The 139,759-nt window shown below is 46.1% G+C and overlaps 5 protein-coding genes across 11 annotated transcripts; 4 read left to right on the top strand and 1 right to left on the bottom strand.

Annotated features, from left to right (window-relative positions):
* The first annotated feature begins 21,295 nt into the window (after nt 1-21,295).
* Nucleotides 21,296-49,605, top strand: ARAP3 (ArfGAP with RhoGAP domain, ankyrin repeat and PH domain 3). Of its 3 annotated transcripts, XM_021677469.2 has the most exons (33): nt 21,296-21,322; nt 23,177-23,685; nt 23,826-23,887; nt 23,992-24,103; nt 29,598-29,801; nt 29,944-30,013; nt 30,270-30,390; nt 30,481-30,665; nt 30,746-30,852; nt 31,101-31,300; nt 31,405-31,490; nt 31,634-31,816; nt 31,989-32,124; nt 32,762-32,878; nt 33,323-33,470; nt 33,589-33,691; nt 36,699-36,918; nt 37,948-38,011; nt 38,240-38,403; nt 41,231-41,443; nt 41,678-41,783; nt 43,177-43,324; nt 43,623-43,691; nt 44,495-44,569; nt 44,669-44,783; nt 46,281-46,409; nt 46,490-46,623; nt 46,851-46,933; nt 47,027-47,062; nt 47,194-47,257; nt 47,368-47,505; nt 47,724-47,762; nt 48,578-49,605. In XM_021677469.2, the coding sequence occupies exons 2-33, from the start codon at nt 23,396-23,398 to the stop codon at nt 49,061-49,063; spliced, it is 4,407 nt and encodes a 1,468-aa protein (XP_021533144.2). In that variant the 5' UTR covers nt 21,296-21,322; nt 23,177-23,395; the 3' UTR covers nt 49,064-49,605. The 3 variants fall into 3 exon arrangements, with proteins under 3 accessions (XP_021533144.2, XP_012318293.2, XP_012318362.2); XM_012462870.3 differs by lacking the exon at nt 21,296-21,322 and having other exon boundaries at nt 21,987-23,685; XM_012462939.3 differs by lacking the exons at nt 21,296-21,322; nt 47,724-47,762 and having other exon boundaries at nt 21,987-23,685.
* A 1,933-nt stretch (nt 49,606-51,538) lies between these two features.
* Nucleotides 51,539-63,937, top strand: FCHSD1 (FCH and double SH3 domains 1). 2 transcript variants are annotated; one of them, XM_012463147.2, is made up of 20 exons: nt 51,539-51,604; nt 51,838-51,935; nt 52,537-52,582; nt 52,984-53,051; nt 53,406-53,541; nt 53,628-53,764; nt 53,916-53,979; nt 54,844-54,972; nt 55,410-55,532; nt 55,713-55,808; nt 56,218-56,337; nt 56,779-56,883; nt 57,039-57,200; nt 57,826-57,954; nt 58,032-58,115; nt 58,284-58,401; nt 58,532-58,752; nt 59,869-59,956; nt 61,487-61,542; nt 61,676-63,937. In XM_012463147.2, exons 1-20 carry the CDS (start codon nt 51,584-51,586, stop codon nt 61,739-61,741), a joined length of 2,067 nt encoding a protein of 688 aa, XP_012318570.2. In that variant the 5' UTR covers nt 51,539-51,583; the 3' UTR covers nt 61,742-63,937. The 2 variants fall into 2 exon arrangements, with proteins under 2 accessions (XP_012318570.2, XP_012318646.2); XM_012463223.2 differs by lacking the exons at nt 51,539-51,604; nt 51,838-51,935; nt 52,537-52,582; nt 53,406-53,541 and having other exon boundaries at nt 52,590-53,051.
* RELL2 (RELT like 2) lies at nt 59,878-66,261 on the bottom strand. Of its 3 annotated transcripts, XM_012463477.3 has the most exons (8): nt 65,512-66,261; nt 64,847-65,086; nt 64,384-64,449; nt 64,223-64,289; nt 63,595-63,780; nt 62,950-63,325; nt 62,802-62,835; nt 59,878-62,576 (listed from the first exon to the last, which is right to left on the bottom strand). In XM_012463477.3, the coding sequence occupies exons 2-7, from the start codon at nt 65,028-65,030 to the stop codon at nt 62,803-62,805; spliced, it is 912 nt and encodes a 303-aa protein (XP_012318900.1). In that variant the 5' UTR covers nt 65,031-65,086; nt 65,512-66,261; the 3' UTR covers nt 59,878-62,576; nt 62,802. The 3 variants fall into 3 exon arrangements, with proteins under 3 accessions (XP_012318900.1, XP_012318769.1, XP_021533145.1); XM_012463346.2 differs by lacking the exons at nt 59,878-62,576; nt 62,802-62,835 and having other exon boundaries at nt 62,848-63,325; nt 65,512-65,645; XM_021677470.2 differs by lacking the exons at nt 59,878-62,576; nt 62,802-62,835; nt 63,595-63,780 and having other exon boundaries at nt 62,848-63,325; nt 65,512-65,684.
* Nucleotides 66,262-66,396: 135 nt separating this feature from the next.
* HDAC3 (histone deacetylase 3) lies at nt 66,397-82,847 on the top strand. Its single transcript, XM_012463635.2, has 15 exons — nt 66,397-66,503; nt 66,611-66,693; nt 68,284-68,426; nt 73,708-73,789; nt 73,916-73,972; nt 74,094-74,149; nt 74,527-74,660; nt 75,184-75,264; nt 75,632-75,705; nt 75,851-75,915; nt 77,780-77,869; nt 77,992-78,050; nt 78,298-78,377; nt 78,695-78,852; nt 82,215-82,847. The coding sequence occupies exons 1-15, from the start codon at nt 66,449-66,451 to the stop codon at nt 82,282-82,284; spliced, it is 1,287 nt and encodes a 428-aa protein (XP_012319058.2). The 5' UTR covers nt 66,397-66,448; the 3' UTR covers nt 82,285-82,847.
* Nucleotides 82,848-84,735: 1,888 nt separating this feature from the next.
* LOC105724864 (protein diaphanous homolog 1) lies at nt 84,736-131,394 on the top strand. 2 transcript variants are annotated; one of them, XM_021664961.2, is made up of 17 exons: nt 84,736-84,866; nt 115,618-115,644; nt 116,668-116,823; nt 119,962-120,063; nt 120,570-120,700; nt 120,893-120,979; nt 121,813-121,876; nt 123,254-123,393; nt 124,612-124,720; nt 125,184-125,294; nt 125,465-125,583; nt 126,220-126,336; nt 126,933-127,048; nt 127,519-127,583; nt 128,345-128,524; nt 129,254-130,033; nt 131,245-131,394. In XM_021664961.2, the coding sequence occupies exons 1-17, from the start codon at nt 84,750-84,752 to the stop codon at nt 131,377-131,379; spliced, it is 2,556 nt and encodes an 851-aa protein (XP_021520636.2). In that variant the 5' UTR covers nt 84,736-84,749; the 3' UTR covers nt 131,380-131,394. The 2 variants fall into 2 exon arrangements, with proteins under 2 accessions (XP_021520636.2, XP_021520638.2); XM_021664963.2 differs by lacking the exon at nt 84,736-84,866 and adding an exon at nt 85,591-85,656.
* The last annotated feature ends 8,365 nt before the right edge of the window (nt 131,395-139,759 follow it).

The following is a 139,759-nucleotide window of genomic DNA, read 5'->3' as shown; positions in this document are numbered from 1 at the left end:
AGCCTGAGGAGCTGCCAGGAGCAAACCCAGAAGAACCACCCTTGGCAGCAGCCAAAGCACTTCACACCTGAAGCCAAGGAGTTCCTGCCTCCCTTCCTGCAGACTCCCACCTCTGCAAAGATGGTTGGAGGTGCTAAAAAGGGGCATCGGGCCAGGGTGGAACCCCAATGCTGTCGCATCTCAGCACCACCTCCGCACCCCACCCTCTACTGCCAAGGTCCCCTGGAGACATGCTGGCAACTCAGCCTCAGTTTCTCCACACTGTCCTTTCTGCTAAGAAGCTGGCAAGGGAATATTTGCAGGGCTGCTCCAAAGCTTCAGTGCCCGTGAATGCTGACTAATAATTAAGCCCCTACAAACTGCCTGTAGATATCCATAATCCCTTTTATTTATACAGCACTGAGCACATTTCAAAGCATTTTCACATATATTATCTCATATGATCTCCCACAATAATCCTATTGGGTAATTATTGGGGGAAGGAATTAATGTCCTTATTTCAAAGAGGAGAAAACCAAGACTCAGAGAGGAAGGAATCTTGTCTGAGGTCACACAGCCTGTGGGCGGGGGGCAGAACTGGGCCTCCCGTGCAAGTTCCTGAAAGTCCAGGGTTCTTGATTGACCCCTGGTCCAGGATCCTGGAGCCAAAACTCAGAGTAGCCTACACAGTATAAACCCTTCCAGCTCTTATGCCCATTCCAGTCTCTTAACCACAACAGCAAATAATTGCTGAGTATGCATATATGTACACAACTTGAATTATCTCACTTAACTCCCAATACAACCTTATGATATTGGCCATATTGTTAGCCCCCACATTACACATGAGATGGCCAAAGCTCAGAGAAGTTAAGTAACTTGATTTGAGTCACACAGGCTGTTCAGACTCTGGATACATGCAATCTTAGTCTGAACAATCTGAGACTTTAACTCCTACCCATAGGTTCTGTGGCTTAACTGAGGCTCCTACCCACATCAAACCTCCAGAACCTCTTCCTTGGAGTCTAGGATCACTGAGAATCTCCCTTTTCCGTGGCTGTCTGCATTCCCACATCACTCATGTATTCACTCATTGATTTGACAAACATTCATGAGGCCACCTCTGTGCCTGGCACTAGGCATACCATGGTGGACAGTGGCACAATGTCCTGTTCTGGAGTAGCTAGCCCAGGCTGGAGAAATCTGGGAGGGCTTCCTGGAAGGGTACCCAAGATGAATCTTGAAGGATGAACAGGAAGCAGACAGAAGAGAAGGAAGAGGGAAGAATGTTCCAAGCAGATGAAGCCAGAGGCAAGAGAGAATGGGGCCTGCTCAGGGACCCTGTAAATGAGGCAGTTTGTCTGGGAAATAACAAGGAGGAGAGAGGGGAGGTGAGGCTTATGTAGTGTTCACGGGTGGGAGGATGTGGCGGGGAGTGACCTGGTCAGGTCTGTGTAAGGATGCTGTGAAGCCTGGGGAAGGGGAGGGAACCGGGATGCTGTCTCTTCCAGAGCAGGATCTTTCTAGTTACCTTTGGTGCTAGACCTTTGGAGCCAGCCTGGCAGGCTGTGGGGATTTGGGGAGGGCAGCCTTCCAGGGCACCCTTGGCTGAGCTTCGGGGGCCTCTGGAGGCCTCTGGGAGGATTGCGGATGGGATGAGGTGTAAGAGCCAAGGTTTCCTCCCTACAGTGCCCAGTGAGGTACTCACGTGAAAGCAGACAGGAGGAAGGGCATTCTAGACAATGGGAACAGCATCTGCAAAGGGCCAGAGCAGAAAGACAGCAAGACCATCTTGGAGCTAGCATAGTTTATACAGCTGAAGCCAGGGTGTGGGCTGGATGGAGTTGTTCCTGTGCAATAGGACTGAACTTGGGCCTTAATGGGTAAGAGTCTAGGGATTCTGTTGCTGGTACCCCTAGGTTCAAAGCCCAGCTCCTTCAAACTATGCATCTGTGGGAAAATTATTTAAGCTCTTTGGTTTTTAGTTTTCTCATCTGCGAAACAGGGTTGCGGTGAGGATTAAGCAAAACAATGGGCAAAGTACTTAGCACATAATAAATACTCAGTAAGTACAATCTATGTCATTGTCACTATCACTAACGTTATCATTACTAACAGCCTCACAGTGGGAAATCTTAGGTGGAGCACAACTTCATAAGGGAAGAATCTCATTTTAAAAAGTAAAAACAAGTTGCAACGTGTGCTTATCTGCAATCTCCACATTCACCGATATGTGTGAAATTTCATCTGCAACTGTTTTCTCAGAGCGTCATCCCATTCCAAATCAAATGACGAATGTTGGATGTTGCAGGAATGACAGGGGTATTACAGCAACCGACAGCAGGCTCGAGGTGGGGCTCATATGCAGGGGAGTGGAGAGGTCTCTCTCAGTCTCTGGAGGGGTGACAACCCCATGTTTCTAAACCAGAATGGTGGAGGACACTTTGGGGAGGGGAAGCGGCTCTATCTGCCCCAGTTAGGATGAGAGAGAATCAGCCGAGTTTTGCTAGAGTGAATGCTCTGAGCAGAATCTGGGATACAGCCCATGCCTCCACAAGTTTTACAGTCTTCAAGGTTTGTTCATTGATCTCTTAGAATTGGAGTTTTTTTTTTCTCGCTGTGTCACCCAGGCTGGTGTGCAGTGGTGCGATCTCGGCTCACTGCAACCTCCACCTCCCAGGTTCAAGTGATTCTCCTGCCTCAGCCTCCCAGAATCTGAATTGTCTACGCTTTGATATTACGATTTGCAGATGTTAACCACGAGACATAGTTCCAACATGGTCAGACAGGTGAACCAGGACCAGGAAGACTGTGCTCTGTGGTCCTACCAACCTGGTTCAAATTCCGCCTCTACTTACAGAGCATAGGCCTTAGACAAGCTGTTTCTCTGGGTTTTGGTTTCCTTGCCTATAAAACTGGACTGATCATTAGACCCACCTCAAGAGTTGTCTTAAGATTTGATGAAGGCTGGGTGCGGTGGCTCACCCCTATAATTCCAGCACTTTGGGAGGCCGAGGCAGATAGATCACCTGAGGTCAGGAGTTGGAGACCAGCCTGGCCAACATGGTGAAACCCCGTCTCTACTAAAAACACAAAAATTAGCCAGGCGTGGTGGCGGGTGCCTATAATTCCAGCTACTCGGGAGGCTGGGGCAGGAGAATCACTTGAACCCGGGAGGTGGAGGTTGCAGTGAGATTGCACCACTGTACTCCAGCCTAGGTGACAGAGCAAGACTCTGTATCCGAAAAAAAAAAGATTCAATGAAATAATTATAATGCACAGAGAGCACTTGACACAGTGCCTGGCACGTGATCAGGGCTCAAAAACTAGTAGTTGTCAGAGCTGATATGATGTCTCCTCCTTCTGGAAAGTTTGACCAATTACACAGCCCCAGGTGGCCTGCTCACAGACTGGGAGGAGAAGCAGGGGTGTTCTCCCTGGGGATGACAGACGTTCCAACCAGACTACTTTCCCCTTAGGCAATGACAGGTGGGCATTTGGGCACAGAAGGATCACTGTGCCTGGGAGGGTACAGTGACTCCTTCCTGTAACTGGGGAACATGTTGGGCCTTGGCCTCAGCTTTGAGAACAAGGAAGGAGGCCAACTTAGCTACTAGACTGGGTGAATAAGAACCCAAGTGCCCTACTTTGCCCTGGAGCCACACAGGTTGAGGAGTGCAGAGCCTGGGTCAGGGTGAGGTCTGCATGGGAGGTGCTGGTGATATGGTATTGGTAAAGGCAGGGAGCAAGGCCTTTGAAATTCAGAAACATGAAATTTAAAAAACTGCACACACAGAAAGAAATATTTTTTTGCAGCTGTTTTGGCATTTGAGGAGTAATTTACCAACTTCGAGATCGACTTAATGAAGCTGGGGGTAGGCAGCTTCCATGGGAGTTGTGCTTCCTAGCAATCTTCAGCCACCCAGTCGGCAAAGAGGGCTGAGCATGTGTTTGTTAGGGAGCATTAACAGTACGTTGTGTATTTGTCATCAGAATGGAGCCCCCGGGCACAGGGGTAGTGCCCATGGTTGCTCAATGCTTTATTTGTCATGTGGCCACTGACACAATCAATTGACCCCCTTACACACCGCTGTTTATTAGCCATTGTATAAATATTTCACCCCTCCCCAGCTGACACATAATCTCTTCTTCGCTGCCTCTGAAAAATGAACGTTTCTCTGTAGACTCTTAAATGAGTATGTGTCACAGCTATGTCACTGATTAATTTTTTTTACCACCATGAACAACGATGCATAGAAATGCAACTTATATTTATTTCCCGGCTTGAGCCCAGCTGTCTAAAAAATTCCACCAGCAGCTACGACTGACAGACAGCTATCCCAGCGCTTGGGCGTGCTGATATGTGGTTGTGTGAGTGCCAGCTTGTTAATTATGGGCTCTCTCTTCCGGCCTGGCTGCAGAGTAACCAGCCACAAGGACCTTAATCACTGTTGGGGCCTGGAAGGGCCTGCTTCAGAAGGCTCCAGGGGCCGAATCCCAACCCGACCTAACCACACACAGTTTTTTTCTTGACCACCTTTTCTCCTGGACCCTGGTTTGGGAATGTCCCAGAAGTCACCTCAATAATACTTATTGTACCTTAAACCCTTCACCCACTGATCTGTGAAGACAGGGACTCAAGTCTTGTTTGCTTGGCACAGGGTGAATGCTCCATAAATACTCACTGAGATGAAATCAGCTAAGGCGTAATTACTGCACAACATATCAGTCACTTGACATGTATTACTCATTTCATAGTAAGAGTACCTACTATGTGCTGGATACTTAGCCAACTAGCAAGACAGATAGACCTATAGACCTGGGCCCAGAGGAAAAGGTGGCCATCAGCTAGAGAAAAAAATTGAGTGTGTGGTTAGACAGGTGGGAGCTGGACCCTGGAGCCTTCTGAAGCAGGCCCTTCCTGGCCCTGTCCATGATTAAGGTCCTTGTGGGTAGTTACTTGGCAGCCAGGCTTCAGTGAAGTTTAGGTTCTGGTGGTGAAGGACTAGAGGTTCTAGGGATAGAACTTCTATTTGTAGAGATGCTATTTGTACCCTGTTTGCAGCTGAGAAAACTGGAGGACAGTTCTTGCCTTTGGCCACATAGCTCACGAGCAGTGGCACCGAAATAAGAGCCTGTGCCTTCTGACCCCAAAGCCTGCACACCTAACCACTCTTGGCCAACCACCCTGACCCCACTGTCCTTCAGCTGCTTCAGTTTCTCCTCCACTATAGCTCTCCTTCCCTCCTTCCCTCTTCCCTCCTTCTCCTTCACACTTTCTTCTTCCTGGCAGGCTCTCAAGTCACCTTGGGCTTCAAAGCCAATTCAGCATCCCTGCCCCCAGCTTGACCCCGTCCATCTGCTGCTCCCTGCTTCCCCATGCCCCCAACTGACACAGAACAGAACCTTCAGCAGGTATCTAGGTTGCCCCTACCCCACCCCCAACCACCATGCACCTGTGTCCTTTCCCTGATGTCATATAACCACGGGCTAGGAGCCAAGTGCATAACACCTGGGGATACTTTCGGTAGATTAACTAGCTCCACCATTGCCCACAAGGCTCTCAAGAGACTGACAGGAGAAATAGAGACCCCTCCCCCTCTAAGGCCCAAGCAGACTTGGGCAGCTCTGGAGGCAGGGGCTGCACATCCAAGGAGCTGATCCTCCCCATGTCATGTCCATGGAGCCCACAGGAATCAAAACTGCAGATGTATTTGGCAAGGTAGCGAGTGTGGAATGGGAGTTGATCTGAATCCCAGTTTCTCTATTTACCGACTGTACATCCTAGGGCAAGTGACTTCGTTTCATCTTGGGTTGTGTCTTGAAGATGCTAGTACCTGTTTCTCAGAGCTGCTGGGAGGTTGAGGAGAGCTCACATGGGACAGCACCCACACTGCTGCCTGGCGTATAACAGGTGCACAGCAAACAACAGCATCTTGCCTTCCCTTTTGGCAAGGCTGTGATTCTGACCTATCTTGATTAATCATCTAATCAGAGAAGAAACCTGGATAACTCATGTTCCTATTGATACCTTAGCCCATCCTGACCCAGGAGACCCCAGCACAAAAAGCACTGCCTCTCTTCTTCCCTCCAGGCCTGAGTGGTGTGGAAGGAGGTGAAACTGCTGTGGATGGGGCTGCCCTTCAATCAGCATCATCCAAAATCATAGCCAAGTCATAGCTACATACAAACATTCAGTCCGTGCAGCACGGAACAGAGCATATGTTTTTTTTCTTTTCTTTAAAAAAAAATTTTTTTTTTTTTTTAATAGAGACAGGGTTTCTCCATGTTGGTCAGGCTGGTCTCGAACTCCCGAATTCAGCCTCAGCCTCCCAAAGTACAGGGATTATAGGTGTGAGCCACTGCGCCCGGCCTAGAGCGTCTGTTTATGTACATTATCTCACTGAAAAGTCACAAAACTTGCTGAGTTAGGTATGACTGGTTTCATTCTACTGACAAAGAAATCGAGGCCCAGAAAGGTTAAGAAAACTACAAAATGTCACACTGAGGCAGAACCAGGACTTCAACCTGGGTTCACCTTATTCCCAAGACAGTGCTGTTAACTACCATGTGTGCCACATCACTCATGCCCTCTTCCTCGCTGCGTCCACCAAGCTCCCAGGGCATTGCTGAAAGCGGCCGCAGCCGGCATGACCTCTATGACGTCATTGAGAGCCTGCTCTATCACCTCAATCGGCCTGCCCTGTCCCACCTGCTAGGCCTCAGTGGAGCCAGGGGCAGGGTCAGAAGAAGCAGCTCAGATGACACAGCTGGGCTGGGACAGGGACAACAGCAAACCTTGAGAAAGGGTTGATGCAAGAAAGGGGTCCACACAACTGGCCCTTCAGCTGGCTGCTTAGCTGTGCCATCCGCGTACATTTCCTTGTTTAAAATGGAGCACTGAGCCCCGGAAATCAGGACAAAAGCACCACCCACAGCTCTGGTCTCGATGACTCAGATTCCACCTCCCACAGCCTCCTCCTGTGTGTGTTTCTGAATACGTGTGTACCCGCGCGTGCGCCCCTCCAGCGCGTGAGGCTGTTAGTTGTGTGTGTGCGTGTGCGCATGTACAGAGATGAGCACACATGTGCACATGCCTGAGCTGCGTCCACCTGCATATCTGTCTCCAAGCCCAAGCTCTCAGAATACGATGACCCACAGGGTCAGTGAGCATCATAACATCGATAGCCACATGCTTCCCATGCTCAGGCTCTGTGCCAAGCACTTTACACGCAGTGTAGCATAGTCTTTACTGCAGCCTTATTAGGTGCCTACTATCATTATTCCCATTCTGCTGACGACGAAACTGAGACTCAGAGAAGTTAACCTGCTTTTCCAAGGTACACAGCTAGAAAATGGTGCAATTCTCAGCTGTCAAAGTCTGTGCCCAGTAAGATGTGCTTTTCGCCTTGCTCCCTCTAGGGAGTTTGGAGAGAAGTCCCCAGGGGTGCTATGTAACCAGAAGCCAGCCAGGGTCCCTGAAGGAAAGGGGGCCAGAGCCTTGGAGGAAAGGGGGTGAATAGCAAATAGACACTGAACAGGAGGGGGCAGGGCAGCTGTCTCCCAGAACAGGTGTCAGAGAAGCTGTGACAGCCTCTTAGAACCACAGTGGCAAGCCTTCTTTACATGGCGATTTGCATATATTTGCATGTATTTGCATCACCAAATCTGTGGAATCGGCCTTAATGGTCCCTGCCTCGGAAGACTGGCAGAAGTTGAGAGAGTGGGAGTGACAGGGAGGGCCTGGGGAATTCAGGAAGGGAACGAAGGGAGAGGTAGTGCTGCGGAGGTCCTAGAAAGCGCTGGGCACCGTTAAGAGACAGTTTCTAGGAGAAAGAAGGAGGAATCTTTCCCAAGTACCCTGGGAAGTCTCCTCTCCCCGAGTCCATCTCCTGGGGGTAGCAGGGAAGAAGATCGGGGATACAGAAATCAGGGAGAGCGTCGGAGGATTGCGGACCAGTGCCAGTGGACAGCGGGGCGGGCCTCGCACTGCGTCTTCCTCCCCATTTGGGGGCTGCCCACTCGGCCGCCGGAGCCCAGTGGCTCGGTGTTGGGGCGCCACCTAGTGGAAATATGCGGTAACGCGCCCTCTTTCTGCCCGCTCTGGAGGCAGCCTCTTCCTGCTGCTGCTTGCACGAAAGTCAGTCACGTCGGCTTGCAGACTCCCAACAGCAGGCGGTCTGAGGGAGCCTAGGGACCTGCGGTGTTCCGGAGGATCACGGGCAGGGGAACTTCCCACGGTGGGGGGCCAAGTTAAAGCGAATGGGCTAATACAGCTTAGTTGTGAAGGGCCAAATCTGGCTGTATGACCTTGGCAAATTGACCTCTGACTCAGTTTCCTCATCTGTAAAATGGGAGTGATAAGATTTACTTGTGAGAATAAAAGAAGATAATATCTATTATTAGTAGCTTCACAGAAGGGCCAGGACTTTAAGGACTTTCGACTTGTGCGACCTTGAGACCTCATTACAATTTGTCGCCTAAGCTTTTAACCTCTTCACCCTCTTCCTGGCCCTGCTTATTAGCACAACGCCTGCCGCACGAGGAGCACTTCATCAGCAGGAGCTGCTGTGGTCGTTGCTATCATTATTATCACTGCGAGGGTGCTCAGGCCTTGCGCAGGCAGCACCCCAGCCCCACTCCCATCTGGCCTGGTCTGGTAAGGGTATGAAGGGAGTTGAGAGGCTGGAGGTGAGGGGCCACTTCCCAATGAGTCAGGAATAAAGAGGAAGTCACAGGCAGATAGGAGTGAAAAGGCCATATTGGGTCACAAACTTTGTGGAACCTTCTCAAATTCCCTGTCGTCAATTGCTAGATAAGGAGGGGACTCAGCGTTGGTTCACAGATGGTCAGTGTGATATGTTGGTGAGAGTTAGAAGTGGATTGCTGCCACATCACGGCCCTCTTGGGGCAGCCCTAAAAGACAGTGGGGAAGGGAAGTTCCAGGGTGCAAAGCTTTGAGCAGTACACTTGGGCATTGGCTTTGTCTAGATGACCAAGTAGCTGGAGGTATGGATACTCCCTGGCTCTTGTGGAATAGTGAATGTCCCCTGGTCAAGAGCCCCAAGGAACAAAACCAAAAGCAAGTGACAAAGTGGTCTAGGAAGGAGGCAGATGGGTGGACTGAGAGTGAGCACCAAGCGTGCAAACTTCTAGGTCTCAGGTAAGCAACCTGCAGAGCATCTGTTGCCAGGACCTGCTCCACAAAGAGATAGAATGATTCTCCTGGTGAGTGAATCTCTCTCCCTGTCAGCCCTGAATGCCTGCTCAAAAGCCTTTGAACAGCATAGTCGTGCTGCCAGAGATGGAGGCTATATATGAGTCCAACAGCATGGGATCCCTCTCACCAAGGATGAGCTAGTTCTACCACTTTGATTGCGCAACCTGCCTGCAGCCAAGACCGGCGCTGGGCCCTTAATGGCTCTCTTCCTCAGAAGACCAGCCAAGCCTCTGGTGGCAGATCAGTTATACTGACCCTGTTCTTTCTACTCTGGAGGGGACAGTAATTTGTCCTTACTGGAATCAGTGCGTGCTCCAGATTCAGGCTTGTCTTCCACAGTGTTTTGACCAAAGAAAGTACAATAATGCGGTCATCAAGGACTTCTATAGTTTCTGCTCTTGCATTTAGGTCTTTGATCCATTTTGAGTTCACCTTTGTATGCCGTGTATGGGATGCTGATCAACAGATTCATTGGGCTCACTTGGTTGCTCCTCATCACCCAGAAGCCACCAGCCTGATGGGACAATGGGACAGCCTGTCAAATGCTCAGTGAAGATACTGGCAGGAACATGATGGGTCCTCAATTGCTTGACGTGGTATTTATTTTGAACAGTACTATGTTCCTTATACATAGAAATAGCAGGCCCTGGAGTCTAATGTGGAAGTGGAAGTGGCCCATCTCACTCACATTTGTAGAATATTTGCTTTCTGTCCCCCAAACTGGAGGCTCTTCCAGTTAGAGTTTCTAGTTGCTAGGGAGGGAGAACTTACACCAAAGAACACAGTAAAGTTTCCACTAAACTGGAAGCTGTGACAGCCACCTAGCCACCTTACGTTCCTCATGCCAGTGGACCAACAGACAAAGAAGGGCCTTAACGTGCTGACCCGGGTCAGTGATCCTGATGGCCACGAGGAACCAGGGCTGTAGATACAATGTGTGTAGATACAATGAAGGCAGGGAGTCTGGCCCCAGCCAGAGGATTCGCTGTGGCATCTCTTGGAACTTCCTACCCAGTAGCAATTGACAACGGACAACTTCAACAACTATTCTAAAAGGACGGGCGACAAAGGAATCAGATCTCTTGGGAATGAGTCTGTATAAATCTCATCAGGCAAGTAGCCCAGATCTGCAGAGGGCTAGCGGAGGGTCACAGAAGGAGGGAGAGAATATCAGTTACGGACTCAGGACACACTACAGCAGTGGGACGGTAACTTGCTTCATAGCCCTCTCACCTTTATCTTCCTTAAGACCACATCTGGCACCCTCTGGAAGGGGACTTGATTCCAGTAGACTGCACTTCTCCTCTTGAGGAAAGAGTGAGGGCCACTTTGTTCCTGTGGGGGAAAATGCCGTGTATGGTGGCATGGAAGTCAGTAATAATGGGGAGACTTGAGTGGATTTCAGCAGCCTAAGAAATGGGCTGCCCTGAGACACAAACTTTCTTCTCAAATTCTTTCACTACCTCCTTGCTCTCTCTAAGGCTGCTCCCCTACTTTCAGACTTAGATAAAATGCCACATTGTACAGTGTGGAACCTGGTTTCCAAGTGCCACCAAGGGCCAGGTAACAGAACCTAGAAGCATGGGAGGGTAACTCTGTGGGGTGAACCTTGATCCTTGGGAGACAGGTCATGGGTGGGACCTGGGGACTGCTCCAAGGTGTCGTTTCTCCTTACCTTCTGGAGAAGTCCCACCCATGTGCTGAGAGAGCGCCCCTACTGAGCAGCCTTCAGTGTCTCTGCGAGGCCCATATGAAGCGGGGCAGGACAGGAAGGAGCCGCACGGTCTTGCCTTGCACACACCCTTTCCTCTCCCTCAGCTCAGGGCTTCCACCTGAATCCTGACCACAGGCTCTGCTTCTCAAAAACCTAAGACAAGGGGATTCCTGAGAGCTGTTTTCCCATCTGTGTCCCACACTGTGGTCACTGCTGGAGCCTGACTTTGACCAGTCCAGCATCTCTGCTGAAGCCAAAGAAATGGAGACCCTGGGGGACAGGAAACAACCAACTACTTTCCAGATGGGAGAGAAAGTGGGTGGACATCTGAGAGATGAGGGACGAGGGGCAGGCAGGGTCGGGAAAGTGAGTGGGAGATCAGAGGGTAGGAATTTAAGTACCAGTGAAAACTGCCCCCTGTAAATAGGTCTTTGCAGTGAGTTTTCTAGGAAAGAATGATTAGATCCTAGAAGTGAGAAGGGAGCACAATATTCCCCTTCCCGCCGTGGACTAGGCACCCCCATCCATGCAAGGCAGGGAGTGAGTTCTGACATCCTCGGGGCTCCATACTCTGAGGTGGGGCAGTGTCTTACCCACAGATGCTCTGATCCAAAGAGTGAGTGGATGGTTGGCCACGCAGTGGCTCTCTCCTGTAATCCCAACACTTTGGAAGGTCAAGGCAGGCATATCACCTGAGATCAGAAGTTTGAGACCAGCCTGGCCAACATGGTGAAACCCTGTCTCTACTGTAAAATTAGCCAAACGTGGTGGCGCATGCCTGTAATCCCAACTACTAGGGAAGCTGAGGCAGGAGAATCGCTTGAACCTGGGAAGCGGAGATTGCAGTGAGCTGAGATCACGCCACGCACTCCGGCCTGGTGACAGAGTGAGACTGTCTCAAAAAGTAAATAAATAAATAAATACATAACCCATTCTCCGGTATTTTGTTACAGCAATGCAAATGGACTAAGATAGCCCCCCACCCTCTGGCCACTCCCAAAGCCCCAATTCATAAATACTGCATGCCAGGGCACAACCCCATCTCTAGAGTACAACCTCACACTCCAATGGAGTTTTGTGCCCAAAACAGGACTGACCCAGCAGCAATTTGGTGGTTTGCAGGGAGGTAGGGCAGGAACTGAGCATGTCCAAAAACCTCTAATACCCGCTTTGCACCTGCCCCTGCTTTCACTCTTTTGTCTTTCTTTAAATGTGTGCAGGGTGCACCAGAAGCTTAAAACTGTGGTCTGCTACATTCCTGGAGTCATCCCTGTCATTCTCCTGCCTCCAGGAAAAGCCCAATTTCTGCATTTTCAGGCAGAAAGAAGGGAAGGTGGGATGAGGGACCTGAGCCCCAGCAGTCTACAGTCTGCCCTGCCTGCCTGGGATTGGAAGGACCCAGGTCTTTGATAGTTGGGTGCAGGGTGTTTTTCTAGGGAGAGATCCGCCACTGTTAGAGTCTCAAAAAAGTTTAAGATCTGCCTATGCTGTCCAATATTGACAGCCAGTGGTTATTTAAATTTAAATTAATTACAATGAAATAAAATTAAATATTCAGCTCTTCTGGCTCACCAGCCTCATTTCAACCTCTCAATGGCCACCTGTGGCTACTGGCTGCCATATTGGACAGCACAAATGTAGAACCTGGTCCATCACTGCAGGAAATTCTATCGAGCAGCACTGCCGTTAACTTTATGTACAGAGAAACTGAGGCCCAAAGAGATGACTTGCCCCAAGCCCTTAAGGGATATCCTTTATAAATATTGTACTTTATAAAGTACTGGATATCCTTTATAAAATATTTTGCAGTAAAATTGCATTAAAAATCTTATAATTACAGCTCATGTCAATAGCCTAGGGTGGAAGGAGACAGGGTCCCAGTGGTGGGAGTGAAGATGCAGGGGAAGGGAGGTGTTCTGTGTTTGTTTCTTCCCTCCCCCTGACCCCTGGACTGCCCCAGCCCTCCAGGAGGAAGAAGGCTTAGAGGCCTGGAACTCCCTCCTCTCCACAATGATGACTTCATCCTCACAAAAATGTAAGGAAGGCAGCGGGAAGGGGCTCGCGGAGGGTAGCTCTGGAGTCTACAGGGAGATGGCACAGCCCTCAGGCCAGAGGAATGAGGTGTAGGGAGGACTGTGCGGACCCTAACCAGTCTCCATGTAGCATCTTCCTAAAATTCAAACCTCAATTCATGAGTCTATCACCCCATGCTTAAACTCTTCCCTGGCTCCCCATGGCTCTTGATATGGAGACCAAATCCCAAACAAGACCTCCAAGGGCCTGCATGGCCTGGCCCCTGAAATCCCTTCAGTCTCAGCTGGTCCAAGCTCCCTGTCTCTGATCTGTCTCCATTACTCACCAGGCTGACTTCTACCTCAGGGCCTTTGCATTAGTGGTTCTTCTGCCTAGAACACTCACTTCCACCCCGCTTAACTCCAACCCATCTTTCTGAGATCTCAACTTAAGCAGAGCTCCCTGGAGAAGCCTCCTAGACCCCAGGCCAGGTCACCCACCTCTGTTATATGCTCTTACAGTGCTTCCCTTCAGAAGATTCATCTTGGTTTGTAATTACACATTTACCTGGGGATTGTTTGATAAATCAATGTCTCACTTCCCGGGCAGGTCATGCTCCCCAAAGTCTCCTGTGCATGTTGCTGTATCTCTAAACCCTTGAGCAGTTGTTGGTCCAGAAAAGATACTTAATAAAAACACGAGAAATAAATGAAGGGATTGAATGGGAATGTTCCTTCCTCTAAGAAGCATGCTTGGCCGGGCGCGGTGGCTCATGCCTATAATCCCAACACTTTGAGAGGCTGAGGCGGGTAGATCACCTGAGGTCAGGGGTTCAAGACCAGCCTAGCCAACATGGCAAAACTCTGTCTCTACTAAAAGAATACAAAAATTAGGCCAGGCGCGGTGGCTCACGCCTGTAATCCCAGCACTTTGGGAGGCCGAGGCGGGTGGATCACGAGGTCAAGAGATTGAGACTATCCTGGTCAACATGGTGAAACCCCGTCTCTACTAAAAATACAAAAAATTAGCTGGGCATGGTGGCGCGTGCCTGTAATCCCAGCTACTCAGGAGGCTGAGGCAGGAGAATTGCCTGAACCCAGGAGGCAGAGGTTGCAGTGAGCCAAGATCGCGCCATTGCACTCCAGCCTGGGTAACAAGAATGAAACTCCGTCTCAAAAAAAAAAAAAGAATACGAAAATTAGCCAGACATGGTGGTGGGCACCTATAATACCAGCTACTCAGGAGGCTGAGGCAGGAGAATCGCTTGAACCCAGGAGGCGGAAGTTGCAGTGGGATAATCACTTGAATCCGGGAGGTGGAAGTTGCAGTGAGATGAGATCGCACTATTGCACTCCAGCCTAGGTGTCAGAGGGAGACCCTATCTCAGAAGGAAGGAGGGAAGGAAGGAAAGAAGAAAGGAAGGAAAGAAGAAAGGAAGGAAAGAAGGAAAGAAAGGAAGAAAAAGAAAGAAAGAAAAAGGAAAGAAAGAAAGAGAAAGAAAGAAAGAAAGAAAGAAAGAAAGATGCTCCTCGGCATCCCCCTGGGCTCTGTCTTATCTCATCAGGACCAGATGTGGGTGATGGGTGTGCCCTCTATCATCCAGAGGGTAAGGGCAGGAAAGGAGTGTGACCTGGAGGCCACTGGAGACCATGGAGGCAATCAAGAGTTGCAGGGGTTACAGGAAATGCAGTAACAAAAGTGATGGAACTGATAAGGTGACAACTGGGGACCTTGGAGAAAATACAATACAAGTATAATGTGGTCTAATTTGGCAATAGGATGACACAGGCTGATTGATTAAAACAGGTAACGGGATATGCCAGAGTGATGGAGAAACAGGCAAGCTGGATGCATTCCAGAGTTACAGTGGAAGTAACTGCCAAAAATAGGAACAAGAAACGGGAAACACTTTGAGCACTTACTGTGCGTCAGGTCCTTTCCACGCATTACCCAGATATTTCCATAGATTAATCTTTACAACCCTGTCAGTTAGGCACTATTATCTCTCCTTTTTTCAGAAAAGGAAACTGAGGCATAGAGGGCCAAATAGGGCTAGATAATCTGCTCGAGTCACACAGCTGATAGAGGCGGCATCAGGATTTTAGAGACTGCGTTTTTTGGTTGATTTTTTGTTGGTGTTGGTGGCGGTTTTTTGTTTTGTTTTGTTTTGTTTTTAGAGACAAGGTCTCACTGTGGTCACCCAAGCTGAATGCAATGGTGTGATCTTGGCTCACTGCAATCTCTGCCTCCTGGGCTCAAGCAATCCTCCACCTCCCCTTCCTGAGTAGCTGGGACTACAGGTGCACACTATTGCACTTGACTAATTTTTTTTTTTTTTTTTTGAGACTGAGTCTCACTCTGTTGCCCAGGCTGGAGTGCAGTGGTGTGATCTTGGCTCAATGCAACCTTCGCCTTCCAGGTTCAAGTGATTCTCTTGCCTCAGCCTCCCCAGTAGCTAGAATGACAGGCTTGTGCCACCATGCCCAGCTAATATTTTTGTATTTTTAGTAGATACGGGGTTTCACAAATTGGCCAGGCTGGTCTCAAATTTCTGACCTTGTGATCTGCCCACCTCAGCCTCCCAAAGTGCTGGGATTATAGGCATGAGCCACTGCGCCTGGCCTGCACTTGGCTAATTTTTAAATTTTTAGTAGAGACAAGGTCTTGCTATGTTGCCCAGGTCCTGGTCTCTAGCAATCCTCCTGCCTTGACCTCCCAGAGTGCTGGGATCACAAGTGTGAGCCACAGTGCCTAGCCGAGAGACCTTGTTCTTAATTACCACACACCGTCCGCTTTTGGTGAACAAAGTGGCCTCCAAAGTGATTGTGGCTTAATAGTCTATCATTTGAGCGGGGAGCAAATTGAGACATGGAAGGGACTATTGAAGAATTCCCTTCTACATCTCATTGCTTGATTCTTCCCTTTCCTCTGCTAGCTGGTGCTCCATCCAACCCCCTTTTCTTTTTGAGATGGAATTTTTTGCTCTTGTTGCCCAGGCTGGAGTGCAATGGTGTGATCTCTGCTCACTACAACCTCTGCCTCCTGGGTTCAAGTGATTCTCCTGCCTCAGCCTCCTGAGTAGCTGGGATTACAGGTATGTGCCACCACGCCCAGTTAATTTTTTATATTTTTAGTAGAGGTGGGGTTTCTCCATATTGGTCAGGCTGTTCTCGAACTCCTGACCTCAAGTGATCTGCCCTCCTTGGCCTCCCAAAGTGTTGGGATTACAGGCGTGAGCCACCTCGCCCAGCCACTAGTGTCCTTTTTGTCCTGTGTATTAAGATTAAGATTTAAGATGTACTAATGTCGTGTTCCTTCCTATTCCTCCCTCCCTGCAAAATCCCAGAGAGACTAAATTGAGCGATAAAAATTGTGGGAAAGAGAAAAACAGGGCTGGTTCTGGTTAGAACTTTAGAGAGATAAGGTATTGAGGAGTGAGAAGTCCCAGACAATTAAGATTTGTGGACTGGGCACGGTGGCACATACCTGTTATCGCAACACTTTGGGAGGCTAAGGCAGGAGGCAGGTGGATGGCTTAAGCTCATGAGTTCGAGATCCACCTGGGCAACATGACAGAACTCTGTCTCTACAAAAAAAATACAAAAATTAGCTGGGCCCAGTGGCATGCAGCTGTATTCCCAGCTATTCTGGAGGCTGAGGTGGGAGGATCGCTTGAGCCCCAGGAGGTTAAGGCTGTTAGTGAAATGAGATTGCACCACTGCACTCCAACCTGGGTGACAGAGCGAGACCTTGTCTTAAAAAACAAAATTAAACAACAACAAAAAAAACCCAAAAGACTGTGAGCAACATAGAAATATTGGCATAGGCTTTCAGGTCTTTCGAGAGATGAAGTATTGGAGAACCTGTCCACTCTTTTTGGTTTCCCTGGGTCACGTGAGCCCTGCGGCTTATATTTGGGTTACATCAGAGCAGGTAAATCAGTTGATGATGGTCACTAATGCAGTCTCTCTAGTCAGGGTGAACTGGGTCTGTGGGGTCTTAAGATTTAGGTTTGGAGAGAGTCCCTCCCTAGTACCCTTTGTCCATGAAGCTCTGAGGGAGTCACAGAAGGAACCCCAAAAGGTAAAAGCTCAGATTGCCAGGCTAGCTCTGGAGTAAAGTGAGTTCCCTTGCCCAGTCTGCTCATCTTGTTGTAAGCAAACTCTTTGACAGCGAGGGTGAGAGAGGTCTGATTAGGGAGCAGGGGCCCAAGATAGCCTCCTAGGGAAGAAGCCCTCCAAGGGGTGCTAGCCACCCCTGCTACTCAGTTTCAACCTCATTCCTATGACCTGGTTCACCTCTCACACTGCCATTCCCCCTGCCTCTTATCTTAGATGCCTCAACTCTTTCAGGACACACGTGACCACTCTCCTTTCCTGATTTCTCAGACCAACAACCCTCCCCCACCCAAATCATCTTGAAGGCATATATCCCTCCAAGTGAATGGCTGACCTGGTGCTCTACCTCATTTTTGAGTATTCAAAGATTAAGCCCCAGAAATCCATACTTTCCACCCTTGAGCTCACAGACCTTCCTTTTGCACATCTCTTAGGGGCCAGGGCTCACGTCTGCTACAGACTTTGCCAGGTTCATGAATCTCTGTGCCCTCACATGAGACAGGGCCAGTGCTCTCCCAAGGGAAGGAGGAGAGCAGAGAAAAGCCATGACACCTGGACCCCTCCGCTACATCTCCACAGAGAAGAGTTGGAGCAAAGATCTCACTGTATCCACGTTCAGGTCACAGATGTCTTAGCCATTGTCTTCTGGGGCCTGGGATGCCTCTATCCCCTGCAACCTGTTTCTGCCCTTGTAAAGGCTAAGAATGATAGAGAGGAGGCAGGGCGTAGTGGCTCACACCTGTAATCCCAGCACTTTGGGAAGCCTAGGCAGGAGGATCACTTGAGGTCAGGAGTTCGAGACCAGCCTGGCCAACATGGTGAAACCCATCTCTACTAAAAATACAAAAATTAGCCAGGCATGGTAGTGGGTGCCTGTAGTCTCAGCTACTCTGGAGGCTGAGGTGGGAGAATCACTTGAACCCAGGAGGCAGAGGTTGCAGTGAGCTAAGATTGTGCCACTGCACTCCAGCCTGGGTGACAGAGCAAGACTTCATGTCTGACAAAAAAAAAAAAAAAAAAAGAAAAGAAAGGATGGGGAAGAAGAGACCTGTGCTTCCCAGGCCAGAGCCTAAGGCCCAGGATTACCTACTCGTCTAGCTCCCAGGGACCCTAGAAGCAATAGATTCTCTTTGCTCCACTGCACCCAGGCTACTGTTGAGTCTGTCCTATCCCTTCAGAGACAGATTATGAAGACAGAGAAAGGCAGACACAGACAGAGGCACAGAGAGACAGACACAGAGGACATCACAAAGAGATTCAGAGAGTGAAGAAAGATAGACATACACTCAGGGGAAGACAGAAAAAGAAAGAGACAGACAAAAATAGGAAGAGAGAGCAATAGAGATAGAGGCAGACAGACAGAAGAGAGTAGAAACTGAGAAAGAGAGCTAGGGATAAAGAGAGAAGCAAGACACAAGCCAGGGGCCAGAAGCCTCCACCCATCCCATATCAATGAGCCAAAAAGGGAAGTGGGGTCTGAGGGAAGAAGCCAGGTGTCCCTCTCTGTGGCTTTGCCCCATCATCTGGCATTGGTGTCCTTAACTTGGAGTCAGTGGACTTGGATGAGAAAAGAATATTGCTTTCACTAATCTCTAGCTGAAATTTAACATTTCCTTCAATTATGACAATAGCAACAAACCAGTCATTTTAGCCATAACTATGGCTTTGTCACCAGTAGAAATCACATATATTTATATATTGTATTACAGTATTGCAGATCTTTTCAAATACCATTTATGCTCATCACTGCGTCAAAATTATGTGAGGTATCAGCCTACCACTAGATCTTATTTAAAGCATTAATAAAGAAGCACATATATTACTATATCACATTGGTTTTATAACTGTATTACAACATAATTGGTTTCCGTCGTAATCCTATATATTTTATTTTATGGATTTTAAAACATTATTCTGAGATGGGGCCATATACTTTATTAGATTGCCAAAGGGGGACATGTCACAAAAAGGTTCTGAACTCCTGCATCTAGCCCCTGATCTGGACTCCCCAGCACCCATTCCTGAAACCTTCTGCTCCCTTCTCTTGCTGGGTTAGTCTGAGTCCTTCAAGAAGAAGCTGCCAAGGCAGAATGCGAGAATTTGACTAGGGGAGATGCCTGTGAGAGAGGAGGGGGCCCGGAGCTGGGAGAGCTGTGAAGGAGAGAGGGAAGGAAGGAAGTTTGAGAGGAGCATCGGCAAAGCTATTGGGAAATTCTTGAACCAAAGTCAGCTGTCAAAGGAGTCCCCTATCTCCCAGGAATGGGCCTGCCTTAGGATCTCTGCTGAAGCTCTGTTATTGGCTGGGAGCAGCCCAGTGAAAAGCTGGCCTTAGATTTCAGAGAGAAGCAGGTAGGGGCATTGGTTATTTTCTCTCTCTTTCCTTCCTTCCTTCCTTCCTTCTTTCTTTCTTTGTTTCTCTTTTTCTTTCTTTTTTGACAGTTTCACTCTTGTTGCCCAAGCTGCAGTGCCATGGCACAATCTTGGCTCACTGCAACCTCCACCTCCTGGGTTCAAGCAATTCTGCTGCTGCAGCCTCCCAAGTAGCTGGGATTATAGGACTTTTTGACCATGCCCGCTCATTCTGTATTTTTAGTAGAGACATGGTTTCTCCATGTTGGTAAGGCTGGTCTCAAACTCCCGACCTCAAGTGATCTGGCCACCTCTGCCTCCCAAAGTGCTGGGATTACAGGCATCAGCAACCACACCTGGCGGTTAATTTCACTCCTCACAGTGTAAAGTCTGCTCATAGTGTAAGGTCTGTGAGGAGCATTCTCACTGCCACCACAGCTGCCCATCCAGAAAAAAGGACATGGTGCAGGGGTCCTGTCCAGAGCAGTAGGTGAGCATGGTAGTTATAGATGTAGACTTGGAGAGTTGGCTATTTTCTAGCTGCAGCGTCTTGAGCAAGTTAGCTAATGCTCCCTGTCTCCTTATCTGTAAAATAGAGGTGATAAAATTTCCTATTTACAGGGATATTTGTGAGGATTAATTAAAGTTTGCAAAGCAATGTTTACATAGAGCCTGGGGCATAGTCAGCTCTCAATAATTGGTAGCCCTTATTATGGCCATTGCAATTATTAATTATTTTATTACTATCACTCTCTTTCTCAAAGGTAAGACCAGGGAAAGGGGGGCTCCAGGATGCTGAAGAAGACAGTCCCTCCCCTAGCTGGGGCAGCTGGAAGAGGTGGGAACCACTTCCACCCACTCCCCTCTTCTTCCCCTGAGGCAGGGGTCTTCCCCTTGCTACTGACAGTTCCTGTGTCTGCTGACTCACAGCCAACTTCCTCTGATACAAACAGGAAAACACAGCCGGCCAGCGCCCCCCCTCCAACACACACACACACACACACACACACACACACACACACACACGGCCAAACACTGGCCCTGCTCAGAGGGGGAAGTGCCTGGGCCCCTGGGAGACAGGCTTCAGGACTGGTGTCAGGGCAAGATGGGGGGAGGAGAGAGGAGCCATTCCTCCTCAGGCCTCCGTCACAATCTCCATGAAATTTTAGAGTGGGAGAGTGGGCTTCTCCCACGAATGAAACGGCTGCTTGCTTTCAGGGAACTGCCTGCCCCAAAACGGCAACCTCAAACTTGGTTTGGAAGTAGGGATGTTGCCTTGCAGACCGGACCGGCATCCCTCGGAGGAACCTAGACTGGGCCCTTAGGGATTGGGGTGGGGAGAAGCAGATGGGGACCCCTCTGCTGGGTCTCTGCGCTTGTTGCCCAGGCCAAGTCTCTGGGCAGCTTGGAAGGCTGTGACTTCCCATGAATTCTGGATGTCCAGCTTGCCAGGGTCTAGCCACCCTGCTGGGCGTGGGAGAGGTGTCCTAGGGGCTTAGCGCTCGACCCTTCCTCCTCCCTTTTGGCAGGACTGGAGGGCGTGGGAGCAGCGGAGAGGATGCAAAGACGTCCCTGGCGCTCTCCCTTTCTCGGCCTCTACCTCCATCCCCATCTCCGTCCTGGTCTCTGCCTCTTTGTCCCTCTCCCTGAGGCTGTCTCGGTCCCAACGTGTTCTGGTCCCTTCTCGGCCTGCGAGAGGGCAGACGGGCAGACCCGGAGATAAGCAGGGCGGTTGGGCAAGGAGCCCAAACCCTCTGAAGGCCTGCGCTTGCACAAGGAGTGGCCGGGGCCCAGCGGAGGGAACCGGCCGGGCGGGGCGGGGCTGGGCCCGTCGGGGGAGGGCAGAGAGGAGGCGGGGTCGGCGCGGCGGGACCCGGAGCCTCGGACGCGCGGCGGGCACCCGCGAGCGGACGGCGGCCGCGTAGTGAGGTGAGGACCCCCGCGCCCCCCGGGTCCCTGCTTCCCAGACTCCTCCCCATCACCTTCTCCAGGACCTTCGTGGGCTCCCAGGGCCCCCTCGGCGCCGGCGGCCCTCCCCCTCCCCGCCACGACCCGCCCCTCCCTCCTGCTGCCCGGCCTCTGCCCGGTCCCTCCTCGCCCCCTCCCTCGTTGCAGCCTGTGCTGCCCGCGACTGCCCGCCCCGCCCCCGCCACTCCTGTCCCGCGAGCACCTCGGCTCCCAGTCCCGTGCCCTCGAGCCGGGCTTGAGTCACCGGGAAGCCGAGCCCTGACTCAGGCCCCGAGGCTCAGCACCCCGGCCCTGGCTTGGGAATGAGGCCCAGCTGAAGAGTGGCAGAGGGAGGCCAGCACTGATGCTGGGACGGAGGGGGTGTCCTGGTCACCGACAGAGCACAAGAGCAACAGGGAGAGTGCCGTGCAGGCAGAGGCGGACACAGAAACCCAGGCTCAGAGGTGGACAGAGACAGATACAGCTTAAAATCTGGGTAGAAGGAGGCTGAGGCAGGAGAATTGCCTGAACCCAGGAGGCGGAGATTGCGGTGAGCCGAGATCGCGCCATTGCGCTCCAGCCTGGGTATCAAGAGCGAAACTCCGTCTCAAAAAAAAAAAAAAAAAAAAAAAAAAAAAAAAAAATCTGGGTAGAATTGGAGACTGAATCAAGGACAGGCTTAATAACAGAGAGCAAAAGAGGGTGGGACAAGGAGAGGGACAAAGATGGATTGTGAGGCTGAGTTGGAGTGGGGCAGGGACAGTGACAAGACAGAGATAAAACTCAGGAGCCACAGAATTAGAGATAGGTCTACGAAATAGACCAGGGTTAGGGTCAGGCTGGCGGAAGGGGACAGAGCACAGAGACCTGAGCCCAAGGAATGGGCAGGGAAAAGGCAGGCTCAGAAAAGGAAGGCTTGGAGAAAGCAGAGGTCGGGGGACGGCATTTCGCACTGCTGAGTCGCTACAAGGCATGTGCACACACATATGAACAGCATATGAACATGCTGCTGGTGGATGGAGAGTCCAGAAGCCTCTGCAGTACCCCTGACCTCTGGTCCCTCATCTCTCTGGCCTGGTTCTCCGCCCCCATTCTTATTCTTAAAGTAGCCTCCACCCAGGGCTGGGACCCCATATGTTAGGACTGGTTAGGGCTCTCTGGGTAGACTGACCAAGGCAGACAGGATGTGGGGGCGGCCAGGGCTGGAGGGACAGGAAGGAAGTCTGAGCAGAGACAATAGGTGGAAGGGGAGGAGGGACTGGGAACAACCAGGATTAGGATGGCAGGCCTGCATACCTCAACTCTGGAAACAAGAGGGAGTGGGGTCTGTAGCTCCTTCCTCCTACCTAAGCGGCCCCTCTCCCCATCTTAGTCCACAGCTGATCTGGCCGCATCGTTGTCCCCTTCTCCACACCTCCCTACCTCACTCTGCCCCTGCAGCGTTCTAGCATCTTGTCCCACGCTTACTCAGTTGGATGTGCAATCAGGCAGGGGCAGAGCTTTGACCCAGACCCAGGATGGGCAGAAGCTGGGGGGCCAACACTAGCATTGACTTGCTGTAAGCCTGGGCAAGCCCCTTCCCCTCTGTGGGTCTCAGTTTCCTCCACTTCAAATGAAGCCCCTCCCCTAAGTAGAGAGCCATTTCTGTTGTTCTGGGAAGGCTCTGCTTCCAGATTGCAAGGCTTTCAGGATCTTTCTTTGGAGGAAGATTGGAGGCTACTGCTCACTGTCCAGGCCCCAGACTTTGGGACAGGGAGGGGGAATCTCAGCCTGAGCCCTCCCTTCACCCTGCCCCTCCCCCCAGCAATGGCCTGAGCCCCCATGGCTGCCCCTCAGGACCTGGACATCGCTGTGTGGCTGGCCACCGTGCACCTGGAGCAGTATGCAGACACGTTCCGACGGCATGGCCTGGCTACAGCGGGTGCAGCCCGGGGCCTGGGCCACGAGGAACTGAAGCAGTTGGGCATCAGCGCCACAGGGCACCGGAAACGCATTCTGCGCCTGCTGCAGACAGGCACCGCAGAGGTCTCCCTGGATCCCAAATCAGATAGTGCCATGGAACCATCCCCCAGCCCAGCCCCCCAAGCCCAGCCCCTCAAGCCCGTGCCGAAGCCCAGGACAGTGTTTGGTGGACTCAGTGGCCCTGCCACCACTCAGAGACCTGGGCTGAGCCCAGCCCTCTGGGGACCAGGAGTGTCCAGGAGCCCAGAGCCCAGCCCAAGGCCCCCTCCTCTCCCTACTTCCTCCTCTGAGCAGTCTTCAGCCCTAAATACTGTGGAGATGATGCCTAATTCCATCTACTTTGGCCTGGACTTAAGAGGCAGGGCACAGGCAGCTCAGGACAAGTGAGTAGTGTTGGCTCCCTGGGGGCTGATGCTGGGGGGAGTGGGGAGGAGGGCATGAAGGGGATGGAGGTGGGGAGCTGGGCATGAAGGCTTGTTCTTCCTCCTCTCTTCCTAAGTAACCAATAGATCTTTCCCTTCAGGGCCCCAGACAGCTCCGAAACCGCTGCCCCCATCCCTGCCCTCAGGCCCACAACAGGCACAGGTAACTGGGTTATCAGGGGTTGCAGGAGAGGGATGGTACCCTCAGGATCTCATACACTCCCAGCGATCTCCTCTTCCCCGTGCGTCCCCCTCTCCTCCTGCCAGTGCACATCATGGATCCTGGTTGCCTGTACTATGGTGTCCAGCCTGTGGGGACTCCAGGGGCCCCCGACAGAAGAGAGGGCAGAGGTGTTTGTCAGGACAGAGCTGAACACAGGTGAGTACTAAGTAGGAAAGTGATGGGAGGGAGGAGCAGCTGAGTCGGTGGTGGCCATGATGTATCCACTTATATAATGGAAAATTGGGAGAAGTGCTTTTCTTTTTCTTTTTTTTTTCTTTTTTTGAGTCAGAGTCTCACTCTGTCACACAGCACACTCCCTGAAGTTTTAAGCAGAATTATTCTGTGTGGGAGGTTTTCCAGGTTTAAATGGTCAGCTGTGCAAGTAGTCCCCAGAATTCTTTGTGATTTTTTGTTTGTTTGTTTGAAATGGAGTGTGTTGCCCAAGCTGGAGTGCAGTGGCATGATCTCGGCTCACTGCAACCTCTGCCTCCTGGGTTCAAGTGATTCTCCTGCCTCAGGCTTCCGAGTAACTAGGATTACAGGTGCATGCCACCACACCCAGCTAATTTTTGTATTTTTAGTAGAGATGGGGTTTCGCCACGTTGGCCATGCTGGTCTCGAACTCCTGACCTCAGGTGATCCTTCCACTTTGGCCTCCCAAAGCACTGGGATTACAGGCATGAGCTACCGTGCCTGGTCAGGAGAAGTGTTTTTCGTTTGTTCGTTCAACAAATATTTATTGAGCAACTATCATATGCTAGATGTAGATGCTTGGCATAGATCAGTGTACACAGAATTCCCTGCCCTTGTGGGGAGATAATCCATTAACAATAAACATAATATGTTAAAAACTATAGAATGTTAAAAGGCGTTAAGTGCCGTGGAAAAAATAAAGCGGAGTAAGAGGGCTGGGGGACTGGCCGACCGCGGTGGCTCACTCTGTAATCCCAGCATTTTGGGAGGCCAAGGCAGGCAGATCATGAGGTCAGGAGTTCAAAACCAACCTGACCAACATGGTGAAACACCAGCTCTACTAAAAATGCAAACATTAGCTGGGTGCGCTGGTGGATGCCTGTAATCCCAGCTACTCGGGAGGCTGAGGCAGGAGAATTGCTTGAACCCGGGAGGTGGAGGTAGTAGTGACTCAGGGAAAAAAAACAACAAAAAAAGAGCTGAGCATGGTGGCTCACACCTGTAATCCCAGAACTTTGGGAGGCCAAGGCAGGTGGATCACAAGGTCAGGAGTTCAAGACCAGTCTGGCCAACATAGTGAAATCCCAGCTCCACTAAAACTACAAAAAAATTAGCTGGGCATAGTGGTAGGCACCTGTAATCCTAGCTACTTAGGAGGCTCAGGCAGGAAAATTGCTTGAATCTGGGAGGTGGAGGTTGCAGTGAACCAAGATAGTGCCACTGCACTCCAGCCTGGGCGACAGAGCAAGACTCTGTCTCAGAAATAAAAAGATTTGGGGAGGGCTGAGGGACAAAATGGATGGACTTCAATTTTTCATTTATAGTTAGCAGAGCATTAAGAAGATGACATTAGATTAAAAACTTGAAGGAGCTGAAGGAGTTAGCCATGAAGATATGTGGGTGAAGAGTGCTCCAGGCAGAGGGAGTGGCTGGAACAGAGGCCTCAAGGCGGGTGGGTGCCCAAGGGAATCCAGAAGCAGTGAGGAGGCCAGGGCAGCTTGGCTGGGGCAGATGGGCCAGGGTGGGAAGAATGGCAGGAAATGAAGTCAGAGAGGTTAAAGAGGCCAGATAAGGGCCTGGCACAGTGGCTCACGCCTGTAATCCCAACACTTTGGGAGGCCGAGGTGGGAGGATCACCTGAGGTCATGAGTTCAGTTCCAGCCTGGTCAACATGGTGAAACCCCGTCTCTACTAAAAATACAAAAAATAGCCAGGAGTGGTGGTGCATGCCTGTAGTCCTAGCTACTAGGGGGAAGCTGAGGCAGGAGAATTGCTTGAATCCGGGAGGCAGAGGTTGCAGTGAGATCATGCCACTGCACTCCAGCCTGGGCAACAGAGTGAGACCCTGTTTCAAAACCAAAACCAAAACAAACAAACAAACGAAAAAACTAAAACAAGAGGCCAGAGAAGGTAAGAGCTTGTAGGGACTTTGGCTTTTACTCTACGTGATATGGGAAGCCATTGGAGGAGTTTTGACTTTATAAAGGGATTCCCCAGGTTGCTGTGTGAAGAGTGGTCTGTATGGGCAAAAGGAGAAGAAGCAGAGAGACCAGTTGGGAGGTTTTTGCAGTAATGGAGGTGAGAGACCTCAGAGTATAGTGTTAGTAGTGGAGATGATGATGAGTGGCTCTATTTTGAAGGCAAACTGTCAATTGGCCTCTCCATTCTTCTGTGAGAAAAAAGAGCAATGACAAATGACTTTGAGGGCTTCCGCTTGAGCTGGTGCTGACCAGTATGGTAGCCATTAGCCACACATTACTACTGGGCCTATGAAACGTGGCTAGTCTCCATTGAGATGCACAATAAATGTAAAACACTTGCTGGATTTCAAAGACAATATGAGAAAAAGCAATACTGAATGAATATAACAAATATAAACATAAATTATCTTAGTAATTTTTATGTTAATTACATACTAAAATGTTAATGTTTAGGATATATTGGGTTAAATAAAATATATTATTAAAATTAATTTCACCTGTTTCTTTTAATTTTTTTAAACGTGGCTACTAGAAAATTTAGAATTACGTACTTGGTTCACATTGACTTCTGCTGGACAGCACTGTCCTGAGCACCTGAAAGTTTCTGGAGCTGCCGTGGTCTGAGATGGGGAAGACTGTGCTAAGGCAGGTGGGAGGTGAGGGTGGATTGGGGGTGCAGTTCTGGACGTGTTGATTGAGGTGTAAGCTATGCCTTCAAGAAGAGGTGAAGAATAGACCACTAAATAGACCAGTCTAGAGTCTGGGGAGAGGTCGGAGCTGGAGACCTAAACTTGGGAGTTGTCAGCACTTAGATGGGTGTGTAGAGCTGTGAGTGGGTCCAGATAGAGAAGAGGACCAAAATCAAAGCCCTCGTGCACTCCCATATCTAGAGGTTTGGGAGAAGAGGAAGAATCTGCAAAACAGACAGAAGAGAAATAGACAGCAAAGCAGAAAGCCAGAAAATGTGATGTCATAGGAGCAAAGTGAAGAAAATAGGAGAAGGGAGAGGCCAGCTATGTCCTATGCGGCTGAGGGGTCTGCTGCTGTGTATGATGGGACTTAGAATTAACCCTCGTAATTGGAGGTGACTGGGGATCTTGACAGGTGTAGTCTCAAAGTAATGGGGTGAAAGCCCAATCAGAGTGGGTTATAAGAGAGAAAAGAAATGTATAGAGAGTGTCTTTTGAGGAATTTTTCTGTAAAGAAGAGAGAGAGTTGGAACAATTGTTACTAGTGGAAGTAGAGCCAAGAAAAGAGTGTTTTATTGGACGCAATGTTACGTAGCTTTGTAGGTGAATAGGAATGATCTGGGAGGGAGGGACAGTTAGTTATGTAGGGGAAAGGACAGTGGGGGGTGTCTAGAGTGATTGTGTAGGTGAGAGAGATAGAGAGAAATAGGATTAAGTGCGCAGAGGAGGATCTGGCTTTAGACAGGGGTGTTTATTATAGTCACAGGAGGAAGACAGAAGATGTGTGTGAAATTGGGTAAACGTGGCACTGGGAGTCTGAGGGATTCTCATCTGATTACTTCAATTTCTCAGTGAAGTAGGAAACACAGAAGTTGGAGTAGCAATTCTCAACCTCACTTGTATCATAGGCTGGGGAACTTTTAAAACTACAAGTGCCTGGGCTCTAATCCCCGAGATTCACATTTAAGTGTCTGGTGCGGAGCCCATGTACTGATATTTTTTAATGTTTCCCAAGTGATTTTGTGCTGTTAGGGTTGAGAACCCCTGGAAAGTGATAGAGAATAATAGAGGATTCTACTCAGGGTAGTTAAGACGACATAAGCAAAGACCTGAAAGATGAGAAAAAGCAACCCAGGGAAGCATGGGAGGAGGCAAGTTCCAGGTAGAGGGAAGAGCATGTGCAAAGGCCCTAAAACAGGAAGGAGAATGTGGCTATAAGCAAGGGCTGGGGCAACACAGGATGAGGTCAGGGGAGTGGCCATGGGCCTCACTGTACAAGTTCTGCAGCCCACTGGAATTTGGGTCTATCCTAAGTGCAAATGGGATGCTATTGAAGGGCTTCCTGCAGGGGAGTAAAATGGTCTCATTTGCAATTTTTTTTTTTTTTTTTTTGAGACAGAGTCTCCCTCTGTCGCCGGGCTGGAGTGCAGTGGCGTGATCTCAGCTCAATGTAACCTCTGCCTCCCGGGTTCAAGTGATTCTCCTGCCTCAGCCTCCTGAGTAGCTGGGATTACAGGCACGCGCCACCACACTCGGCTAATTTTTGTATTTTTAGTAGAGACAGGGTTTCACCGTGTTGGGTCAGGATGGTCTCGATTTCCTGAGCTCATGATCAGCCCGTCTTGGCCTCCCCAAGTGCCGGGATTACAGGCGTGAGCCACCGTGCCGGGCCACTTCATCTCCATTTTTAAAAGAGCACTCTGGTGGCTGTGGGAGAATGATTGTGGGAGGGAGGGCAAGAGTGAAAGCAGGTGGCCAGTTAGGCAATTTGCATCACCCAAGTTGACGGGAACTTGGTCCAGGGAGCAGCCAAGAACTTTTTGGAGAAAGAGCCAAGACATATTGATTAGCCATGGGCAACCATGACAGGGAGCCATTTACACAGCCCTTCCCAAACTTTTCCATCCAAGTCATACTACTGGCACAGGAAATGGGCTGAAATTTTCCCAATAAAAATTCCAAGTATTCTCAGGGAAGCAGCTCCATGATAATCTTTTGGGTTCTGAACCTCCCTATTCTCCTGTTTGACAAGCAGATTCAGGCTGGGCATGGTAGCTCACACCTGTAACCCCAGCAATTTGGGACGCTGAGGTGAGAGGATCACTTGAGCCCAGGAGTTTGAGACCAGCCTGGGCAACATAGCAAGACCTCATCTCTACTAAATATAAAAATTTTTAAATTAGTCAGGTGTGGTGGCCTGTATATGCCTGTAGTCCCAGCTGCTCAGGGTAGGAGGATCCCTTGAGCCCAGAAGTTCAAGGCTGCAGTGAGCCATGATTGCACCACTGCACTCAGCCTGGGCAGCAGAGAGAGAGAGAAAAACCCTGTCTCAAAAGAGGCCAGGCGCAGTGGCTCATGCCTGTAATCTCAGCACTTTAGGAGGCCTAGACAGGTGGATCACCTGAGGTCGGGAATTCAAGACTAGCCTGACCAACATAGAGAAACCCCATCTCTACTAAAAATACAAAATTAGACAGGTGTGGTGGTGCATGCCTGTAATCCCAGCTACTGGGGGGCTGAGGCAGGAGAATCACCTGAACCTGGGAGTCAGAGGTTTCGGTCAGCCAGGATTGCACCATTGCACTCCAGTCTGGACAACAGAGCAAAACAACATCTCAAAAAGAAAAAAAAAAAGAAAAGAAAAAAGAAAGAAAGAAAAAGAAAAGCAGATCCAGTACCTGCCAGGCATTCTATTATTAGGTGATATGAGTAGGGTGGAGAAGTTACAACGAGGGTATCCAGGGTACTTGTCTAATGTGTGTCCCTCCCCGTCTTGGCCCCCACAAGGTTCAGCAGGCAGGATCTGGAGGCACGGGAGGATGCTGGCTATGCCAGCCTTGAGCTACCTGGAGACTCCACCCTCTCACCGCCCACCCTGGACACAGAGGAGACCAGTGATGATCTCATTTCACCCTATGCCAGCTTCTCCTTCACAGCAGACCGCCCCATGCCCCTGCTCAGTGGCTGGCTAGACAAGCTCTCCCCTCAGGGGTGGGTGCTGGGAGGGGAAGGGAGGGAGAAGTGAGAGGCTGGGAGGTGGTTGCAGGGGACAGGCCCCAGGTGCCTCCAGACCCTATGATCTCCATAACCCTGTGCAACCCCAGATACTGATCTTGGCTCCTTCCTTTCTCAGAAACTATGTCTTCCAGAGACGCTTTGTGCAGTTCAACGGGAGGAGTCTGATGTACTTTGGCAGTGACAAGGTGGGGAGGCTGGGAGATGTGACATGGAGTTGAGGGAGAGGGAGGGCTGAGAGGGGCTCAGAATTGGAAGGAGGGAAGCCCGTGGTGGGGAGGTGGTGACTGCATGACTGATGTCAGCATTTAAAGTAGCTGGCTTAGCAGCTGTACCCACTGCTTGTGGATTGAATGCCAATCTCATAAAAGCTGGTGCAGGACCCAGGGGTTAGCACACATGGCTCAGTTCCTGTCCTCATGGGTTATTGAGCTGTCTCTCCAGGATCCCTTCCCTAAGGGTGTGATCCCACTGACTGCCATTGAGATGACCCGCAGCAGCAAGGACAACAAGTTTCAGGTCATCACCTGCCAGAGGGTGTTCGTGTTCCGCACAGAGAGCGAGGGTGAGGCCACAGCCCCCTGGGCCAGGGCAGGAGGGAGGGAGGGAGGCTGTGTGAGCAGTAGCCTCTGACCTGCCTCTCCATCCCCACCAGCTCAGCGGGACACCTGGTGCTCCACGTTGCAGTCCTGCCTGAAGGAACAGCGCCTCCTGGGCCACCCCCGGCCCCCGCAGCCACCTCGACCCCTCCGCACTGGCATGCTGGAGCTTCGTGGACACAAGGCCAAGGTGTTTGCTGCCTTGAGCCCTGGAGAGCTGGCACTGTACAAGAGTGAGCAGGTGACGAGAGTTGGGCCAGGGCTGAGGGGCCTGAACTCGTCCCTTCTGGGACTTCATGATACCCACCCTGACCCCACCAGGCCTTCTCTCTGGGCATTGGGATCTGCTTCATCGAACTGCAGGGCTGCAGCGTCCGGGAGACCAAGAGTAGAAGCTTTGACCTGCTCACACCCCATCGCTGCTTCAGGTGGGGCCTGGACCAGTGGGAGGCAAGGCTGGGGGATGTTTGGGGGAGGACTTTTAGGGGTGCAGAGGACTGGAGGCCTCCTCAGTAGGATGTCAGTGTGCAGGGATGGCAGTCCAGTGAACTGGGTCAAGATGTCAGAAAGGTCTGGGCTGCCCCAGGTGTGGCCTCTGGTGGCTCCTGCAGGAAGGGCCAGGGGATGGGACATGGCAGCGAGGTCCGAGCCCACGAACTGGCTGTCCACCCCTCAGCTTCACGGCCGAGTCCGGGGGTGCTCGGCAGAGCTGGGCGGCCGCTCTGCAGGAGGCAGTAACCGAGACACTGTCTGACTACGAGGTGGCTGAGAAGATCTGGTCTAATCGGGCCAACCGGCACTGTGCGGACTGTGGGGCCTCTCGACCAGACTGGGCTGCTGTCAATTTGGGGGTGGTCATCTGCAAGCAGTGTGCAGGTGAGGATTGGCGTCAAGGCCCTGTGGGGAACAGGAAGGGCTGGGACTGGAGGGCCCAGGGCACCCATGCCTTGTGCCCCTCCCACCCTCACACACCCTCACAGGTCAGCACCGGGCCCTGGGTTCTGGGATCTCCAAGGTGCAGAGCCTGAAGTTGGACACGAGTGTCTGGAGTAATGAGATAGTGCAGGTGAGGGGATGGAAGAGGGGGATGGTGGGAGGGGTGGAAGGGAGCATCCAGAGGCAGTCCTTGGGCCAGGCTGGGGACAGGAATGGAACATCTGAGGACCCTTGAGTTCCTGTCAGCTGCCTTTGCCCCTTGTCATCCCACAGTTGTTCATTGTCCTGGGAAATAATCGTGCCAACCGCTTCTGGGCAGGGAGCCTACCCCCAGGTGAGGGACTGCATCCAGATGCCACCCCTGGCCCCCGGGGAGAGTTCATCTCCCGAAAGTACCGGCTGGGTCTCTTCCGGAGGCCCCACCCTCAGTACCCAGATCATAGCCAGCTTCTCCAGGTAGGAGTGACAGAGCGGGACTGATCTGGGGTGGGGGTGGGGGGTCAGGAAATACTCTCTGAGTTGGAATGCCGAGATTTGAGTGGTGGGGCTGTTTTTAGCAGTCATACAACTGTCCCCGGGGCTCTCAGGTTGGCTTTTGGGGCTGACAGAGGCCCTTCCCTCCCTGCAGGCACTGTGTGCAGCTGTGGCAGGACCCAACCTGCTGAAGAACATGACCCAGCTCCTCTGCGTTGAGGCCTTCGAGGGCGAGGAGCCCTGGTCCCCCCCAGCCCTTGATGGCAGCTGCCCTAGCCTCTTGCCCCCAGGTCATCCCCCCAAGTGCTTCCTCTCTCCCCACTCCCAGGAATTCTCTGATCCAACCTGTGATTCAGTTCTTTCAGGGGGCCTCAATTAGCCAATCAGAGTGGCCCAGCCTGGGCAGTTTCCTAAACTCTCAGATCCACCAGGGCCTATTTCCTGTTGTCATGCGATAGCTGATGATGGTCATGGCTGGGGAGGGTCTGCGTCTTCCAGGTGCTAGTGCTGGTCCACCCTGACAGGCTGACCCATAGGTCAGGACTCGTCTCCCTGGAGACAGTCTGATCTCAAAGAAGTGATCAGCTTAGTGACACTCATCTCCATTGGTCAGGCCAGCCAGGCTGAGACCCTTACAGGATGGCACATGCAATTTGAGGTGCCCACCCAGAGCTAACAGCCTGGTTGGTGGCTGGTGGGGAGAGGCAGTGGGCAGGGGCTGGGCCAGAGGCCTCCCCGTCTCATTACCTCCTGCCTCTCTCCTTTTCAGTCTGGGTGGTGAGGGATCCACCTCCTTTGAGTTCTACTTGGCTGTGCTTCCGGTGGAGTCAGGTCCCACTGTCTTCCTCCATTTCATCCCTTCCCCAGAGGGGCTCAGGTGATCCCATTGCACTTGGTTCAGCTGACTACTTCCCCTTCCCCTTGCAGACCCCTCCCCTGGTGTGTACAATGAAGTGGTGGTGCCTGCCACTTACAGCGGCTTCCTGTACTGCAGTCCCATCAGCAACAAAGCTGGACCCTCACCCCCTCGCAGGGGCCGGGATGGTGAGGGGGAGCCAAGGGATGGGAAGATACAGGGACAGAAAGTGGATGGGTTTGAGTTTACTGTAGAGGGACAAGGAGGAGAGGGCTGGATTGGAAAGCGGGGCCATGCCTAGGAGTGGGATGGGGTCCTTGGGGTGAGAGAGGAACCATGCCAGGTGGCAGCACTGAGTGATAGTTCAGAGCATCTGTTCTGAAGTTAGACTGTCGGGGTCAAATCCCAGCTCTGCTACTTCCTATGTGTCTTGGGCAAGCTACTGAAACTGAGCCTCAGTTTCCCCATCTGCAAAACAGGACTAAGTATAACACCTCATAGGCTTATTGTGAAGATGACTGGGATCATACATAGGCAGAGGGCTTGGCACAGAATAAATATCTGGTAAATGGGAACTATGAAGGGGTGGGCCCAGAGGTCTGCTGCCCCCTGACTATCTCTCTCTGCCTCAGCTCCCCCCCGCCTATGGTGTGTGCTGGGAGCAGCTCTGGAAATGTTTGCATCAGAAAACAGCCCTGAACCCCTCAGCCTCATACAGCCCCAGGATGTTGTATGTCTGGGTGTGAGCCCCCCACCCACTGACCCAGGTGACCTTGACAGGTAACAGCCCCCCCCCCGCCCCGTGCTCACCGAGCTTCCCCTTTTCTCTTTCCAACCTCCAGCCTGACAGCCTCCCTCATTGGCCCCATTTGCCTCCCTGACCTCATCTTCTCTCCAGGTTCCCCTTTTCCTTTGAACTCATCCTCACTGGGGGGAGGATCCAGCATTTTGGCACAGATGGAGCTGACAGTCTGGAGGCCTGGACTAGTGCTGTGGGCAAGGTGAGACAGGAGAGCCCCCTCGGCAGCAGCTCATGACTTCCTTGTCCCCACATGCTCCCGTCTTCTCCTCTCTTATTCCTACAGCCACTTCTTCCACTAACAGCCAAGGGTGACTGAGCGCCTATTCTGTGCCAGGCCCTGTGTTAAGCATTGCCCACTTGGTATCTCATTTAATTTTCACAACCCTCAGAGGTAAGATTTTACATATAAGGAAACTAAGTCTTAGAGTTTACGAATTCACTTGGTTAAGGTCACAGAGCTAGGAGGCAGCAGAGCACAGGACTAAAAATCAGGCCTCTGCAAAGCTCATGCCCGAAACCTCACTGTGCCATAGCCTCTTCCCACGCAGAAGCTACCTCTGATTCCCACTAGCCACCCTCTGCTCCGGTTTTCCAGCAGGCCCAGAGACAAAGCTACCTTCCTATTTCCCAGCTTCTCCATTCTTAGATAAGTCCATATGTCCCTCCTGTATGCCATTCCCAGAATTGAAAGTTCAGGCCCTGGAGTCAGACATCCTAGGATTTGAATCTCACAACTCTCAGCCTTGTGAGCTTTTCCACATCTGTAGAGTGGGCGTAAAAGACTCACCCCCTAGGGTTGAGGATTAAATGACATGTGAGGCCCACACACAGCAAGCCCTCAGTATGTGGGCGTTGAAATAATAATGATGGTAGTGACGATGACGATGATGATGACAATCCCTCCCATCCTAAGACAGCTTTTCCCTAAGCTCTGTTCCATCTTCAACTTTTCACCCTGGTGCCTTCCTTGCCCTCCTGGGAATGCATCAGAAAGTCGAGTGCAGCCTGCAGTTCCCCTTTGACCCCTTACAGTTGCCCTCCTCTGCCCATGCCCTCCTGAACTGCTACCCTGCAGGTCACCAGTGCCTTCCCATTTCCAAAGGCCAAGGCTGCCTCCCGGCCTCACCAGGTCATCTCTGCAGCATCTGGCGCTCCTCTATGGGAAATGCTCTACTGCTCTGGCTTTTGACCCCCCCTCTCCCAGGCCTCCTACAACTCCTCACACTAACACGTTGTCTCCATATCTTTTCAGGGCTCTGTCGTGGCCCTCCCAATCAGGTTTAAGTCTCTTCTCATTATTATCTACACTTTCCAAAAAGCTATCCCATCCTTTAAGGCAGTGCTACCCGGAGGGTGCTGTGAAGACTGTCACACCATAATAGTCCATGGACTATGTGTTATGGTCCATGACAGGATAAGCACAGAAATTGAGAGTAAGCATTTAGAATATTTTATAGCAATTTGACAGAGTAATTTTATGTGTTGAATCTAATCATTAAAAAAAAAAAAGGCTTGGGCCAGGTGCGGTGCCTGTAAATCCCAGCACTTTGGGAGGCTGAGGCTGGGGAGCACCAGGAGTTTGAGACCAGCCTGGGCAACATAGTGGGACCCTGTCTCTACAAAAAAATTAAAGAATTAGCTCACCTGTAGTCCCAGCTACTGGGGAGGCTGAGGTGGGAGGATTGCTTGAGCCCCAGAAGTTGAGCCTACAGTGAGCTGTGTCATGCCACTGTACTCCAGCCTGAAAAAGTGAGGCCCTGTCTCAAAAAAAGGGAGTGGGGTTGTCTGTCTTAATTTTTTAATCTAGATTTTCTAGCAATTCACTTTTATTATTATTATTATTTTGAGATGGAGTTTCGCTCTTCTCACCTAGGCTGGAGTGCAGTGGCAAGATCTCGGCTCACTGCAACTTCCGTCTCTCGGATTCAAGTGATTCTCCTGCCTCAGCCTCCTGAGTACCTGGGACTACAGGTGCATACCATCATGCCCAACTAATTTTTGTATTTTTGGTAGAGACAGGGTTTCACCATGCTGGCCAGGCTGGTCTCGAACTCCTGACTTCAGGTGATCTGCCTGCCTCAACCTCCCAAAGTGCTGAAATTACAGGCTTGAGCCACCAAGCTTGGCCACTTTTACTATTTTTAATGAAAGTACAGTATTAGCTGGGTGTGGTGGCTCATGCCTGTAACCCCAATTTTTTGGGAGGCCAAGGCGGGTGGTTCACCTGAGGTCAGGAGTTTGAGACCAGCCTGGCCAACATAGTGAAACCCCGTCTCTACCAAAAATATAAAAATTTAGCCAGGTGTGGTAGTGGGCACCTGTAGTCCCAGCTACTCTGGAGGCTGAGGCAGGATAATCACTTGAACCCAGGAGGCAGAGGTTGCAGTGAGCCGAAATCACACTACTGCACTCCACCCTGGGCGAGAAGAGCAGAACTCCATTTCAAATAAAAGGAAGAAAGAAAGTACAGTATTGGTTAGTGACACCGTGGGACTTTAAAAAGGAAAAAGGAAGAAAACCCTGGTCCTTTACTGCAGGTAGTTTGAGAAGCACTGCTTTACAATCCTTTCTTCCATGAAGCTTCTCCCCAGCCCACTGGGGTGGTGAGATTTCCCAGGGCATCATAAGTCTTCAGGTGTAGTATTTTGGCTATAAAGAAGGAGTATGGCTTTTTGGTTGGGTGCAGTGGCTCAACTCTGTAATCCCAGCACTTTGGGAGGCCAAGACAGGAGTTTGAGACCAGTCTGGGCAACATGGCAAAATCACATCTCTACAAAAAAAAGCCAGGTGTGGTGGCATGCTCCTGTAGTCCAGCTACTCAGAAGGCTGAGGTGGGAAGATCACCTAAGCTGGGGGAGGTCGAGGCTGCAGTGAGCCATGATCACGGCACTGCACAAGAATGAGTTTTCTTTCTTACACCCACACCTCAATTAAGGGTACAAAGCTGCCACATGGGGGTCTTCTCTATGTTGGGGAGAGTAAACTGAATTGAATTGAATTTCTTTCCTGTCTTTCTCCATCCATCTCATGTCTCCTCCTTGGCTCTCTCCTTTGCTCTCTCCCATCCCTTTTCATTCCTGTTTTTCTTCTGCTTTCTCTTCGTATTTTTCTATGTTTTTCCCTATCCTGGTCACTCTCATTTCTCTCCCCTACTCCTTGTCTCTTTCCCCATCCTCCTCTCTCCTGTCCTCCCCTTGCCTCTACAGTGGTTTTCCCCGCTGAGCTGCCACCAGCTGCTGGGCCCAGGGCTGCTGCGGCTGGGCCGCCTATGGTTGCGGTCCCCTTCCCATACAGCCCCAGCCCCTGGTCTCTGGCTGTCAGGGTTCGGCCTCCTTCGTGGTGATCACCTCTTCCTGTGCTCAGCGCCGGGCCCTGGCCCCCCAGCCCCTGAGGACATGGTGCATCTGCGGCGGCTACAGGAGATCAGTAAGTGGGGAGGGTGGAGGGACAGGGATGAAGGGTGGCCATGGGGGTGCATGGGAACAGACCTTTTTTATTTGGAGGTTCTCATAGGAAACAGCAGAACATAGTGGCTTCACGTACGAGCTCTGAAGGGAAACTGCCCAGCTTGAGACCCCACCTCCATCACTTCCTAGCTGTAAATCCCTGGACAAGTTACTTACCTCGCTGTGCCTTAGTTTCCTCATCTCTAAAATAACACCTTCCTCAAAGGGCTGTAGTGAAGTTCAAATAGGGTAATGCATCTAAAACACGCATTGCAGAGCCTGACAGGCATCTTTTAAGTGCTCAATAAATGTTATATGTTATAAATGTTATTAATATTATTATTATTCTTTTGGAGACAGAGTCTCACTCTATCCCCCAGGCTGGAGTGCAAGGGCATGATCTCAACTCACTGCAACCTCCACCTTCCAGGTTCAAGGGATTCTCCTGCCTCAGCCTCCCAAGTAACTGGGATTACAGGCACCTGCCACTACACTGAGCTAATTTTTGTATTTTTGGTAGAGACAGGGTATTATTGTGTTGGCCAGGCTGGTCTCAAATGCCTGACCTCAGGTGATCCACCTGCCTCAGCCTCCCCAAGTGCTGGGATTACAGGAGTGAGCCACTGTGCCCGGCCTGTAAATGTTATTATTATTTGGAGACATTTGCTGGTTGGGTCCTGGGAGAGGGATCTGGGTACCTTCACTGCTTTCCTTTCTCTTAAAAGAGGAACAATGTAAGATAATATTTTAGGACTTTGGAAACAAGAGACCTGGGTTTGAGCTCAGCCTTGCCATTTTATAGCAAGTAATCTGGGGCACGTTACTCAACCTTTCTGAGCTTAATGTGTCACCTGTAAAATAGGAATAATAGTACATAACTCATAGGATTCAATTGAACATTTTTTGTAATGCTCCTAGCCTGGCATCTATGTACCTTAAGCATTTAATTAATAATAGTCTCTATGGTGAAGATGGAAATGATGAAAATGTCCACTAATTCTCCTCCCAGGTGTGGTTTCTGCAGCTGACACCCCAGACAAGAAAGAGCATTTGGTCCTGGTGGAGACAGGAAGGTAAACGTTGCCCCTGCCCTTGACCTGGGGCTCCCCTTCCTGGAGCTGAGCCCACACTCTGCAACCTGGTCTGCTGGACCATTGCCCACTTCCTCAAAGTTGCTTCCCCTGCTCCAGGATGAGCTGAGTTGGGTGTTGCTGCCCTCTGCTGGTGGCTCTGGGAGATCTGGTCCCCATGCACCTGGGCCTCTCAGGAGCTGGCTCTGATTCAGGCATTTTGGGTCTCAGGACCCTGTATCTGCAGGGAGAGGGCCGACTGGACTTCTCGGCATGGAACGCAGCCATTGGGGGCGCAGCTGGTGGGGGCGGCACTGGGCTGCAGGAGCAGCAGATGAGCCGGGGTGACATCCCCATCATCGTGGATTCTTGCATCAGTTTTGTTACCCAGCATGGTGAGTGGGCACTGGCTGATACTGAACCAATGGGGGTGGGGGATGGGAGGATGCGGGGGTGGAGAATGTGGGCACAGCCAGGGTGGAGGATGAATTGCCTGGAAGAGCTTTGCCTCTAGAGACTGCTGCTGGACCCCAGCTGGCCATGACTCTTGGCAGGCTGCTTTGCTTTTCTGAACCTCAGTTACATCATCTGTAAAATGGGGCCAATGGTCCTCATTTTCCAGGATAATTGGTGACAGTAAGACAATGCCTGCCAAGCCTTGAGTACAGGGCCTGGCATTTAGTAAGTGTTCAGAGGTTTCGTCAGAATGTGGAGGGTGAGAGCAGCACTGGAAATGTGACTGAGGAAACGGAGCCATGGCAAATAGCAAGCAGCTGTGAGGTGAGAGCTGAGCTGCACAGCACACTCCCTGAAGTTTTAAGCAGAATTATTCTGTATGGGAGGCTTTTCAGGTTTAAATGGTCAGCTGTGCAAGTGGTCCCCAGAATTCTTTGTGTGTGTTCTTTTTTTTTTTTTTGAGATGGAATCTTGCTCTGTCACCTAAGCTGGAGTTCAGTGGCATGATCTTGCCTCACTGCAACCTCTGCCTCTTGGGTTCAAGTGATTCTCCTGCCTCAGCCTCCCAAGTAGCTGGCATTACAGGTGTGACCTACCACACTTGGATAATTTTTGTATTTTTAGTAAAGAGGTGGTTTTACCATGTTGGCCAGGCTTGTCTCAAACTCCTGACCTCAGGTGATCCACCTGCCTCGGCCTCCCAAAGTGGTGGTGGGATTACAGGCGTGAGCCACCATGCCTGGCCCTTCGTGAGTTTTTTATCCAGTCTAAGTAAGGACCAAATAGAATCTATCTCCCCTGTGAACTCTCTTTAGAAAGCTGGACTCTTGAGAAGGAAAATTCACAGGAGACTAAGGTGGGCAGTACAGTGATCCCTCAATATCCACAGAGGATTGGTGCCAGGACTCCCGTAGATACCCAAATCCATGGACGCTGTCTCACATAAAATGGCATAGTATTTATTTGAATATCACTTAGGCGCATCCTCCTGTAATTCTTTAAATCATCCCTAGATTACTTGTAATACCTAATACAATGCAGGTGCTATGGAAACAGTTGTTATACTATATCGTTTTATTTTTATTTTGTTGTTGTTATATTGTTATCTAAGGGTTTTTTCCCAAATATTTTTGATGTTGGTTGAAACTGCAGCTGTGGAGCCCATTGATACAGAGGGCTGACTGTAAAGAAAAAAAAACAGCACCTCCACAAACCTACAGATAATTGTTAATCGTCTTGGGCAATGGATAGTCAGTGGCTAGTAACATTTTCCATGCCTTGGCAGTGGCTTTGTTCAGTGACCTCCCCCACTCGCTACATCCTTATTTATTCTCAGCCTGTCTTGTGTTCGAAGGAGGAACTAAGTCAGAGGCTCAATGAAAAAACCCTGGATAAAGAATATGTGGCTGGGCACGGTGGTTCAAGCCTGTAATCCCAGCACTTTGGGAAGCCGAGGCAGGTGGATCACCTGATGTCAGGAGTTTGAGACCAGCCTGGCCAACATGGTGAAACTCCCTCTCTACTAAAATACAAAAATTAGCCGGGCGTGGTGGCAGGTGCCTGTAATCCCAGCTACTCGGGAGGCTGAGGCAGGAGACCTGCTGTGAGCTGAGGTTGCAGTGAGCTGAGATCACACCTCTTCACTCCACCCTGGTCAAAAGAGCAAAACTCCATCTCAAAAAAAAAAGAAAGAAAGAAAGAAAAGAAAAGAAAAGACAGAAAGAATCTGGGTGTTCATCCCCTCCCCTCCAAGTTTTCTGCACCACCACTGTTTAGTCAGCATACATTGGTTGAGCTGCTACCATGTGTCAGATGCTGGGAATAAGGCAGTAAGCCAGGAGGGTCCTAGGAAGTTTATTTATTACCCATCTCTTGGGTTATAAATAAGAAAACAAACAGTCTGTTCTTATTATTTGTGGAGTTATGTTCTGTGTCACTGCAAATATTTAATTAGTGAATACTGAATCACTGTCCTAGGGGAAATACAGGGTTAGGGTCCGGCTAGCCTCTGGTTACAATAACATTTTTGTCAACTGATCAGTATGTATCCTTGTTTTATGTGTTTTCTATTTAAAGACACCTTATTTTATATATACTGTTTGATTTGTTAACACTGAACTCAAGGCCAACAGCACTGTAACTCGTGCCGGAAAAGAAGCTAATCTAACACATGTATTTTTCTCTGTAAGGCATGTCACAGCTTTCTCACACATAGAAACACTAGACAGCATTCCAGCACTACACTTGGGCCATTTTAAACAGCAAAATCACCAACAAAAAGCACAAAATTGTGGCTCTAAATATACCATTAAAAGCATACACTTGTTTAGAGTAAGAACATGCACATGGGGGAGGGGACTCAAATTTTTCTTCACTCTGTTCATCAACGGCGATGAAAATGCCAAAAGTATTGATTTTGAGGTTACAAATAAATTTAACAAGTGGTAGAATGTGCAGATATGGAATCCACAGATAATGAGGATGGACTACAAAGTGATTTTAGACAGTGCTATTTAAAAATAGGATGGTGAGGAGATACAGTGTGATGGGGGTTGTTATGTGTGATAGTGAGGTCAGGAAAGGACTTTCTGAGGGTGAAGACTCCAGCAGAGACCTGAGAATCAAGACTATGGAGGCATAGATCTCCTCCTCTCTGAATCCCATGCCCCTATCAGCTACATACCACATAGGGAGGCCACGGATGGGCCATGGTGGGCGGTGGTAGCCTTTGCACCTTGGTGAGCAGAGACGGCTGGCTCTTCTCAGGGCTACGGCTGGAGGGTGTATACCGGAAAGGGGGCGCTCGTGCCCGCAGCCTGAGACTCCTGGCTGAGTTCCGTCGGGATGCCCGGTCGGTGAAGCTCCGACCAGGGGAGCACTTTGTGGAGGATGTCACCGACACACTCAAACGCTTCTTTCGTGAGCTCGATGACCCTGTGACCTCTGCACGGTTGCTGCCTCGCTGGAGGGAGGCTGCTGGTATTTCCAAGATCCCTGAGAACAAAAGCCCAACTGGGATCTCTGCCCTCCCCGACCAGAATCCATGGTTTGGCAGCCCCCCTCCCCATCACTTCTCACCCTGGGGGATCATCCAGAGACTTGGCTCAAGGGGAGGTGGGAAGCAGGCAGAGACACATCCGTCCTGCGTTTGTGTCTAAAAATCCCTCCCTCCACACCTGGGTCCTCCCCAGCCCTCCTCCATTCCATCCCCAGAGCTGCCCCAGAAGAATCAGCGCCTGGAGAAATATAAAGACGTGATTAGCTGCCTGCCGAGGGTCAACCGCCGCACACTGGCCACCCTCATTGGGCATCTCTATCGGTCAGTATGGCCAGACCTTCCTCATCTCAATCTGACCCCGCAGTTTTGTTCATTCATTCATTCATTCATTTGTTCATTCCACAAACAGTTGTTAAGTGAAGATGTCATAGTGTTAAGGTTCAGAGAATGAATTTGGGGGGTCAGGCAGACCTAGGCTTTAATCTGATGCCATCGTTCTAGCTGTGTGACTTTGGGTAAGTTACTTGTTCTCCCCGGGCCTCAACTTCTTCATTTCTAAAAGGAGGTAATGAATGATGTAATGACTCATATCACCTCATAGGTTATGATAGAGTTAAATGAAGGCCAGGCACGTGATGTCTCACACCTGTAATCCCAGCACTTTGGAAGGCTGAGGTGGGCAGATCACCTGAGGCCAGGAGTTCAAGAGCAGCCTGATCAACATAGTGAAACTCCACCTCTACTAAAAATACAAAAATTAGCCCGGCATGGTGGTGCATACCTGTAATACAGCTACTCAGGAGGCTGAGGCACAAGAATCACTTGAACCCAGGAGGTGGAGGTTGCAGTGAGCCAAGGTTGTACTGCTTCACTCTAGCCTGGGTGACAGAGGGAGACCCTCTCTCAAAAAAAAAGAGAGAGTTAAAATTCACAAAATTCTTAGTATAGTACATGCCAGTACATCTGGCATGTCATAAGCCTTCAGAAATGGTTAGCAATCAATATTATTTTGTTTTATTATGCTATGTCAGGGAAAGGGTTAGATATAAGAAACAAAGATGAATAAGATGCACATCTTCCTTTATCCATCTGTTAGGGAGACAGGCCTTGAGCAATTCTGGGGAGAAACCCTTTCTGTATTGCACTGATTATACTATATTACAGGGGCCAGGTGCGGTGGCTCACACCTGTAATCCCAACACGTTGGGAAGCCAATGCAGGAGGATCACTTGAGCCCAGGAGTTGGAGACCAGCCTGGGTAACATAGCGAGATATCCCATCTCTACAAAAAATAATAATTAATATAAATAAATAAATAATAAATATATATTAAAGGGATTGGTCAACTACAGGCCCATGGGCCAAATCCAGCTTATTGCCTATATTTGTAAATAAAGTTTTGTACATAAAGTGTAAAGCCACACCCATTCACGTTTATATTTTCTATAGCTCCTTTCATGCTGCAACAGCAGAGCTGAGGAGTTACAACAGAGACTGTCTGGCCTGCAAGCCTAAAATGTCTACTATCTGTTCCTTTACATAAAAAGTTTGCTGACCCTTGCCTTATCTGTCTCCCCTAGATGGGGAGGTCCTTAAGGCCAATATTATCTTACTGCCTTATCCCAAGCACTTAGCCCAGGCATACAATAGGGACTCAATACGTGTTTGCTGAATGAATGGCTACATTGATGAAGACCCTGGCACCCCTCTGCAGGGTGCAGAAATGTGCAGCTCTAAACCAGATGTGCACACGGAACCTGGCTCTGCTGTTTGCGCCCAGCGTGTTCCAGACAGATGGGCGGGGGGAGCACGAGGTGCGGGTGCTGCAGGAGCTCATCGATGGCTACATCTCTGTATTTGATGTAAGCTTTCCTGACCCCTAACCCACAACCCCTCTCCCCTACCCTTGCAGGACCTAGAGACTCTGATCCTGCTCACCCCAACAAACCCCCAGCTGAGGCCTCTGGTGGCCCACTACACCAGGAACCACCTCCCAGAGCCCTGGGCCTTTTTCTCCCACAACCTAATTTCCAACATCTTCACCCCCTTGGTTCTTAGCTCTTCTGGCCTCCAACCCTCTTAAACAGGTCCTCCTTGGCCTTGAGATCTTCCCTGCAGATCTTCTCCCAGCACCCCAACACTCTTTTGGCTCTTTCACAGATTGATTCTGACCAGGTAGCTCAGATTGACTTGGAGGTCAGTCTTATCACCACCTGGAAGGATGTGCAGGTAATTCATCCTGACCTTAGTCTCCTGAATGGGGCAAGAGGAGACATCAGGACAGGAAGCTGACCATCTTCCAAGTTGAGGAAGTTTCCTTTCCAGCCTGTCCTTCTGGACACTAGCACTCAGTTCTCTGAGAGACAGGGGAAACCCAACGAGAGAAGTGCTTTGGGGAGTGGGGTTTGGTTAGGGTTTGTTCCATTTGTTCCACCATGAGGATTCTTCCTGGTGATGATCTTGGCACTGGATAGTTGGTTTTGGTGTACTGTGGGAGCATCAGGCAAGACCTTACTTCTAAGTGTAAGAGATCCAAGGAGGAGTTAGTAAAGTCAGACAAAGCATGGAGAATAATAATAATACATAGTCAGGATGGCCGAGCGGTCTAAAGAATAATAATAATAAATCTAATAGCAAACATAGCTGAGGACTTATTATCTTCCAAGTACCTCTAATCTCATATTAGTATCATACAACTCCATGAAGTAGGTAGTCTTATTTTTTTCAAATAAAGAAACTGAGGCTCAGAGGGTCATTTATTCAAGGTCATTCTATAGCAAGTGGCAGAGCCCAGGCAGTCTGATTCCACATCTGTCTTCCCAGTCACTCTGATGCCTTGGGAAGCACATATGCAGCCTAAAAATGCAGTTCTGTCACTCCCAGAGTTCTCCCTTTTAAGGGCCTGAGTGACATTGGGGTTGGGAGGAGACCTTTGTTGGAAGAGGCGCTTAGGAGGCAACCAGAGGAATCTTCTGACTTTGATTTCTTTTGTATCCTCTTTTGTCCTTCTGACTTTTTACCCCTCCCCTTAGCTGTCCCAGGCTGGAGACCTCATCATGGAAGTTTATATAGAGCAGCAGCTCCCAGACAACTGTGTCACCCTGAAGGTTGGTCCTGAGGGGACTGGAGGGGAGATAAGAGGATAGTGAGGTACCAGGGGCAATGACCTAACCAGCATGGGTTTTCTGCTCTTGCCCTGACCCCAGGTGTCCCCAACCCTGACTGCTGAGGAGCTGACTAACCAGGTACTGGAGATGCGGGGGACAGCAGCTGGGATGGACTTGTGGTTGACTTTTGAGATTCGAGAGCATGGGGAGCTGGGTGAGTATGACCATGCCTGTGTGTTCATGCATGTGTATGTGCGTGTGTGTGGTTGTATGGTCAAGGTCATCAAAGACGTCATGTTACCAAATACAGTAGACTTATCCACTCATCCATGTAAGGGGACGTTCAACACAGTTGACTCACCCCCTCTTTCTCAGTATTCTTCCATCTTGGCCTTAGTGACCGCCATAAGCTCGTAGCTTACCTTCTACCTCAAAAGAGGCTTCTCTTCCTCTTTTGCCCAGACTCCAAATGTTGGAGACACCCACAACTCAATTCTGGGCCCTTCTCTCTTATTTATCTACATTTCTCCTTGGATGAACGAATCCATTCCCATGGCTTTAAATGCCATTAGTAAGCTGACACCCAAATTTATATCTCTGGCCCACATCTCTCCTCTCAGCTCCAGACCCACATATCCAAATGCCTACTCAACACCTCCACTTCTGACAAGCAACTCAAATTTAAAACATCTAAGACCAATTTAGATGATTTCTAGCCCCCTTTCCTAAGAAAAAGCCTAGGCCATTCTCCAGTTTTTCCGAACCCAGTAAATGGCACCACAATTCACCCAGTGATTAAGGCCAGAAACCTGGCAGTCCTCTGGGACGCCTCCCTTTGCATCATCTTCATACTCAACTCACCAGCTAGTCTTGTCGACTCCGTTAGAATCGGTCACTTCTCTCCATCTCCACTGCTACCACCATCCTAGTCAAAGTCACCATCATCTTTTTGTCTCCAACAGTAACCACTAAAATGTGTGGCCCCAGAAAGAGTATGGCTGGACAGTGTTCCATTCTTGCGTCTTTACAACCCATTTCCACGCAGCAGCCAAATGAACATTTCAAGCATAAACCAACTCATATCATTCCTATGGTTAAAACCCTTCAAAGGCTTCCCATTGAACTTAAAGTATCATTCCAGTCCTTACAATGGCCTACACCGCCCTGAATGTCTGGCCCCTGTGTCCTCCACGCCTCATCTCACATCACCTGTTCTTCTATCTATCCTCTTCACTGTAGCTACATTGAATGTTTAGTTCCCCAAATACATCTCTCCTGATTCAGAGCCTTTGTTCTTGCATCTTGTCATGCTTGAAATCTTCTATCACCCAATCTTAGCATGGTTTGCTCTTCCTAATCCTTCAAATCTCTGAGTCTCATCTTCATGTGCCACTTTTGAAAGGTCTTGCCTGACTACCCTACTTCAGTTGCTGTCCTATTGCTCGCTCAGCTTATTGTTTCTTGCAAAGCAATTATTTGTCTGAAATTATTTTGTCGTCTGTGCACTCACTAGACTGTGTGCTTTGCGAAGGCAGGCCACGTGTATCATGCTCACCACCATATCCCAGGGCCAGCACAGTGCCTGGCATAGAGATGGTGAAAAATAAATATCTGTGGTTGGATAGTTGAATGGACGAATGAATGACTGGTGAGAGTTAGGGGCTTGGTATGCATATTCGGATTGATATATACCCTCACCTTACCCCTTAAGAGCGGCCACTGCATCCCAAGGAAAAAGTCTTAGAACAGGCCCTACAATGGTGCCAGCTCCCAGAGCCCTGCTCAGCCTCCCTGCTCTTGAAAAAAGTCTCCCTGGCCCAGGCTGGCTGCCTCTTCACAGGTGAGCCTCCTTCCTCTGCCCAACATCCCCCAGGCCTCTCCCCTAGCACCCTCTACCCAGGATTGTTCATCTGCACCCAGGTATACGACGTGAGAGCCCAAGGGTGGGGCTGCTGCGGTGTCGTGAAGAGCCACCCCGCTTGCTGGGAAGCCGCTTCCAGGAGAGGTTCTTTCTGCTGCGTGGCCGCTGCCTGCTGCTGCTCAAGGAGAAGAAGGTGAGGCCCTGGGGCCAGAAGCGTGGGATGCTGGGTGGCCATGGAGGAGGAGCCATGACTGCACCCACCCTCTGACTCCGCAGCCCACACTCTTATCAATCTATTGTTTTCATGCCGCCGACTTCTGTGACCCTGTGACCACAGACCCCATTGCTTCTATGACTTCTTGACCTCATTAACCACAATCTCTCATCTCTCGACCTCACTGACTCTGTTTCTGTTCTCAGAGCTCTAAACCAGAACGGGAATGGCCTTTGGAAGGTGCCAAAGTCTACCTGGGAATCCGCAAGAAGTTGAAGCCCCCAACGCCGTGAGTTTTCTTCCCCAGCCTGCACTTCTAGGGCCTTCCTGCTTCATCCCTCTGCCTTTTCTGACTGTCCCATCACTGTTCTTTGTCTCCCAGGTGGGGCTTCACACTGATACTGGAGAAGATGCACCTGTGAGTACCTCCTGCCCTGGCTTCTCCTCTGGCCCAGCTCTGCACCCTGTCTTTTCTCCTCCCTCTTTCTATCCTCCATTCCTATAGCTGTGACCCTCTCTTTCTCTCTGATTCCACTCTGATCACCCCAGCTACTTGTCCTGCACTGACGAAGATGAGACATGGGATTGGACCACCAGCATCCTTAAAGCTCAGGTGAGGGGAAGGAAAAGACTGAGGGCTGGTTCTGTGGTCCCCCTGGGGCCCAACTATCCCCCTCAGTGCCCTTCATGCCCACTGGTGCCAATCCCTCACGTTCTCACCAGCACGATGACCAGCAGCCAGTGGTCTTACGACGCCGCTCCTCCTCTGACCTTGCCCGTCAGAAGTTTGGCACTATGCCTTTGCTGCCCATCCACGGCGATGACAGTGGAGCCACCCTCCTCTCTGCCAATCAGACCCTGGTAAGGCACCCTGCCTGCCCCAACCCCTGATTCCTACCGTAACCCTTGTCACATTGCAGTAGGGAGTGGTGTGCCTGCCAGCCTGGTGCCACCCTATGCTCACTGTCCCCCTCCCTTCTGCCTTCTCCGCCCCATTGCCCACCCCTGTCTCCTGTTGCTAGTCCTCACTGTGTCTTTATGTCTTTCCCTCCCCTTGTCCCCACCCCACCTGTGCCCAGCGGCGACTACACAACCGGAGGACCCTGTCCATGTTCTTTGTGAGTATTGTGCCTGCTCCAGCAGTGTGCCTGTCAGCCCTGTGTTGCTCTGTGCTGCCTGAGCCCTAGGTGTGCTTTGTTTTCCTCATGTAGACCATCAGGATGTGTGTATGTTGTGGGGGGCAGGACAGAGAGAGAGAGGAGAAAGAGAGAGGAGGCCAGAAAGAATGAGGACAATGAGGGATGTAAGATGTGGTAATAAAAGGAGAAAGTTGGCCAGGCGCAGTGGCTCATGCCAGTAATCCCAGCATCTTGGAAGGCTGAGGCGGGTGGATCACCTGAGGTCAGGGGTTCAAGACCAGCCCAATCAACATGGTGAAACCCTGTCTCTACTAAAAGTACAAAATTAGCTGGGTGTGGTGGTGCATGCCTGTAATTCCAGCTACTTGGGAGGCTGAGGCAGGAGAATCGTTTGAACCTGGGAAGTGGAGGTTGCGGTGAGCCGAGATTGCGCCATTGCACTCCAGTCTGGGTGACAAGAGCAAAACTCCAACTCAAAAAAAAAAAAATGGAGAAAGGTGTCAGAGAATCTGTGAAATAGAAGGCAAATGATGAAGTGAATGCATTTTTGGAGTTAGACAGACCTGAGTTCGAACTCCAGCTCTACCATTTACTCATTATGTGATGCTGGGCAACTCCCTTTGCACTTCACTTGACTCTTTTGCAGTAAAACACACTGCATAGGGTTGTTCCAATATTATACATGCCAAGTATTTTGCAGCATCTGGCCCAGAGGAAGAACTCAGTAATGTTAGTGATTAATAATCTGGTAACCCTAACTCTGTGTCCACTCCTGCCACCCCATTCCAATCCAGCCGATGAAGTCATCCCAGGGGTCTGTGGAGGAGCAAGAGGAGCTGGAGGAGCCTGTGTATGAGGAGCCAGTGTATGAGGAAGTAGGGGCCTTCCCTGAGTTGACCCAGGACACCTCCACCTCCTTCTCTACCACACGGGAGTGGGCAGTGAAGCCAGAGAACCCCCTCACCAGCCAGAAGTCCTTGGATCAACCTTTTCTCTCCAAGTCAAGCACCCTGGGCCAGGAGGAGAGGCCACCTGAGCCTCCTCCAGGCCCCTCTTCAAAGAGCAGTCCCCAGGCACGGGGTTCCCTGGAAGAACAGCTGCTTCAAGAGCTCAACAGCCTCATCCTGAGGAAAGGAGAGATCCCTGCAGGCCTGGGAAGTCCTTCCCAGCCCTCCAGTCCCCAGTCCCCTGGCCCCATTGGCCTTCCAACACAGACACCTGGTTTCCCCACCCAACCCCCCTGCACTTCCAGTCCACCCTCCAGCCAGCCCCTCACATGACCCTAGGACCAGCAGACTGAGAGAGTAGGTACCAGAAGACCCAGAAGCTCTTATCATGGCACTGCTGGCAGCTTCCTCTGCCCTAGCTGTAAAGACTCCAGAATCCAGTGTGGTGCTGTGGAAGGAGCACTGGACTGAAGGCTTCAGTGGCTGCATGTCCCAGGACAGGTCATGGCATTTTTCTGTACCATGAGTAACTGAAGTAAGGAGAGTAGTGAATGTCAAACTGTGTTTCTCAGAGCCATAGCCCCACATATTTTCCCTCAACAAGGGCAGCTCCTGCTTTATATATTTGATATGTTAGGGGTTCTATGAGACATTTTGGGTTTTAAAGGAATGGTTTTTTTCTGCATTAAAGAAAAAAATGCTTTGGAAACCAGAGGCCTGGATGATGTTCAAGTCATCCAGTTATCCTGCCCCACTGCCTACATTCTGGAACTACAAAGAAGCCTGGAGTAGGGAGACTGATTGAGTTTGAGGGGCTGGGACCGGGGGAGCCAAAAATAAATGAGTCATTGTCAATAAACCTTCGAAACAAAAGACTACCATTCTCATCCATTCATTCATTCAACAAATATGTATTGTGCACCTAATTGGTGCCAGGTCTGGGGATGTAGGATAAACAAAACAAACAGGGCCCCTGCTCTTATGGATCCTCCGTGGAGGGGAATAGAACATAGCAAATAAACACATAAACCAGTACTTGAACAAGTGAGTTTAGTCCTGTGAAGAAACTAAACCAGAGTGATTGTGGAGGCTGGGTGCAGTGTCTCATACCTGTAATCCCACCACTTTAGGAGGCCAAGGTGGGCAGATTACCTTAGGTCAGGAGTTCAAGACCAGCCTGGCCAACATGGTGAAACCCTGTCTGTACTAAAAATACAAAATTAGCAGGGTGTGATGGCATGTGCCTGTAATCCCAGCTATTTGGAAGGCTGAGGCAGGAGAATCACTTGATCCTAGGAGGCAGAGGTTGCAGTAAGCCAAGATCACACCATTGCACTCCAGCCTGGGTGACAGAGCAAGACTCCGTCCCCCACCCCCCCAAAAAAAGAGTGATTATGGAGATGGCCTTTGGACTGGATGGGAAGGCATCTGTGAAGAGCTGCAAAGTAAGGGAAAGAAGCTGTTGGAGGAGAAAGGTAGAATGCTGGAAGGAGGAGCTTCTGGAGAAAGAAAGCAGGCATGAAGAATGCTCTGCACTGCAAGGAACTTGGTCTACTGGGGGAACAGCAAGGAGGCTGGAGCACAGTGAGCAGGGTCTTCCATGCATAGCCTTGAAGGCCATGGATTCTATTTGGATTTTATTCTGAAGCAATTGCATTTTAAACAAGAAAGTGATGAGATCTTATTTCCCTTTAAAAAAGAAAAAAAGATTGATTACTCTGAGTACTGTGTGAACAGTGGGTTGGGGTGGGGGCAGTGTGGAAGCAAGGAGACCAGATATTAGACCAGAAGACTAATAATGGTGGCTTGGACTAGGATGGTGGCCTTGGAAATCAAGGGAAGTGGAACAATAGGTTTTTGTTTGTTTGTTTGTTGTTGTTGTTTGAAATAGAACCTATAGGACTTGCTGATGGATGGATGGAGGGGTAGGAGAAGGCACACTGACTCTGGGTTTCTGACTTAACTAACTGGAGGAAATGTGGTGCCATTTAAAATGTTACCTGGGGGAGGATCAGGTTGAAGGAGTTTTAAAAGATCTAAAAGTTGAGGTTCCTATTATATATACTAGTAGAGGTGTCACTGGGGAGTTGTAAGTGTGAATCTAGAGTTTTGAGCCATGTCAAGGGTACGAAGACAGGTGCCTGAGCCAAGGGAGCTTAGGTGAGGAGGATGAGGCATGGGGTGAGGCTCCTCAGAAATTACTGCTTGGGCTGGAAGATCCTGAAGGTGGCAGGGGCTTCCTGCGCATCTCCCAGCTCTCACCGACTCACTGGTATCGTTTAGTTTTCAGCGGGGCCCAGTCTTTTTTCCTTTGGGCCTGGTTCCTTCCTGGCTCCAGGCATCTTTCCCACCCCGCTCACGCTTGCTTTTCCAGTTAAGCGGGAATTAGGAAAAGGTCTGGGACCAGCCCTTTCTTCGTCAGATGCATCTTTGCTCAGGTGCCCAGTGACTCAGTTTCCCTGGTCACACATTGAGTTTCTCGCCATTCCTCATCATTAGCTCGGGGACTGGTGATCTACATATGCAAATGAATAATTATCAATAATTACAGGCTGAATCAGAGGCTATGCTACAAATAGAACTCAGGCGTCTTGACTCAGAAGGCTGGGGTTCTCCCCACCGCCCAGCGGACGCTGCGTCTGCCCCGTCGCCCGGACCCTTCCGGGGTATTCTCGGTAGTAACAGGTTTAGTTCCCCTGCGGCGCCCTCTCGCTTCCGCGCCCTGCGCCGTCGCCGGACGAGGCGTGGGCGGGCAGAGGGCGGGGCCTGGGTAGGCCTGGGGCGGGGCTCCACAGTGGGCGGGGCTTCTTCAAGTTCCGGAGTCCAGTCGCTGGCCGCCTTGCTGGAGCGGAGATGCAGCCGCCGCCCCGAAAAGTAAGCTTGGACCTGAATGGGGTACTCCTGGCGGGCTGGAGGAGCAGAGGGAGCTAAGGGGGCACCCGACTCTGGGTGGGAGACGGGAAGTCGGAAGGGGTCAGAGGCCAACCCAGAAGTAACAGAGGAAACAGCTCAGCCCCTCCCCGGCCCCGCCCCCTCACCGCTCCCTGCGCGGTGTGTTTTTTTAGGGCCTCGCGCCGGGGGTCTTCATCCTCTCCTTGCCCCCACAGGTGAAGCCGGCCCAGGAGGTGAAGCTTCGCTTCCTGGAACAGCTGAGCATCCTTCAGACCCGGCAGCAAAGGGAGGCGGATCTGCTGGAGGACATCAGGTAGCCCCTAAGCCCCTTCACTTACACTCACCTTTGTCGTTGCACGCCTCTTCTCCCCAACATATATCTGCCCGGGTGGAGGAACGGGCCAAGAGCTCCCCAGCCGACCCATCCACAGCCCTCACCCTAGGCCTGGCCTCTCCAGATACTGAATAGGAATGCTCCCCCACCTAACCCCCCCACCCCACACCCACATTAACACACAGGAACCCTCCCTCAAAGCCCTTGACTCTACACCACTGCCCCCACACCCACAATCAAGCTTAGGGCAAAATCCCTCTCCCTCTTCCAGACCTGTTGGAAGGCTGGCAGACAATGTACCCAGGCCCCCATCAGTCTTCACCCCTAAGCCCACATATGAACCTCCAGGGTAGGGAGGATCCTGCTGGGGCCCTGAGCAGTGAGATGAGGGTTTCCTGTGTTGCAGCTGCCCGAGGTGATCTCAAGGACTCTTATCAGTCCCATTCCCGCTGGGTGTAGTCACACTCTAGGAACCTGGCTCCCCCGCTTCCTCCTGCCCAGAGTAGAGGACTGAGGATGGGAGAACAGGACCAAACGTAACCTTATCCCCCACCTCACCCCCCACCTGCAATCTCCACAGATCCTACAGCAAGCAGAGGGCAGCCATTGAACGGGAGTATGGGCAGGTATGGGACTTTTCTCTGGACCTTACCTCTTGTTCCAGCCTCCTTTACATCACCAGCAATGTCTGTCCATACCTATCCCTACTATGGTCAAGAGCAGATGCCTAGAGTGAGACAGACTGGTGTCAGACCCCTGCTGTGTAATTGTAGCCGTGTGACCTTGGACAAGTTACTTAATCTTTCTTGGTCTCAGTTTCTTTCTCTGTAAAATGGGAATAATAATAATACCTTCGTGTAGTAGGGTTGTTGTAAGGATTAAACAAATTAATGACTATAAGGCATTTAGCAAAGCAAGTGGCACGTAACGTACCCAAAGAATGGTATGATTATACTCTGATCTCATATTCTCCCAGTTGGGGTGGGTCTTTGAAAGGGAACTTGGTCTGTGATGGCTTTTTCACCAGGCACTCCAGAAACTGGCTGGCCCATTCCTGAAGAGGGAAGGGCACCGGAGTGGCGAGATGGACAACAGGTGGGCCGTATGGAGGCAGTGGGCCACAGGGGCTAAAAAGTGATGGGGAGCTCAGCCCCAGGAACCTGTGGGGATGAAGGCCTAGCAAGTGGGGAGGGCATGTGAGCTGCAGGTAGAGCTGACACAGCAGCAGCAGCGGAGCTGACCCAGCAAGGACACTGTGGGTTGGGTGGAGGGCAGGAGTGAGGCTTGTGGCTGAGCTAATGGGCTGATCGATTGATGGGCTCCCAGACAAGGGAGGACTGGAAAGCACTCTGTCTCCCATGGTGTTGGTCAGGGGGCGGCGGGGGGCGGGTCTCATGAAGCTGTGGAGTGCTCTCCTCCTCAACACAGACCTTCTCTGGGGAGGGGCAGGACAGTGTTTGGTGCCTGGCGCTGCCTGCTGGATGCCACCGTGGCTGGGGGCCAAACCCGGCTCCAGGCATCCGACCGATACCGTGACCTAGCAGGGGGTACAGGGCGGAGCGCCAAGGAGCAGGTGCTTAGGAAGGTATGGCTCAGAGGATGGGGTGAAGGAAGAGCTGGCTTGGGACCAGAGGTGGCCTAGGTCAGGACTTTGTGTATGCATCCCGATAGGGAACAGAGAACCTCCAGAGGGCGCAGGCTGAGGTGCTGCAGTCTGTCCGGGAGCTGAGCCGAAGTCGGAAACTGTATGGGCAGCGGGAACGAGTGTGGGCCTTGGCACAGGAGAAGGCAGCTGATGTCCAGGCCAGGTGGGGTCATGGAGAGTGGGGAAGCCCAAGGTGGGGGAACAGGGAGGTGGGGCTGTGTGGGGTTGGAGCCAAGTCACCAAACCTGGGCCTGACTCTGATCTCATATTCTCCCAGTTGGGGTGGGTCTGACTCCTTTCCCTCCTCCGCACAGGCTAAACCGAAGTGACCATGGGATCTTCCACTCTCGCACCAGTCTCCAGAAACTGAGCACCAAGGTTTGAGGGATGAGGGCATAAGTGTGGGGCAGGGAAGAGAGGGGGCAGAGTAGTCTAGTGGTTTGGAACCTAGGTGCATAAGTATGAGAGACTGAGTAGAATCCAGGCTCCCCTGCTTCCTGGGTTGGTGACCTTGGTTAATTTACTTGACCTCTCTGAGCCTTATTTTCTTCATTTTTAAAATGGAAAGAATACCTTTTTTTTCAGTCCTTTAATATGCATTTATTGAGGGTCTATGTATAGTAGCCACTGTTCTAGACACCACGGATACAGTGGAGAACACTACCAATGGAGTTCCTGCCCTCACAGCCTGGTTAAGAAAGACAGACAGCAAATAAATACTTATGTTAGGATGAAAACAAAACAAGGTACTATGATAAAGAATGACAAAGGGGTAGAATTTAGAGGGAGGCCTCTCTGAATAGGTGGCCTAACTGTCAAGAAGGAGCTGGTCTTGCAAAGATCTAGGGGAAGAACATTCCAGAAAGAAGAAATGGCAAGTGCAAAGGCTCTGAGGTAGCAATAACTTTGTAAGCTTGAGGAACTGAGAGAAGGCCAGTGTGGCTGGAGTACTGTGAGCAAGGGAACAAGCACTTGAAAAGAGGTCAGAGAGGTTGCCGGGGCCAGCTCATATTGGACTTGGTGGACCATGGTAAGGAACAGTAGATTATATTTTAAATGTGTGCAGAAGGCACCAGAGGATTTTGACCAGGAGTTGTGAGTATGCAAAATTTTTAGTGTAGTGCCAGGCACATAGTAAGCACTCAATAATGTGAGAATCCATTCTGGATCTGGGTTCTCAATTGGTCTTGGAAGGACTCTGGGGGTCGAGGGCTTCCTACTGACACCAGTTTACCCTCCTAGCTGTCCACCCAGTCAGCCCAGTACTCCCAGCAGCTGCGAGCAGCCCGCAATGAGTACCTGCTTAACTTGGTAGCTACCAATGCGCACCTTGACCATTACTACCAGGAGGAACTGCCAGCTCTGCTCAAGGCCAGTCTTAACCCATATACCCATCCCTCAGCAGGGAGGGAGAGGAGGACCTTCCCCTGCTTCTTGATGCCCATGACACTGGGTAGTGCAGGGGATCTTGTCTGCTTAGAGTGGGTAGATGATAGATACTTGGGCTCTGGTTCTGCTCCTAGCTGGCTGCATGGCATTGTTCAGTACACTTAACCCTTCTGAACCCCAGATTCCTCATGAGGGATAACCCCTTCTTTGCCTATCTTATAACATTAATGGGGCTCAAAGGAGAGAATGAATGTGAAGTAAACTGCTAAGTGCTCTGCACACATGAGGGCCTTTCTCACGAATGTCTTCTTCCCTCCTTCCCATACCTCATGCCCATCACCCATCAAATCTGGAATGAGCCTACTGTACAGTAGAGGTCTGGGGGAAGGGTGGTGTCAGTATCTTTGGGTTTTCTCTAGGCCCTGGTCAGTGAGCTGTCAGAACACTTGAGGGACCCCCTGACCTCCCTGAGCCGCACTGAGCTGGAAGCCGCAGAGGTCATCTTGGAGCATGCCCACCGCGGGGAGCAGACAACCTCCCAGGTGTGGGCTTCAGCCTGTAAGAGCTCCCCAGGGATCCTTTTTACCCTTCCCTCCCAATGCAGACCTTCCCACTGCACATCTGCCCCTTTCCTTCACACGTCCTCTTTCTTCCAAGAAGTGCTAGGGACAGGGTTGGAGAGTGAGCCAGTGAATGAGTGACTGACTTTTCCCATCCCCTAGGTAAGCTGGGAGCAAGACCTGAAGCTGTTTCTTCAGGAGCCTGGCGTATTTTCCCCCACCCCACCTCAGCAGTTTCAGCCAGCAGGGACTGATCAGGTGAGACCTTCCTGCTTGTTGGAACCGGGCCACACATAAAGGGGACTATGGTTTAGGCCTCCTCCTCCATTAGCCTTGTCTTTGTGTTAACTTACTGCATGTTATACCATGGAAAGGGGGTTTCAGAACTCCAGCTCACCTCCCTCCCACGAGAACACAAAAACACACCTCAGTCTACCTTTCAGTCACTTGACTGCACCATCCTTTTCATTCTACCTCTGTCCCTCGACCTGGATCCCGTTTCTGAAGCTCTGTGTCTCTGTGTCCACATTACCTGTGTCCATGCCATAGGCATGTTCCCCTTCGTCTTTGTCCTTGTCCTTGGAGGTCAAGACAGAGTGGAAAAAGGAGGGAACTGGAGAGAAGGAGCAGCCTCACGTCCTCTCACAGCACCCCCTGCCCCATGCAGGTATGTGTCCTGGAGTGGGGAGCAGAAGGCATGGCTGGCGAGAGTGGCCTGGAGAAAGAAGTTCAGCGCTTGACCAGCCGAGCTGCCCGTGACTACAAGATCCAGAATCATGGGCATCGGGTGAGGTGGGGGGCACAGGTGTCATGCGCACCTTCTTATCTCAGCAAGAAGAGCTGAGAGGGGATCCTAGAGCCATTGGGGGTGTCATGGAGCTACAGAGGGGAGGGAAAGGTTTTTGTTTTTTGTTTTCTTAAATGGATGAGAGGTATTTTAAGGTAACAGTGTGGCACAGTAGTTAAGAGCAGAGTTTTTGGAACTAGACTGATATAGGTTCAAATTCTCTTCTCTGCTTCCTAGTTCTGTAACTCTGGGTAAGGGAGTGACTTAACCTTCCTGGACTTCAATTTCCTCATTGCTAAAGTAGGGCCAATAATAGCGCCCACCTCATAGGGAAGAGTAAATGACATAATGGGTATGATGCAACTAGCAAAGTACCAGGCCCATAGCAAGTCATGCCCAACAGTATCTCCACCCACCCCTGTTCTCTGCCTTCCCAACCAGGTACTGCAGCGACTGGAGCAGAGGCGACAGCAGGCTTTAGAGAGAGAGGCTCCAGGCATAGAACAGAGGTTACAGGAAGTGCGAGAGAGCATCCACCGGGCACAGGTGAGATACAGCCCTGGGGTTAGAGATCCCACCTTCTCAGGGAAGCCTCACTCCCTCTACTTCTCTTTCTGATGGTGGGAAGGAGAGAAGGGAGAGGCAGAAAATAGACACTGCCATGGGCCTGGTTCCACTAACTTACTTCCTCCTCATGCCAGGTGAGCCAGGTGAAGGGGGCTGCCCGGCTGGCTCTGCTGCAGGGGGCGGGCCTAGATGTGCAGCGCTGGCTGAAGCCAGCCATGACCCAGGCCCAGGATGAGGTGGAGCAGGAGCGACGGCTCAGCGAGGCTCGGCTGTCCCAGAGGGACCTCTCTCCAACTGTGAGCTCCTCCTGCGACACTACCCATACATACTTAGAAGGGAAAAACTCCAGTGGAAGACAGACTTTATAAAACTGGAATCACAGTTGTGCCTAACTCATAGGGTTATTGTGAGGCTTAAGTGAAATCATTCATATATAATTCTTTGCATAATTTCTGGCATAGAGTCTACAGTAAATTTTTATTATGAGCATAATAGAATGATTAAGAAGTAGGGCTCTGGGGCAATCTGTAAGGCCTTTAAGTACCAGCAACTCCGCTTATGAGCTGTGCAATCTCGAAAAGTGACTTAACCTTTCTGAACATCAGTTTCCTTGTAAGTAAAGCGAGGTTAATAGTTGTGCAAAATAAAACTGGCTCTTTATGAAGATTAAATGAGACAATATGCATAAGATACTTAGCATTGAGCATGGCACATGGTACGCACTCAATTGCTGTAATGCTGCTATCACTTTTAGTATTATCCTGCTCTGTGGTGACTGTGGTTGTGTACATGATGAGTGGATGGGTGCTACTACCTTGGAGAGGGATCCATGGTGTCCTTCAGGGGGAAGATGGAAGAGTGGGAGATATAACCAGTGCTCGAGAGTGGGCCCCATATGAGGTCAGTTCTTTGCCCCTCCAGGCTGAGGATGCTGAGCTGTCTGACTTTGAGGAATGTGAGGAGACGGGAGAGCTCTTTGAGGAGCCTGCCCCCGCAGCCCTGGCCACCAGGCCCCTCCCCTGCCCTGCACATGTGGTATTTCGCTATCAGGTATGAATTGTATGGGAACCTCTGATGGGCAAGGGTAGGGGGACAGCCAAGACCTTAATCCTTCGTGTGTGGCCCAGGCAGGGCATGAGGATGAGCTGACCATCATGGAGGGTGAGTGGCTGGAGGTCATAGAGGAGGGAGATGCTGACGAATGGGTCAAGGTGGGTATGGGACCCTGGGCTCTGACTTTGGGTTAGGGGCAATGGGAGGGACTTTTCTGTGGACCCCATGAACCCAGCCAGGCAAAGCTACAAGCCTGAGTAGAGCAGAGCCAGGGTCATGGACTGCTGAGGTAAGTCTGATATCTGTTCCCATTGCTGGGTGAGCAGGCTCGGAACCAGCACGGCGAGGTAGGCTTTGTCCCTGAGCGGTATCTCAACTTCCCCGACCTCTCCCTCCCAGAGAGCGGCCAAGACAGTGACAATCCCTCCGGGGCAGAGCCCACAGGTAAGAAAGGGAAATTTTGGGTCAGGGGACCCTTGGTATGGAGAATTGTTAGGGGTTATAGCCCTGAGGTGTCAGGGTCCTGGGGCACCGCCACCTGCCTCCCTCTCACCGTCTCTCTCGGCCTCTGTAGCATTCCTGGCACGGGCCCTGTACAGCTACACCGGACAGAGTGCAGAGGAGCTGAGCTTCCCCGAAGGGGCGCTCATCCGTCTGCTGCCCCGAGCCCAAGATGGAGTAGATGATGGCTTCTGGAGGGGAGAATTTGGAGGCTGTGTTGGGGTCTTCCCCTCCCTGCTGGTAGAAGAGCTGCTTGGCCCCCCAGGGCCACCTGAACTCTCTGACCCTGAACAGGTGAGGCTTACCTTCTCTCTGAACTCCCCAGGCACCTCTGGGTTGACCCTCCCACCCCAATAAAGCTTCATATTCATCTTAATGCCCTCTTTGCTCCTCAGGTTTACCTGTAGTGGCCTGGGGCTCCCCATCTCCTGTGGCTGGGCAGGGGAAAGGGAAACCAAGGCAGCCTTCATAGGAGTTTGGGGGTTCTACTTTAGTGCTGGATAGATCTGGGTTCAAATTTCTATTGCATGACGAACAATGATTTAACCTCTCTGAGCTTGTTTCTTCACATGTAAAATGGGGATAATACTTACTTTAGCAGGCTCACTATCATAATTAGAGATAATCGAGGTAAAGCCTTTAGCACAGTGGAATGCAGAAGGTGCTTCAATATAAGAATGCCTGTTGTTATACTGTATATACATACAGCAGAAGAGCATAGGAGTGGGCATCAGGAGAGCTGGGTTCTAGCCAGCACTCTGCCAATAACTGGCTCTGTGATTTTGGACAGCTGGCTTAACCTGGGTCTTACTTCTAACATAGGAGTCATATTAATAAAAATGCCTACCTTGGCTGGGCACAGTGGCTCACGCCTATAATCCCAGCACTTTGAGAGGCTGAGGCAGGTGGTTCATGAGGTTAGGAGTTCAAGGCCAGCCTGATCAATATGGTGAAACCCCATCTGTACTAAAAATACAAAAATTAACTGGGTGTGGTGGTACACGCCTGTAGACACAGCTACTTGAGAGGTTGAGGCAGGAGAATCGCTTGAATCTGGGAGGCAGAGGTTGCAGTGAGCCAAGATGGCACCACTGCACTCCAGCCTGGGTGACAGAGCGAGAGTCTGTCTCAAAAAAAAAAAAAAAATGCCTACGTCATGGGGTAAAGGTGAGAACTGAATGTATTAGTACGTGTGAAGTGCTAGCAGAACACGTGAGATGGTAAATGTAAACATTCAATACATATTGGCTGTTGAAATATCTGTCAGCCACAACCCCCACCTGAATACAAGCATTTGGCCACTACCTGTATTGGGAAGTGATGAGGAAGGAACTGAAAATGGGATGAGAGGAGAAGCTGGTAAAACCTCCCCATCTGCCAGGAATAACTCTGTGCCCACCCCACCTCCAGGTGCTGCCGTCCCCTTCTCCTCCCAGCTTCTCCCCACCTGTACCTACCTCTGCGTTGGATGGGCCCCCTGCACCTGTCCTGCCTGGGGGTGAGTGGAGGGAATTGGGGGCCTTGGGAGGCTAACGAACAGGAAGAACAAGGAAGCTTGGGCTCCTAGGTCACCCTCCAGTCCTCTCCGTGCCCCCAGGCATCTTGCAATAAGGTCTTGCAGCTTGGTGGACAGCACTTGCCTGGGCTCTGGAGCTAGGCTGACTGATTCAGGTCCTGCTCTGTCACTTCCAAGTATGTGACTTGAGGTGGGATTCTGAGCCTGTCTGGGCCTCAGTTTATGTTCTTTATGAGGTAAGGAAAAGGTACTAGCTCACTGAATTGTTATGAGAGTTAAAAAAGATGCCTGTGGACTACACAGCATTGTGCCTGGCACAGTAAGTACGTCGTCACTGTTATTATTTTAAAAATTAGTGGGCTGGGCATGGTGGCTCACACCTGTAATCCCATTACTTTGGGAGGCTGAGTCGTGTGGATCACCTGAGGTCAGGAGTTCAAAACCAGCCTGGCCAACATGGCGAAACCCCATCTCTACTAAAATACAAAAATTAGTCAGGTGTGGTGCCCACCGGTAATCCCAGCTACTCAGGGGACTGAGGCAGGAGAATCACTTGAACCCAGGAGGCAGAGGTTGCAGTGAGCAGAGATCGTGCCACTGCACTTCAGCCTGGATGACAGAGTGAGACTACATCTCAGAAAATAAAAAAAAAAGCTAACTTTTCTCACTGTGCCCTCCCAATGTGCACTTTTTGCTCCTAGAGTCCGGATACCTACCTTTATGTCATTATTTTTTCTCTTCTGATGCTTACCTTTTTTTTTCTTTTTAAATGTCTATAGCAGTTTTATTATTTATTTTAGATTCAGGAGGTACATGTGCTTGTTTGTTATGTGGATATATTATATACTGGTGGAGATTGGGCTATTAGCGTACCTGTTACTCAAATAGTGAGCATTGTACCTGATAGGTAATTTTTCAGCCCTCACCCCTGCCTCCACTCCCTTTGCCCCCTTTGGAGTCCTGGGTGTCTGTTATTTCCATCTCTCTGTCCATGTGTACCTGTTGTTTAGCTCCCACTTACAAGTGAGAACATGCAATATTTGGTTTTCTGTTTCTGAGTTAGTTCTCTTAGGTTAATGGCCTCCAGCTCCATCCATATTGCTGTGACATGGACATGATTTCATTCTTTTTTATGGCTGTGGAATGCCTGCCTTTTCTAAAACCTTCTGGTACTTCCACCTTGTCCACAAGGAGTCTCCCTCCCTGGAGTTACTACCACCCCAAGTTCACTTGGCGTAACTTAGCACTTAGTCATTTATTGTGTTTTTTGAGGTTTCATTATTGGTTTCTTGACAGCCATTGGGGGTGGGAGTGCTGTGTATCCTATCTCCCTTTGTTTTGTACCTTGAGCAGAGCTCATTATACAGCAGTTGCCCAGTAAATGTTGAGGATAGTGGATGGAGTGATGGTGATCATTAATTTAGCAAATATTTATAGAATGGCACTGTCCTAAGTGCTGGAGATATTGAACAAAACAAAGTCTGAAGACTGACTTGTGGTTCTTGTTTCCAGACAAAGCCCTGGACCTCCCTGGGTTCCTGGACATGATGGCACCTCGACTCAGGCCGGTAAGGGCCCTTGCCTTGGGGAAGAGTGTGTGTAGAGGGTCATTCCACCCAGTCCTGTTGTGTCTGCAGGGCTGTGGGAATAGGGATAACCTTAAGGGAGGACTCTGGAGAACTAACTGTGTGTTCCCTACAGATGCGTCCACCACCTCCCCCGCCAGCTAAAGCCCCAGATCCTGGCCACGCAGAACCCCTCACCTGAAGGCCAGGGAATCCCTGACCCCCCGTGATGCTGCTGCCCCTATCTTCAAGCTGTCAGACCACACCCTCAGTGATCCAGAGCAACACAGCCAAAAGCTGGAATCTCCCTTATTTCCACCCTCACCTCCAAGGGTAGAAATTTGCCCCTTCCCACTTCTGGGGCTGGAACCCACTCCTTTTTTTTCAATTGTCCTATCATCTCAAGGAATGAACTACTCCTTTCTCTTCTGCCACCACCCTACTTAGGGTGGTGAAATGCCTGAAATCTCTGGGGCTGGAAACCATCCATCAAGTCTCTAGTGGTCCCGGCCTACCTCTGTCTCCACCCTGGCTCTGTGACCCACCCCACTCTGGATGCCAGGGTCACTGGGGTTGGGCCCGGGAGAGGAACAGGCCTTGGGAATCAGAAGGAGCTGGAGCCAGGATGCGAAGCAGCTGTAATGGTCTAAGCGGATTTATTGACAGTGAATAAAGGGCACGAAGGCCAGGCCAGGGCCTGGGCCTCTTGTGCTAAGAGGGCAGGGGGCCTACGGTGCTATTGCTTTAGGGGCCCACCAGGGGCAGGAGCCTATTCCCAGCTGCCACGCTCTATCATATAGAGCGAGGTGTTGGGGAAGGCGGGTCAGGCAGCCTGTTGCAGGCAGGGGAAGGAGAAGAGACTGAGGGGCCATGACCTCTCCTGAGGCCCCTCAGCCTGAGACCATGCAACTCCAGGTGGAAGTAGAGCTGCTCCCTCAGCTGGAGGGCAGTCCTGTCCAGTGGAGGGGAGGGCCTTCACGCCCACCCACCCCCTGGCCCTGCCAGCTGGTAGTCCATCAGCACAGTGAGGAAGGAGACTTGGAGAAGAGGAAGAGTAACAGTGTTGCTGCCTATTCAAGCTGTGTCCAGCTTTTCCCCTGGGGCTGCAGAACCTTCCCTACTCCCACCACCAAACCAAGGGATTTATAGCAAAGGCTAAGCCTGCAGTTTACTCTGTGGGTTCAGGGAGCTGAAAGGCTTAAGTAGTTTAAGTAGGTGATGGGAAGGCAAGATTACCTCATTTAGGGCTCGGGCAGACTCACCTCACATACCCCCTGCTCCCCGTGGTAGAGACACCTGAAAGAAAGGGGAGGGTCAATAATCAGGTAACAGGAGTAGGTTCTATCAGTGCCCCCAGAGTAGACAGCAATAAGAGCTGAGCCCAGTGCAGCCCTGGCTGTGTTTTCCTACCTGGTGATTGGAAGTGTCTGGTTTGCTTGGCTGTCCATTTTCCTCTTGAGTGGGCAGCCCTGGGCTTGGGCCTCTCCCTCCGGCCCTCAGTGTTGGCTCTGCAGAGGCTCTGGGGTTCCCTTCAAGTGCACGAGGGGCTAGGCTGCTGTCTCTGAGTCTTCCATTCTGTACTGGGGGGCTGGCTAGGACCTGGGGCTGTGGCCTCTCGGGGGGCAGCCGCTCCATGGCAGGCATCCCTGCCTTGGGCTGTCCTCCTCCAGACCCCTGACCACCCCCTGGGTCCTGTCCCCCACCGGAGCCCCAGCTCCTGTCCGTGGGGGAGCCATCACGGTGTTCGTGCAGTCCATAGCGCTTCTCAATGTGTGTCACCCGGAACCTGGGAGGCGAGGGAACACTGGGATTTAGGACCACAACTCAGAGGCTGCTTGGCCCTCCCCTCTGACCAGGGACATCCTGGGTTTGGTGGCTACTTCCCTCAAGCCTAAGGTAGGGGAGGCCTTCTAAGATCGTAGGGCACGCTGTATGCCTGACTCCTGCTGGAGCTCCCAGTCCAGGAGGAAAGAGCCAGGGCCCACTTTTGGGATCAAGTGCCTGATCTTTGGGCCCCCTACCTCAACCTCCCTTTCCCTGGAGCACCTGCCCCACCTGCCCACAGAGAACACAGTGGTCTCCCCTGTCCGGGGGCGGCTTTTTCCTTCCTTGGACCGTCCCTGGCGGACAAGTGGAGGCCTCTTGCTGCGGCTGCAATGGATGCAAGGGGCTGCAGAGCCCAGGTGCACTGTGTGATGATGGGAGGGGGCTCCGTCCTGCAGGCTGGAGGTGGCATCCACACTGGACGGCAGGGATGAGGGGAGCAAGGGGTAACATTTCCATTTCTCTTCATGTTTTGTTTCTTATGTTCTTTCAGCATGCTCCTTAAAACTCCAGAAGTCCCAATTTCCCCAGACCCTGACATTTTTTCATGTCTTTAATAAACTCAACATTAAGATGTTAGTGACCACGTATTCTTCCTCTCAGGGCTGTTTGCTAAAAAGAGCATTGCTTAGCCCAAAGGAGTGGCACTAGAGGTGAATGTTAGGCTTGACGATATCTAGATGAGAGATACGGTTTGAAGGAATCAAGATTTCTACAAAACTTCTTTCTTCCTGTAAGTTAGCCAGCCTTGCCCTTCCCCCAACCCCATACATGCAAGGAGACTGGGAGAGGATTGTGCTGGAGGAGAGGATACTCTCCAAGGCAAGCTAAGTCATGCTGGCCCTTGTTTCCAGCTCACCTGGACAGCTGCACTGTCCCTTCTCCTTCACTGTCCCCCAGCATCTCCTTCAAGGCCTCAGCATTGGCTGAGGAAGAAGGAAAAGAGGGAGTCAGTGGAGGTGGAGGTCAGGGCAAGAGAAGGTTGGAGAAGGAGGGAGCAAGGGGCTAGGCTAGACCCACCTTCATTTTGGATGATGCAGCGAACAATCCTCTCCACTGTGTCCTCATTCATGTCGTCATCCTCAGCTGAAGGATGAAAGAGATTGGCAAGGAAGCAGGAATGAGTCAGCTTTGGGGGAGCATTACCTGGTGGCCCCCATCATTTATTGCTCAGGACATACCCTTTTACCTACTTGCTATCATGCTGGACCTCAGCATTTCAGGGACCATAAAAGATGGGGACACCAATGGGAGCCCAAGACTACCATCAGAGGACCCTTCCTGCCCATGCTGCCTTTTCTAGTTTTGCTTTCAGAGTGGTGTCCCCCCACTTGCTGACTCAAGAGTGCATCACTAGGCTTCCTGAGCAGGCTCTATCAGGATTTGGCCTGGGTCTGTTGGTCAGGGAGGCAGAGGTGAGGGGCAAAGGTGTGGGGAGAAGGGAGAAAGGTGACTGAGCCAGGGTTCCAGGCTCTTCACTTACGGGGCCGAAGCTGGGCATCGTCAGGCTCAGAGCCCCTCGACGTGCGGCAGCGGTAGCCCTTCTTCTTGAGCACGTGGCAGATCATGAAGCCTACCAGGCCCATGAGGAAGAAGACCAGCACAAGCAGGAAGAGCATGTACAGCCCATGTTGGGGCGGTTCCAGGTCAGGCTGTGGTTCCGACATGAGGCCCTGGGGGGCGAGCGCGGGCCAGGGCGCCTCCTGGGTTTAGGGGGCTGCAGCTGGGAATGGGGGAGGGGTAGGAATGCCTTGCTCAGGATCTGAAACAAGCTAGTCTCATCTGTCCGGCTCCACCCCCTACCCAACCAGGGAGCTGTCCGGGCCAAGGGTGCTGGTTCGCCAATACCGCCCGAGGCAAGAGGTCAGCGGCTACGCAAGCTCTGTACCACAACCCTGGTCCCGCTTCCCCGACGCCCCGAGCGTTCCCCTTTCCAGCTCGTTCGCGCTTCTGTCCCTCCCAAGGACACTGCAGCACGAGATGGGACGGAATTATTAGGCGGCGGGAGCAGAAATCGCGCCTGAGTCAGCGCCCTCACCTCCTCCGCGCCGGCCTGAGCCAGGCCTCTGCAACCCCCTCCTCTCAGTACTCCCGCACCCCTTCCCCTTTTCGGTTTCTCCCACCCTGACCACCTGGCCGACCCAGTACCGGTGATTTGGTTCTGGTTCCGGCTTCTGCTCGGGTTCCGGCTCCAGCGGCGTCCTAGTGCGGCTCAGGGCCCCCGACGCCCTCCCGGCGCTCATCCCTTGATTCCTCCCCTCCCCCTTCGCCGCCTCACCGGCCCCGGGCTGTGGCTATAGATACCGGCGCCGTGGCAGGCGGGGGGAGGGAAGGACAGAGAAGGATGCGGGCTGGCTGGGAGCGGCGGCAGGCTTCGAGCAACTCCGGCCCTGGATCAGAGAGATGGCCGCCTCCGCAGCCGCCCTGGCTTCCCAAATGCCTTCGCCCGTCGCGGGCCCAGGACCAGCGGGAGGAGCGCAGGTGTACGGGGCGGAGAGCGTGAGCCTTGCGCGCGCGTGACTGCGCCGGGCCCCCCCGGGGCAATGTGCGGCGCGGAGTCTGGGTCCGGGTGGGGGACAGGCTGTCCGGTGTGGGTGTTGTCCACTATCCGGCACGCCTGGCGCAGCTCCTGCCCTCAGATGCCCCGACCGAGCGGGGAGTTAAGAATCTTCCCCGAGGGCTGGGGGAAACCGGCTTTCCGCACCTTTGAGGGATGGAGTGGCGGGACCTTCGTAGCTTCCTAGAGAAGTGACCACGGCCTGCGCCCGGTTTGGGGCAAGCGGCTGGATGGGATGGCTCGGCTTTCCGAGGATCTGACCCCCGGCCGGAGAGAAATGGCCCTTGCATCCTAGGAGCGATGCTACCAGTTCCCCGCCCAAGCCTGGACGCTCAAAAGCCCCAGATCCCCGGAGAGCGGAGACGGGCGAGGGGCGGAGCTCCTCTGGGGGCGTGGCCTGGGTGCGGCTGGAGGCGGGCCCGCACCGCCCAGTTCCGCAGAGGCAGGCTACGTGCTGGCGCAGCACGCACGGCCGGGGCGGGGCTGGCGGCGGGCGGCGGAGGCGCGGGGCCTGCTCCCGCCGGCACCATGGCCAAGACCGTGGCCTATTTCTACGACCCCGACGTGGGCAACTTCCATTACGGTGAGGAAATAGGGATATGCACGAGGGGTTGGGACGCCGAGGTTTGGAGGTGGGGGTTGCAACTCCAGGGGGTGAGAGCTGACGAACTCTCTTCTCCCCACCCCCAGGAGCTGGACACCCCATGAAGCCCCATCGCCTGGCATTGACCCATAGCCTCGTCCTGCATTACGGTCTCTATAAGAAGATGATCGTGAGTCCCGCTGCCTCGGCCGTGGGTTGAGGGGTGGGGAGAACTGTGGCGGTAGGGATAGGTGGGCTGGACTGAGTGCATTGAATGCGACCCGCCCCTAGGGTAGGGGGAAGCTGGATAGAAGACACCAGGAGTACCTTGAATGTGCACGGTGTTGGGGGTGGCGTCCTCTGCTTAATTGAAAGTACTTTCTCACCTCCGGTCCTCCACCCTCTGACTGTAGACAGACTAGCCGTTGGCCTCGGGTTAGGGTGATGTGGGACTGGTTTGAAGACAGAAGGTGTGTTCCTCCTCTGCATTTTAGAGTGTGGATAGGACCTAAGTCTCAGGAATTGGGATGGGGGGAAGGATATCACTGTATCGGGGTGTGAGATTTACCCTCAGTTCCCACTCCTCCTTTACCATCTTTCTCTACCTCCGAGGAGCTAGGGCTCCAGGGTGAAACAGTGCTGCCATGTTTGTAAGTGTGTATGTGTGTGTGCAAGAGAGGAGATATCTTAGGTATTGCGTTTTCAGCCTAGAATACCTCTACATGGTTCTGCTTAATTGCTATCCAGTTTTTCATCTCCCAGACATACACATGCTGTCCCCCGAGCTTGGAATTTATGGCTGTGATATGGGATGGTAACAGTTAAGCCAGGCCGGGTGTGGTGGCCCATGCCTGTAATCCCAGCACTTTGGGAGGCTGAAATGGGAGGATCGCTTGAGTCCAGGAGTTTGAGACCAGCTTGGGCCACGGTGGGACCCACATCTCTACAAAAATAAAAAATAAAAGTAGCCATGCGTGGTGGGTGTGCCTGTCGTCCCAACTACTTGGGAGGCTGAGGTGAGAGGATGGCTTGGGCCCAGGAGTTTGAAGTTACAGTGAGCTATGATCATGCTGTAGCACTGCAGCCTGAGTGACAGGGAGGACCTTGTCTCAAAAGAAAAAATAAAACAGCCCAGGCTTTATGTGTTGCTAGGGAACTAGTGAACAATATCAATGAGTGTTCATTGCTTGTGCCAAGGCACAGACAAATGGATTGATCATAGAAAAGACTGAGGTGATGTTAGTGCAGGAATCTATATTCCTTGAGATTGTTTGCCTGTATGTACCTGTATGCATTTTCTGGGAGAAGAAAAGCTCTTTCTTGTCCAGTTTTCAAGGAGGTGTGACACATCCCCCTCACTTTCCAAAGATAATAAATCTTTGATTTTATTTAGAAAGTTGACATATATCCCATATAGTTGACTCCAGAAAGAAGAATCCAGAGGAAAGGGGACAGAATCAGAGCTTGGGGGAGGAGATAAGCATGGAGAGAAATGGGAATAGGAAAGCCAAGGAACAGGGCAGGTGAATCTGGGCTCAAAGTTGAGAAGGTACGATAGGTTGAACTGGAGGTGGAAAGGAAAAGAAGTGGTCTTCAGAGGGCTGAATTGTAATAAACCACCTGGTTAATTGGAGTTTCTCTTCTGACTTAAGGATTGTGGGATGAGGGTATTGTTATGTTTGGTTTCATAGAATCTCCAGGACTGGGTTCAGTATGGGTGGTCTGAGCCTGTGGAGTGGGGCTGACCCTGCCTGAGTTCATCTTGTATCTCCATCCCGAGGTCTTCAAGCCATACCAGGCCTCCCAGCATGACATGTGCCGCTTCCACTCCGAGGACTACATTGACTTCCTGCAGAGAGTCAGCCCCACAAATATGCAAGGCTTCACCAAGAGTCTTAATGCCTTCAATGTAGGTGATGACTGGTAAGGAAGGACTGGGACTTTTGATGTCCAACAGTTTAATTCCAGTCCCTTCAGTGAGGTCTTTTGGCAGCAGTGGGAACATCTGAAGGCGGGCCTGCTTGTCAAAGAATCATAATTCACTTATTTGTTTATTCAATAAATATTTATTGGTCATTTGCTGTAGACTAGGCCCTGTGCTAAGTGTTGGGAATGCAGTGATGAACAAAACCAAAATTTTAATATTGTATTTTTGCTAAGTCTTACGAAGAGGAGATATATGACAGATTATAAGAGTGTATACATGGTGAATTTTCTAGCTTGGTGGAGTGGCTGGCTTCCTAGAGGAAGTAAAGATTGAGCTGAGATCTGAAAAAAGAGTAGAAGTAGTCAGATCAAAGGTGGTTGGAGGGTGAGGGGAAGAGTATAGCAGCAGTAGGGACAACATGTGCCAAGGGTCTGTGGTAGGATTGAGTATGACTCATTTAAGGAACAGAAAAAAGGCCAAGTGCAGAATATGAAAAGGCGGTGAACTGAATTGAGGCTAAAGAAATGGGGCCTTTTGAAAGTAAACAGCTCTATTATGAATTGGGGCTTTTACCCCTAGAGTAGAGGGAAGTTATCAAAGTGTTTTAAAAAGCAAGAGATCTTAAGAGGACTATGGGCAGTTAAAAAAGCAAACAAAGGAGTGGTTTGATATCATTAGGTTTACACTGAGCTTGTATCATCCATAGAAGAGTCAGGGTTATGCTCTATGGGGAAGGGAGTGGACAACAAAGATAAACCACGATCTTTTCTTACACTCTACATCTATGAAAAAAATAGTGACCATCACTGCTACTGTTTACTCAATTCTACTTTTGTTTTTAAACTTTTTACTACGGAAAATTTCAAAAATTTCTGAAAGTGAAGTAGTGCGGTAAACTCCCATACATCCATCACCTAGCTTCAACACTTATGAATAAATGGTCACTCTTTTTTTTTTGAGATGGAGTCTTACATTGTAGCCCAGGCTGGAGTGCAATGGCACGATCTCAGCTCACTGCAACCTCTGCTTCCTGGGTTCAGGTGATTCTTCTGCCTCAGCCTCCCGAGTTGCTGGGATTGTAGGCGTATGCCACCACACCTGGCTAATTTTTGTATATTTAGTAGAGACAGGGTTTCACCATGTTGGCCAGGATGGTTTTGAACTCCTGATCTCAGGTGATCCACCAGCCTTGGCCTCCCAATGTGCTGGGATTACAGTTATGAGCCACTGCGCCCGACCAAGCAAATGGCCACTCTTAACTTCGTCTGTACTCCCTCATGTTAGATTGTTTTAATGCAAATCCTAGATGTCACATCCTTTTATCCATGAATATTTTATTATGTATCTCTAAATGATATTCTTTAAAAAAAAAAGTATTATCAAACCTAAAAAATGAACAGTGATTCCTTAATATCATCAAATATGCAATCAGTATTCAAATTTCTGCAGTTGTCTCATAATTATTTTGTAGTTAGTTTAAATTAGGATTTAAACAAGGTCTGCACATTGCATTTGGTTGATATGTCTCTTAAGACTTTTAATTTGTAGCTTTTCTCTCACCCCCTTGAATTTATTTCTTGAAGGAACCAGGTTGCTGATCCTGTAGAGTGTCCTACGATAGCTACCATTTATTGAGTGTTTACTCTGCTAGGTATTATGCCAAGGGTTGCTGGTAAATCCACTTAATTCTCATACCAAACCTTAGATGTATTATAATAGACCTTTTTCTGATGTTATACATAAGTAAACTGAGGTTTGGGAATATTTAGGTAACTTGGCCTCAGTCACATAACTGGTCATTGAAGGGTGCATGATCCAGATCCCAGGTTTTTAAGCCACTAACCTGTTTTCCTGAAAGATCTTAATGACAGAAGCAGCCAGGGCTAGAGGATAGAGGCCAGCTCATTAGGCTGGCATTGCCACCTTTCCAACCTTATCCCTACACCTCAGCTGCACGGGTTGCCTTCCTGGAATGCCCTTAGTTTTCTTTTCAACCTCTTCAAGGCCTTCTCAGCCTTCACACCACCTCCATGAAGGCTTTCTTGACCATACCAGCCCACAGAGCTCTGTCCTACACACACTGCCCTGCTCATTTGGTGTTCAGTCATGGGCTGTCTGGGGAGTTTTCTTGTTTTTTTGTTATTCCTGCTGATATTTCTGAGCTCACTTTCTAGGTCTGAGAATACAGGGTCAGTCCTTAAGCCACACTGGGGTCCTGTAGATGTTCTTTGTGCAATTAGGGAATGCTAATTAGAATACTACCTCTGGGCCATTTATACTGCATCAGTCTTCCTGTCAAACAAGTTACAGTTGTTCTTATCTGTATTTCAGATGAGAATCAGGAATTTTTCTTCTGTTTAATGAATTTCTGATTGTTTTCAAAGTGATCTAACATAAATAGCCAAATTGTACTACAGGCCTTTAAATGAAAATTTAAAAAAAGCATTTCCAGGCTGGGCCTGGTGGCTCACACCTGTAATCCCAGCACTTTGGGAGGCTGAGGTGGGCAGATCACCTGAGGTCAGGAGTTTGAGATCAGCCTGGCCAACATGGCAAAACCCTGTCTCTACTAAAAATGCAAAAATTAGCTGGGCATGGTGATGCATGCCTGTAATCCCAGCTATACCTGGAGGCTGAGGCGGGAGAATTGCTTGAACCCAGAAGGCAGGGCTTGCAGTAAGCCAAGATCATGTCACTGCACTCCAGCCTGGGCAACAGAGTGAGACTCTGTCTCAGAAAAAAAAAAAAAAAAGAAGGCAATTCTAGACCTCTCTCTTTTACCCATAAATCCTTCTCCCTAGTGACAGTCACTTTCAGCTCCTTTCCCTAGGTCTTCTGGTATTTATCTTTGGATTTTTAAATAATAATAATATGAATCCACTATTATTACTAATTTGTAATATGTAGGTAATACCTATTATATACTAAGTACTATTCTAAGTGCTTTACAACCATTAGCTCATTTAATCTCAACAACCCCTATGAAGCAGGGTCTATTATTGTCTCCGTTACAGATGAGGACACTTAGGGACAGAAAGGTTAAGCAGTTTTGTACAACCTCGCTAGTATCATTAGCAGGTATTTTGTTGTTTTTTTTTTTGAGTTCGAGTCTTACTCTGTCGCCCAGGCTGGGGTGCAGTGTTGCAATCTCAGCTCACTGCAACCTCCGCCTCCCAGGTTCAAGCAATTCTCCTGTCTCAGCCTCCTGAGTAGCTGGGAGTACAGGCGCATGCCACCATGCCTGGCTAATTTTTGTATTGTTAGTAGAGACGAGGTTTCACCATATTGGCCAGGGTGGTCTTGAACTCCTGACCTCATGATCCACCCACCTCGGCCTCCCAAAGTGCTGGGATTACAGGTGTAAGCCATCTTTCCCCGTCCGTAGGTGTTAAAGAGCTAGAATTTGAACCTAGGTAGTCTGGCTTCAGAATCTGGGCTTGTAATCATACTGCCCTCCTGAGTTGTCTCTCCTTGCTATTTCTTTGTCAGTTTTAGGCATTATCTGATAAGCTCTTAGTATGGGGTATGAGCATTTAGTCTTCTTAGAATCACATTGTCTTCTTTCCCCTCCCAGCTTCATAGTAATTTAAAAATAAATCAGTATTCTATGTTTACATTATTATAACTCTGAAAGATTCATTTATTATCAAGCCAAATGGTGTAGTGTGATTTAATCTATTTTCTTCTAAAGCTTTTTGTTTTTCCTGAAGCTGACAATTGCATTATTTTTTCATTTGCTTAGTTTTCTAGATATTAGTCACTAATTCTTTCCAAACCTTTTGAGAGACTGTAAAACCCTACAATTCTTGCTTGAACCTGGGAGGCGGAAGCTGCAGTGAGCTGAGATAGCACCACTGCACTCCGGCCTGGGTGACAGAGCGAGACCCCATCTCAAAAAACAAACAAACAGGCCGGGTGCAGTGGCTCACACCTGTAATCCCAGCACTTTGGGAGGCCAAGGTAGATGGACCACCTGACATCAGGAGTTTGAAACGGGCCTGACCAACATGGCAAAACCCTTTCTCTACTAAAAATACAAAACTTAGCTGGGCGTGGTGTTGGGTGCCTGTAATCCCATCAACTCTGGAGGCTGAGGCAGAAGAATCGCTTGAACCTGGGAGTTGGAGGTTGCAGTGAGCTGAGATTGCGCCATTGCACTCCAGCCTGGGCGACAGAGCAAGGACTCCATCACAAAAACAAACAAAACCTACAGTTCTGTTTTTCACATGGTCAAATGTGTCAGCTGCAATATTTTTATATTTATTGTTTGAGACCTAAAACTAGGGATTGCTTAAGCCTTTCTTTTTTACAAAGTGAGGTTTATGTAGGTATAACTTGCATACAGTAAAATTAACCTTTTTTAGGTGCAACACTTCAGAGAGTTTTGATAGAATATATCAAGGTGTAGGGCCAGTGCTGATGGCTCACGCCTGTAGTCCCAGCATTTTGGGAGGCCAAGGCGGGAGGATCACTTGAGCCCAGATGTTCGAGACCAACTTGGCAACATAGTAAGACCTTGTCTCTACCCACCCCGACAACCACCAAAAAAAAGCATCAAGGTATAGGAAATTTCCATTACCCCACAAAGGTCAACTCATACCCTTTTGTAGTTAATCCCTTCTCTCCAACCTAGATCCAGCCAACTGTTGATCTGATGTCTGTCCTTCTAGTTTACCTTTTCTAGAATGTTACATAAATGGAGTTATACAGGAAGTATCCTTTTGTGTCTGGCTTCAAGCCTTTCCTTTTTATAAAGAATAACAATGGTAATAATTATAGCTGACATTTATTAAAGGCTTACCAGATACCATATACTGTGCTACAGGCTTTTCGTGGGTTATCATCACCGTTTTACGTATGTAGGTATACAGTTCTTTCTTTAAAAGTGTGACTATGAAGAATATTATTGAACATTGTGTTAAAATGTGTTACACTTAGAAGATTAAGAAAAACAGAGCTCATGTTGTCATCCAACTTATTTCCTTTTTACATGTGTACTTCAGTGTCTGGAAGCTGCTTGCTTCTTTCCCCAGCTGGGATACAAACTCCCTGACTATTAAATGCTTCTTGATTTCCCATCCAGTGCCTTGCACAGGGCTTGGTACATAGTTTGGTCCAAAATATTTGTTGAATAAATTTGCAGGTAGCCCAGGTGTGTAGGAGAGGGAGAGAAGGTTCTTGAAAAATGGAGATTGGAGGAGTCTGGGGTAGGGAGGGAGGTATGGCAAGGGCCCAGACAGAGGCAGGAGGGTTCCAACTTGTTCCTCTTCCCTGCAGTCCAGTGTTTCCCGGGCTCTTTGAGTTCTGCTCCCGTTACACAGGCGCATCTCTGCAAGGAGCAACCCAGCTGAACAACAAGGTGACATAGTCTCGAGTCCTGTTCCTCCTTTCCTCTGGATCCCTGGACTTAGGGATTTAACCCTAATCCTGGGCTCCCAGCTTGAGGGGTAGGAGGAGGACTGTGACTTGGGTGTTTGTCTTTCAGATCTGTGATATTGCCATTAACTGGGCTGGTGGTCTGCACCATGCCAAGAAGTTTGAGGTGAGTGAGGAGGTGATGGGAAAGACTGTGGCCACTCTTGGGTAGGTGTTTAGGATGATGGTGGGGGGCAGCTGGGTAGAGGAATTGCTCCTCTCTTCATGAGACCACTGTCTTGCCATAGGCCTCTGGCTTCTGCTATGTCAACGACATTGTGATTGGCATCCTGGAGCTGCTCAAGTAAGTAGCCTAGGAGGAGATGGGGGCGGTTACAGGATTCTTAGCTGAGGAGGTCTCTCAGACTCAGCCCTGACCTTGACCTTCCTCCTCCCTGACTAGCTTCTCCCAAGTTCTTGATGCTTTATTCAGGCTGCCTCTTCCACTGCTGCAGATTCCCTGCTGCCTGCTCACATTTCAGCCTTCTCTGCATATCTGTCTCTTGTCCCTGCCTCTAATCTCTAGGCTGGAGCCCCCAGTTACCTTTAGGGAACTGGTGATATTAAGTTTCAGGCGACCAGGGCAGAAGCAGACTCTTCATAGTTCTAGATCTGGTGTTTGGGAGGACTGGGTCGGGGGGTTCACTTCTAGCTCAGACCCTGGCTTTGCCTTCCCTCCAGGTACCACCCTCGGGTGCTCTACATTGACATTGACATCCACCATGGTGACGGGGTTCAGGAAGCTTTCTACCTCACTGACCGGGTCATGACGGTGTCCTTTCACAAATACGGAAATTACTTCTTCCCTGGCACAGGTATGGGAATAGGGATTACTTTCCCCTTCACACCCATCAGCTCTTTACTATGAGTGCCTCCTTCTCAGCCTTCTGGTCTCAGCTCAGGTGTTCCCTCCTCAGAGAAGCCTTTCCTGACCACCCCAGTTATAGTCACCTTCCCCATTACTCTGTCACCTCAGCCTCGTTGTTTCCCTCAGAACACTCACTGCTATTTGCGTTTATTGTAGTTTTTTGTTTTGTTTTGTTTACTGTCTCCCTCCTCCTTATGCCTACTCCCTAAGAATATAAGCTTGGTGGGATATTGGTAATTTCTTTAGTTCTATTCATTGCTGAATCCCCACCACCTAATACACAGTTGGCTCAGAGTGGATCCCCCAACACTGTTGAATGAATGCAAGCTGCAAGAGACTTAGTGGCTCTAGGGAGTTTATGATGAAGGTGCACAGATGCAGTGAGAGGCCCCCAGAGTGCAGATTGGGGTTGAAACATCTGGGTTGTGGGTGCTTCCCATGTGTGGCTACCACCACCCACTTCCCTATAGGTGACATGTATGAAGTTGGGGCAGAGAGTGGCCGCTATTACTGTCTGAATGTGCCCCTGCGGGATGGCATTGATGACCAGAGTAAGTACTGAAGTCTTCCCCCTGTTCCCTAGGTCCCTTCTTTTTCTCCTTGAAATAACCTCTTCTGCCTGGTTGTCTGCTGTTGGGTCAGGTGTCCTTAAGGATGAATGGCCTTCAGAGGGACCATGAATCCCTGGAAATCGTATGCAACATATCATGTGTATGTGCATTTTCTGGGAAAAGTCATTGGCTTTCATCATTTACTCATAGCAGTCTGGGATCCCTTCCAGAAGTTTCAAACCAATGATTTGGTTCTTTGGGTTGCCCCTTTCCTGGGCTACATGCTCGCTCAACCCCCTTTTTCCTTTTGTTCCCTGTCTCCCCATCCCCTTGGGGTGCCAGGTGCCCATCTTTGGCCCTCTCCCAGGTTACAAGCACCTTTTCCAGCCAGTTATCAACCAGGTAGTGGACTTCTACCAACCCACGTGCATTGTGCTCCAGGTAATACTGTCAATGCCTCCTCAGGAGTGTTCTGACTGGGCTTGGGGGAAGACAGCAAGGGAAGAGGAGGTTCTTTAGGTTGGTTGGGTAAGGGGTATCTGATCAGTTATCTCACTGCATTTGCCTGGGGTTTTGCTTTTTGCAGTGTGGAGCTGACTCTCTGGGCTGTGATCGATTGGGCTGCTTTAACCTCAGCATCCGAGGACATGGGTGAGACTTGCTCTCCTTCCTCTCCCCAAGGTTTTTAAGTGGTCTTGGACTTTAGTCCAAGGGTGGGGGTAGTTGGGGAATGGGTCTTACCTCTACTAGGAAATCAAAACTAGCTACAAACTGTACTTGAACTAGAAATGTCATCTTGTACAGGGTTCCCTAAATGGTTATTCATTCACAATATATTTTTATTAAGCACCTATTATGTTCCAGGCATCATGCCACATCATCGGGATGGAATGAGGAGACTCCCATGAAGTTTACAGTTTAGGAAACAGACAAAAAATAAATAATCAAATGAAATAGATCGTTATAAATTCTATGAAAGAAAGAAAGAAAGCTGAGACACAGGATACAATGAGGGACCTACTTTAGATAGTATGATTTGGAAAACATTTTCTAAGGAAGTAAAATTTGAGCTGACACCTGGTGACCAAGAAGGAGTCTTAAGGAGACATAAGGGGAGCAGAGAGAAGCCTGTCCCAAGCATTGACAAAGGCCCACAGAAGGCTCTGAGGGGTGGGCCCAGTGCATACACCTGTAATCCTAACACTTTGAGAGGCCAAGATGGGAGAATCGCCTGAGGCTAGGAGTTTGAGGCCAGCCTGGGCAACATAGCAAGAGCCATCTCCACAGGAAAAAAACAAAAACAAAATTAGCTGGGCATGATGGTGCATGCCTTTAGTCCTAGCTACTCAGGAAGCTGAGGCAGGAGGATCACTTGAGCCCAGGAGTTTGAGGTTACAGTGAGCCATGATTATGCCATTGGACTTCAGTCTGGGCAACAGAATGAGATACTGTTTCTTTAAAAAAAAAAAAAAAAAGGCTCTGGCAGGAATGAGCTGATGCAGTAGAACACAGGGAGCAAGCTGGAGGTAGTTTGAGTTGAGGTCTGAGAAGCTGACCATGGTGAGATTGTGCAGAACCTTTAGACCCTGATAAGGAGTTTGAATTATATTTCAAAGATGATGGGAAACCACTGTAGTATTTTTAAGCAGAAAAGTGACATGATCCGATTTGTGTTTGAAAGTGATTATTCTGACTGCTGAATAGAGAAAGCTTTGGGTAGAGGAAATGGGGATGAAAGTGGGAAGACCAGTTAGGAAGCCATGGTGTTGGTTAGGTACCTAGACCAAGGTGGAGGAGGTGGCAATGGAGAGACGTAGATGCTGTGGGATATTATATACATATTATATATATTTAGATGGAGGCATGTGTGTGTGTGTGTATGTGTGTGTGTGTGTATATATATATATTTTTTTTTTTTGAGATGGAGTCTTGCTCTGTCATCCAGGCTGGAGTACAGTGGCATGATCTCAGCTCACTGCAAGCTTTGCCTCCTGGATTCAAGCGATTCTCCTGCCACAGCCTCCTGAGTAGCTGGGACTACAGGCACGCACCACCATGCCTGGCTAATTTATTTTGTGTTTTTAATAGAGACAGAGTTTTGCCGTGTTGCCCAGGCTGGTCTTCAACTCCTGAGCTCAGGCAGTCCACCTGCCTCAGCCGCCCAAAGTGCTAGGATTACAGGTGTGAGCCACTGCACCCAGCGTAAGTTATATTTTGAAGGCTAGAATCAACAGAACTTGCATTGATGAGAGTAGTTGATTAACAGGCAGGGTGTCAGGGAGGGTGTTGGGCAGAACAGAGATGGGACTGTGCTTTATTTTAAAATTTTTATTGAGGCACAGAATATAAAGTATATACAAATCTTAAGGGTTTAACATAATGAATTTCACTATCCAGATAAAGATGTAGAATATTTATAGTTCCCTTGTGCTCCTTTCAGGCAATACCTAAAGGTATGTACCTTGTCTTTTGATAACCAACCTCCTCCACTCCATCCTCTGGTTCCTTTTTACAGGGAATGCGTTGAATATGTCAAGAGCTTCAATATCCCTCTACTGGTGCTGGGTGGTGGTGGTTATACTGTCCGAAATGTTGCCCGCTGCTGGTGAGCATCCTCCTGATTTCCTCCCCCGTTGTCCACTGTGAGCTAGGGGGTCCCTCAGATATGGCCACATGGGCTCTTCAGCGCACTTGGTCAGCCTGCTCCCCTCTGCTGGTTGGTTTCAGGACATATGAGACATCGCTGCTGGTAGAAGAGGCCATTAGTGAGGAGCTTCCCTATAGTGGTAAGGACCACCCCACAACACCCCCACAACAGGGAGGCCATTCTCACTAGATTTTAGAATGACTTGGTTTGAAGGCAGATGGGAAATTTTACACTCTTAGAGCTCTGCAAACTAAACCCCTGGCTCAGAGCAAGGAAAAGATTGGGCAACTATTATGTAGGGGCTCTGGATGGGAAGGAAAAAGACTGGGAAGTCTTGGTAGCTGCCTTTCTTAGTCTGAACCATACTTTCTCCTCTCCTCCCTAAGAATACTTCGAGTACTTTGCCCCAGACTTCACGCTTCATCCAGATGTCAGCACCCGCATCGAAAATCAGAACTCACGCCAGGTCAGCAGCTCAGAAAAGCTGAGCACAAACTTTTCCTGAAAGGCGGAGCCCAGGAGAGGTCAAAGATGTGGGATGTAGAAAAAACCAAAGAGAAGGAAGTTCTAAGTCATCACTGTCACTGTTATTGGCTAGGAGGCAGTAGGTTAAAGCAGAAGCAGTTGGGGTTGGTGGGGAGGGACAGCTATCAGTTGGGGGACCTAAACTTGAGGTACCACTGAGATGAAAACTAGGATGGTAGGGGTCAAAGGCAGCTGGGAGAGTGCATGCCCTGGAAATCACTGGGAACTACTCACTCTCTATTCCTAATCTCCAACCAGTATCTGGACCAGATCCGCCAGACAATCTTTGAAAACCTGAAGATGCTGAACCATGCACCTAGTGTCCAGATTCATGATGTGCCTGCAGACCTCCTGACCTATGACAGGACTGATGAGGCTGATGCAGAGGAGAGGGGTCCTGAGGAGAACTATAGCAGGTCTGGGAGCAGGGACTTCACGGGGTTCCGGTAGGCTTGCTGGGGAGGCTTAAAAGGGAAAAAAGTAAAAGGGAAGGTATAACCTTATTGCCCCTGGCTTACCTCCATGTCTGCTACAATTTCCTCACTCTTTTCTTTGCTATTTTTAATGACAAAAGTAACACATATTTATTGTAAAATTTTAAAACAGCACCAGAATATGTTGTTTGCTTTCACACAATCCTAGACCTATTCCACAGGAGTAACTACTGTTAATAGTTTCTATTTTTTTGGATAGGCCTTTTTCTATAGATTGCAAGTATACTGTTCTGTATGTACATATCAACAAACACATACTCATTTACAATTTGTGTGGTTTTTTGCTTTTTGTGAATACAAATAGGGTCATTCTATATATGCTGTTTTACATCATATAGCTGGTTCCATGTTAGCTAATATAGCTCCGCTTCAGTATTTTATCAGCTGTATAATAATCTATTATGTGGCTAGCATAAAATTTAACCAATTACCATTGATAGACATTTACATTATTTTCCATGTTTTTGGTATTACAATAATAATGTGTCAGTGAATCCCCTTACATATACATCTTTGCATGCTTGTTTCAGTGGGTTAGATAGTTGAATGGTTGCTGCTAGGTCAAAGGCTGTGTGCACCGATTTTTTTTATTTTTTTGAGACAGGGTCTCATTCTGTCACCAGACTGGAGTACAGTGGCATTATAGCTCACTGCAATCTTGAACTCCTGGGATCAAGTGATCCTCCTGCCTCAGCCTCTCGAGTAGCTGGGATCATAGGTGTGCACCACCACACCTGGCTAATTTTTTAATTTTTTGTAGAGATGGCGTCTTGCCTCGTTGCCCAGATTGGTCTCAAACTCCTGGGCTCAAACGACCCTCCAACCTCAGCCTTCCAGTGTGCTGGGATTACAGGTGTAAGCCACTGCGCCTGACCTAAAAATTTTTTATATTTACTGCCAAATTGCTGTCCAGAAAGTCTGTAGTGGCTTATAGTCTTGCCAGCATTTTCCTCAGTCTTTCCAGGTCTTGAGTTAGACAGGTCATTGCCTACATACTGCTCCCTAAGGCTCTTTGATATCATTGCTCTGTTAATTTTTTCAGGTGGGATAATTGTATTTAGGTTATTTATTTATTTATTTATTTTTCAAAAAAAGTCTTTATCTTTCTGAGATAGATACTAAATATTTGTAGATGAAATGAATTAGGGGAAGAAAGGATAGGGTAGAATTTTTTTAAATCCCAAAACTTTGCTGAAAAATGAAAGGAAAAGACAGCAGAACCCAGAAGTGCAGAAACAGATGCAGTTAATTGAGAACAGATTTTCTTATGTGACTGAGGGATAACCACAGCTGGACACTTGTGGGACACGCAGTCCTGCTCCCACACAGTGTTAGAGGTCTGAGCCGACTCTGCTGCAGAGCCTGATGGACTTCTTAGCCCCTACCAGAATCTGCTTCTCTGTTTTAGAGTTCAGGCCTCTGTATCTCTCCTCTGGACCTGGATTTTACTGCTCTGACTCTTGGGGACCTCTCTAACTGTCCTCCATGAGTATCCCCTGATTCCCTCTCCTGGGCGAGGAAGTATCTGAACATCTGGCTTCAGGGCTTCCAGGACTTCTGAAAATTGCTTTTCATTGTCTGGTTTGGTTTGGTAAACCTGTTTTAAGTTCTTCCTTTTGTAGAGGTTTGAGTTTTTTATCAATAGCTCCAGGCTAGAATCTGGGCCTAGTCTCTGTATTATTATAATACCACCCACTTTCAACAGCCAGAAGAAGCCTCAGGCTCTTCCTTTTCCTAAGCCCTACCTCTCTGTCAGACCACCCACTGAGTTTCTGTTCTTTGATGCCTAGAGCTCCAGCTTGCATAAGACTTGCAGAGTAGTAATAGGAAGAGTTAACACTTTTTGTGGGTTTGCCAAGCAGCAGACACACTACTAAATGCTGTCTGTTAAAACATATATAGCATCATCCTGTTGCCATCAGACAACTCCGGTGACTCTTATTCTGAGATTAACACAAGAGCAGTCTAAGGCTCAGAGAGACTTAAGTAACTTTCTTTCTTATTTTTTTGAGATGGAGTTTTGCGCTTGTTGCCCAGGCTGTAGTGCAATGGCACGACCTCTGCTCACCACAACCTCCACCTCCCAGGTTCAAGCGATTCTCTTGCCTCAGCCTCCCAAGTAGCTGGGATTACAGGCATGTGCCTTCACGCCTGGCTAAATTTTTTTGTATTCTTAGTAGAAACGAGGTTTCTCCATGTTGGTCAGGCTGGTCTCGAACTCCAGACCTCAGGTAATCCACCTGCCTCGGCCTCCCACAGTGCTGGAATTATAGGCATGGGCCACTGTGCCCTGCGAGACTAAGTAACTCTCTGAACATCACATGGCTAGTTAAATATCAGGACTGAGATTCAACCTGAGTCCCTGACTCTACACCTTTAACCCTCGTACACTTAGAAGTAACTGAGACATTGCTCACCAAGCAGATAAGGCCTTTCCTGGCTTAGTTCCTCAGCTTCTCTTTGATGACTTTCTCAATTCTCTCTGTCCCAGAGAATACTTCTTCAAAAAGAAAAAAACTAGTATTGAGTACCTATTGGGCCCTGTCTTGCTTTCCTATCCCTTCTTTCACTATGGGTTTATAATACCACGCCATTCTTCTTAAAATTAAAACTCTCCTTTACCTAGCACTTAGAAGAAAATCCAAATCTTTGAATGTGGCTTAAAAAGGTCCTGCATGCTACCCTTACCTACATCTAGGATCTCATCTCTACTCTCCTCCATGCACAGTGCCCCAGCTGTCCTGGCCTCCTTGTTCTTACTGGAATATATCAGTCTCTTTCCATTTCATGACCTTTGTACTTGGTTTTCTTGCGGCTTGGAATGGCCTTCCTGAAGTCTTTGTCTAGCCAGCTCCTCCTCAGACTTTAGGTCTTATATGCATAAGGTCTTATGTCCCTAATATTCCTGTCTCAAATTTCACCCTTTTCCTCCCGTCACCTTCAGTCATATCACTTCATTTTATTAATTGTACTCTCCATCATCTGAAATTATCACATTTATTTGCTTTGTTAGTTATTCATCCCATTTATTAGGTAAGCTTTTTGAGGATAGACAAACCTTGTCTGGCTTGTTATTCTCTACTGTATTGCTAAGGTTTATGACAGTGTCTGTACAGAGTAGTTCCTTAATGTTTATTTGATACGTGAATGGGTGAATGAATAGCAGTCTCTACCAAAAAGAGGAGTGGTTCTCAACGGGGCCTGAGAAATGGCTTTGGAAGAGTGTGCTGGGAGAAGATTGGAACTTGGAGTGACATCTTGACCTCTCTCCCCTTGCTTTGCAGGCCAGAGGCACCCAATGAGTTCTATGATGGAGACCATGACAATGACAAGGAAAGCGATGTGGAGATTTAAGAGCGGCTTGGGATGCTGTGTCCCAAGGAATTTCTTTTTGCCTCCTGGTTGGGCTGGAGGGAAAAGGAGTATCTCCTACAGTCCTGGAGTGGTCACACCAGGGCTTTTGCTGACTCTGGGAAAGAGTCTGGAGACCCCATCTGGGTCTCGAACCATCAACCCCATTTCCTCTCTCTCCCAAGGCCTGACAATGGTACCTATTAGGGATGAGATATGGACAAGGATAGCTATCTGGGACATTATTGGCAGTGGGCCCTGGAGGCCAGTCCCTGGCCCCTCTTGCCCCTTATTCCTTCCCTGCTTCCCTCCAACTCAGAGATTTTGAGGGATGAATGGTAGACAGGGACTGAGATTGCCCTGGACTTCCTCCTCCCCTTGCTTCCAGGGAAGGTGAAGAAAGAGGGATTTGGCAGGAGCTCTGGCTCCTAACACCTGAATCTCAGATGATGGGAAGTATGTTTTCAAGTGTGGGGAGGATATGAAAATGTCCTGTTCTCACTTTTGGCTTTATGTCCATTTTACCACTGTTTTTATCCAATAAACTAAGTATTTTTTGTACCTTTTGCCTTTCTAGGAATGTTAATTCTTGCTAGTTTCCTATTTATGAAGGGAGAGGGAAATGAACGTGATGATGCATGTAATAAAAGCATAGTTAACATTCATTCAGCACTTACCCTATGTTAGGCCCTAAGTATGTATTCTCTTTTGATTATTACATATATGTGGAGTCAATAGAGCATTTTGGTTAAGAGTTGGACAAACCCGACCAGACTGAGAGAAGTAGATGACTTCGATTTTGAATCTGGTTGTTGAGAGTAGTGATGCTAGTTGGTGAAGATACACAGATAAAACATGTTAAGTGCTTAGCACAGTGCCTGACATAAGAAGTTGCCCATTATCTATGTGAACAACAATGCTAAGTACTGTTAGTAGCCACAAACATGGACCTTTCTCTGGAAGAGTTTACAATCCAGTCAGTAGTATGATAAATATTATAGCAGATATAGACTGGCACAAGAAAGAGGGGTGATAAATGGATCACTTCCTTCCCTCCATCCTCTGATTCTGTCTGTTCTCAATGCTAGCTTTGAAAGTAGCTTTTGAACTTTTTGGACAAAAGGTCTGGAAAGCTCAGCACTAAGTCAAGTTTGAAGTATAGGATGGACAGCTCTATGTAACATTCTATCAGGTCACTGTTAGAAGCTCTGGACCACAAGAGAGATGAATGCCAGATTTAGGAGACAGCCAGCTTGGCAGAGTTCCTGGTATATCTCAGGCCCTTGACTAGGCACTGGGGCCCTAGAGTGAGTAAGTCACTGACTGCCCCTGAGGAACTTACACTTGAAATCTTGCTAGCTGTGGTCAAGATGATTCAGTCCATATTGTGAAGGCCAACTGGTAGCCATATAACTGTCACACAGGGACAGATGTAGCTAGGAGAGTGGATGAAATTGCTCAGGGAGAAAGTCATGCTAGAAGAGCAAAGAATATACTTTTGGAGAATACCTTTTCTTTCATGTTTGGTTTATGTCAGTGGGGAATCCTGGTTAAACATAGGGCTTGGCAGCAAATCAGACTAAGCTGGGTTTAAATTTTATATCAATTATGCCTTCTTGGGCAAGTCACTTCAACTCTCAAAGTCCAAATTTACTATTTATAAAATGGTGAGCTTAGCAGAATCTATCACATGGGACTGTGGGGACTTAGAAAAATACATGTAGAGTGTTTTGCATAGTGCCTAGAAGACAGCAAGGGCATGGTTAAGTGGTAACTGTTATTGCTGTTTAGGCATATGCTGGCAATAATTAGTTTGTCCTGTAGGAAATTAAACTCCAGAGCGAGTCTGGTTTAGTCCAGCGCTTGCACTGGACAGAGCTCTGTTCTTGGTACATTGCTTTCAAAACATGGTAGCTGTCACTTTCATAATTTTTTCATGTGTTCCATGGGTATTGCACACATTAAAAACTGCATTCTTATGCAAAGCCTAGCACTACTTTTCTTCCAGGATAATGGTCTCATGCGATTTTTGGTCTGGGGTGTGACAGGGTCCAAGCTGTCAGGCCGTACAGCCACGTGGGCGCACCGTGGGAGCAGAGAGGCCTGCCCTGCTCCAACCGCCAGGGGGCGGTGCTCCCTGCCTCGGCCGCGGAGAGCTGCACCGCCCACTCGCCACCCCGCGACGTGGGTCCGAATGGTTAGGTCCGCCGGGCAGGTAGTGCGCTTCCGCGGCTTCCCTCCACCCCTCTCCCTTCCCCCATTGGTAGGGGCTGCGGGTCCGGGCGGAAGTGGGGCAGGCGGGCGGGAGCGAGGCGTCATCGTTGTATATTCATGAGGCGCGCGCAGCCCGGCATGCTAATGAGGCGGGGCGCGGCGGCTGGCTAAAGAGTGGCTGGGCGGCGGCGGGCGCTGAGCTGCCGGGCGGGAGCGGCGTAGGCGCGGGGTCACCGGCCAGCGTGAACCGGGACATGGAGCCACCCGGCGGGGGCTTGGGGCCCGGCCGAGGTACCCGGGACAAGAAGAAGGGCCGGAGTCCAGATGAGCTGCCTTCGGCGGGCGGCGACGGCGGCAAATCTAAGAAATTTGTGAGTGTCCCTCCCACCCCGCTCCTGCCCGGCCCCGTAACCGCCCTCTGGACCCCTGCAGCCTGCCCCAGGGGCGCCTGCCCCGCTCTGGGGAGCCGCCCCCGCGCCTCCCTTCCTCGTTTCGCCGGTCTGCGGCTCTGCAGCCCGACATCCTCCGCCTCCTGGACAGAGGGAAGCCCCGGAGTCTCACCCTGCTCCTGCCCCGGCCACTTCGGGGCTTCCCTCGTTTCCCAGCCCGTACGTCTGCCTTCCCGCCCCCATAGCCCCGGCCGGCTCTCAGCCCCATCTCTCCCCTCTCAGCCTCACTTCCTTTCTTCTTCCTCTAGTACCCGAACACGCCTCCTCTTTTTTGGTCCCCTCTTCTGGGTCCATTTTCTCTTCTTACCCTTACCCCTTTTTTGGTATTCTCGTATTTCCTTCTCCTAAAGGTCACTTCCTTCCCCATGATTGATCCTTTTTACCTGCTAACTTTCGTCCCGCCCAGTCCCCCTGGGCCCTCAGCCCGGTGTCACCTGATAATCCTTCCCCTCAGGAATGTTACCTGACTTGAGCCCTACCCCCTCTCCTTTGGACGTTTGTCCTTGCGATTACAGGAACGGGTTCCTGCCCAGGTCTTACAGCCACTGGGGCATGACGTTTATTTGCTTAACAGTATTCCTCTATCCAGAGAACCTGTCTCTTTGCCCTGTTGCTTGTCACTTTTCAGAGGGTTAGAACGCTAAGCCCTTCATGACCTAGGATGGTGATAAATCTCTCCTGTGGGAAGAAAGTTGGACTGCGAGTTCAAGAAGTTTGTAATTGAATTGCTTTTTATGCATTTCCCATGATAACCATCTGCTCAACTCCTTTTCTACCGCCTCTTGTTCCCCAAGGCGACTGCTGGTATCCCTTTGCATACCTCTAGAAGAGTAAGCTTTCCTCAAGTGCCAGTTACTTTCAATCCGAGTCTGAAGGAATATTGATATTCATGGAACCGTATCATATTTCCTTACCTTTTGCCCACATCAACGTCTCTCTCCAGGGAGCCGTTTGGTTGCTTTTTGCTATAAAAGCTTTGGAAGATATGGGGCACTGTCCAAAAGAGGAAAAGAGTCTTGGATATTGATGATCATTATAATAGCTAGTTATAACTGTAGCTCTTATGTCTCTTCTTCCAGGTATTTATGCCCTTACCCTAGTGTATCTTTCTACTAAACAAATGGCTTGTAATTCTTACCTCTTTCTCTTAGTCCTACCTCCCAACATTTTGACCCAGCTCCACAAATTTGGGAGGAAAACTGTTAAAGTGATAGAAACTGGAAGAAAATGTTGTTTCATGGCCGGGCGCGGTGGCTCAAGCCTGTAATCCCAGCACTTTGGGAGGCCGAGGCGGGTGGATCACGAGGTCAAGAGATCAAGACCATCCTGGTCAACATGGTGAAACCCCGTCTCTACTAAAAATACAAAAATTAGCTGGGCACGGTGGCGCGTGCCTGTAATCCCAGCTACTCAGGAGGCTGAGGCAGGAGAATTGCCTGAACCCAGGAGGCGGAGGTTGCGGTGAGCCGAGATCGCGCCATTGCACTCCAGCCTGGGTAACAAGAGCGAAACTCCGTCTCAAAAAAAAAAAGAAAATGTTGTTTCATGACCTAGAGGGTTGAGATGTTAACCCTGGAGGGTTAGGTGTTTAATTCTAAACAGAATTAAAATAGTGACTCATCTCTTCCTATTTCTAGCAAGACCAAGTGCTCCTGGACTGCCCCAAGTGACATCTGAGCTGTCAGTAACCACCTGTTTTTATATGATGAACACCTTTTTTCCCCCCTAGAAATAATAGGGTTAAGAGTATTGACACCCCTTCCTTTTTTGGTGACTAACACAGCATTGACCCCCCCACCCCTCGGTTAGCTTTCCTTCCAAAACTTAAGTTCTAGGGCTCATATTCCTTCTATTTCTATATCTTTTTGTTTTGATTTTGTTTCCATGGGTACTGTTTGACCTTCCTCACCCGAATTCCAACTATTGCTGCTGATTTGTGGTGACCTCTATGACTTGTTTTCCAGTCTTGAGTAGACTTTTCTGTGTGTTTTATTTTATCTAACAATTGTTGATTTCACAAATTGTGAAGTCTACTATGTGTGTGGTGCTGCAAGGTGAGAAACCTGAGGAAGCTAAGCCTCTTTTCACCTGTCTTTTGGAATGTCCATGGAGTCTTCTGTATGCTTAGTGGATTTGGCTCAGGGTTGTTGGTATTTGTTTTAGAGAGGGTGGAGCTGAACCAAGTTCTCTTTTCTTTCTGTGATGTTAGTCTTAACCCTTAATCTGCTGAATTTTTAAAACCAGATAGCTCGGGTAATGAGGAAAATTGCATTAGTAGATAGGAATTGGAAGGTTTTTAGGAAAGTAGTGCTGCTTAACCCTTGTATTGCCAAATGTTACCTATCTCAAGGCATCAGAATATTCTGTCTTACTCGTTGCTCTTTTTATGAGAACTCTGTGGAAATGAAAGAGAAGGAGGAGCGTTGCAATCCACTTCTCTTTATGTCTGTGTATGTATATGTGGGTGGGTGGAGTGGGTGAGATTGCTGGTGTGCTTTTGATACCAGTGGCTTAGTTTTCTTGAACTATAGGCTAAAACTGAACTCAAAGCTCTTTCGCCTACTCCACCTTTTCTAAAGTATGTGTCCTCTGGAACTCCATTAAGAATGTACTTTATAAAACTGCACTGGTTTGGACTAAGTGTGCCCTAAGGTTGTTTGCATTTGAGGGGTTATAATTCCTTTAGCTGCTACATACCTTTCCTGGCTTACGCAGGTTCTAAATATGGATTAACTGATGAGAACATAGAGCTCACAAATTGTCTAAGATCTGCTCTTACACTCTGAGCATCTTGTGTGGTAAGGAGATAGAGACTCAGTTTAAAAGTGGTTGGGCATCATCTTTTTTCTTTTTTGAGATGGATTCTTGCTCTGTCGCCCAGGCTGGAGTGCAGTGGCAGGATCTCGGCTTGCTGCAACCTCTGCCTCCCAGGTTCAAGCAATTATCCTGTCTCAGCCTCTCGAGTAGCTGGGACTACAGGTGCCCGGCACCATGCCCCCTTAATACTTGTATTTTTAGTCCAGACAAGGTTTCACCAAATTGGTCAGGCTGGTCTCAAACTCCTGACCTCAGGTGATCCCCCCGCCTCAGCTACCAAAGTGCTGGTGTGAGCCACCACACCTGGCGGGCATCATCTTTTAAAAACATATGATTGTTAGAGATGCTGACAGTGAGTGGCTGAAGCCAAGGTGCCTGGTATAGTACCTCTTGGTTCTTCATGAGTCTGTCTTCTCCCAGGCCATGAACATACCCCCTCTCCAGCATTATTCCTGTTCCTTTCAGAAGTCCTTAAGATGAAGGAAGATAAAAATTCTAGGTGAACAGAGGGTTTTGACTTTTCAGCAGTGATGAATGTGGGTGTCAAATAGATTTCTGAAATATATGTAAGGAGAGTAAGTAGAACTGGGATGTTAGGAGACTGGAGAGTGTTCCTGCATTCAATAGACTTTACGTGCATTCTCATATAATTGAGAAATTGATGCATTCTAAGAGAGAATGTTACTTCCTGATTTAGCTAGAAGCATAACTTGGTAAAACATGAATTTTGGTGCGGGAATAGAGAGAATAATTTTTTTTTTTTTTTTTTGAGAGGGATTCTCTCTCTATCCCAGGCTGGAGTGCAGTGGCACGATCTCCGGTTACTGCAACTTCTGCCTCCTGGGTTCAAGTGATTCTCCTGCCTCAGCCTTCTGAGTAGTTGGGATTATAGGCGCATGCCACCAAGCCTGGCTGATTTTTATATTTTAAGTAGAGACAGGGTTTTACCATGTTGACGAGGCTGGTCTCGAACTCCTGACCTCGTGATCCACTGGCCTGGGCCTCCGAAAGTGCTGGGATTATAGGCGAGAGCCACCACGCCCAGCCAAGAGAATAGTTTTTAAAATTTTGTTTAATTTTGGATGCCTATATTGAATTATTTTCATTTCGTAGTTACGCACTCTTCTAAACACAAAGTAATAGAGTGTCAATGTTTAGTTTTATACCCCTATCCAAAAGGAGAGCAAGTAAAGGTAAAGGATGCCAGATGGAATTTTTTTTTTTTTTGAGACGGAGTCTTGCTCTGTCTCCCATGCTGGAGTGCAGTGGCTCCGTCTCGGTTCAGTGCAACCTCCGACTCCCAGATTCAAGTGATTCTCCTGCCTCAGCCTCCTGAGTAGCTGCGATTGTAGGCGCCTGCTGCCATGCTTGGCTAAATTTTGTGTTTTTAGTAGAGATGGGTTTCACCATGTTGGCCAGGCTGGCCTTGAACTCCTGACCTCATGATCCACCTGCCTTGGCCTCCCAAAGTGCTGGGATTACAGGCTTCAGCCACTGCTCCTGGCTCCAAGTGGAATTTTAAGCAGATATTAGGAAACAGAACATGGAAGAAGTAGAGTTTGTTCGTGCACATTTCTGCTTATATTGCCTTAAAGAAAACATTAATTTTAATCCAAAAGTTTGCAGAAAACTGAAAAATATACGGAGAACTTTGTACACACTTTTTAAAAACAGATGATAAATGCAAGGATTATTTGGTTTGGAAAGAGGGAGGAGAGCCTACAGGAATGTTAGTGAGATGTTTGAGATGACAGAATGATAGCTTAAAAATTTCTGCTGTTCTTCCTGCTTTGTCTTAAAGACAGACCATAACTCTACTTGATATGATTACCTGTACTTTCTCAAAGAAAATTCTCCCTTACAGAAGGTGAAAGTGAGGGAATGCCTTAGAATTAAAATCTCTGCCTTGGGAGAGTTGGTAAATGTTGAGATAATTTTTTAAAAAAGGGCTGAAATTTTTATGACCTGTAAATTATGTTTTATTATGAAAGCTAAGAAAATAGTGAAACAAGATTTAATTTTGTTGATGGGTGCATGGGTCAGAATAGACTAATTTTATTTCCTGTGTTGTAGAATAACCTTTTGTTATTGCCCAGGGCCCTCGGTGTTTTATAAATGTATTGCCAGTTTATTCTTGGGGAGTGTTATCTTCAGTGAAATGTAATAGAGATTTAAAAGATAAAGTTATATGTCACATATGATTTAGAAGAACAGGTTAAAATAATTTTTATTGATAAATACTAGATGTTATAGAGAAGCAAAGAGTTTGTATACGCAGGTGTATATATCCTTCTTTCTGTCTCAGTAGCTGAAACATTCGTGGCTACAAAAAACCATCTCCATTTTGAAACAAACTTAGTATTACTTAAGTGTTTTTTTTGTTATTGTTGTTGAGCTTCCTATTCTTAATTACCTTTGTTGGAAAGCCGTAGGCAAAAAAATTCATTTTGTGCTACCAGCAAAGCAATGGATGTTTGCCCCTCCTTGGGGTTAGGTGAGACAGAGCCACATTCTCCCCTTGTCCAGCTGCCTGTCACCTCCTCCCTCTGTTTTTATTTCTTTCCTACTTCTGTGGGGGCTAGTTTGAGCCCTGTGAATAGCCAGGCCTTTGGGGAATTAGGGGTAGTCAGAAGCTGTCGATACTAAAATTTCTTAAAACCTTGAAGCTAAAATTGAAAAGCAAAGACTACTTTAATTGCTATGAACATATTTTACTGTATTTTCTCCCCCTTTTTTTTTTGAGATGGAATTTCACTCTGTCACCAGGCTGGAGTACAGTGGCATGATCTTGGCTCACTGCAACCTGTGCCTCCGGGTTCAAGCAAGTCTCCTGCCTCAGCCTCCCGAGTAGCTGGGACTACAGGCAAGCGCCATCACACCCAGCTAATTTTTGTATTTTTAGTAGAGACAGAGTTTCACCACGTTGGCCAGGGTGGTCTTGATCTTTTGACCTTGTGATCCGCCCACCTTGGCCTCCCAAAGTGCTGGGATTACAGGCATGAGCCACCGCGACTGGCCTGTTTTTGTTTTTTCACAAATTTCTTAGAATCAAGGAACCCTTTTTAAGGAAGCAAAAGAATTACTGAAGGAAAAGAGAAATGGCCAATATTTTAATGAATTTCACCACCAATTACAGTGTAACTCTCATTTTTCTTTCTACTTGGAAATTCTTACTTCCATTCATTATTAAATCTTACTGTGAATGGTACCCTTAAAACTTCAGAGTTGGAAGGGACTTTAAATGTCAGGTCCAAATACCCACTCAGTGCAACAGTCACTTCTTGCAGTTGTAGGTTGGAAACATCAAGGGACTAAGAGGTGGAAATTGGATGGACAAATGGAGGAGGAGCAGCAGATATTTTGGATTCTACATTTCCTTTACCAAATTTCAGGATCTTGGGAATGGCCCCAGTAGTAGGAAGAGATTATATAAAAGGAACAAATATACTAGAAGCTGTGGGATTGAAAGGAAAAAGACTGAAGAAACTGGCTCTCCAGTGCTTGGCTCTGTAACAGTTCGGGAGAGTCAATTTGCAATATTTGTTTAACTTTCTTTCCTCCAAGGCAGGGGATAGAACAGATAAGGGGATGCAAATGAGAATAAGCATAATGACATTGAATTAAAGGAAACACATGACATTTTTTTTTTTTTTTTTTTTTTTTTTTTTTGAGACAGAGTTTCGTTCTTGTTACCCAGGCTGGAGTGCAATGGCACGATCTCGGCTCACCGCAACCTCTGCCTCCTGGGTTCAAGCAATTCTCCTGCCTCAGCCTCCCGAGTAGCTGGGACTACAGGCGTGCGCCACCATGCCCAGCTAATTTTTGTATTTTTTAGTAGAGACGGGGTTTCACCTTGTTGACCAGGATGGTCTCGATCTCTTGACCTCGTGATCCACCCACCTCGGCCTCCCAAAGTGCTGAGATTATATGCGTGAGCCACTGTGCCTGGCCTGACATTCTTATATGGAAGATGGGAAAATTCCATCCTTGGTGATGGTTATGACTGGTCCTTAGACAGTAGCTATCTGGGCATTTTGTTAGGGTAGGAAATACAGGTAGAGTTTATGGTGTCCTGTATTATTTTCTGGATTTCTAATTTTGTAACTTATTTCCTGTCTTGTGAGTAGTGTCATCTGAAGGCACTGGATTTGTAATTTAAGATTTAAAATCCTGTAAGGACCCAAGACAGATTGATTTATAAACCATTTTTGATACTGAAGGTCACAGAAAACCAAAGAGCATACATTGGTAGTTGGCTTTACGTCTCAGATAGATCTGTGTTTTAGTTTCAATGCCAGAACTTTAGGATTAAGTGGAAAATACACCCTTCATCTCTGTTTTTACAACATTATTCATGTATAATTAAAATACAATAAACTGCATATTTATTCATGAAACCATTTTCATAGTCAAGATAATGAATATATCAGTCACCTTCAAGTTTCCTCTTTCCTCCTTTGTTATTCTTCCCTCTCACCCATCCCTGTCCTCCCATCTCCAGATTACCACTGATTTGCTTTCTGTAACTATAGTTTGCGTTTTCTAGAATTGTGTATACATGGAATCATACAGTGTGAACTCTTTTGCTGGGGGCTTCTTTTAGTGTAATATGTGGTCTTGCATATATCAGTAGCTTATTCCTTTATATTGCTTATTCCTTTATATTACATTGTATGGATTTACATAATTGTTTATTCATTTACCCTATTGTTGGACATTTGGGGTGTTTCCAGTTTTGGGAGTGCAGTTTTTGTCTGTGAACGTTCATGTACAACTTTTGGGGCTGGACATATGTCTTCATTTCTCTTGGGTAAGAACCCATGAGAGGAATGACTGGGTCATATGGTAGTAGATCTATGCTTAATTGAGAAATTGCCAAACTATTTTCCAAACTTGTTGTTCATTTTACACTCTCACCAGCAATGTATAAAAGTTCCAATTTCCTGGCAACTCTTATTATGATCAGTCTTAAATTTTAGCCATTCTGGTGGGTATGTGGGGATATCTCAGTATGCTTTATTTTTTATTTTTTTAGACAGTTTCACTCTTGTTGCTCAGGCTGGAGTACAGTGGCACGATCTTGGCTCACTGCAACCTCTGCCTCCCAGGTTCAAGCAATTCTACTGCCTCAGCCTTCTGAGTAGCTGGGATTATAGGCGGCTGCCAGCATGCCCAGCTAATTTTTGTATTTTTAGTAGAGAGGGGGTTTCACCATGTTGGCCAGGCTGGTCTTGAACTCCTAACCTCAGGTGATCCACCTGCCTCGGCCTCCCAAAGTTCTGGAATTACAGGCGTGAGTCACTGCGCCTGGCCTCAGTATGCTTTAATTTGTCATTCCTTAATGATGTTGAACATCTTTTCTTATCCTTACTTAAACTATTTATATGTCTTTTTAAGAATCTGTTCAAGATTTTGTCCATTTGCTATCTATGTATCTTCCTTAAAGAATCTGCTCATGATTTTCCCATTTTTCTCTTTCTTTCTTCTTCTTTTTTTTTTTTTTTTTGAACTGGTAGTCTCACTCTGTTGCCTAAGTTGCCTAAGTTGGAATAAAAGTAGTGCAGTCATGGCTCACTACAGCCTTAATCTCTTGGGCTCAAGGAGTCCTCCTGTCTCAGCCTCCCAAGTAGCTGAGACTGCAGGCATGTATCACCACTCTTGGCTGTCTTTTCATTTTCATTTGAAGAGCCAAAAAACTTAATTTTTTTTTTTTTTTTGAGGCAGAGTTTCACTCTGTCGCCCAGCCTGGAGTGCAGTGGCATGATCTTGATTCACTGCAACCTCTGCCTCCCGGATTCAAGCGGGTCTCCTGCCTCAGCCTCCTGAGTAGCTAGGATTACAGGCGCATGCCACCACACCTGGCTAATTTTTTTTTTTTTTTTTTTTTTTTTTTAGTAGAGACAGGGTTTCACCATGTTGATCAGGCTGGTCTTGAACTCCTGACCTCATGATCCGCCCACCGTGGCTTCCCAAAGTGCTGGGATTACAGGGTTGAGCCACCATGCCCAGCCCCCAGAAACTTAATTTTAATGGAGTCTGATTTTTTTTTTCATTTTTGTTTTGTGTGTCATATTTCAAAAACCTTTGCCGAAATTATAGTCACTAAGATTTTCTCCTCTGTTTTGTTTTTTGTTGTTGTTAAAAGAGATGGGGTCTCACTTTGTTGCCTGGGCTGGAGTGCAGTGGCACAATCACTGCAGCCTTGAAACTCCTGGGCTCAGCCTCCCCAGTACCTGGGACTATAGGCATGCACCATCATGCCTGGCTATTTTTCTTTTCTTTTCCTTTTTCCTTTTTTTGAGGCAGGGTCTTAGTCCGTCACCCAATCTGGAGTGCAGTGGTGCGATCATGACTTAACTGCAACCTCAACCTCCTGGGCTCAAGCAATCCAACCACCTCAGTCTCCTCAGTATCTGGGACTACTGGCATACACCATAATGCCTGGCTGATTTTTTTATTTTTCTTTTTTTTTTTAACAGTGGTGGGGTTTCACTATGTTGCCCAGGCTGGTCTTGAACTCAAGTGATCCTCCTACCTTGGCCTCCCAAAGTGCTGGTATTACAGGCATGAGCCACTGCACCTGGCCCAATTTTTTTTATGTTTTAATTTTGTAGAAATGGGGTCTCGCTAGGCCGGGTACTGTGGTTCATGCCTATAATCCCAGCACTTTGGGAGGCTGAGGTGGGCAGATCATGAAGTCAGGAGTTTGAGACCAGCCTGGCCAAGAGCCCAGCCTGGCCATATGGTGAAACTCCCTCTCTACTAAAAATACAAAAATTAGCTGGGTGTGGTGGTGGGCACCTGTAATCCCAGTTATTTGGGAGCCTGAGGCAGGAGAATTGTTTGAACCCAGGAAGTGGAGGTTGCAATGAGCTGAAGATTTCATCTTTGTACTCCAGCCTGGGTGACAGAGCAAGACTCCTACTCAAAAAAAAAAAAAAAAAGAAAAGAAAAGAAAGAGAGAGAGAGAGAGAAAGAAAGAAAAGAAAAGAAAGAAAGAAAGAAAGAAAGAAAGAAAAATTGGGTCTCAATATGTTGTCCTGCCCAGGCTGGTCTCGAACTCCTGGCCTCAAGTGATTCTCCTGCCTTGGCCACCCAAAGTGCTGGAATTACAAGTGTGAGCCACTGTGCTCAGCTGCTCTCGTTTCTTCTAGAACTTGTATAGATTTAGCTTTTAAATTTGCCTCTTTCCTATCATGCGTATGTGAGTTCCACACATTTACCTTGGGATATAAATTTTCACTTGTTGTCAACCCAGAACATTTCTGATACTCTTAGGGTTTGAGGACTTTCAGATTCCATGTATCACGGAAGCATTTTTTTCTTGTTAGGTGGTGGTGGCAGCAACCTTTTGTTTTCCTGTATTCAGTATGCTACAGATTGTATAATGCCAGTCTTCCTGTTTATAAATATTAATGAATGTTTAGCATCTTTATAAATAAGGAAAATTAATTCATTCCAGACTAGGATAGGGAATAATAACAACAGTAGCAGTAATAAAAGCAGTTGTTTGTTGCATACTTAACTGTATCCCTGGTGCAGTGCTAAAGAGCCTTAGATTCATTATCTCATTAATCTCTACATTGACCTTATAAAATAGGTACTGTTATTATTCCCATTTTATAGGTAATTAATCTGGAACTCAGATCAAGCAGCCTGCTTGAGGATACAGAACTAGTGACACAGCTAGGATTCAAACGTAGGTCTAGCTGATTCAAAACTCATGGACTTACTCACTTTTGTACTGACAGTTTATGTGTGTCTAGTTTATGTGCCTGCAGTATAAAAGAGTATTCACTGCTAGGAATTTCTTAGAAAATTTTGGTGGTATTCCTTTAGAGTTCTTTGGTCATCTGCAGTCTATTAAAATGAACTGGATTCTCCTAGATTTAAGTTGGCAGGACAAAAGTACCGGGTTTAGATGTAAAAAGTATAGTGCCTAAATGCGTTTTTTTTGCATTCAGTAATTTAGACTTTGAAGCCATTGGAAGAATCTTAATTAAACCTTTTGTAGGCATGAAAAAGTAGCTATTACAGTGCTTGCAAAACCTATGTTTCCCTTGGATCATGAGTTATTCGGATGATGCCTAAATTATTATTTTTTAATGTAACTTTCTCCTTTGTAAGTAGAGCAGCTCTAACAGCATCACCTGCAGGAGTTTTAGTTGTTTAAATTGCTGAGAGCAGCAAGTAGTGGTAACAAACAGGGAGGGGGAAGCTGTTACTAGACCATCTCTATAGTTATCCTTTTTATTATTTATTTATTTATTATCATTTTTTGAGACAGAGTCTCGATCTGTCTCCAGACTGGAGTGCAATGGCACGATCTTGGCTCACTGCAACCTCTGTCTTCCAAGTTCAAGCGATTCTCCTGCCTCAGCCTCCCGAATAGCTGAGACTACAGGTACTCGCCACTATGCCCAGCTAATTTTAGCATTTTTAGTAGAGACAGGGTTTCACTAGGTTGGCCAGGATGGTCTTGACCTCTTGACCTTGTGATCCACCCGCCTCAGCCTCCCAAAGTGCTGGGATTACAGGCGTGGGCCACCATGCCCAGCCAGTTACCCTTTTTATATTTTAGAGTTGACATTTGGTATTCTTAAAGCCCTCTGTTTGTGCCCCTGAAACTTGACTGTGTAATGTTGCAAATAGCTAATAACCAGGATCACTTCAGAGTCTGGGAACTGCTGAAGTTTGTTCCTTAGACCTGGCAGTTATTTGCCAGTGATTAATAATTAAGACATTGCCACAGAGGTCCAAGTGCCTGGAACTGGGATTTTTTTTCTGGTGACTGGTGGTGAGTAGTAGGGAATAGAGTTTCTTTTGTGTTTAATGAAAGAACATGTCTCTAGGATTTAAAAAAACCTCTACATTACTTTGCATAGTATAAGGCTATCAACTTTTATTATTAAAAATGAAAGCAGGCACTTTGGGAGGCTGAAGTGGACCGATCACCTGAGGTCAGGAGTTCAAGACCAGCCTGGCCAACATGGTGAAACCCTGTCTCTACTAAAAATACAAAAATTAGCCAGATGTGGTGATGTGTGCCTGTAGTCCCAGCTACCCGGAAGGCTGAGGCAGGAGAATTGCTCAAACCTGGAAGGCAGAGGTTGCAGTGAGCTGAGATTGCACCATTGCACTCTAGCCTGGGCGACAGAGTGAGACTCCATCTCAAAAAATAAATAAAAATGAAAGCAGGATTTGACTCAGTGCTCTTCGAGATTGTTAACATACATTTAAAATGAATAATTGCTAAGTTCCCATATCATTTGAATCTATTGATATGAACTTTAATGGCTATAGAAAGGGTTACATTGAATATTAAATAAATAAAGAGAACAAGGATGAGTTTTCAAGTCTTCAAGATATGTCTGGATAGCCACAAAAAATACTAGTGGCAGTAGGAGTGCACCATTTTTTTCTTAAGCACATGTACTCCCACCCAGAGCTATAAGAATTCCTTCAGTTCCTTCATTTGGCCATAGAAGCAAAATAGTTTTGGACTATTCTAAAATTATTTCATCTTGCATGGGGCCTACAGGGATATTTTTAGTTTTCTTAGTTTTTGTGAAAGATGTATGTCAGGCTTAGAGGTCTCTAGTGATTTCTTTCTTGATTCTTGTATTTTTAAAAGATAGGAGTTGGTCTTAGTTGGCAGCTCTTTGCATCCGCCAGGGCTGTTCGTTACTTACTTCTAGGTCTGTGGGTGACGTCTGTTTCCTGTGATTGAAACCGCAAGAAGAAGTGGTGAGAAGCCACTATAGGATATGTATTATCAGGCAAGCAGCAGGCATTGGGCTGCCCTCAAAAAGAGCAGTAGTACTTAAGTACAGTCTTTAAGGAGTCAGAAGAGACCCTAGAAGTGATCTGACCTAGCCTCTTAAAATGAGGAGGACACTGAGGTCTAGCAGTGTTAAGTTGCTCAAAGTCATGTAATTAGGTGACCTAGGTTTTAGACTCCACTAATATTCTTTTCAGTATTCTTTCTCACATTGCATTGTCATACCTAAACTTTGTAACTGTGCCTTGTCAGAGTGTTTCCTTAAGCAAAATACCACTGGAGAAGAGTAAATACTGATAGGCATTTTGGATATGGGTATTGGATGATGATGTTTTGCTTTTAGATGATGTGCTAATGATTTTTTGTGTGTGCTTTTTTTTGAAAACATATATATATATATATTTGAAACAATATGTAAGAACCCCAAATTTTCATTTTTCATTTTTGTTTTACATAGTGTTTGTATATTTTAGTCATTAGCTATGCGCAAATATTTTTACAACATTGCCTTTATAGTTAACAGATGTTTTTTTGCTTTTAAAATAGTGTCATAAAAATTTTCCAGCTTTCTAATCTTTGAAAATTGCTAGCTTAATTTGAAATGGAAATGTATGTTTATCATAAAAGTGATTTTTTCTAAGAAAATACAAATGTATATAAAAAGAGTAAAACAGTCCCCTACTTTTTCAGAAATTAACTTTTTTAAATGGTTAGAACCAAAGAAAACAATACATGATACATGAAAGTTTCTTTGGATCCTAAGTACTTTGGTGTGAAATTCTGTGTGTTTCTGTTAGAACATAGTTTAACACAAGTACAGTTGCTAGAAGTATCTGAACCTTATTTTAACACTTGCTTATATTTCTGGTGACAAAGAAATAAGATTTCATCTTCATGCTCTTCTCCCCTCCTCCCTAAGATTTTTAAAAAATCTTTTTCTGGATGTGTACCAGTCCAGAAAATATTTACTATGGTTTCATAAGATCAAGTCTGGCCTTTTGAGTAGTAGTATAATTTTTGGATTAATTAAGTGGTTGTCAGTAGGACTAGGATTATTTTTGGGTATTCAGGAGTGGTGTGAGGAGAGAAAAAAGAGATTATTTAGAAATGAAAAGACTTTGGGAATAGTATTTAAAGCAGGGTATCCTCATACTTTGTACCTCTATGTAGAAGCGGTAGCAGTTGCAGAAACTTCCTGCTGTCTGCTAGGCCTTGGGTGTGTCACACACATGCCCACCGCGAGGAAGAGTAGATGTCCTGCTACTCACATCATAACATGGGAGGAGAAGACAGTTGCTACGGTGATTGGGAAACAGCATTCCTGAGTCACTGACTATTTCTAAATGAATGGACAACACCCCCTTTTTTTTTTTAAAGGAGTGATTGCAATCTTCTCTAAGCTCAGGCAGCAAAAGGAGAGGCCTAGTAAGAAAGGAAGAGCAAGTATCAGTATTTGGAGCTTGAGAAATATGTTGAAATTTTGGAAAAATAGCTTAACAAATTGTTTTGTTTCCTATATATGTATTAAAAAGTTTTATCAGAACCTTAGAATGTTTGAAAGGAAGGAAGATTTGCTTATTGTTCTCTCACCAAATGACAGAATATCCATGCTGTCTTTCACCTTCTGGACAGCAAAGGATACAGATGTGCCTGTTACACCTTGTAATACTTGATAGGAAAGTAGGACTTCCAGACTCTGAGCACTTTCTCTGTTGGCAGCTTGTTTGCCCAAACCATGCGTGCTTTGTAGTGCAAGGGGCTGGCAATTTATGTCGATGGTCCTGAAGGAATGCAGCATCCTCAGCCTGGTTTCCATCTGCTCTGCTGTGCTGGAATAGTGAAACTGGCGTGGCCGTTCCCCCTTCCCTCTGTCAACTGTCTAGGATGCAGGCTACCAGTTGCAGGGCTTTAGGATGAGTTGAGCTGAGCTGTAGGCAAAAAGTTACTTTTCCCCTTTCCCCAAGATACTTGCCTTCTCGGCCTATTAGAGAAGTGATACTTTGGACCTGTTGGAGGATCCAGTTCTACTATTCAGATAGTTTTCCTATCATTTTAATTATAATTGGGAAATAAGGTTTATTGGAAAGCAGACTCACCAACAGTTTTAGACAGTTGTGCATCTAAAGCAACAGTTTTAAGTTAGTTGCTTTAAATTTATAAGTAAATTATTGAAATACAGAATGAACAATAGTTACTAATTTTTTTTTTTTTTTTGAGATGGAGTCTCACTCTTGTTGCCCAAGCTAGAGTGCAGTGGCACGATCTCGGCCCACTGCAACTTCCACCTCCCAGGTTCAAGTGATTCTCCTGCCTCAGCCTCCCAAGCAGCTGGGACTACAGCCACATGCCACCACGCCCAGCTAATTTTGGTATTTTTAGTAGAGACAGGGTTTCATCATGTTGGTCAGGCTGTTCTTGAACTGCTGACCTTGTAATCTGCCTGCCTAGGCCTCCCAAAGTGCTGAGATTACAGGCGTGAGCCACTGTGCCTGACCCAGTTACTAATGTTTTTTATGTGGCATTTCTGACTTTTGCTTGACATGGGCCACTGCCTAGACTCTTTCTTTGCTCCTGGGTAGAGTTAGGAAAAAGATGCTGATTTTGGAAGGCAGGGGTTGATTGATACTCTTTTAATTAGGAATAAGAGATCTTGGACTGTCCTCTATGTTTCCTTTGTTGTCTGTTGTATGAATTCTAACAATTTTATTATTTATTTATTTTATGTTTTATCTGCTTTATTGAGGTATAGTTGATATACATATTGTTTATATTTATGGTATACAACATGATGTTATGATATATGTATACATTGTGAAACTAATGAGTTTAACTCTCCAATGCTTAGTTTAGCTGTGGGGCTGCTGAGGCAGTGTGAACTAAATCCTTCAGCACTTTTCCTCAGTGATCATGGAGAACATGAGCCTATCATTTCCAATTCTGGGGACTGCTAGGTAGTCTTCAGCCTTCTTTCCCCTAAACACATTTAGCTTTTCTACGTTTATAGTTCATATTTTTAAATTCCTGTTCATTTTGTGCCCTTCTTCTAGACTTCCTTTCCTCTCAGATGCCCTTTTTCTTTCCTTATTTTCTTTTTTGAAGTGGGTACTCCAACTCCACGCAACTCCTGTGTAGGCTTTGGGCACCAGTATAGTAGTGATGTCAGAATCTAGTTTGTTTCTCTGTAAATGCTAGATGAAATATTGATTCAATTGCTGTTGTCTTTGGGCCATTCCTTGAAAATGGAAGGGAAGTTCTTCTCTGCATTTAAAGTTGTCCATTATTTCCTTTCTCTAGTTCTAATTGACTTCTGTGTAAGGAGTGGGAATTGAAGAAAGGAAACTAGCCAGTTCCATTGGTTCCATCATATATTATTTAACTTTTACAAAGTATTTTGCAAAACAAAGTGCTTTATATTTATTTTATTATTTATTCTTCATACTAGTCCTCTGAGACAGTGCAGCCCTAGAGATTGAAAGACTGAAACTGTGGTAGATTTTTAAAAACTCACCCTGACTTTACATTCCTTTAGTGGAAATGTGATAAATTTTGTGGCAAAGCTAGATCAGGACTCAGTGGTAATTGAATTCAAGACCATATTATGACCTTCTGTTGCCTCAGTACCCTGTGGAGCTATGTCAGTCCTGTGATAGAATAAAGAAATTAATCAGAGCTGGACCCTGATCTCTGCATGATTCTAAGCGACATATACCTTACCTTAACTTACCTGTTCTTTCTGGGTAGGTAGATTAGAATATGAAAGGAAATTATTTTTGGCTATAGTGATACTTATTTCCCATTTGACCCATAGGTAGACTTTGTCATTATTGAAGGCTTACTGTTTTTCAAAGGAGGTAGAAGACACTCCTAGTTGACATGCTATCCCATAATTGAATATTTTCCCCGAAGACAACTCACAAATATGTCCTGTGGGCTCCAGTCAGGGTTCCCTGGTCTTATTCGTAGGGAAAGACATTACTCTTGAAGGTTTGATCTGATGGTCTACTGAGCTATCTGTAACGATCAGAGTGTACTGTCATAGACCTTGACTTGAAACTCTTTTCTTACTTTTCTCAATTTGAATAAAGTAATGAAAGAATAAATATACTGTGTTTTGGATGATGCTTCCAAACCTAAAGTGATGCTAATTTTAAAATGTATTTATTAAAATGTGGGGCACATCATTTGAATAAGACATGATTTTGCCCTCATGCAATTTAGTCTGGTTCATAGAAACAGTTACAACAAATGTTTTGTTAAGAAGGTTCTAATATAGCTCAGGTGTGGTGGTTCATGCCTGTCATCCCAACACTCTGGGAGGCCAAGGTGGGTGGATCGCTTGAGGTCAGCAATTCAAGATCAGCCTGACCAACATGGCGAAACCTCATCTTTACTAAAAAAAAATAGAAAAATTAGCCAGGTATAGTGGTGTGGACCTGTAATGTCAGCTACTGCGGAGGCTGAGGCAGCAGATTGCTTGAACCCAGAAAAGGCAGAGGTTGCAGTGAGCTGAGATCACACCACTGCACTTTAGCCTGGGTGACAGAGTGATACTTTGTCTCAAAAAAAAAAAAAAGGAGGCTCTAATGTAAAATATTTAGAACCTGACTAAAGTGAGTCCTTTAGTTATTTTTGTGTAATAATTGTGGCTAAGTGTATAATTTATAGATAAGGAATAGATTTTTCCTTATGCCATACTGTTGGAGTAAAGCGTCAACTAGTCTATCTTCAGGTGTGTATTTTACAACAAGTCTTGTAGCACATTTGTCTTTACAGAATGATTTCTCACCACTCCATTTTATTTATGACCTCAGTGGTCCTAAGAGGTATGTGCAGGGGTTTAATAAATGGGGGAACTGAAGCATGAAGAATTAAACTGGTTTGCTCAAAGTCATACTTGTAGTTTTCTAGGAAGCCAGAAATAAAAATCAGGACTCATGAGCCAAGCGAAGTTCTAGATAAATTCCAGAGTTCAGCAATTTGCTTAAATGTATTAGTTTCCTATTGCTTATAACATCACCACAAATTTAACAGCTTAAAACAAAACACTGGCCGGGCACAGTGGCTCACATCTGTAATCCCAGCACTTTGGGAAGCTGAGGCCAGTGGGTCACGAGGTCAGGAATTCAAGACCAGCCTGGCCAAGATGGTGAAACCCTGTCTCTACTAAAAATACAAAAATTAGCCGGGCATGGTGGTGGGTACCTGTAATCTCGGCTACCCAGGAGGCTGAGGCAGAGAATTGCTTGAACCCAGGAGGCAGAGGTTGCAGTGAGCCAAGATTGTGCCACTGCACACCAGCCTGGGCAACAGAGCGAGACTCCATCTCAAAAACAACAATAAAAACACAAAACACATTTATTAGCTCATAGTTCTGCTGGTCAGAAGTTTGGCATGTATAGTGTATCTGGATTCTCAGAATATTACAAAGCTGAAATCAAAGTGTCAGACTGGGCTGAGTTCTCACCTGGAGGCTCTGGGGGAAAATCTGCCTCCAAGGTTATTCAGATTGTTTGCCAAATTCAGTTCCTTGAAGTTGTAGGGCAGAGGTTCCTGTTTCTTTGCTAGCTGTCACTGGGAGGCTGTTCTCAGAACCCAGAGGCTGCCTACAATCCTTGCCTTTTGGCCCCCTCCACCTTCAAGCCAGAAGTGGTATGCTGAATCCCTGTGTCTCTGACCTCTAGATTTAAAGTGTTCATGTGATTGGGTCAGGCCCACTTAGATAATTTCCCTTTCTTAACAGTCAGTTGTGCCTGAGCAGGCATGGTGCTTTATGCCTGTAGTCCCCACTACTTGGGAAGATTGCCGGAGCTCAGGAGTTCAAGACCAACCTGGCAACATAGTGAGACCTCGTCTCAAAAAAAAAAAAAAAAAAAGTCAATTGTGCCTAAAATGTAACCTAATCACAGGAGTAATATCCTATCATATTCGCAGTCTTGATGATTATACAGGGTATGTTCGATCATATTCGCAGTCTTGACGATTATACAGGGTATGTTCGTCAGGCTAGCAATCTTGGGGGACATCTTAGACTTCCACCTGTCACATTAAACATGTTCTTCACAATAAATTAGCCCAGTAGCAAGGGTGGACGTCAGAAAAGAGATAAGTAGGAGTGGAGTGTATACTGAGGCAGTTAGTGAATTGTGTTGTGATTATACAATTATAAGAAAACCTGCAGTTCCCAGGGATCCTGGGCCTCCCAGAATCATCAGAGTGTAGGGACCAAGTGGCATTCAGCTGTGCTGTTCTGGTGGTAGTCCATTTAGCCAAGAACTCAAATATAATTGTAGTTGTCTATTACAAGTTAGCCTTAACAAAATCTTTAGAAAGTAATGAAATATAGGCTTACAGTGCGGGTTTATATTTCCTGTGTGCTAGCCACATGGTTCTTACAATTACTGTCCATGATTTACTGTCCACGTGAAGCACAGAGGTAGGAATTAGAAACACTTTTTTTTTTTTAAACACTTTTTGCTATATAAAATGTACTCTGTATTCAAAGTAATGTTTAGTCATATTCTCTTTTTAGATCGCTGCTAACCTCTCTGCTGCTAGGAGCTACCGAAGTACCTTTTGCTTGGCTACATGAGCATCCTATGCCAAGAGACCATGCTTAGTTGTCTGAGTATTCTGGGCCCTTTTTCTGATTAAAGTGAAAAGTTAAAGATTTAGAGAATCAAGTAGAGGTGAACCAGTCTCTTGGATGAGTTTTCTTGTGTCCTGAATTTACAGTAGGTTCAATTCTGTTACTAAGCAAACAGAGGGAGCCTCTGTGCAGAAGACTGCCATTGGCCTATTTTTAAAAAGCTGAAGTATTAATACACACAACTACCACCACCTCAAGAACAAATCCAGATATGCAAAATAAGTTTTAAATTTCCTTTATGTTTGTTGTTAATAATTAATCAGAGTGTTTCAAACTCGTTAAGTCATTAATTAGCTAGGAATTAATACCTCAGGGTCTTTTGATTTTTTTAAAAATTTATTACAAACTATAAAGTAGCTAGGAAGTTTCTTATTTCCTGTAGATGGTAACCAAAAGATTTATCTTACCACATATTACATTAGGATGTGGTAACTGAATCAGAACTTGAATTACTCTCTGGAAGGGGAGTAAAGGGACAGCTTTTTATTTTTATGTTGATGGATAGTCTTAGTGCAGAGAAGTACCCAGCCAAATATATTTATATTTGATGCTGTTACTTTTGATGTACTGTACCTTTGAGCAATTTGTATTGATTTAAGTAAGATTTGACAGCATTGAGTACCTTTTGGAGAAGAGAAGCTCATTTTAATAAATGTAATTCTATGAAATTATTTTCCTTTACCAGCTAATGACCTTTAGACATTTATCTACTCATCTAATTCTATTGCATAAAAATTCCTATAGAATAAATGTTTTCCTACCCCTTTAAAAAATATTTTATGTTTTCATTAATAATTATTTGCATATAAATGAAAGATATAAAACTTAAGTAAGAAAAATCTAATGTGTATATAAAAGGTAGCATTGCCACTATTAGATGGAGTCTTCTAGGCAGAGAAAAACTGAATACCATCTCAGAGTCATAGCCCAGCTTCAGATTCTCTGAGTGTTTGCAAGTGTGCGTAGATTCTAAGGACATTACTTGGCCAGGACATGAGTAAGGCCTGGGAAACAGAGCTCGCCACAGTTGAGCATCTGGCAAGGCTGCAGTGAGGGCCAACTACTAGACATCGAACAGAAATAAGGTTGGAGGAGTACACTGCTCTGTATTTTCTGCTTCTGAGCTTACCATATGCAACGTCCAGGTCTCCTGAATAAGTCAAAGCAGGAAAATTCTGTGGGTTGGAATGAGTATCCTTGACAGTCCAGGTAGTAGAGTAGAAAAGGAAAGAAACTGTTAACATATGGTCCAGGCAGGGCAACCATCTGTGTCAGGTTCACCCAGGTATTGTCAGTTTTAAAAGCCAAAACAAAAGCAGATGATGATGATGACAGGCTTCAAGGGTCTGGCTCAAGTCTCATTGCTTTAACTGGTGGTTCTCTGTAGCTGGCACATACAGTCACCCTGGGAATCTTTATCCTGGGGATTTCCTTCAATTTCCTCATGTGTCAGGTTTCATTTCTTGTATTTCAAGTCTTGCACTTTCTTGGTTTGTGTTCTCATTTTGGTGGAGCATATCCTACAGTAGCTTCCTGGATTATATGGGAACAGATTTTTTTTAAAGCTTAAATGTCTGAAAATGTCTATTCTAAGCTGACATTTGATTGATAGCTTTTTGTTGGGTATAGATTTGTAGATTGGAAATTATTTTTCTTCAGATTTTTAAAGGCTTTGTTCCATTGTCACCCAGCTATTGATATTATTGTTAAGAAATCCAGAACTGCTCTGAGTCCTTTGCATTTGATCTGTTTTCATCCTTTCTGTGGAATTTTGTAGGATTTTCTTTGTATTATAGTGTTTTGAAATTTCATCATGATATGCCTTTGAATAATCTATTTTTGTCCTTTGTGCTAGAGACTTACCTTCAATACTGGGAAATTTTCTTTATTTCCTTGATAACTTGCTCTCTATTTTATGTTTTCTCCTATTATTTGGATATTGGACCTCCCAAACTGGTCTTCTAATTTTCTTATCTTTTTGTTGTACTTTTTGGGGAATTTCCATAATTCTTCCAGTCCTTTTATTGAGTTTTAATTTCTGTTCTCATATTTTTAATATCTAATAGCTCTTTTTCCTCTGAATGTTTCTTGTGGATATTAATGACTTTTTAAACATCTTCTTGTTGCTTACTGTTTATGTGGCAAGTTGTGTCCCCCACCCCCCTTTTCTCTCATGTTAGGAGCTTTCCTCAGTTGTCTGATAATCCTGGATTGTCTACTTATGTTTAAGAATGAGGGATTACAAAGCAGATTGGAAACTTTAGATGCAGGGGTAGGATTTGAAAGCTGAGTGGTTTGCTGTAGGACTGCACAGTAGGACTCTAATGTGAATCACATTGTAAGTTTAGATTTTCTAGTTTTAGAGACATGTGAAATTAAGTTTAATATAATTTAATCTATCTAAAATTACTTCAATATGAATGAAATATAAAAATTATTAATGAAATATTTTATTTTTTTGTATTGTTATGAACTCCAGTGTTTATTTTACATTTACAGACATCTCAATTGAGATGCTAATTTATTTATTTTTTTTGGTTGTAAGTTTATTCAATGCAAAATAATTCTCTCCAGTTTTACTGAGGTGACTGACCTCGTCCATGATCAAATCTGCCTCTAAACTGGAATTGGGCTGCTGACCCAGCCCCAGCCTCAGCTTTCTTGTTGGCACCAGGGGCACAGCACTCCATCTGTGGGTGTCTCTGTCTGCTTCCCCTCTTGTGAGTCTTGCAGGTCACTCACCCTCCGGACCTTTAGGCCGAGGCCTGCCAGTCTCTGGACGGCTACAGCGTAGGGTGGCAGGCACAATCTCCAGGGGCAGATGAAGATAGTCACGGAGATACTGGATACCCTCATTGGTAAGGCACCAGTAGAAATGTCTCCAGGCAAACTGTTTCTTCACTTAGCCTCGGGACTTGAGCGACTGCACGGCCTTCATGACAGTAAGGTTGAGCACATTCTTGTCTGCCAGCTCCGGGTGCTTAAGCATCTGGACATCCTTCTTGGCCACCATGACTCTCTCCTTAAAAAGGAGTTCATAAATGGCAATCCAGTTCTTCTTAGGCATCAATATCTCAGCGGCTGTAGGGTCTAGGGCTGGGGCTGGAAAGCTGAGGTGATAAATTTTTATTTATTTATTTGTTTATTTTGAGACAGTCTTGCTCTGTTGTCCAGGATAGAGTACAGCGATGTGATCTCAGCTCACTGCAACCTATGCCTTGGGGGCTCAGCTGATCCTCCCACCTCAGCCTCCTGAAAATGTAGGACTACAGGCAAACGCCACCATCCCTGGCTAATTTTTAAATATTTTTGTAGGGGAGGTTGTCATGTTGCCCAGGCTGGTCTCCAACTCCTGGACCCAACCCATCCACCCATCTCAGCCTGCCAAAGTGCCGGGATTACAGACGTGAGCCACAGCACCCAGTTCCTAAAATTTTTTTAAGCCTTTTTTTTTTTTTAGAGCAGTTTTAGGGTCACAGGAAAATTGATATGAAGGTACAAAGATTTCCCATATCCCCCGCCCACACACATGCATGGTGTTACCAGTCGTTCTCACACTGCTATGAAGAAATACCTGAGACGGGTCCTTTATAAAGGAAAGAGGTTTAATTGACTCACAGTTCTGCATTGCTGGGAAGGCCTCAGAATCCTTACAATCATGGCAGAAGGCAAAGGAGAAGCAGGCACCTTCTCCTTTGCCTTCAAAGCGTGGCAGGACAGAGTGAGTGCAAGCAGGGGAAATGCCAGATGCCTGCAAAACCGTCAGATCTCATGAGACTCGCTTAATATCACAAGAACAGTGTTAGGGAGACTCCCCCATGATCCTATTTGCCTCTACCTCGTCCTGCCCTTGACATGTGGGGATTACAGTTCAAGGTGAGATTTGGGTGGGGACACAGAGCCAAACCATATTGCATGGCCTCCCCCATTGTCAGCATCCCCCACTGGAGTAATACATTTATTGCAATTGATGAGCCTGCATTAACACATCAGCATCACCCAAAATCCATAGTTTATATTAGGGTTCACTCTTAGTGTTGTACAATTCAAGAATGACGTGTATCCATCACGATAGTATCATACAGAGTATTTTTCACTGCCCTAAAACCCCTCTGTGCTCTATTTATTCATACCCTGCCCACCCTACCTGCCTCCCCCAACCCTTGGCAACCACTGTTCTCTTTACTTTTTCCATGGTTTTGCCTTTTCTAGAATGTCGTATAGTTGGGAACATATAATATGTAGCCTTTTTATTTATTTATTTATTTTTGAGACGGAGTTTAACTCTTGTTGCCAAGGCTGGAGTGTGATGGCGCAATCTTGGCTCACTGAAACCTCCACCTCCCGGGTTCAAGTGATTCTCCTGCCTCAGCCTCCTGAGTAGCTGGGATTACAGGCACCCGCAAACATGCCCAGCTAATTTTTTGTATTTTTAGTAGAGACGGGGTTTCACTATGTTGGTCAGACTAGTCTTGAACTCCTGACCTCAGGCAGTCCACCCACCTCGACCTTCCAAAGTGCTGGGATTACAGGTGTGACCTACTGCACCAGCCTCCTTTTTCTTTTTTTGAGACAGGGTCTCGCTCTGTTGCCCAGGCTGGAGTGCAGGGGCGTGATCTTGGCTCACTGCAGCCTCCACCTCCCAGGTTCAAGCAATTCTCCTGCCTCAGCCTCCCAAGGAGCTGGGATTACAGGCACCCGCCACCACGCCCAGCTAATTCTTGTGTTTTTAGTAGAGACGGGGTTTCGCCATGTTGGCCAGTCTGGCTTCAACCTCCTGGTCTCAAGTGATCCACCCACCTCAGCCTCTCAGAATGCTGTGATTACAGGTGTGAGCCACTGTGCCCGGCCATATGTAGCCTTTTCAGGTCAGCTTCTTTCATTTAGCAATATGCCCTTAAGGTCAGCACTAAGACAACAGATAACATTCTGTTGTCTGAATGTGCCACAGTTTAGTTATCTGTTCACCTACTAAAGGACATTTTTGCTGCTTTCAGGTTTTGGCAATTATGAATAAAGCTGCTGTAAACATTCCTCTGCAGGTTTTTTTGTGTGGACATACGTTTTCACTTCCTTTGGAAAATAAATACCAAGGAATGTGATTGCTGGATCTTATGTTAGAATATGTTTATTTTTTTAAATTATTTATTTATTTATTTATTTTTTAGAGACGGGGTTTCACCATATTGGCCAGGATGGTCTCGATCTCTTGACCTCGTGATCCGCCTGCCTCGGCCTCCCAAAGTGCAGGGATTACAGGCGTGAGCCACTGCGCCCGGTTGAGTATGTTTAGTTTTATAAGAAACTGAAACTCTTCCAAAGTGACTGTACTATTTTACATTCCTACCAGCTATGAATCGAAAATTCTTGCTCGGCTGGGCGCAGTGGCTCACACCTGTAATCCCAGCACTTTGGGAGGCCGAGGTGGGTGGATCAGTTGAGGTCAGGAGTTTGAGACCACCCTGGCCAACATGGTGAAACCCCATCTCTACTAAAAATACAAAAATTAGCCAGGCATGGTGGCATGCACCTATAATCCTGGCTACTTGGGAGGCTGAGACAGGAGGATTGCTTGAATCTGGGAGGTGGAAGTTGCAGTGAGCCAGGATCGCAGCACTGCACTCCAGCTGGATGACAGAGCGAGACTCCATCTCAAAAGAAAAAAAGAAAAAAGAAAGTTTTTCCTCCACATCTTTGCAAGCATTTGGTGTCATCAGTGTTACGGATTTCGGTTATTCTAGTAAGTATGTAGTGATATGTTATTTTAATTTACACTACCCTGATGACATATGACATTGAGCTGCTTTCACAAGTTTATTTGCCATTTAAATTTTGTTAAAATTGAATAAATTGTAATAAATTCCTTCTCACGTGCACTAGCCACCTTAGTAGTGCTCTATAATTATATGTGCCTAGTGGTACATGTTGGACAGTGGAGCTCTGGAGTGATCTACTTGGATTATGTCAGAAGCTTTAAGTTGATTCCCCAGAGAAGACTCTTCTTCCAGCCTTCTGACTCAAAGGGAAAGGCCAGGCTGCTGGGGCTCTAAGAGACTATAGAGGGAAAACTGCTGGGTGTCTCGGTATATATTATGCATAGGTCTACTTTTCTTTTTAGTGTAGGGTCCCTGGCATCCTCCAATCCAGAGACCCTCTGTTTTACCCTCTTCTGAGAACAAACTTCAGGCCTCTGCTGGAGGAAGGGAGGGTAGTCTCCCAGTGGCATGATTGAGGGGTGGGGTAGGATCTAGGGATCTAACTGCTTCTTTAACAGCTTTCAACCAGTCTTCTTTTTAGCCTCCCCCTCCTTTAACTCCCTTTTCCATAGGTGTCTGATGCCAGTCATTTCCGAGCCTTTTGAGGATCCTACAGTATAATTTGGGCTGGTTTTTCCTCTTTCCAGTTTAGGACTCAGCTTTCTGAAATCTGTTGGATTTAACGCCTCTAGTTCTTCTAGTCCCAATCTTCAAAATTTGCAGTTGCTTTTTTGTTCTTGCCAACCTTGTAGGCTCTTTCTTTGCATCATTTCTTATTTTCTAAACACCTGAGGTTTCAAGGAGAGAAATTAGATGCTTTGGTTAGGTCTGACATCTTTTACCTGAAAGTTGCTATTAATCTGGATTTATAAGCCAGATCTGGATATTTCAAAAAATATTTTATTCTATATTTATGCTTCCTTCAGTATCTATATTTGTAGTTAAAGGTTTAAGTGCTAATGTTTAGTGGAGGACTCAATAGAAGGGCCAGGAAGTGAAATATTTACCACAGCCAGGCTAGGACAGTAAGGATTTGGTTTGGGAGCAGAAGATAAGTGACAGCAACCAAGGAGATTGATAAAAGTGATGTAGGTAGGATGATTAGAGACTTAATTTTAAAAAGCTTGAACATCTGAGACATATTGCATAAATAAAGCTCCAGTAGCATTTATCTTCTTGGACTCAACTATTTTTTAGTTTTTTAATTTTTTTTTTTACTTGTCATGATCTAGGAATTTATTCTACATTTCAGAGAATACACATAACTAATGATACAATTTAAAAATGACTACTGAACAAAACTGTTTGCCAACATAGTATACATAGAATCTGTAAGAAGAACACACATAGTATTAACTAACTAAACAATATACTCTTAATATACTGTAGCAGCAGGTTTCTATTTTAATAATTGAGCTTGCTGTTTTAGTGTTCTATTGGATTCTAAGAGTTTTACCTGTACTGACTATGGTGATTCACTTTGCTGGTTGTTGCTGCCCTCTGATGGACTAGCTGAGGAAATGCAGCTTTTTTCATTCATGGATTATGTGCTGACCTTCCCTAAATTGAACACTAAAACGTGGATAATTTTTTTTTTTTTTTTTGAGAAGGAGTCTTGTTCTTGTTGCCCAGACATGATCTCGGCTCACTGCAACCTTCACCTCCCGGGTTGAAGCGATTCTCCTGCCTCAGTCTCCTGAGTAGCTAGGATTACAGATGTGAGCCACCACACCTGGCTAATTTTTGTATTTTTAGTAGAGACAGGATTTCACCATGTTGATCAGGCTGGTCTTGAACTCCTGACCTCATGATCTGCCCACCTCGGCCTCTCAAAGAACTGGGATTACAGGCTTGACCCACCGCATCTGGCGGATAATTTTTTTTTTTTAAGGATAAAATCTATTTCTGATGATCCTCCAGGAAAGCAAGGGAAACTGGCATCTTCCTTCTTATAAAAAAGGAAATCTCCCTTCCTTTCTTTTCTATCTAAAGGCAAGACTTAGTGGACATCGAATAGGAAAAAGGCAGAAGAATTTGGGGAATGCAAAGATTCGGTTGCTTTGGAGTCTGGATGCCTGAGTTTCATATCCATCTCATCCCCTTATGTGACCTCAGTGATTTACTTCATCTGGCTGGGCTTCAGTCTCTTCATTAATATAATGAAGAGGTGGAGTAGACTTGGAGGGTTTCTCCAGGGATTGACATTTTAGGGTAGCAACCCTAAATTATATAGTATTTGTTCATAAGAGATATAATGACTAAGTTTCAGGCTCTGCCATCAAGTAACTTAGTCTGGAAAGGGGTAAGGAAACAGACATCAAAAGAGAATTGTAATCCATTTTTAGTGCTGTGAGACAGGCAAGTACCTATTACTGTGGAAACACAAGGAAAGGTACATGACCATTTAGAAGAGGGATCATTCTATAGGGCTGTTGGAGTTAGCCTTGAAAGGACAATCGAGGCTGAGGAGGCAGCAGCCGAGGGCAAGTCTAGGGTGTTGAGACAGTGTCATCTATTTGGAGATGAAGACGGAGTTTGAGGTGGAGGGTTTGCTGAGAGATGAGACTGCGGGGAAAAGCTAGGAGAGTCATATGTCATGTACAAGAATTTGGATTTCAACATAGGGCAGTGGAGAGCTATTGAAGGCTTTTAAATGGGGTAATAACATGGACAGCTTGGCATTTCAGAAAGATTACTCTTGGATAGAGTATGGAGAATGGATGTGGTATGGGGCAGATGGGACTGAAGGCAGGGAGATCAGTTAGTAGGCTGTTGGAATAAATCAAACAGGAGACAATATTGGTGTGAACTTAGGTAGTGCTAGTAGACATGGATGGAAGAGAGATGAATCGAGTCTGTAGGCAGAAAGAACAGGTTGCTGGTTCTCCCACCCCACCACCACCTTTTTTTTTTTTTAACTTAAGCTGCAGCTGTGACCAATTCATCTGCCATTAATTCTTTAGACCCAGGTTCTATTATCTACATTACATTCATCCCAGAGTTGTTTGCTTGTTGCTTGGTTCTGAGGGAACTCTTTGAGTTTGAGGGACAAAATTTTGAAAGCAATTGCTCTGGGAGCAAATAACTTTAACCTGGGCTACAGTAAACCAAATTTGTATGCACTCATCCTTTTTGTGCTTGTTTCACCTTCTGTATGCCAAGGAACTTAGGGTAGTGACAAAAGGAACTGCGTTGTTGGTCATTTTGGGTGGTGCTTTCTGCCTCACCATCCTTCTGCCTTGCTTCTAGTAATGAGAACACATGAAATAACTGTACATTCCGTGGACACTTTCTCATGGCAAGATTCTCATGGTTTGGGGTGAGTGATTATCCCTCAGCCACTAGAAGCTTAACCTCTTCTGGACCATGGAGTTCAGTTTGTTTTATTTCAAAAGCACCAGGTTGGTGGAAAATGGACCAAGTATAGATTCACAGTTTACACTGGATTTAATGGAATTGTGTGACATGGGGAACATGAACATAATATTGTCGATTTTTCTTGTCCGTAAAAGAGGAAAAATAGCTTTGTGGCAGAAATGGAACTAGTTTTTCATTAGTTGGGGAAGGTTAGTCAAGAAACATTTACCAACTGGGTGTGGTGGTATGCGCTTGAAATCCCAGCTACTCAGGAGGCTGAGGCGGGCAGATAACTTCAGCCCAGGGGTTTGAGACCAGCCTGGGCAACACAGGGAGACGCCACCTTTTAAAAAAAAAAGACAGAGAGAAAGAGATTTACTATACTCTTCTAAGGACATTAATGAAAAAGAAAAATTGTTTAAAATTAAGCAGAATGAAGAAAAATTTCCACTTTCCCAGACTTGCTCATTTAGACTTTTTTTGAGGGGGCGGCGAGAGGGGTGAAGTATAATATGTATACAGAAGAGAATGTAAAACATACAGAATAATTATAAACTGGACAGTTGTGTGATTCATGTCAAGATACAGAATATTGTAAACACCCCAAAAGCTGCTTTGTCCCCTTCCCCAGTCACAACCCCCCCATCCCAAGCAACCACTGTTTTGACATTTATGGTAATTATTCCCTTTACGTAATAATTTTACATCCTAAATAATATAGTGCTACATGTTTTTAACCTGAATATTAATGAAATAATTCAATATTATGTTTATGAATAGCTGTAAGTTCATTCACTTTCTCTGTGAAATTGCTTTCCTTGTACTAACGTACCAGTTTATTTGTCCACTCTACTCTTTTAGTTCACATCATTCATTAACTTATACACAATTATTTGTCTTCTGGTTTGTTGAAGCAATAAGTCAGACAACTTTTGTCACAATAATATCTGTCAGAGTGGCCAGCCATAAACACTGTAGCACAACATCCATCTGAAGGACACTCCCAACAAAGGTTGGGACTACTTTTGCCATTCTAATTAGCCTTAGGGCAGGACAGCCAGCTTTACTTTCTTTCTCATGCTTTTTCTTCCTGGGAGTAGTGTGAAATTTTTTCTTGGTCCCACCACAAAGCCTCAACACAAGATGAAAAGTGGACTCCTTTTGAATGCTGTAGAAAGCACATCCCCCTTCTAATTGCTTGCCAGCAAAGATCAGTCTTTACGGGTCAAGAGGAATTCCTTCCTCATCCTGGATCTTGGCTTTTACATTTACTGCTGTGTCCAAGGGTTCAACCTCAAGAATGATGGCCTTCCCCATAAGGATTTTTTTTGGGGAATGGAGTCTCACTCTTGTTGCCCAGACTAGAGTGCAGTGGTGCAATCTCAACTCACTGCAACCTCCACCTCCCAGGTTCAAGCTATTCTCCTGCCTCAGCCTGAGTAGCTGGGATTACAGGCACCTGCCACCACGCCTGGCTAATTTTTGTACTTTTAGTAGAGACGGGGTTTTGCCATGTTGGCCAGGCTGGTCTTGAACTCTTGACCTCAGGTGATCCGCCCACCTTGCCCTCCCAAAGTGCTGGGATTATAGGTGTAAACCACCGCACCTGGTCCCCCATAAGGATTTTTATGAAAATTTATGTTTTGGTGGTGGTTCCAATACATCCAGTTGGCAGATCAGAAAGCCCATTCTACTCTGGATGGCCATTTCCATTGTTCTCTGTTTTACATGTTATCGTGTTACTCTGAACACTCTTGGTATAGACATTCCACTACACGTGTGCACAATTCAGCAGGGTGGATACATAGACATTTGTTAGTTGCATTGTACTACGTGTGCATATTTAACTTTACTGAATAGTGCCTTACTGTTTTCCAAAGTGGCCATAGCATTTTACAGTACCACCAGGAGTTCCTGTTGATGTATGATTAAATGAACATGAAAACTTTTTCCAGTCTTGAGAGTGTGAATTAATATCTTTCTGTGTTTTTAATTCGCATTGCCTTACTTACTATGAAGTGGAGCATTTCTTATACGTGTGTCAGTCATCAGCTTTAGATTCTGTCCAGTTCTGCATCTTCTTTTTTTTTTTTTCCTTCTTAAGAGTCATATGTTAGTGACCTTAAAAGTCTTCCTGCTCCTTGCTTGAGGGAATGTGCTAAGGACTCCTTCCGCGGCAATCATTAGCTTGTGGAAAGTAGCTTAGATCCTTTCAACTTCTCTCCCTTTTTTCCCCAACCCATGTGGTGTTTGGGAGGTTTCCTGGTACTTCACTGATTTCTCTTCTTTCTTCTCCTTCCTTTTTCCTGTTCCTAGACTCTGAAGCGGCTCATGGCAGATGAGGTAAGGACGTTTTGTTTGGCATGTGCATGTTCTAGCTCATTGCCTACACTATAATATTTACCAGTTTCCATAACTTTGACTTTCTGTAACTTATAATGGTGATATGGCTTCTACTCAGAGTATCTCAAGGCTTTTTTCCTGACTCTTTACTCTGTGTTTGGCCCATTGCATGCATTTCCCTGGACATTCATTATCTTCCTAAGTTAGGCATGCTCTTTAAACTCCAAGCTGACTTGCAGTCTGAATGCCACTCATATCACTTGAAGCCCTATAATACTTACAGATAATTATTGTTATTTTCAAACAGGGAGAGCTGATAAGCTGTAGCTTATTGGTGACTCTTTGATTTGAGCATCGGTATTTGAGATTTGAGGAATGGTTTGTTAGCATTTGTTTGGCAGAGAGATGGCATATATACCCCTGAAGTACATTGTATTCTTTGCTGACTGGATGTCATGAAAAGGGGATTCTGAAGAATAGATATTGAACTTTTGCTGCCTACATCACACAAGTGCTGTGGAGTGTACAAATTAAAGAGAAAGGAATGGATCCTGATTTTAAGGATAAATTTATCCTATGTGGCTTATATCTATTAAAATCTATGGTAATACTTCCTGAAGGGAGGCATCCTCTGGAGTCCTAGCCACATTTATTATTGGGTAGCTAGAAGAAAACAAAGGGCATTTTATTGATAGAACTCTGTCATGAGAGGCTTTCAGTTCTGTACTGCTACAAGGCTTAGAAATGGCAGGGGAGATCAAGAACAATGTTTCTTCTATTTTAAAGAGGTTTGAAATCTTAATACTTTGGTCCTCTTTGAACATAGATGAGAGTACAGAGTCAGTATGCTAAGTTAGATAGGAGGAAGACTGATTTCTTCTTTTCATGTCAGAAGAGTCTTGAACTGCTCATGAACCAGAGGAACCATGCATGTGTAAGAGGTTAAAGGGGTAAAGAATTTGCTGTGTGATTTGTTTTGTAAGTGAAAATGGATCACTGCTAACACTTTTTTCTCTTTCTCAGCTGGAGAGATTTACCAGCATGAGAATTAAGAAGGAGAAGGAAAAGCCCAATTCCGCTCATAGAAATTCTTCTGCATCATATGGGGATGATCCTACAGCACAGTCATTGCAAGATGTTTCAGATGAACAAGTTCTGGTTCTCTTTGAACAGATGCTGGTAAGTTTTCCATTCCCAAAATGTTGCTTCTTCCTGTGCATTTATGGCCATGATTAGCTCTTTTTTATGCATAGTCCCCTAGCTAGCCCTTTATTATAAAGAATTCCAGGCTTAATGTGGAACTTTTAAAATGTTAACCCTATCATCCCATAAGTAGGGACTAAATATACAAGTACCAGTTCATAAGACTGGAATCTGTGCTTGGAAACATCCAATCACTGTCTTGTTAATGTCCTTCTGCCCAGCAACACTTTACCCACAAAGACATAGTGGACCATCTCACCCTGTGTACCAAAGATGGTAATATGGAGACCACCTTTGGGTTAAGCCGGAGCAGATAAAGTGTCGAAGTATTCACAACAAACTCTGTATAAAGGAGAAACTGAGGATGGAATATGATTTGCTGATTTAGTGGTGAAACTGGAAAGAAAATACATAGAATTGCTAGAAGACCTTTAAAGATTGTGTCTAAAGTGAGCTAAGTAATGAAGTATATGTGCATGTAACTTACTTCACTGTCCTCAGTGAGGAACACCGAATAAGGAGGACATTCAGTGAGTGTCCATTAGTGGTAAGTCTTGGAAAGTTTTGATGAATACAAGATTTCATAAGACCTGTATTTTGCATGGATATCTGATCTCAGATTCAAATAGAGACTAGTTGCAGGTCTACCTTACTTAAAAGCTTAGGTTTAAAATCCTTAGCACAGGGCCTGGTACGTAGTAAGCACTCAACTGGTACTAGTGTTATTTTTTTTTCACTGAATCTTTTAGTTTGTCTCTTAATATTCCAAGTGCATTAAGAGTCTTAAGAGTATGATCTGTCAAGATAATCTCTTGGCCTTGAATTGCAAGTTTAGGTGTCTCTTGGGCCAGGCAGGTAGTATAAATAAGGGGTAAGCAAGCTAGATAGAAGATGGCAAAATAAGTAGGGAATGTGGCAAATTGAAGAGAGGCTTCGGTATTTTTGTTAGAAAGACCAGCCACACTCAGTTCTAGTAGGTGGTGGCATTCCAGTTGGGAATGCTTGCCTAGTAGTGCCAGATATTTCTATTTTTCAAAAGAAGTTAAAAATCTGTAATTTAAAAAAAACAATAAATCTTGAATAACATCAAATATCCTAGTCACTATTTGAATTTCCCCAGTTAGGTCTTTTCTATTTTTTTGAGTCAGAGTCTTGCTGTGTCACCCAGGCTGGAGTGCAGTGGTGCAGTCTTGGCTCACTGCAACCTCTGCCTTCTGGGTTCAAGCGATTCTCCTGCCTCAGCCTCCTGAGTATCTCTGGGATTACAGGTGCCCACCACCATGCCCAGCTAATATTTGTACCTTTAGTAGAGACAGGGTTTCACCATATTTGTCAGGCTGGTCTCTTGGCCAGGCTGATCTCAAACTCCTGACCTTGTGATCCGCCCTCCTTGATCTTCCAAAGTGCTGGGATTATAGGTGTGAGTCACTGTGCCCGGCAGGTCATTTTTGAAAAACCAGTTTGTTCAAATCACAATTCCAAGTATAGTCCATTGTACTGATACTCTCAATTTTCATTTAAACTGTAGGTTTCTCTTCCCTTTTTTTTGAGATGGAGTCTTGCTCTATCACCCAAAATGGAGTACAGTGATGTGGTCTCAGTTCACAGCAACCTCTGCCTCCCAGGTTCAAGCAATTCTCCTGCCTCAGCCTCCTGAGTAGCTGGGATTACAGGTGCACAGCATCATGCCCTGCTAATTTTTGGGTTTTGAGTAGAGATGGATTTCATCATGTTGGCCAGGCTGGTCTTGAACTCCTGACCTCATGATCCACCTGCCTGGGCCTCCCAAAGCGCTGGGATTACAGGTGTGAGTTACTGCACCGAGCCCACTTTTTCTTTTTATCCTTACTTTTGATATATTAAAAAAAAAAAACTTGCTGAAGAAATCATTTGACCTGTAGAGTTTCCCACAACATGAAATTTGATGGTTGCATCCTTTGGTACTGTTTTACTAGAGATCTGTATTTTTATGTAAGGTCTCCCAAATTTAAAATGTTGAGCTAACCAAGTGAAACATTTTGTCTTTGGGTGTGATTTAACTTGAGGGCCACCTTTTTGTAACTTCTATGTTCAGTTTATCTGCAAGAGGGAAAAAGCACCTGGCCGGGCATAGTGGCTCACACCTATAATCCCAGCACTTTAGGAGGCTGAGGTGGGCGGATCATGAAGTCAGGAGTTCAAGACCAGCCTGGCCAACATGGTGAAACCCTGTCTACTAAAAATATAAAAATTAGCTGGGCGTGGTGGCAGGCACCTGTAATCCCAGCTACTTGTGAGACTGAGGCAGAAGAATCAGTTGAACCTGGGAGGTGGACGTTACAGTGAGCTGAGATTGCACCATTGGACTCCAGCCTGGGTAACAAAGCAAGATTTCAACTCAAAAGGAAAAAGAACCAGGAATTAAGTCCCAAAATCTTCAAATTAATTTTGCTACTTGCAGAAGAAGTAGAATAGATCCCTCCACCCCATATTTTCCTCAATTCAAATAACATTCTGGAATTATTAGGGCTAAATTTGTGCCCTCCAAGGTACTAGGTTTGGACACATGGTCGTTATGCATGTAGAAGTATCAAGCAGAGCCTTTCCCCAAACATACATCAGATTATGTCTGTTAAGGGGCCTCTGCTTTATCATAGAATTTCCAGTTCTTTCTTCATGGGAAAGGAGTTTGTACAGGGACTGAGTTAACCAGGGATAATGGGTTTGTAGACCCTAGAGTTGGTGCAGTTGATTTTGCAGGTGTTTGGATTATGTCAGTTATCCAGTGCTTCAGTCTGAAGAGATTTTTAAGATCCATCCTTGATGCAAAAAAACATTGTCTGTGGTTTTCTTCCAATGATACAGAAGAAATTTTTCACTTATATTGAGACCGTTTTTCTTAGAGAAAAAATATGTATTAAAATGTCTAGAGATTTATACTAAAATGTTAACTACACTTAATCCTTGAGGAATTTTCATCAGCTATAATAGCTTAAATTTCTAGAGATCAAGAATTTATTTACTCAATAAGCATTTTATATGCTCAACTCTTCACTAAGTATACTAATGTTAAACACAACATTTATAAGGAATTTGAGACAATTTTGTTTTTTCTCTTTTTTCGCCTTCTCCTAGCTGGATATGAATCTGAATGAGGAGAAACAGCAACCTTTGAGGGAGAAGGACATCATTATCAAGAGGGAGATGGTGTCCCAGTACTTGTATACTTCCAAGGCTGTGAGTCCTGGGGCAGGTATCCATGACATGGGAGACTGTGCCCTTGTCTTGGACCTGTTTGTTTTGCCAGTTTTATGTAACATTTTATGTCTGCATCAATTCTGTTTCACTCCGCTATATAAACCCATTAACTTTTTACTGTCTTATTGAGTTACCATTCTTCCATACTTTTTGCATGGTTAAATCTTCATGAAGTATGTAAATATAGGGAATGAGATAGGCAGTTTTAAGTCTCACATATTTTGGTGGTATGTGTGATGGGTACCTGCCCTGATAAACTTGGCCTGATGTGGTGGCTCGCTCCTGTAATCTCAGTACTTTGGGAAGCTGAGGCAGGAAGATCGCTTGAGCCCACGAGTTTGAAACCAGGCTGGGTAACATGGTGAGACCTTGTCTCTACTGAAAATTAAAAATAAAAACAAAATATAAACTCTATTGAGTAATACTAGTCCCTAATTTATGACTGGGTCCACTGTTACTAATCTGTATCTATGCCTTCTGTCCAGGGTATGAGTCAGAAGGAGAGCTCTAAGTCTGCCATGATGTATATTCAGGAGTTGAGGTCAGGCTTGCGGGATATGCCTCTGCTCAGCTGCCTGGAGTCCCTTCGTGTCTCTCTCAACAACAACCCTGTAAGGTGAGGATTCTGAGGAGATCACAGGAGTAGGAGCCCAATGTTGGAGTTCATTGGTGGTGACTGAAAATCAAAGGAGCTGGTGAAGTATGAGAATAGTCTGAATTGGAAGTAGAAAGTTGTCAGGATAAACTTTGTTTGGCAAATAAGTATTTATTGATTTGATATTGCATTGTCTCTATCTGTTCCTTACAGTTGGGTGCAAACATTTGGTGCCGAAGGCTTGGCCTCCTTACTGGACATTCTTAAACGACTTCATGATGAGAGAGAAGAGACTGCTGGGTAAGGACTTCCAGGTCTTTGCAACTTCTACTTGGAAGGTCATAGGGGACTTGGCTATTTGCTCTGAAGGAGAAAATAGCAGTTAAATGTAAAGTTTTGGGCTAGGGGAATGTACTGTTAGCTGAGAAAGGGTTTATCATAGTGGTGACTAGAGGATGAATGATGATTATAGATACAGGAAAGGGAGGAGGAACTTAAATTTCATGTTGAATAACTCTAATATATACCACATAATATTGTTAGTCTCCCAGCACTGGTTCTTTTTCAATCTGGAAATAAAATCTGATTTAGTGCTGCCCTGTAATCTGGTCTGGGTCATATCCATTTGGAAGTCTTATAATATACTTGGGACTAGTATTGTGGCAGTCTTCAAGGTTGGAACAATTTAGGTATACCTTGCACTGTCTTAGGCTACCTTGAAGCCAGCCTGAAGCAAAATACTTCCTGGAATCTTTCTGAAACAAAATAATACAAGGCCAAGATCTGTATATACCTTCTCAGAGTTGAAACCTGTGAAGTAGTGAGGCAAGCAGCAATAGATGGGATGTTATCCTGATACAATTTAGCACTTAGGAGCCTAGAGAGAGTTAAAAGGAAGGTTTTAATGTAATACTGAATTCCTGGATTACAAGAGGATCAGCCAAACTTCTTTGATGGTGAGGATCCCTCTTAGTTACCTATTTTCATCAGTGTTTCTGGGCAAAGTGCCATGTGCTAGAATTTACTTAGCTACTAGTTGGGGTTATTATTCCTAAGAACCTTGTTTGCAAGATTAAAAATGGGAAAGTGGTAGAGAATAAAGGGACCTCACTGATGATGTCTTCTATATCCAGAAGTTACGATAGCCGGAACAAGCATGAGATCATTCGCTGCTTGAAAGCTTTTATGAACAACAAGGTGAGATTTTTTTCATTCTCATTCCAAACCCCATCTGGACCCCTGCTCTTTCTCTTCTATTGGCAAACTCAAAATAGGAACTAAGAATATGAGGTTCAAGACTTCTAGCTTTCTCTTTTAGTATCATAACTGTTTTTCTTTTTTTCTGAGACAGAGTCTCACTCTGTCACCCAGGCTGGATTGCAGTGGCGCAATCTCGGCTCACTGCAACCTCCACCTCCTGTACAGGCACGTGCCACCACACCTAGCTAATGTTTTGTTTTTAGTAGAGACAGAGTTTCACTATGTTGGCCAGGCTGGTTTCAAACTCTTGACCTCAGGTGATTTGCCTGCCTCGGCCTCCCAAAGTTCTGGGATTACAGGCGTGAGCCACCGTGCTTGGCTTCATAACTGTTTTTCATTACCATGCGGACATGCTTCTATGGACATTTTTTTCTCAGTTCTAACTTCTGTTGCAGAGAACAGGCTCAATTTTGTTTCTCTTTCGTTACTTTCTTTTGCTAATTCTTGAATTTCCTGACTTGTAGTAATTGTTTTTGGAAGATTTACTTTATTTTCTGTTTCTTTTTTCTTCTAGACTGTTTCTACTTTAGAATTTTTTTATCTTCTTTTTGTCTGTTTAGTAATTCAACCCAGGGAGCCCACAATCATATGCCTCTAAGTGCAAATCTCTCTTCCTCACTGTTTAATTTTATTATAATTAACTTATTCCATTGGATTAGGAGGGAGAGAATTAACAAGAAACATAAAAGTCAGAGACTTTTATTCTTGGAAGACATATAATTATTTTGTGTCTCCTGGAAAATTATTTTATGTTCATCTCTAATTATATTGGGAAAAGTATTCTACCCTGTATTAGTTTGCTAGTGTACCACAAAATTAGGTGTCTTAAACAACAGAAATTTATTATCTCACAATTCTAGAGGATAGAATTCCAAAATCTAAGGTATCAGCAGGGTTGGTTCTTCTGAAGGCTGTGTGTGATCATGTGTTCCATACCCCTTCTAGTTTCTGGTAGCTTGCTGGCAATCCTTGGCACTCCTTATCTTGTAGATGCATCATCCTGATCTCTGCCTGTGTGATCACATGATGTTCTCCCTCTGTATATACCCATATCCAAATTTCCTCTTTTTATAAGGACACTGGCCGTATTGGATTACGGAACCATTCTACTCCAGTATGACTTCATTATAGCTTGACTAATTATATTTGCAATGAGTATTTTTCCAGATGAGGTTACGTTTTGAGGTACTGGGGGTTAGGACTTCAGCATATGAATTTGAGAGGATACCATTCAACCCGTAACTACCCCTAAACTTGTCCCCAGTTAGATGCTGTCATCTTTCATCCTCCTTTCTTTGTTCTTGGCCCTACTAGTTTGGAATCAAGACCATGTTGGAGACAGAAGAAGGAATCCTACTGCTGGTCAGAGCCATGGATCCTGCTGTTCCCAACATGATGATTGATGCAGCTAAGCTGCTTTCTGCTCTTTGTATTCTACCACAACCAGAGGACATGTATGTGACTGGAATCATTTTTCTTCTTCATTTTCAATTTTATTGTTTTCTTAGTTTAGAGGACAATTGAGTTGATTGGGTGTCCCCTTGGTCATAAATACTAGGTAAGATTGTATTTCTTCCCAGAAGTGAACACTAAGAATCTTAACATTTAAGAACAATTCCTAAGTGATTGGTGCTATCCTGAATGTTCCACTGGTTATCAGACATATAGCAAGATGTCTCCTAATGTCTGTATTGTCTAGGACGAGGGTTTCTTTTTACTGTTCTTTTTTTTTTTTTTAATTCAGAAGTGGCACAATGTTATTTTTAAAATTCAAACATTATAGAAGTATATAAAGTAAAATGTAACTGCCTCATCCCTTTGCTAAATCCTATTCCGTGGAGAGAACGACTGTTAATGGGATAATATAGTCTCATAGAATGTTTTCTAGGCATAGACGCACATATTGAGTTCCTTTGATTCTAGACATCTGCCACCCCAAGAGATAGTATCTTAAGAGCTGAGGAATGTCACTTATGCCTATAAAACCAACTGCATATATAGGATAGATTTTTATTATTGTAGAGGGATTTGGTTTAATGAAAGTTAAATCATTCTTCTCAACTTGTTTCTTTTTAATAGTAGATCTTGGACATTTTTTCTATGTCAGTACTTACAGATCTACCTTATTATCTTTAGTGGCTGTTTAGTATTCTGTATGCATGTATGTAGCCCTATAATTTATTTAACAATTGCCCTGTTGCTGGACTTACAGATACTTTTTAAAGCAGATTTCTGTACCTGTTCCAGGTGATAATTTTTACAAATGGTACTGCAATGAATGTCCTTGGCATATCTTCTTTCACATTTATGCATATATGTTGGATACATTTCTGGAAGTAGACTATATGTTACATGCATGCAAAATTTATTAGTACTGTTAAATGCCCCTCCAAAAGTTGTTATCAGTTTATACTTCATGGAACAGGGGACTCGATTAGTATTTATGGATAGAAGCCTAGGGATGGGTTTTAGGGAATGCATTTCTCTGAAGAGATGGTCCTTAGTTATCAGCAGTTTCTGGAAACTGAGTGGTAAGAATAATAATGTAGAAATCTGTAACACTGATAATGTCCTTTTTCCTAACTGGTCTGTTCCCCTGTGTAATCTACTCATTACACATATCTGCGTCAGAATACCTGGAAATTTCTCTCCCTTTCCTTTCTCTTGGGCAGGAATGAAAGGGTTTTGGAGGCAATGACGGAAAGAGCTGAGATGGATGAAGTTGAACGTTTCCAGCCGCTGCTGGATGGATTAAAAAGTGGGACCTCTATTGCACTGAAGGCATGTATATCCCCTGAAACTGGGCCCAAGAATAGAATTCAAGATGTACAGACTTAAATTCATTTGACCTTTTACTAGAATACTTGGAGTGGCTCCCAACTATATATTTTACATTTCACAATCTGTTCTGAAAGGAAAAGATCAACCTTCTCTCTAAGAAGATAAAGAATGAACTGTTTTCCTCATTATGAGATGGAAAAGGGCATGGTATCTGTTTGTAATCTAGGAAAACTGAGACCTGCAACAACATATACTGTCAAATCCTTGGAATCATTTAGAGTTTTGGGCTCGCTAGATCTGTACTCAAACCAGGTTTCATTGCTGTAGTAGAAAAGTCATTGTTAGAGTTTTTGTATTGTATCTTTCAGGTTGTATTTGGGGACCTAAGAATGTATGTAAAGAAAATGGATTCTTGATATCCAGGAGTTAGCACTGACATAGCTGCTGAATTTTCACATTTTAGGTTGGATGCCTACAGCTGATTAATGCTCTCATCACACCAGCTGAAGAACTTGACTTCCGAGTTCACATCAGAAGTGAACTGATGCGCTTGGGGCTACATCAGGTGTTGCAGGTAAGATACTACACTTCATTAGAAAGGCTAGCCTGGTTCCTTCCTGCTCTATGGCTCAGCAATCCCTGGGACAACTCTGGTTTTCAATTAAAAACCAGGTTGAAAAGCTTAGGTTTCTAACCACATAGGATACTTTTGGGTTCCCTAACTTCTACTTTTGTTGTTGACAGGACCTTCGAGAGATTGAAAATGATGATATGAGAGTGCAACTAAATGTGTTTGATGAACAAGGGGAAGAGGATTCCTATGACCTGAAGGGACGGCTGGATGACATTCGCATGGAGATGGAATATCCTTTTACCGACTCGTTTCAAGACAAATGAGACATTCATTGTATTTAGTTCCCTGATCCCTGTGTGGAATGTTTTGAGGGATGATGACTCAAAACGGCATTAGGCTTGTGTGTCTTCTCATTAAATAAGTCATGTGTATTTTTATTGCTGCTGGCTTTACTTACCTTGTTATAGACCAGGGAAATCAGTAAAGGTGATCTGAGGGTTGTTGAGCATGGAAGCCATCACAATCATTGTAAACTTCCTAGAACATGATAGCTTAGCTTACTAAGATGTAGAACTGAATTTTGTAGATGTTTGGACTGACAGAAGGAGTAATTTAGTTACCTGTTAATATTTTCAATAAGTAACTTTGAGGCAGTTATCTCTTAGTTTCTATCTACTGCCTGATCTTCAAGCCAAGTACTTACTAGAGAGCCTCTGTGTGTATAGTAGCACCCAACTCACTGGTCCCTTGGCAAAAGGACGTTTTAGAGAGCTTAAAGTTTCTAGTGAGGTTTACAGGAAGAACAGCCAGTAGAATGGAAGTGGCGTCTTGCAACTTTTCCCTAGCTTTTTCAAAAGTTGAATAAGCCACTTGTCAAACATAATTTCTACATCCTTGCTTTCCTTAGCTTATTCCCCTTTTTCACTGACTTTAGTGAAGTCTTCCAGATTCTCTTAAACACAGTGAAGGATTCAAAGGCAGAGCCACACTTCCTTTCCATCCTGCAGCACTTACTTTTGGTCCGAAATGATTATGAGGCCAGGTAAGATGGTGTGCTTATGGGAAGTTTTGAATTTGAGCCTAAAAGGGGAGAGTGAATTCCTTAAATTCAAAGATTGTTCTGTAAAGGGAAAAAGTAAAGACAAAGACCCAGGAGTCGGCTTCTTCAGTCACAGATATAAAGGAAGTTGCCTTATTTTTTTAATCTAACTCAAAGGCATCCCTGTGGAAGAGGTCAGAGTATGTAAGGTGAAATGCCCGTCTGTTTTTGGAGGGAAGTAGGTACATAGGATGAAGATGATAGCAAAGAGAGGTGGCAATTTTAAATTCTTTCTAGTTTCCTGGAAGTATAGATTTAGCAATAGCACTATCCATCACAGGAAGGATCAAACCCAAATTTTTAGATGGAAAGTATTGGCACTAGGAGGCAGATGGCAGGAAGTTTTGATTATCTGAAGTAGATGGGGTAGCTGATGTAGAAAAAGAAGTTTTCTTAGCATGGCAGTGATACTTGTGTTATCTTTAAAAAAATTTTCCAGGTCTCTCAGTTGTCAAAGCAGTTATGTTTTCTTGGTCCTGAATACTTCTGAAAATTATATTTTGATTTTCCTTTGATGACCCCATTTTATTTTCTTGTAGACCTCAGTACTATAAGTTGATTGAAGAATGTATTTCCCAAATAGTTCTACACAAGAATGGGGCTGATCCCGACTTCAAGTGCCGGCACCTCCAGATTGAGATTGAGGGATTAATTGGTAAGCACACTCTTCTATCTGGCTTCTCCAAGTTTTGCTTCTTCCTTTCATTCTGCATCTTTTTTCAGCGAAAATGTCAGAGAAGATACCTTTCCAGTCCCCAGATATTTCTATTTTTGTCCTTTCTTACATCATAAACAGCATTTTTGCTAGGAATCTATAGGTCTTTAGTTTATTTCTACGTAAAACACACACCAGCACCTTTTGCCGAAACTCCTGCTGGTCTCAGAAAGTCAAAAGTGTCACTCATAGGCATTCTTCATGCTACCAGCGTGGTAGCTTTACCACATACCCAGAGATCACATGTTGAACTTAACTGAAAGTTTCATTTCTTTGTCTAGTGCAGAACATTAAGAAAGATAATAAAACTAATCAAAAAGATAAAAGACTGTTCTTTGGAAGGGCTTGGGTATAAAAGAAATAGACTAAGAGAATTGGGAGCTTTACTTACTGACTCTTCTTCTTTTCAGATCAAATGATTGATAAGACAAAGGTGGAGAAATCTGAAGCCAAAGCTGCAGAGCTGGAAAAGAAGGTGCATATGAGACCAAAAACATGTGTTTGAGTATATCTCGCTTTGAGGATTATTATTTTCCTGACCTGTGAGACACTTTTTTCTGTGGTATTTTGGAAGCATTTAGCACCTGATGTATAATTCCCAGGGGAAACCATTCCAGTATAGGTTAGTCATTGGAGAAAGTGATATGGATGTCATTTTGAGGAGCTTTCCTGGTGGGTTTGCAGTTCTTGGGCTACTAGGCAGGAAAAGAAAGACAGATGATACTCATATAATAGTGATGGGACTCTCAGGTTTGCTTGGCATTTTAGGCCTCTTATCCCTAGAACATTAGGAACTGAGGTCCTTTGAACAGTAGAAGTGGAAAATGTCTTTGAGGTTTCTTTTTCTCTTCAATTGTTAAGGACTCTCACTGTGGTTAATAGGTGTTTTTATCCTAGAGAATATTGGGATTGTACTACCATGGCTGTCCTAAATACCTTTAAAATCTTTGTTTTGTTTTTTACTATAAAAATAGGGAATCTATGGAAATGAACTGATTCCCTTCTCCTTTAATCTTGATTTTAAGGTTAGAATCATGGTGCTTTTTTTCCCCAAGCATAGCCTGAAATTGTGAGCTCTGTAGATCAACTATTGGCCCAAAACAGGAGATGGGGGTGGGGGGCAGATTCCAGCACCCCCAGGCAAAAGAGGAGGTGAGGTGAATTATGGGTAATAATACTTGTGCTTCTTACTGAGATGGAGAGCCTACTGGGAGCCTGATTCATTTTTTTCTCTAGCTGGACTCAGAGTTAACAGCCCGACATGAGCTACAGGTGGAAATGAAAAAGATGGAAAGTGACTTTGAGCAGAAGCTTCAAAATCTTCAGGGAGAAAAGGATGCACTGGATTCTGAAAAGCAACAAATTGCCACAGAGAAACAGGATCTAGAAACAGAGGTGTCCCAGCTCACAGGAGAGGTAATGCCTGAGCAGGGAAGGCAGAGTGACCTGTAACCTCAAGATGCACATGGCTTAGAACAGGAGTCAATCATCTCACTCCTAGGGAGGGATCAGCTACTAATAGGCAATCTAGTTACATGGTGCATATTTTAAAAATAATATACTGGTTTTTGGTTTGTGTTGGGGGTAAGTAATGCATAAGACAGAAAATCTGGAAAATACAGAAAAACATTAAAAATGAAGGTGATAAATATTCTAATAAATTAGGAATAAAAACTAAACTGTTACACATTAGCTGATTTTCTGTTAGTTTAGTCATCTCTGCACAGATGTATCCTTACACACTCCCTGTGCAGTAGTAAATACTTAAATGATCTTTGATATCTGATAACTTGATTACTTATGTGGTTATATAATCATCTGTGTAGCACATATATTAGTTATATAACTAGAACATTTGATTTACTTGACCTTTACATTTTCTAATCAAGGGAGAGTTTAACATAAATGTTGAAATTGTCTTTTTAATACAAAGCATTCTGAACTAAGAACATGAAGACCTGAATTCTAGTTTTGTCTCTGCTGCTAAGCGTGTGACTTTAGGTGATCATGTGATCTCTCTGACTCCTCTCAGTTTCTCCATTTGTAAAATGCGAAGTTTGGATTAAGTAATTTGTTAGATTCCTTCTAGCCCCAGTAGTCCCTGAAGTGAAGTGAGAAGTACTCACATTGATGTTATTTCTGTAGGTTGCCAAGCTGACAAAGGAACTGGAAGATGCCAAGAAAGAAATGGCTTCCCTCTCTGCAGCAGCTGTTGCTATAGCTCCTTCTGTTCCTAGTAGTGCTGCTGTTCCCCCTGCCCCTCCTTTACCTGGTGACTCTGGCACTATTATTCCACCACCACCTGCTCCTGGGGGTAGTACCATAGTTCCTCCTCCTCCTCCACCACCACCTCCTTTGCCTGGGCGTGTTTGCATCAGCCCTTCACCCCTTTCTTTACCTGGAGTTACTGCTATCTCTCCACCCCCTTCTTTGCCTGGGGGTGCTAGCATCCCTCCACCCCCTCCTTTGCCTGGGGGTGCTAGCATCCCTCCACCCCCTCCTTTGCCTGGGGTTGCTAGCATCCCTCCACCCCCTCCTTTGCCTGGGGGTGCTAGCATCCCTCCACCCCCTCCTTTGCCTGGGGGTGCTAGCATCCCTCCACCCCCTCCTTTGCCTGGGGGTGCTAGCATCCCTCCACCTCCTCCTTTGCCTGGTGGTGCTGGAATCCCCCCACCACCTCCTCCCTTACCTGGAGGAGCAGGAATGCCACCTCCTCCTCCCCCTCTTCCTGGTGGTCCTGGAATCCCTCCACCTCCTCCTTTTCCTGGAGGCCCTGGCATTCCTCCGCCTCCACCCGGCATGGGTATGCCTCCACCTCCCCCGTTTGGATCTGGAGTTCCTGCAGCCCCAGTTCTGCCATTTGGGTTAACCCCCAAAAAGCTTTATAAGCCAGAGGTGCAGCTCCGGAGGCCAAACTGGTCCAAGGTAAGAATCTCTATTTCTTCACCAGTAGATCTTTTTTTTTTTTTAATTTTTGAGATGAAGTCTCATTCTTGTTGCCTAGACTGGAGTACAGTGGCATGATCTTGACTTACTGCAACCTCTGCCTCCCAGGTTCAAGTGATTCTCCTGCCTTAGCCTCCTGAGTAGCTGGGACTACAGGCGCTTGCCACTACACCCAGCTAATTTATTTTTTTTATTTTTAGTAGAGATGGGGCTTAACTGTGTTAGCCAGGATGGTCTCAATCTCCTGACCTCGTCAGCCACCCACCTTGGCCTCCCAAAGTACTGGGATTACAGGCGTGAGCTGCTGCGCCTGGCCTCACCAGTTGATCTTAAGAAACCATTTTACTACCAGTTTTCTACTTTTTGTGCATGGATGGGCTGCACCTCCCTATGGCTTACAGCTTTCCGTCTTCAAGTTTCACTCATGCTTATGTTTAGTTTATTCAGCAGATATTAGGCATCTTCTATATGCCATACATCACCATGGAGAGTTCTGTGAATCCTGTACTCTGAATTTAATCTTAACTAAACTTATACTTAATGTTTTTTGCCTTTTCTCTGAGGCTATCAATACCATGGTAACACACAGTTTGATAACAGTCATTCAGCAGTCTGCAAGCTACTGATAATTGTGCTGATCCAGAAGTCATGGATTTATGAATCCACTCTACCCCAGTTTCACAGGATATAAATTATACAGCCCATATTTGCATGCACAGTATTGTTCCCATGATGTGTTTGAGATGCCTGTGATTCTGAGTTAGTTAGCCTTTTGCTTCTAGAAAGTAAGTTAATATAAAGGAGCTTAGGGATTTATTTGCTCATAAAATGAGCAAGTTTGGCACAGTTAGCCAAACTGGTGGGGAAAATATGATGGAGAGCAAGAGAAGATGTGAAATAAAGCCTTAATGCTTCTGAAGCTAGAGGATTTGGAGTTAGGAGGAAGATACATAGTATACATGAATCTAATTCTTAGATTTATGAATCCATAAACAAATAAACTGGAAGTATTCTCTAATACTAATCCCTCTCCTAATCCCACCACACTATTCTGTGCTCAGGTTAGTCTTATTCTAGTAAGACATTGTTGATAATCAGCCAGCTAACTATTTTACAGACTCATTCTATTTTTAGGATGGAAAGTACAGGGCTCAGTTCACTAATTTTTAACACCCTGCCTTTATCCACAGTTTGTGGCTGAGGACCTCTCCCAGGACTGCTTCTGGACAAAGGTGAAGGAGGACCGCTTTGAGAACAATGAACTTTTCGCCAAACTTACCCTTACGTTCTCTGCCCAGACCAAGAGTGAGTACCTTCCTCTTTGATGCAAAGGTCCAGTGTAGGGCTTAGAATATTTTTTCATTAGGTTTCCTATTCCCTTTCCTTCCCTGGGTGAGGGTAGAAAGGGTATGTTGGATGGAAGACAGATGGATTTTCCCATTCAAAAGAAAGAAAATACGTTATTATATTAAATATTATGGAGTTATATGGTTGGGAAAGAGAACTGTTGTATGTAGGTATTTTGCATCAGTGTAACTTGTAGGAATATGAGATTAACACAGCTTGATTTGGGCTCATTTTGATGATACTCTTGAACAGATTCTGGCACTGCCTTAAGGTGCAATTCCCAGTCCTAAGTACTTAATTAATAAGGGTTGGATAGAGTCTTTAACAGTTCGGGTGGCTGAGTGACTGTGTACATTAACAAAGAACCGTATGTGATACCTTTTCTTCCTTCCATTTCTTTCCAATATTGAATGCCTTCTCCCTCCTGGCACTTTGCTCCTGAAGCTTCCAAAGGTAAGAATACAAAAGAGCCTTTTAGTTTGGTCTCTTGAATATTAGAGAAAAAGATGAAATAAAGAGGAATTTCTCATTAGAAAACTGAGACTAGAGATTGACGGTTGATTTGTCTTTGCTAGGTTTTCTTTTCTTTCTTTTTTTTTCTCTCCCTTGGACTTCAAAAGGACTAATAGCTTTGGTATTAACTAACAGGGAAGAAATTTTGTTACATGTTAAACTACCACATACTTATCTCTTTAGAAGGTGAGGGACAATGTAAGTAATAATACCGTTACCTTACGTTTGTGTTGTTTTACAATTTTTATAGTGCCTTAACATCTATTACCCTATTTGACATGCAAAGAAGCCTTATAAGACAGGCAGGATGTGCATTATCTCCACTCTGTAGCATATATAGACTCCGAACAGTTAGGTAGCTTTCCCAAGGCTATGATCAGAACCAGGAGTCTTGACTTCTGGTCCATTTTTTTCTATATAAATTCTTGCTTTTCTTTTTTAACCTTCATATGTTTCCTTTTATTTTAGAAGTGCCAATTTACTTTGCCTTCTTCTTTATTCACTTTTAATTCTTGTGGTTTTGTGCTGCCTTGTGATAGGGTACTTGTTAGTTATTTCCCTGAGAGAGATAGTATTTCAGATATCGTGTCATGTATAATGACAGTTATAGCCCAATAATTTTGTATTTTCATCTTCTTCCAGCATTTTTGTTTGTTTAGAGGTTTATTACGACCTTAGTGATGAAAATTAAGTGCAACTTTGGAGCATTTATTTTCCCCGCCTCTCCCTAGTCAATTAGTATTTTTTTTATTTTTATTTTTTTGAGACGGAGTTTCGCTCTTGTTACCCAGGCTGGAGTGCAATGGTGCAATCTCGGCTCACCGCAACCTCCGCCTCCTGGGTTCAGGCAATTCTCCTGCCTCAGCCTCCTGAGTAGCTGGGATTACAGGCACGTGCCACCATGCCCAGCTAATTTTTTGTGTTTTTAGTAGAGACGGGGTTTCACAATGTTGACCAGGATGGTCTCGATCTCTTGACCTCATGATCCACCCGCCTCGGCCTCCCAAAGTGCGGGGATTACAGGTATGAGCCACCGCGCCTGGCCTCAATTAGTATTTTTAAAGGTGATTCTTATTTTTTTCCTTAAGTGATCTGATGAAAATAGAATGCACTTTGTTCTAATAAGGAGTCTAACAGATTGCGAGGTGCCTTGGTGGCCCCTAGTTGTGTGTGTGTGTGTGTGTGTGTGTGTGTCTAGGAGTATGTGTGTGTGTCAGGTCTGTCTTGTTGCCCTATCATTCAGGACAAAATGGCTTTTTCCTCTAAGAAAACTGTCACCTTGCATGCCAAAGTCCAGCCTAAGGGATTACTTTGACTCTCATAATTAAAATACTGTGATGGTGGCCACGTATACTGTATTAGTGTTTCAATAAAGACTAGTTGACAAAGTCAAAATTAGATGATTTTCTAATTTGTAAGTTCACAGAATCCCTATATTGGCCTCTGGCATAAGTTTCTTTCTTGAGTCTAGGCTTTGCACTCTTAGTACCACTGCAAATGAACACCTAGTGGGCCCCTTTTCTCCTTTCCCCTCATCTCCATTTTTTAATTCTATTTGTATTCCTATTAATTCTAGCTGGGTTTTATACAGTTTAGTGGTCTTCTTGGGCATTATATTCTCATTATGAATTGGGAGATAGTAGTATTTTAAAAATACCAAAGTGGCCCCTTTCTTCACAAAAGGCCAAAAAAAAAAAAAAAAGAAAGAAAGAAAGAAAACTTTAGTAAAAAGTCTTTGTGCTTCTTATTTAGGGTTTAGGTTTTTGTCAGATAAGGAATTTCAAGCTCTCAAAACTTCAGAAGTAAGCACTTAGAAAACACAGATCAGTATGAGAGCAAGTGTACTTTACTTCCAGTGCTTTAAATATCTCTAGTATTTATATTTCAGAAAAAGACTTTCATCCTTACTACTTTTTAAAAGTAATTCTTGAATACTGAATTGAATATTGAACCAATTTAGTGTGAATACTGAAGCCAATGTCAGTTGCCAAGTCTTTCATTTATAGTCTTAATATTGATGATATAATTCAATGATAGATAACTACTCATTATCAACCTTATAAATAGTTCATCTTCCAGATGAAATAGCAACATAGATTAAATAACTTTTTCCAAACTATATAAAAAGTGTCAGAGCCAGAGTTCAAACTCTAAACAATGACTCCAAAGTCCCAGAAGTGTACATACTTGCCCCAAGAGCCCCTGAAAGCTTAGATCCAGACAAAAGCTGCAAAAAGGGGATATGCTGCCTTCAGGAACCACTTCATTCATTCAGACGCAAATGTCCTTGAATTGGCAGTGACTGAGTAGAAAAAAGGGAACAATAATAGATTAGGGAAAGTAAGTGAGATACTGGATATTTAGGGTTATAAAGGAAAAGGCATCTTCTGACTATATTCAACTCGAGCAAAACTAATCCAGTTGAAGAAATAAGACAGGTTTATCTCTTTGTTTTGTTTTGTTTTTTTGTTAAGACATGTTTATCTAGTAGAAACACTGCTTAGCTGATTTCAGCCCAGTGGTTGCCAGTGTTGAAGAAGAAGTTATTTGAACACTAGGTTTTCACATATTGCATTATTTCCTCTCTTGCTTGATAAACACAACTCTACTATTTGTTAAATATGCCTGTATCCCCCTTATGTTTTACTGATACCTAAAACTTTCAATATACCTACTGGCCCCTCCAAGAATGGGCATTGAAGAAAACACATGCCTCACTCTGCACATCTGCCTTCTGTAGTGAAGTCTCCAGTTACTGCTTTATTAAGGTTCAGGAATATGTGTGCCTTTTTACAAGAGAAGAGCTAAGGGACAGGTATTGGTCCTAAAATTTTATCCTCCAGATTCTTTTACCCATTATTTTTCTTTTAAAGATGAGTGTCGTGTTTCTGAAGGCTTTATTTCCCATAAATGAGGAATTTACTTACTCAGTTAACTTGTTCCCTGCCAGGGAATATTTTGAATTTACACTTTATAGAAAATGCCATAAAACTTCTAGTCCTTTTTCACGTTCTCACTTTCCTTATTATAATGATCAGCAAAGAGTCTTTTATCATGGTCTCTTTGTCAGCTCTTTTTGAATTTCTTGGAAACATGTCCAGTAGTTAAATTTTTTTTTTCCATCTTCTCCAAGGGCTAATTTTCATTGATATAGTAGCCTTAGGCAGTTCATTATTTGTATGTACAAGATAAACCAGTTTTCATTTTGCATTTCTTCTCTTACTCTCTTTTGTTATATGATCACTATACTATCACCTCTTGAATCATAGCACGGTGGATAACTCATGTCCTACGTACAGTGACTTTTATTTTTAGGTTTATTCCTTCCTTCCAAAAACAATACAGAACATTAGACTTGTTAGAGATGCATTATGGGAACTGTGAGCATCAGAACAGTTCTCCAAATATTTAATGGCAGTAATTTAGAAAAATCTCTGGCTAAAAGTAAGATCTTCACTAAGAGCTGAAAATTTTATTAAAAAATAACAAGTATTCTAGTTAGCATTTGACTGTGTGGCTCCAGTTCTATTGTTCCAGAAGTCAGAACTGTTAGCCACAACAGATAGGTTTACTTGTCTGCTGCTCTGGCATAATTTTCTTGCTTCAGGCTTCAGCAGGAGCCCCTTTCCCAAAGAGAATTGGAGGGTCTTTTTTTTTCCCTGTTATTCTTTTTTGTCCACTAGGTGGCACTCACCCAGTTGCATCTTTATTAGTGAATCTGTAGCTTCTGCAGCTTTAACCTTTAGCAGCAAGATTTTGTGAGAGCTCAACCTGCTCTACCTTGTTCAGTGAGTCTCTTGGCAGAAAGATGTCTGTTTCATCAGTTCCTTATTCCACTCAAGTGTGTAGGATTAGGACTAGAGGTACTAGTCAAGTGAACATTTGTTGGGATTCTTACCTTTTAATTACTTAGTTTCTCTTGGGTTTTGAGTGGGGTCAGACTACTAGCACAAAGAAATTGGGAAGTTCTGTAATATCAGATGATAGTCCCTTGTGATTTAAAAACATAAATCCATCCCTATCATCTGGGGTTGCCAGAAGTCCTTCACATGGAAAAAGTACCATACCGCCTTCAGGTTGTTATCTTACTGTCACTAGTGGCATAAAAAAGGAACCTAAACTACCCCCTCATATGCCCCTCTACACCCCAAACTTTTCATTACCATTTGCTTTTAATCCACTGGATCTAATATTATGCCATGTATCTTGGTTTATGTCATTTACCACAGGCAGCCCCAGACTCCTAGGTCATCCTTTATTTTCCATGTTAATCGCCATAAGGTCCTGTGTGGTTCCTATTCTGTCTCCTCCCATCCCACCTAAGCTCCTGAAATGGGTCCACTGTACCTTCTTGAATTCATGGTCCATTACTGGCAAAACCTTTTTACCTTGCTTTGCTGGAAACCTGGTTTTCTCTCAATACTGCTTTCCCTTTTGCTTGCTCCTGTGGTTGTTTTTCTTTGTTCTCATAAACCTCACTCCAGTGGGCTTGGAGACAGGGTAGATGTCATCTTTGTTCTTCATTGCCACTTTCAGATCATTTTGCCTTTCTTTTTCCTAAAAGGAAACAGTTCCTAAAAACCAAAAATTTCAAATCTTTTGACATAAAGTTATGTCACCCATTTTCTCTCTTCATGTTGTCATCTACTGCCACCCACATTACTCCTCATTTCTCAACCAATTTAGCTCTCGGCTTATATTCACTCTCTTCTGTACTCCAATACTACCTCTGACTTAATTCTTAGGAATTTTTATACAAAAAGGTCATGATCCTACCAGTATTCTGGCCTTTCAGTTCCTTGAATTCTACAGATTTTGTCCTCTATCCTACCTTACCCATTTCACAGTATGGTCATTGCAGTGAGTGTAGCCCTTCTAGGATCTCATTTCATACCACCAGGATTCTATCTTTTTACCTTATTCTCTTTGGTGTCCTGACCCCAACAGTCCTCCAGCCCTGCTGAGACCTCTAATCCGTTCACACTGTCCTTCACCTTCTTGATGACTTCACTCTTTCCCTCAGCTAAAATTCCTTGGTAAGTCATTATAATCATTCCCTTGGGCATTATTCTTCCATTACCTCTCTCATTTCATACTTGATTGGCAAAACCACAATTCTGGTTAATTCCATTTCTGTCTTTGTCCTGCTCCTGTAGGTGTGCAACTGAACATGGCTGGAGAAAACCACACAACTGGGCCCTCCTTTGATAGACTTTCTTCTCTTAGCTTTCAGGACAGGAAACACTTTTACTTTTCCTGCTAACTCACTGGCTGTTCTCCCAATTTTCCTCAGCTTAATTTATGAAGTTGCTTGGCCCTTGATATTGCCAGGCAATCATATTTTGAGCATTTCAGATTCATTTAATTTCCTGCTCTCCTACAGATTATTTCACACCTTTTTTTCCTCCTCAACAGCCCAAACTTCCCTCATCCTCATTCTCAGTTGAGGATGTTTTCTTCCTGCTTCACTGACAAAATTTAATCTGTCAGAAGAGGAACTTCCAGAGACTTCCATCATTACGTTTATCTATCTCTGTCTTCCTCTGTTACCATGGTCCTGTCTAAAGCCAGTTCCTGGACTAATTTGTTATCTTCCTTTTAACAAGTATGTAGCATACACTGGAAATGTAAGATAAAAAGATGTCCTGTTAAATCATACTTTTTATATGCTTATGTTATTCAAATAAAGGAATGGGAAAATCCTTTTTAGTTCAAATGAGAAAGTGTGGCAAATTTTTGAATAAAACTTTACTGGAAAATTATGGGGCAAGGAAATTAAACTTACAGAAACATGGGGGTATATATACTTCTTTTTAAATGCAATTGGTGTGATCTCATACAGTATATACTGTTTTGTATTTTGCTTAACATATTTCAGCATCTCGATGTCCTTACATGTAGATCTGCATCATTATTTCAGATAGTTACATGTAATACAAATAAGTTTTCCATTTTTTTATATTACAAGCAGTGCTTTAGGAAACATCTATTTCTAGTTGTCTTTGCAAGCTTGTATTTCTGCACAGTAATTTCTTAAAAATCAGATTTCTGGGCCCAAGTTTCTAGGTACAAGATTATAGCAATTTACACTTCCACCAAAAATAAAAAAATTATTTATGGTAATGTCTAGTAGGGGAAAAGTGATAACTTGTTTTAATCAGACCACTAATAAGATTGCACCAAAGGTTATCTTTCATACCTTGACTCTATCTGTAAAGTGAGATATATGAACCTAAAAGATGTCTTTCAGTTCTAAACTTCTGATTCTGTTACTCTGGTTTTTTTTCCTTGCAATAAGCTGTCTTCAGTGTTATCTGTCATGTCAAACTCTTCTTTTGCTTTTGACAGCCTTCTAAGTCCTTTTGTTATTTTGTTTGTTTTAGTCTAAGTTTCATTCTCTTACTCTGTGCACCAAAGTTCAGGCCTTAGGAGCTGCTTCTTGCTTACAACCAGTGTTTAGGAGTATAGAGCTAAACTGGGGCAAAACTTTAAAGCTATTGCATGAAGTCTGCTGATGTAGTTTCCACAGAAGACTTACAGGTGGAAGTTTAAGGGACAGCGTCGTCAGATAAAGGAATTAAATTTTAATTTTCTTCTCGACTTGGGGAATTTGATATTTTATTTGCAGCAGTGTGCTTTTCTGCTTTCTGCCACCAGATGGCACATGGAACTCTTTTATTTTAGATGTGTCATTGTTACGTTTGGTAGTGATGTCATCACGTTTCACGTTAGAGAGAGGCAACCTCTGTCCTTTCCAAATACACACTGCTTAGTATACTGCCCTCTACCTGTCAGGAAATTTATTTGGAGGACTGATCAGCCGTTAAATTACGCAGAAAGCTACAGCTTTCCCTTTTACAAAGGATCTTGTCCTGTTGCAGCTAGTATTTTCTACAGTAGCAATATTAGTGCTCTTTTTCGGGTCCAGAGGCTGGAAAAGGTTTTTGTTTTTTATCTGATGCCTTCATGAAAGCATATCTTCCTTTGAGAGGGCTCGAAGAGAGGACTGTATTTTATCAGCTTGGTAGCTCATTGTAGCCTCATTATATACACACTCATAATCACATCTCTGTCTCAGTTTCTGCTGAAAAGGTACTTTAAGCACATAATAGAACCTACCCACATTATATATTGATAACTAGCCAGAGGTTATATACTGAATCCATTTTTTCAGGGAGTTCTCCTGGTCTAACTCGGATAGAATATGCTGATGCAGAAAGTTTCACAGTCAAAAGGCAACCCTTTGTGTCATTTGTTAACTCCTAATTATCCCCAGCTCGTCTCATTTTTAGAGCCTCTTTCTTTCTAGTCATCCCAACTTTAGTGTATACCTGTATCACACTTTTCTAGAAATATATAGACTGAAATGGTAACTTTTAAATCCAAGGTGCTATCTACCATTATCTGTGGATTCCAGATTTTATTTCTGACCAAATGTCCTTTTAAATGTTACTGTCTGAGACATAGACTATCTAGTTGGGGGATCAGTATTACTTAAACTTATAACATCTTGGTACAGTCAGTCCTTAGCCTTAAATGTCTGTTGATACCAGTAAATATCAAACTTTAGTATAAGGATTACATGAGGAGCATGCTAATGGTATGAATTAAGCCACTCGTTACCTTTTCTCTTAATAATATTTTGATATCTGTATCTGAATAGGTATTATATAAATACTATCCCTGTTCTTATGGAGGTCATATGAGACTGATTAGGAAACAATTCAACATCTTCTGTTGACTTAGCAGTCAATTTTGGAGCCACTGTTTCAGAGGCACTTTAAAAATTATTTTCTTTTCTTGCCATCTTCCAAACCAGGTCTCAGTAACTATCTTAGAAGAATG

The sequence above is a fragment of the Aotus nancymaae genome, unplaced genomic scaffold (genome assembly GCF_030222135.1).
Source record: "Aotus nancymaae isolate 86718 unplaced genomic scaffold, 86718_ANA_hifiasm-v0.15.2.pri h1tg000064l_1, whole genome shotgun sequence".
Lineage (NCBI taxonomy): Eukaryota > Metazoa > Chordata > Mammalia > Primates > Aotidae > Aotus > Aotus nancymaae.
Note: the sequence above shows the minus strand (reverse complement) of the source record. Positions and strands in the feature narration are given on the sequence as shown.

Bases quoted from the DNA above. Each gene is read 5' to 3' on its own strand.
- FCHSD1 (XM_012463147.2), top strand. From the start codon at position 51,584: ATGCAGCCGCCGCCCCGAAAA. The intron at 51,605-51,837 runs GTAAGCTTGGAC...TTGCCCCCACAG, and splicing joins TGCAGCCGCCGCCCCGAAAA to GTGAAGCCGGCCCAGGAGGT. The intron at 59,957-61,486 runs GTGAGTGGAGGG...TCTTGTTTCCAG, and splicing joins TGCACCTGTCCTGCCTGGGG to ACAAAGCCCTGGACCTCCCT.
- HDAC3 (XM_012463635.2), top strand. From the start codon at position 66,449: ATGGCCAAGACCGTGGCCTATTTCTACGACCCCGACGTGGGCAACTTC. The intron at 75,916-77,779 runs GTGAGACTTGCT...TCCTTTTTACAG, and splicing joins CTCAGCATCCGAGGACATGG to GGAATGCGTTGAATATGTCA. The intron at 78,051-78,297 runs GTAAGGACCACC...CTCCTCCCTAAG, and splicing joins TGAGGAGCTTCCCTATAGTG to AATACTTCGAGTACTTTGCC.
- ARAP3 (XM_012462870.3), top strand. From the start codon at position 23,162: ATGGCTGCCCCTCAGGACCTGGACATCGCTGTGTGGCTGGCCACCGTG. The intron at 23,888-23,991 runs GTAACTGGGTTA...TCCTCCTGCCAG, and splicing joins CAGGCCCACAACAGGCACAG to TGCACATCATGGATCCTGGT. The intron at 41,444-41,677 runs GTATTTCCAAGA...TTCCATCCCCAG, and splicing joins TCGCTGGAGGGAGGCTGCTG to AGCTGCCCCAGAAGAATCAG.
- LOC105724864 (XM_021664961.2), top strand. From the start codon at position 84,750: ATGGAGCCACCCGGCGGGGGCTTGGGGCCCGGCCGAGGTACCCGGGAC. The intron at 116,824-119,961 runs GTAAGTTTTCCA...GCCTTCTCCTAG, and splicing joins TTCTCTTTGAACAGATGCTG to CTGGATATGAATCTGAATGA. The intron at 128,525-129,253 runs GTAATGCCTGAG...TTATTTCTGTAG, and splicing joins TGTCCCAGCTCACAGGAGAG to GTTGCCAAGCTGACAAAGGA.
- RELL2 (XM_012463346.2), bottom strand. From the start codon at position 65,030: ATGTCGGAACCACAGCCTGACCTGGAACCGCCCCAACATGGGCTGTAC. The intron at 64,450-64,846 runs GTAAGTGAAGAG...TTCATCCTTCAG, and splicing joins CGATGCCCAGCTTCGGCCCC to CTGAGGATGACGACATGAAT. The intron at 63,781-64,222 runs GTGAGCTGGAAA...CCTGCCGTCCAG, and splicing joins GGGACAGTGCAGCTGTCCAG to TGTGGATGCCACCTCCAGCC.